The sequence below is a fragment of the Agelaius phoeniceus genome, chromosome W, assembly GCF_051311805.1.
Source record: "Agelaius phoeniceus isolate bAgePho1 chromosome W, bAgePho1.hap1, whole genome shotgun sequence".
Classification (NCBI taxonomy): Eukaryota; Metazoa; Chordata; class Aves; order Passeriformes; family Icteridae; genus Agelaius; species Agelaius phoeniceus.
This window is the reverse complement of record NC_135301.1, coordinates 19353748-19497926: the sequence shown is the minus strand read 5'-3', so window position 1 is coordinate 19497926 and position 144179 is coordinate 19353748. Positions and strand designations below refer to the sequence as shown.

Genomic DNA, 144179 nt, shown 5'->3' with positions numbered 1-144179 from the left:
AGGATGTTCGTCTTGTGGTGGTGTAGAGGGCGGTCCTGGAACCCAGGTTAGCTCAGGCACTGGAATGGCCTGAGCAATAATCTGTCCCTTGGGCAGGAAGAGGGGAGGGCGGACACAGTACAGCCCCATTGAGAATTGCCCCCAGTCTGATGTCAAGAGACCCGGGACAATGTTTACCTCTGATGGTGTGAATTTTGTGTCTCCAACAACTACATACCCACAGTTGATCCATCCCCAGTTACCTGGGCACTCTGGGCATACAGTCACAAGATGAAAATCGGAGTCCTTCAGATGGAGTGGCTCCGTCAGCTGCAGCCTGAAAGGTTCAATTTTGGAAAAGGTGGTTAGAATAGGCATAGGTCGGAGGCATGATAAGCATGACAAGTCCAGTAAAAAAAAGTCACATTTGGTTGAGGTGGCAGGCGGTTTTCCCTTTTTCCCCTCCCTGCATAATGTGTTGAACCCATCTTATTTATTTCTGCACGCAAGGGGGCACTGCGCTCAGTTCCTAGTTTTTTGGCGGGGGGTTCCCCCAAAGTCCCTGCCCCCTTTTAAACTCATAAAACTGCTTCTACAGGGGGCAGTCAGGCATCCAATGCCCTAACTGTCCACACAGATGGCAGGGGGAAGTACCCCTGTGGACCAGCCCAGGGGTACTGGATGGCGGTGGATGGCTCATCTGGGAAGCAGGAGCAGGGCCAACTGGAGTGGCATCCCAGGTATCAGCAGCAGCGACGCGTCTAGGCGGTGGTCGGGCCCTTGGGTCAAGGTCCCCGGAAGCCAAGGAGACTGCGGGTGCAGATCTCCAGCATCCGCTGCAGGGTTGGAGGAGGGTCCAGTGGCAGGCTCAAGATAGCATCCCTGCAGGCTGGATTGGCATTGGTGGAGGCCACTTCCTTTAGGAGTTCTTTCCTGGTCTCCTCCCCCTGCACCTGCGATTCAATGGCTTTCTGGAGACTCTCAACAAAAAGAATGAATGGCTCGTCAGCTTGCTGCATGATCTTTGAATAGGAAATTTGGGGCACCCCCGATGGCAACCTTAAAAAAGCCCTCTCTGCTGCTCTCCGGCTCTCCCTTAATACTTCAGGTGGGATGATTCTGGCCTGGAACTGCCCGTCAGCAAAAACTCTCTCCCTACACAGGTGTTCGAGCGAGATGCCTTCACTATTACGATCGAGCCCCATGTGGGGGTTCACCCACAAAGAGGGAAGGATCCCCACCACCTCCCTTCTCCATGCCGCCTCCCACATCTCATATTCAGTGGGGTTGAGGAGGCATGAGAAAAGGTTTCAGAGGTCATGGGGAGTGACTTCCGTTCCTGCTAAAGTGGCCCTTAGAATCCCCTGGAAGTATTCACTCTCCCAGGAGAAATCCTTTTGGGCCTTGCAGAGTTCTTTAATTTGGTGGTGGGGAAAGGGAGTCCACTGGGCCTGGGTTCCCCCCGCCCCCTCAGGGTGGTATGAGACTGGAGCCACTGATGGGATGGAAACCGGTTCCGGATCCCGGGTCCCTTCCCCCCCTCCCCCGGATGCCGAAGAGTGGGAACCAGAAGGGGGAGCGTGGGAACCTAAAGGGGAGGGGAGGGGGAGTGGCTGGAGGACTTGTCGGAGGACTGGGCAGGGGCATCAGATGACGAAGGTGCCGCCCCAAGGGAGGAGTCGGTGGTCGTGGTTTGCTGGTAGAGAGTGGGAGGAGAAAGGGGAGGTGCTGATGGGGGGGGGGGGGGGGAGGGAAGTTGGGAGGAGTCTGGAGAGAGGAAAGGGGTTTTTTTGACCGAAAAGGATTGTGGGGAGAAGATGGGAAAAGGGCAGGAAAAGCCATGTGGCCCCCTCCATCTTGTGCTCCACAGGAGCCATCTTGGGAGGGGAGCTGAAAACGAACTTGAGAGGTTTTAACTGGGGATTTGGGAACCAGGAGAAAGGGAGAAGGAAAAGATCCCCTAAGAGTCTGGCCAGGACTCCTAGGCCGGGGGGATTGGGATTTCTGAGAAGAGCCAGGGGAAAGATGACCACCCTGCGCCCTGCTGGAGCAAGCTGCTCTTCTCAGAATCCCAGTATTAGGACAGGCAGGGGAGGGAAAAGGGCTAGGATCAGGGTTAGAGGGAGAACTGGGTTGCAAACTCGAAGAAGAGGACTGTTTTCTCAATTTAGAACCTGATTTTAACAACGTTTTAACTTGGGAGGACAAAAAGCTGATTTTTTGCCAGTTTTGTCTCTCCATTTTTTACAGTCGTGCAATTTCTTAGTTATAAGATCCCAAAAACTATATCTAATTGGTCAGTGGAAACTTCAGGAAATTGAGAAAACAGCCACTTTATTAATTTTTTCAACTCCTTTTTTGGAATATGAAACCCCCCCCCCCCCCAGCAAGGATATCCCCAACTTGGATAAAGGCTCTCTCTTGAGCTGCTGACTTCTTTGCACCCATTGCAGAGATGTTAAGAGCAGCTCAAACCACCCACCACTTCAGGAAAAGGAAAAAGAAATCAAGAATAGCTCCACGCTGGCCCCTGTTTGAAAAGGGAGTGGCTGCGCAGCCGAGGAAAGAGGAAAATTGCCTCTGCCCGCCCAGGGCAACGAGGAATAAAAGGGTTAAAAGGACAGGGGGGAGAAAAAGACTCATGGAATTCCAGTGAGGGCGAAAAAAAAAAAGTCTGGAGTGGTGTCCTGTCCCGGGACAACTCCTGAGGTGCTTCAGAGCTGCCGTCCCGTCCCCAGGGAGTACAGCATGCTAAAACGCCACCGCATTCGCCCCGGGGGGATTTCGCGACCAATTGAGACTGTTTGTCTCGGTACGTGGGTCCCGCGATTCTCTTCGGTGAGGCGCTTACCGGCGCCGCGAGTGCCGAGAGAACACAAAGGGGCCCCACGTTTGGGCGCCAAAATCTGTGGCAGCCGTGACTTTAAAAGTTCCGCCTGAGCCGCCGTCCCCGCCTGCCAGCAGACGGAGCGGGAGGAGTGCGCAGTTTCTCGGCGCAGCGCGCGGGAGCCACTCCGCTGACAGGGGCGCGCCGGCTCGGCGGTCAGCTCTGCCAGAGGCGGACAAAAAGGCACAGGACCACAGACAGGGAATGGGAGAGCGTCCCCCGACCGGGGCAAGTCCAGGTTTTATTCCAGAACGCGGAGTAACACCCAGAGGAAGCCGCCGGACCGAAGGGCCCGCGGGGGGAGGGAATACACGTGTTATATAGGAGAAACGGGAGGGGGAGAGCTCAGACAGGCAGAGAATGGGGGCCCACGGTGAGCGCGGGCTTTATCAGAGTGACAGAACGGGTAGCCAACCGAGAGAGCTCAAAGGTGGGACCCCGGTCCCGGGCCCAATAATTCCATGTATAGCACCGAAGATGCTGGATAAAAGGGGGGTATTTGGGGGGTGACAGAAAGGGCGCGAGTTTCCAGGGTAACCGGTGATGGACAGATAACTGGGAAAGAGGGGGAATTCCAGACAGAACTATTATACAGAAAAAGGGGGTAACAGAACATTCCAGCTTAAACCGGGGGAGCATAATAACACAACAGGAGTCGAGTGGAAGGATCATATTACACAGACTGGCTCTGCACAAGTAGTCGAGCTCAGAGCTGCAGTGGAGGTGTTCCATCTTTTTCCTAACTCACCTTTTAATCTCATAGCAGATAGTGCATATATTACTGGAATACTTCTGCAAATGCCTGATGTTTCTCTGCACTTTATAAATACTGCTGATATAACCCTATTACTTGTTGATTTAATACCTCTCATTCATTCTTGTTGTACACCATTTTTTATCATGTGTATTCGCTCTCATACTAACTTACCAGGTGCCCTAACAGAGGGGAACACTCATGCTGACCGTTTCATGATGACAGTCACATCTAATCAGACATTTATAGCTGATTCAGAATCTCATGCCTTTTTAAATCAAAACACTACTGCTTTATCTAAAGCTTATAGTATTTCAATGTCCCAGGCACACATGATTGTTAAGGCTTGTCCTGACTGCCAGCGTTTTTCTTCTCCTAATCTGCCCAATGGAGTAGTACATACAGGGCTTGCAGCCTACTAGTTATGGCAAACTGATGTTACACACATTCTGTCTTTTGGTCAGCAGAAATGTGTTCAGTGTTCTATTGACTTATTTCCAGGCTTTTTAGTTGCCACCACACATACAAGTGAATCTGCAAAGGATGTTTGTCACCACCTTCTCTGTGCATTTGCGGCAATGGGCTGGCCACAGGAAATTCACACTAATAATGATGTAGTTTGGTTTTTGCCTTTTTTTCTTTTATATATTCCCTGTATTCTTCACACATATATTTGTAGCTCTGCAGCCTATTGTATTAGTGGCTAGTTTTCCCAGTACTTTTCCATGGCCTTTCCCTAGGCAGAAACACAAATTCCAGAGCTCCAAGCCCCGGGGGGTACAAGGCCCCTATGCTATCTTGGTTCTTCCTGGGAACCAAGGTTGAGAACAACTCTTCAAGATACATTTTCATGGACAAAGTACAGCTAGTGGTGAAGAGGAGGGACTCCAGAGAAGGGGCTTGACCTGGGGGGAAATTGCATCACCACTTGTCCTCCTAACTGTTGCTTTTTATCAATTATGCTAATTTCCTAAAACCTATAAAAATGTACTCACCCCTAGGGGAGTGGGCTTTTGTAGACATCTTTCCATAAGTGCCACTGAAGGCCTTCAAATAAAGATCCGCTCTTATATTACCTCCTTACTAAAATTATCTCGAGTTTCATTTCCAGGTTGGGAAAAAGGCAACAATGATGGCCCTGCTTATCAATCCAATTCTGTTGCTATGTTTTTACAGGCCTGGGGTATTCACCACTCCTTTGGAATTGCCTGCAACTCCTCAGGGGGTTGTGGAATGGATGAATTGCACACTCAAAAATCTCCTTGTCAAACAGAAAAGGGAGAACTCTGGAGTGGCACTGCAGGATGAACTGGATTTTGCTTCTTTTACTTTAAATTTTTTTAATCCTTTTATTGACCCTTTTGCCCTTACAGCTGCAGAATGTCACTTTAAAATCCCCAAAGATAGGCTGCAGCATCCTAAGGTATTATATAAATTGCTTCCTGATACAACCATCTGGCACAGACCCATTGATCTATTAACATGGGGCCTGGAACATGCTTGAGTTCTATCCCCTACAGGTCCATTGTGGGTTCCGACTAAAGCTGTCAAACCGTACCATGAGCTGGAAGGACGCCCAAGAGAATCCTGTACAGGAGATGATCAAATTGAAGCTGACCAGCTCCTCAACAGGGAAGAAGAGTAATAGAAGTGAAAACATAACATGGGGTGATCTCAAGGTTCTGGATGCTGAGACGTCAAGAATGATGCAGCATGTGGGGGCAGAACCCAGTGCTGCAAATACCTTCTTGGCCTATCTGGCCATTGTATTGGCTAACTAGAAAGTAAGACAGTAAGACCTTTGCTTTATGTTTTGCTGTTTAGCTCTTGCGTTATGGGGGTCAACACACAAATTTACTGGGCTCATGTTTATGACCCTCTGGTGTTTCATCCAGTAACCTGGTGGGACGTGGAAATTCACATTTCTAATTACAACTCTAAAATGCTAGGAGGGGCATGGCTCCCTCCATCTGGGTCATTAACTAACAGGACAGATTGGCTATTAGTTGAAGGAAATCAAACTTTTGTAGCAGACTCTTATCCCCTATGCTTAACTCCTCACAGTGACAGCATTTGCACCCCTTTCACATTACACATGAATTTGATAAAAAATTACACTGGCAAAAAGACTACCCTACAAGCAATTGAAATTGCAGGGGTTAATACATCACATAACCCTATAAACACCACCATAGCTCTGAATAATATTCCCATATGTCATCCTAAAGTTGTCTCATCCTCAGTGCATATTTCATGGTCTCCATGCAGGATGGAAAAACTTGAGCAACATCAGATACACTCCCTTAATATATCAGTATCAGAACGGGGCCCAAAAGGTTATTTTTTATGTAACAATGCCAGACTTGATGTCAATAGCTCCTGCTCAGGAAACTTTGGCTGGAGGAATGGAGGATTCTCAGGGTCTGTCACACAGATCTGTGATGCCAATGGTGAATTCCTCCCTCATACAGTTCATTGGGAATTAATGTTCCCCTTCCTGCCTCCATGAATATGGGCTTTGTGTTATTCTTGTGTGTCATCTACATACTGAATGAATGCCACATATCAAAACTCTTGATACCATGATCCACACAACACATCATTATGCATTCTTATTAACAACAAGCATGACAGTTGAGCCTTGTAATCAATCATTTTGCATCACAGCTGTTAATCTTATGTACATTTCCTGCATGACCCCTGAAAATGTAGTGAAAAAGAATTTTACTTCTCTTGTAGTGTCTCAATGCGAGACTCAAAAGCTGAGAGCAAATGAATCTGTTCATTGCAGAGGTAAGACAGCACATATACTCTTAGTGTGAGAATCTCTGTTCAGTTCTTTGCACACAACCCAGTTGCAGGCCTATAATAAATCCATCAGCCTGGCAATTTGTTTTTTTTTCTCAAGGTTTGCAGGCTTTGAAGAAACAAGATGCCTTTCCTGTTTGTCCTGGTTTAGGGCAAATTTGGGAGAAAACCTCCAAAGGGGCCCCCTCCAGAAAGCAAATCCACACAGCCCCTCCCCCCAACCGGTTCAGGAAGGATTCCTCGGAGAGAAGTGGAAAGAACCTGTTTATTTAATAGGCAAAGCACCCCCCAGCACACAAAATGAACAATACCGGATGACAAAACTCTTTCAACTCTCTGAAAAAGATGACAAATTCAGAAAGTCTCTCCTGGGAGTGGTCGCTCTGTTATCAGTCCCTCTGGTGCTGGGAATAGCTGCTGCAGGGCACAAGGTGCAAACTCAGTGTTTCCCAGGTCCCAGTCTGGAGCAGGTTCAAGTGGTTCCAAGAAAGGGAAAGTAAAACAGTCCAGGGAAAATTCGGACTGCCTAGCTAAGCTAACTAACAAGCAGAAGCAAAAGCAAGAGCAAAGCAGGAAAAAGAGCAAAACACAAAAGCCGCACTATGTACTGCCCCATCTGTGTACTGCCGACTTTTGGGAGAGCAAGCAGACTGATAACAAAACAAAACAAAGCTTCGCTCTTCAGAGCCAGTCTTGAAGGCACAGAACATAATATCCAGCATAAACAGAACACACGAATGGGGATACAAGCATCATAACGTCACCCTAGGACACTTTTAAGATTTTGCATATTTTGCTTTCTTCTGTGCTTCCCAGGGTTTTTCTGCAGCGCCAGGCTTCCTGTACCTCCACATGTCCTCCCTTTCATTTTTATTGGGGTCATAGATTAAGATAACCATGAATTGTTTTTGCATGCTTTTAAAAGCTCTGATTATGTTAAAAAGGTCTAGACAGAATATTAAAAAGGATATAATTGCCAGACCACCCAGTGCAATAAAAACCCAAACTCGTAAATTTATCCCAGAAAACCAGTTTTTCAGATGTATCCAAGAAAGATAATTTTTCAGATATGTCAACACCTTCTGTTCCTGCAGAGTTTGTAAAGTTCTGAGTTGATCTTTTAATTGAGTGTGAAGTGACTATATTCTGTCGTAAGGTTTTTTCAAGGGCCCCTTGGAGGTGGTTTTTAACTGCCTCCCAATTCTGTTCCGTGCCATTCCATAGAAGAGGAGTGACACATAAAGAATTATGGGTATGTTCCCAATCACAATGCAGGGATAGACGAGTTTTTTGGGCCTCAACTCTCTCACCTACCCATAAAGGAGCACTTTCCAAGGTGTCTAATCCACCCATTAGTTCTTTATCAGTTTTCTTGTGTTTGTTATTCCTTTGTGATATTAGTTAAAGCCTGTCCCACGATATGGGCAGTTTAACTGAAATTAGTTAAGGCAGAGACAGACACAGAGGCTGCAGTTAATGGTCTTGTGGCAGAAACAATAGCAAAGATTGACCAACCCAGAAATTTGCGAACTCGTTTCTTACTCATTTGGATTTCCTCTTGGACTATTCGAGCCAATAGCGAGGGACCATCTTGGCCTTCCCAAGTCTGAGTCAGATTTGCAGGTATCCAAATTTTAGATCTTCTTTTAAATGGAAGAACAGAATAGTTATGCATATCTTCATAGGTTATGCATGATTTGAAAATAAAAAAATCAGTAGATAAAAAATACAAACCATTTCTATAATCTATCAAAAAAATCATTAGCCAAAGCAAAACCATCTGGGTGTGAAGTACAAGTCATTAGTAATTGCTCCTCCAGCAGTGTTACATTAGAAATTGTAGCATTCTTATCTAATTTGATTTGGTATATACTATTGCCAAAAGCAGTTAATGATATTTCTCACAAATGTTTTTGCACATGGGACTGATTATTACATAAATAATACCTGAATTAATGATCTGGCCATCCCACCATCACGCCAAACAATACTGCGGTTTGCCTTTTGGGACAAGAGGATGGTTGTATCGGTCCCACTTTCTCTAAGGATACCACTTGGTCCCCAATCAGTTACCCTCCCATACTGTAAGAATTGTTGTTGTGGCCGTTGTCCTATACATGATTTCCATTCCAAATGCTGTGTATTGGACATGGGTGTAAAACAACATTTGGGGAAATGAGGTGGAGTGGCATCCACAGATTTGCTGAAGATAGAATGGCCGGCAATGTAATAGCATTCAATTTTCTTGCATTCTCTGAGTGTACATTTATTAAATGCAATTGCATAGAAAACTTAGCACAAGGTAAAGAGGTACTTGTTTGATTCCATGTTAAGCATATAGGTGGTAAATCATTAACAAAAGTAGTGTTAATACTATATGTATCTACAATATACTGATCTAGGGGTGGAAACCAAGTTCCACCTACATATTTTGTTCCATTGTTGCTTAGGGAAGGCTCTGGATCCCACCAAGTCCGAGGCTGAAACAGCAGAGGTTGAATCATGTGGGCCCAGTAGATTCCTCCTTCTGCCACTTGAAAGCAGTATAGCAGTAGAAAGAAAACAAGATTGATTGTTGTCGTCCTTGGCTGGGTTTGATGTATCTTGCTGGCAGCCAATATGGTCCTGTAGGTAAAGAAACATCCATAACCTCTTCTGCAAGATAACAGTAAAAGTGGACCTTTCCACTGACCACTATGTACATCTCTGTATGTAATTCTGGGTAAACTCCTTCTCCATCAGCAGTCTGACCCAGGAGCCTTTTACGTGCAGTTAAGTTGTCTCTAGTGGAGAGATTAAAAAAATTTAAAACATAGGGTGCTTTGTCAAGGTGCTTTTGAGGGAGCATACCTGATAGTGGAGCCCTGGAAAATGTTAAAAATAGTCTTTGAAAATATTAGGCTATGTGTTTTCTCAGATGACTGCACCTGCGTAAGCAGTATGATAAAAGATATAATTGTTAGATGTGATGATTGTTTAGTAATTAAATATAATTATTATATAACCATAAGAAGAATCGTGAGAAACTATGTTGGAAATTTAAAGGGGGCTATGTTTAGCTGAAATCTGTGTATACAATAGAACAATATAAGTTTAATAATTACATGGAAGTTATATAATGATAGAGTATAAAACACATTCACATCGAATGTATGGTCGGAGTCAGATTTGAGTTGAATACTCCTGACACCCAGAGCTCTTAATAAAAAGCACCGCATATAATCACTTATGTGAGTATGTGTTTTTGAACACTAACATACCTACTGAGTTCCCCTTTTTTATTTTTGCTGCATGTTTTTCAATGTATCATGTGCCCTTTCCACTGCAGCTTGCTCTGTTGGGGAATGGGAAATACTTGAGACATGTTTGATCCTCCAAGTGTGGAAGAATTCTTGTGTTTTATGAGATGCATGTGCAGGTCCCTTTTCTGTTTTTATCTGTTGGGGCACTCCTATCATGCTGAAGGCATGGAGCCAGTGTCAGGTGGCATCTCTTGATTTCTCACCTTTGTGTTCTGTTGCTACTATAAATCCTGAAAAGGTATCAATGGAAACATGGACATATTTAAAAATCCCAAAGCTCGATATCTGTGTTACATGTTTGCCAGATGTCATTAGGTTTCTATCCTCGTGGATCTGTACCTAACATTTATGGCAAAGAAAGAGTCCGCTGACATTGTGAGCAAGTGTTCACTGCATCCCGTGCTTGTGGCAAAGTTAGATTGAATAGTTTAGCTAGCGCTTGGGCATTTTGATGGTAGAAATAATGAGAAAGTTTTGCCTATCCTAACTTTTGTGGTATAATGACTGCCACGGTGAGGGCATCCACCCTCACTCACATTGCCTTCCACTATAGGTCTAGGCAGAGTGGTGTGTGACCTAAGGTGCAGAATGTAATATTCATGAGACCTGTGAAGTAAAAAGTTGTAGAGAGTGGTTAATAATACAAAAAGAAAAGATCTTTGTTAGATACTTCCATCAGGTATGAATGCTCAATTCTCTCAATGATTCCTGTAACAGGTTGAAAGGTTATAGAATGTTCCCACTGTCCCTTACCATTTTTCTACAGGGTGACAGCTCTGTGTCTTTCCTGATCCATCAGTGAAAGCAGTCTTTGCATCAGGGATTGGAGTTTTCATTTGCAGTTGCCGTTGTTGAAAGGCAAGTTCCATGAAGGATTGTAGCAGGACATGTTGAGACATCGTGTGAAAAAATTGTCCATTATAGTCCGCAAGGGTAATTTGAAATGACAGTGAATCCCTGAATAGATTCTCTAATTCTGCTGCAGTAATAGGGACATGTATTACTGCTGGATCATATCCTGTCAGGCTCTGACATTGGAGTCGTCCCACCGACAGCAGTCGAATAAGTATCTCAAGTTGAGTGGTTATAGTTTTTGAAAAGACATGTGGCAGAAAAACCCATTCTAATAGCCAGAGATGATGTTCCTGTTCATCACATTGACCAATAAGAGCATAGGGTTGGAAAGATTGCAGAATCACGAACAGCCGCTAAGGCAAATCTGGGTTTACACATGTGGCAAAGGACTTATTGATTTTATCACTTACGGTCTCTAAAGCCTTTTGGGCAGTTTTTGTCAACTGCCATGGGGAAGAGACGTCTGGGTCCCCTTTTAACAATTGAAATAAGGGGGATAATCCCTCTGTGGTGATTCCTAATAAAGGGTGAATTCAATTAATAGTGCCTAATAGCTTTTGCAAATCGTTCAATGTGTGTATGTTGGCTTTTAGGGTTACTGGCTGTCAGGTGACTGTTGTCTCTAATAATTTGAAACCAAGGTATTTCCAGGGAGGTTTTGTTTGGATTTTTTCTGTGGCTATGCACAAGCCTCTTCTGGCAAGGGTTACCTTTAAAGCAGCAAGACAGTCATGCAATAATGGAGGATTGTCAGAAGCAATTAAAATATTGTCCATGTAGTGATACATCAAAACAGACAGATATTTTTGCCATACTGGTCATATCACTGAGTGAACAACGGATTGACAGATAGTAGGACTGTTCTTTTACTCTGAGGTAGCATGACCCAGTGTTATCATTCCATGGAGGTTTCATGATTGACAGATGGTAAAGAAAAGGCAAATTCAGGTGCATTGTCAGGATGCAAAGGAATTGTTAAAAAGCAGTCTTTTAAGTCAATTATCACTAATTCCCAATGTTCTGGAATCATTTTGGGGTTAGGTATTCCTGGTTAAAATGCCCCCATAGGTGAAATGACTGCGTTGACTGCCCTGAGATTCTGTAAAAGTTTCCACTTTCCCAATTTCTTAGGAATAACAAAAATAGGTGCATTCCATGGGCTGGTGGAAGGGACTATGTGACCCAAATGCAATTGTTCTTGCACAAGGATCTGGGCTTGCTGAAGCCGCTCATTTTTCAGGGGCCATTGGTATATCTGTTTGAAAGCCAAGTCAGTATAAGAAGCGGCTTTTCATCAATGACCCCTATCAAAAATGTGTTAAAATGATCGAACCCCATTGCATCATCAGGTCTCACCCCCACAGAGTGTCTGGGATCGGGAGTACATACATTTGCAAGGTGGCAGTCTTGCCCTACAGTCCAATGATTTTCAGTTTCTTTGTGGATTGCCAAGGAATCTGCTGACCTCTGACACCTGCTTCGATCACAGTTGAGGGTACCAGAAGCCACTCTGAGGGCCAGTTCTTTGGGGATATGATGGAAACATCTGCTCCGGTGTTGACCAAACCTGTACAAGACTTAGATTCTATTTGACAAGTGAATAATGGTTGTTTTATCGCTATAATTTTTGACCAAAATATTTGTGGGGTGCCTGTGCTCCCAAATCCTCCTGCATCTCGTTGTTGCAAAATCTGTGCTGAACAGGGAATTGCTGACAGAAGTATTAATTGTGCCAGTCAGCTCCCCTGTGCCACAGTACAGGGAGGATTAGGTGTCCAAGCAATGATTTTAATTTCCCCTTTACAGTCAGCATCAATAATTCCTGGTAATATAAGTAGTCCTTTGTGGGTGGTAGAGGAGTGACCCAGGAGTAAAGCATGTGTTTGAAAAGGCAGTGGCCTGCACACAGAGGTGGGCAGCAGGTGAACTGAGGTATCATTCAGGGTTGTAGTAGCGCTGATGGCCACGTCCAGGCTGGCACTCCCAGGGGTGCCCCTTGCAAGGCTTGTGCTTGTATTGGTGTCTGATTGAGTGTGGTCCCATTGGACTGAGGGGCACCAGACCCTGTACCCCCCTTCAAGTTTCCCTGCTATGGGTGAAGGTTGCCATGTTTGTCATATTTAGACTGGCATTAATTGCTCCAATGAAACCCCTTTTGGCAGCGAGGACAAGGTTTACTGGGCTTTTTATTGTCTCTTTGTCCCTTTGGACATTACTTCCTCATATCTCCTAGTTCCCTGAATTTAAAGCACTTAATAGCTGCCCTGGACATTTGCAGTTGTTGGGTTCTTGCAGTACCAATTTGTTCTGCTTTAAATTGTTCTGAGGCGATATTAGTGCATGCCTCGATATAATCAGAAAGTTCAACATCAGCAGGATTACGAATCGAGTCCAGGGCTTTTTTTGCAGTCATTTTTATCATTTTCATAAGCAAAATATTTTAAGACAGCATCAGCTGCTTCCTGCATATAAGTTTGCCGTCTAACGGCGGATTGTAATTGATTGATAAAGGTAATATATGGTTCCTGAGGCCCCTGCCTCGCAGCAGAAAAACTAGACTCCAATTTTTTTTTTCAGGTACCTTTTGTAGTGCCCGTATGGCAATAACAGTAGACTGATCCCATGCTTGGAGGGGGGGGAGTCTTAATTGAGCCCAAACAGTAGTGTACACACCTGTGCCAGAGAGTTGCGATGCAGTGATATTCATCGGCTGTTGTGGATTACTGTTATTCAATGCCCAAGTTTGAGCCAAATCTACAAATTCCATCCACCAGAGTACTGTCCTCTAGGAGAATAGGAATGGGGCTGCAAGCATCCTCGCCTTAATGAGTTACAGCTGTGTCTTTGAACAAGACAGCTAAACAACTTTGAGGGAGAAGCAGCATAGAATGCAGATGTGTGTTGACATTTACAACGAGAAACAGAGAAATTTATGACCAATTACAAAAGGGTAGAAGGTGCATGCACATAGTTTGTTAGCCAATTATAATGCAAAAAGGAGCGCATGTTATGCGTGTGATGTAGAGAAAAAGTATAAAAAGTTGTACTGTGGGATAATAAACTGCTGATGTGTCACCATGATATTTTCTGAAAAATCCCTTCGCCAGGATTTCTTGTCCTGGGAAGCTGGGAAGCTTCAGCTTCTCCATGTTTTGCTGCTCTGGCATGTCGTCTGGAGATTGTTTATCCAAACATGTGAATTGTTTTTAATTAATGACCAATCACAGCCAGCTGTGTTGGACTTGCTGAGTCAGTCACGTGCTTTCATTATCATTCTTGTTAAGCTTTCTGATGTATCCTTTCTCTATAGTTTAGTATAGTTTTAGTTTATAATTTCTTTTAATATAATATAGCATCATAATATAATAAATCAGCCTTCTGAGAACTTGGAGTCAGATTCTCATCTCTCACCTCGTCCTGGGGACCCTCACAAACACCACACTGATGCTTGCCACCATCATCAGCAGTAAGGATGGGTTTACATTCTCCATTTCAGGGGAGGCTCCTGCCTTCCTTAGCAGACTCCTGTCTTTCCAAACCAATTAAGATCATAGGAAACATCTGATGGGTACCAGGGTGTCGTGGTTTGACACTGGCCCAACACCAGGCACCCACGAGAGTTGCTTGCTCACTCTCTCCTGCCACAGCTGGGCAGAAGAGGGAAAAAAAAGAAGAACACTTCATGAGTGATATAAGGACCAGGAGAAATATTTCAAGGGCAAAACAGGCTTAAGTTGCAAAGTGAATTTATTACTAACAGAATCAGAGGAGGATAATGAGAATTTAAATAAGCCCTTAAAACACCTTCTCCTCCCCAGCCCCTCCCTCCTTCCCACTGACACTGGAGGGAGACAGGGCATGGGAGTTTTGGTCAGTTCATCAACAAGATTTTCTTCTGCTGCACCGGGAGACAAGTCCTTCCCCTTTGAGATGATGGGGTCCCTTCCCATGGGAGACAGTTCTCTGTGAACTTCTCTGACATGGGTCCACTCTCATGAGCAGCAGCCTTACCACACCTGCTGCAATGTGAGCCTCTCCCACAGGCACACAGTCCACCCAAAACTGCTGCGAAGTGGGTGTCTCTTTCAATGGGGTGCAGTCCTCCAAGGACAGGCTGCTCCAGCTTGGAAGCAGGGGTCCTCTCTCTCCACCTGTTCTTCCACTGGATCACAGCCTCCTCCAGGCATCCAACCTCTCAGCATGGGCACCTCCCCCACAGGCTTTGGATGGATCTCTGCATTCCCTGTGGATCCATGGGCTGCAGGGGAACAGCCTGCTTCACCACAATCTTCTCCACAGCCTGCAGAGGAATCTCAGCTCCGGTGCCTGGAGCACCACCTCCTCCCGCTCTGTCCTGGGTTGTAAGATATGTGTGTGTTCTATTGGCCATCTGTTAGAGGTGAGGCAGTTATCTTCTGTTAATTGGGCAGTTTTCTTTATCTCTTCCACAACCAATCCTTCCTCTGGAGAGATATCTTCTGTTAATGGACCACTGAGTCTCACTTCATGACTGATAAAATTACATCATCCCATTGTGAGAAGCTCCGCCCAGGGGGAGGACCCAAGCATTCCGACCTGGATAGAATCTGAGATTTAGAACACCAGAAGCAGCCTTTCCCCACTGGATTCCAAGAGGAGCAGCTTTCTTTTCCACTGGATTCCCAGAGGAAGACCAGGCCCATCTAAAACACCACTGGACCTTCAGAGGAAATCCACACCCTTCTACAGGATCACTGCTTCAACTGAACCACACCTGTCACTACAGGAGGACTGCAGCCACAATTCAATCAGACTGCTACCAACACCCTGACCAACAGGGTGTCAGGTTGTATTCTTACTCTGTCAGAGGTTTCTTTTTTGTTTGTATTATTGCAGTTGTATTTTTAATTTTCCCAGTAAAGAACTGTTATTCCTATTCCCATATCTTTGCCTGAGAGCCCTTTAATTTCAAAGTTATAATAATTCAGAGGGAGAGGGTTTACATTCTCCATTTCGAGGAAGTCTCCTGCCTTCCTTAGCAGACACCTGTCTTTTCAAACCAAGACACCCTCCTTCTCCACTGACCCTGGTGTCACCATGTTGTTTTCCCTCACATGTTCTCACCTCCACCTCTTCTTCGACTAGAAGCAAACCCCATGACATTTGCTTTGATTTTCTTCTTAAACATGTAATCACAGAGGCATTACCAACCTCTCTCTTTGGCCCAGTTTTCGCCAGCAGCATGTCCATCTTCAGAGCCATCAGCCATTAGCTCTGCTGGACATGGTGGGAAGCTTCCAGCACCTTCTCAGAGGAGCCACCTCTGTGGCCCCCCCTGCTACCAAAAACCAATATACAGGAACAAAATTGTCTGACCCATAATTATCTGGGTGAGGCTTTGGGGTTGGAATTTATATCCCTGTTCCCTGGTGATGTGCAACAGACAGTCTTTAAGCAGTTTTTGGGATTTCGTTGTGACTTGCCCCATTATAAGTAATGCTTCCTGACGGCTCACAAAGGCTAACCTGTTCTATAGCCAGTGATGAAAGGTGCTCCTTGGTGATCAGCTGAACACACACATGATTGGTTTGGTCAGGCTATGCCACCGGACTGGAAGACATCCGTAGTAATGATGTCCCTGTTAATCAGGAGGCCATTTGTAGGGTATCAGTGCAAGACTCAGAAGCTAAGAGTAAATGAATCTGTTTATTGCAGTTAAGACAATACTTACACTCTTAGTGTGAGAGTCTCTGTTTAGTTCATCACATGCAACCGAATTGCAGGCCTGTAATAAATCTGATGGCCTAACAGTCTGTTATTTTTCTCAAGGTTTGCAGGCTTTGAAGAAACAGGATGACTTTCCTGTTTTTAGATTATGTGTAATCTTCTTTCTTCTGTGCTTCCCAGGGTTTTTCAGGCCAGAAGTTTCCTCACAATCTCTTACCCCTACATAAACATGAGGAACTATGGATTCCTGTGAATCTTTGTCCTGGATTGCCAAGCAAATTGTATTCTATTTGCCATCTCTATGGCAGTTGTCTTCTGGTAGGTGGGCTGTTTTCCTTATCTCTTCCACAACCAATCCTCCCTCCGGGGAGACATCTGCTGATAATAGGCTACTGAATGTCACTGCATGACTGATAATAACTATAGCATCCCATTGTGAGATGCTCCACCCAGAGGGAGGAGCCAAGCATTCCTACCCAGATATAATCTTGAGTTTCTGGAACACCAGGACTTTTCCACTGGATTTCCCAGAGGAACAGCTGCCTCTTCCACTGGATCTTCAGAGGAAGACTACACCCTTTCTACAGGATCCCTGCTCCAACAGAACCACACCTGACACTCCAGGAGGACTACAGCCACAATCCCAATTGGACTGCTACCAACACCCTGACCAACAGGGTGTCAGGTTGAGTTCTGACTCTGTCAGTGTTGGTTTGGTTTACTGCATTGTTTATATTATTTTTTTGTTTTCTTCCCTAATAAAGAACTGTTATTCCTGCTCCCATATTTTTTGCCTGAGAGGCCTTAATTTAAAATTTATAGCAATTCGGAGGTAGGGGGTTTACATTTTTCCATTTCAGGGGAGGCTTCTAGCTTCCTTGGCAGACACCTGTCTTTTGAAACCGAGACAATCTTAAAGCAGAATGGAAAGGAGAATCAGAAGTTGTCTATCTAAAGTGTTTCTTTTCAAAGGAATTCAAACAAAAGAAGAGATTTATTGTTTGTTTGGTTGTTTTTATTGTATCTGCTATTGCTATTTAATTTTGTCTGCTATTGTTATTGCTGCCTTTACAGAATCAGTAAAAACAGCTCATGAAGTTAGTTCTTTAAGGAGTAATTTCACAGAGGGAATACAAATGCAAACAGTAATTGATCAACAAATATTGGCACGTATTAAATATTAAACCCCGAATGTTTCAGGGTGTGTCCTGCCTGGCTTCGTCTGGCCTCGCTGCTGGACCAAAGGCGGCAGCTGTGGCGTCTTTCACCCCAGAGATGCCTTTGGCTGGCTAGGTGCTGCAGCTGGGTGCTCAGAACAAGTCCAGGCAAAATAGGAACTCAGTTTACCTTTGGTGGAAAAGGTTCAGGCAACGGTGAAGAGAAAAGGAGCGGGTTCTGCCGTGTAGCTTAGATCCAGAGTTTATTGTAGCATGGTAGACCTCTGAATGTGGTATCAGCTCCAGCCAGACAGGCAGAGCCAGAGACATGGCAGAGACCCCGACCGCATGGTCTCGTGTCCTTTTTAAGCCCCGGGGACAGGGGGAGGGGACGGACAGGTGAGGGCCAACCAGGTGTGAGCAGGGGAAAGGGTCAGGGGATGTGGACGCTAGGACAAACCAACAAGCCCAGGCCTGGGGGGGCATCTGCCAATCACATGACGCCTTGCTGGAAGGTGCCAGGCAGGAGGGCAAAAGGGGGAGGGGGAAAGGTTGGCATCCTTGAGGGGGATGGGATAGGTGAGACAGGAAATGGCGACACACTGCAACATCTCCCCCTAGTTTTGTTTAAAAAGAAGAGGACTGGGTTTGTGGTACAGAATGCTTGCCAAACCATGGTTGGTAAATTGGTTCTTCCTCTACAGGAGGTTCAGTGCTTTCCACTGAGGGTTTTATGTCATTCATTGAAGCACTAAGGGCTTCCAAATGGTAAACTTCAGGAGGAGGAGGAGATGAGCTTGAAATCAACTTGAGAACCATGCGGTCGACTAGTCCAAAAACAATGCTAACAACTACAACAACAAAAACTAATACAAACAGTACTAAAATTACAGTTTTCAGAATAGATCCCACCCAGCCCGAGAGTCCCCAGCCTTTGAACAGTCCACTCAGTCAGTCGTCAGTTTCTCTCTTGATGTTCGAGGTCTTTTGCCAAGGTAGTCCATACGTGCTTTGGGCTGAGGGGCTATCCAGGAGATCACTGGTGGGAAGATCACGAGTAGGACAAGGAGCAGGCTTGGTTTCATGGAGTCTTGAGGCTACACACGAACCATGGGATCTAAACTGGTACAAGGAAACTTAAGACAAACATATTACAAGCTATTCCAGAAAGGAGGCTTAAATGGAATTTCCTCCAGAGAACGCGTGCGGCGTTTCCTTCTCCAGGCAGCATTGGCAACCTGGGGCGCTTCTGTCGATTTCTCTGAGACTTTGGGAACATAGGGCCTTACCCATTTGGAAGGAACCCACTTTAACCCAGAGGGGGTGGACACACAGGCGTATCCACGTCCCCAAGTAACCAATTTGTAAGGTCCCACCATCTTCCAAGTCTCAGGGTCCTTTACTAAAACCGGAGGCTTTTCTTTCAACATCGTATGACTGCCCCCCCCAAAGTGGCGCAGGATGGGCGGGTTCAGGCTGTCAAAGGAACAATTCAGAAAATTTATTGTAAACAACGCCCTGGACAATCGGATGTGGGGGGGTTCCACCTTCAGAACCTGTTGCTGCTGGTCCAGGACTCTTTTAATATTGCAGTGAGTCCTTTCTACAATGGCTTGACCTGTAGGGGAGTAGGGGATGTCAGTTTTGTGCTCTACTCCCCATTGCTGCAGGAAGCTCCCGAATTCCTTGGATTTATAGGCAGGCCCATTATCAGTTTTCAATTCTTTGGGGATGCCCATGAAAGAAAAAGCCTGTAAGAGGTGCTTAATGGCATCATTAGATGACTCTCCTGTGTGGGCAGAGGCATAGACCGCTCCAGAAAAGGTATCTACACTAACATGAACGTATTTCTGCCGTCCAAATGACTGTATGTGTGTAACATCCGTTTGCCACAGTTCACAACTGTTCAACCCCCTAGGTTTTGCTCCCGTACTCACTGTAGGGAGTGCATGTTGTTGGCAATTTGGGCATGTGGCCACAATCGCTTTGGCCTGTTCTCGAATGATGTGAAACTGACGAACCAGGCCAGGTGCATTTTGGTGGAAAAGCTGGTGGCTGATTTTTGCCTGTTCAAAAACATTTGGAAGAGTGGCCATCACTGCAGGTGCAGCAAGAGCATCTGCCCTTCTGTTGCCTTCAGCGATAAACCCTGGCAAGTCGGTGTGTGACCTGATGTGCATCACATAAAATGGTTGCTCTCGGTGGGTGACTAACTTTACAAGTTTTGAGAGCAATTCGAAAAGTGTGATGTTAGACACTTCTTGCAGTATTGCTTGATCTGCCCTGGATACTACTCCTGCCACATATGCAGAATCCGTAATCTGATTGAATGGTTCTGAGAACTTTTCAAAAGCCCTAACAACAGCAGCCAATTCAGCAATCTGAGGTGAACCTTCCACCTCAGCAATGTCCGTCTCCCACTGCTGGGTTTGAGGATCCTTCCAAGTCATAACGGACTTGTGGGACCTCCCGGACGCATCTGTAAAGACAGTCAGAGCCTTTTTTAAAGGTCTCCTACTCAGAGCACTTCTCAATTTCAGAATAAATTGAACATCTTGTTGGAACTTTTTGTGGGCAGGCCGGTGGACAGAAATTTGTCCTGAGTAGGAATCCAGAGAAAACTGCAACACTTCATTTTCTCAAAACAATTGTTCCAATATTTGCATAGAATTTTGACCCAATTTTAACTCAATTGGAATGTGAATGCACTCAAAGTCACATCCTGCTAACTCCCTGATCCGGGTCCTTGCTTTCTGGATCAGTTCTGCTACAAGCTTGTGAGGCTTTGTCATTCTCTTGGACCTTTTGTGACTGAGGAAAACCCATTCTATGATGAAGAGAGGGTCCCTCCTGTCCTGGCCCTTTTTAGGTGTGCCCTTTACCTTAGGAGTTTGTTTTTCCTCCCACTGGAAAATGATTCCATGGAGGTGTGGTGACTTACCTAAGATGATAAATTTGAATGGCAGGTCAGGCCGGCATCGGTGGGCCTGTTTAGTGGACATTGTAATCTGAACCTTTACTAGAGCTTTCCGTGCCTCTGGGGTAATAGACCTAGGAGCACCTGGGTCCTCCCCCCCTTTCAAATAATTGAAAAGAGGGGCAAGGTCTTCATTAGTCAGACCGAGCCATGGTCTTACCCAATTCAAAGACCCACACAACTTGTGGACATCCGCAAGGGTCTTGATCCTTGGATTGATTTCTAGTTTTTGAGGAACAATGGTCCTATTTCCAATTTTTAAGCCCAAATATTTCCAAGGTGGCATCTTTTGAATTTTCTTTTCCTGGAGCTCGAACCCTGCAACAATCAATGCATCGATCGTTAGGTCAAGCACATGTGTGAGCAAATCATCATTGGGGGCACACACAAGGATATCATCCATATAATGATAGATGATGGCCTTTTCTGCAGCTGCATGCACTGGGGAAAGCAGGGAAGAGACATACCACTGGCAGATCGCTGGCGAGACCTTAAGGCCTTGAGGAAGAACTGTCCAATGGTACCTTTTCATAGGGGCTTCCATGTTGATGGTGGGGACCGAGAATGCGAAACGCGGTGCATCGTCAGGGTGGAGGGGAATATGGAAAAAACAATCTTTTATATCAATAACAGCTAATTTCCAATCTTGGGGAAGCATTGTTGGGGATGGCATACCAGGTTGGGGAGACCCCATATCTTCAATGACATTATTAATTTGTCGGAGGTCGTGGAGGAGCCGCCATCTCTTTTTGTCAGCTTTCTGAATGACAAACACTGGAGAGTTCCACGGGAACGTGGTCTCCACAATGTGACCCTTTTTCAGTTGCTCTTCCACTAGCTCCTCAAGCGCCTTTATTTTTTGTTTACTGAGTGGCCACTGTTTCACTTCAACTGGTTTGTCTGTTTTCCACTTCAATTTTTGGGTGTGGCGCTGTTGTTCAATGACTGCTGTACAAAAATCTTGTGGGGAGTCTGGAATATCAATTGTGACACCCCACTGGGCCATCAAATCTCTCCCTAACAAAGGTTCTGAATAATCTAACACAAATGGACGGATATTAGCCAATTGTCCATTTGGTCCCTCTATTTGGATGATGCTTTTGGATTGTCTTGCCAATTGCAGGCCTCCTACACCTTTAACATGACTGGCAACGTTTTACAAAGGCCAATGTGCTGGCCAGTCTTGTACTGGGATCACTGTGCAGTCTGCACCCGTGTCTACAAGCATCTCAATGCGTTTTGACTCCGCAATCCCACGGACATTACACCATAATTTGGGTTTTTCTCTCCCAATAACTTGGACCCGGGCGACTGTGGGCCCTTGTTTTTCGGTGCCTTCAGGCAAAAACGGCACAGGGATAGCTTGGGCAACAATTTGACCTTTGGGAAGAAACAGGGGTGGGTGGAAACAGTGCAGCCCGAGAATGAATTGCTCAGGATCTGATGCTGTCATTCCTGGAGCAATTTCAATCTCATGTGGTGTGTGTTTGGTGTCCCCAATGACAATGTACTTACAGCGAATACGGTGCCAAGTACCCTTCTGATCTGGGTTGACAGAAACAAAATGCCAGTCTGTATCTTTCAGGTGGAGTGATTCTGTCAGCTGCAACCTGAAAGGCTCATTGACAGAAGACGTGGTTAACATAGGTTCACTTAAATTATAACAAAGGTTATTTTTTTGCATTTTTAACAGTGGACCAGCAGATGTGGTCTTTGAAGCATCTGCTTCACTTACAGAAACAGTAACATTACCGCGCGCTTCGTTTGTTTTGCTTCCCATATTCCCTTGGCCTGCTCTTTTTATGTCTGCACGCCTAGCAGGCCAGCACTCCCCATTCAGTTTTTGTTGTTGTTGACCCCCTGGGAGTGTTTGTAATTTCCCTCCCGTGCCATTTCTAAACTCATCAAATTGCTTTTTCAGGGGGCACTGGTTACTCCAATGCCCAAGGCTGTGGCAAAGCAGGCATGGCTTTGTGGGGTCAACCATTGCTGGTCGTCGCTGCTGCCCAGGGTACTGCTGTGCTGAGGGAATGGGCGCAGGGCTGGCAACGGCGACACGCTGTGGTGGTCTTGGCAGTAGCCTTGGTCTGGTGTCTTCAGCAACACTCAGCAGAGGCACTTTCCTGTTACAAACTAGAAGCATATCTTTTAGTGTAGGGGGAGGTTCTAGAGGAAGGCTCAAAATTGCCGCTCGACACTGTTCCTTTGCATTTGTAAATGCCATTTCCTCTAAAACCTCTTCCCTTGCATTCTCTTTTTTGACTTGGGTTTCAATGGCTCTAGTTAACCTTTCGACAAATTTCAGAAAAGGCTCGGATGGTAGCTGCTTGATCTTACTGTAGGGCTCAAAAGGCCCCTCAGGTTGGAGGGAAAAGAATGCTTTTTCAGCTGCTTCCTTTACCTTCTCCAGTGCTTCTACAGGTATTACATTAGCTTGCATTGAGGCTGCAGACCACTGCCCTTCACCGATGAGATGCTCAATGGTAATTGGCATCCCATTAGCATCTTTCGCTGTGTTTGGATCAGCATGCAAGCTTGGGAGAGCCTCTTTTAGCAGTTGTTTCCATGCTACTTCCCATAATTTGAATTCTGTAGAGGTCATGAGGCATGAGCAAAGCTGTTTTAAATCATGCGGGACGACTACAGTCCTGCTCAATTCAGAACTTAAAAGGCCACGGAAGTATGGACTGTGTGGGCCATACTCCTTGTGAGATTTATAGATCTCTTTAATCAATTGTCGTACAAAAGAGCTCCAATTAGCAGTTTGAGCAGCTCCCCCTTGGGCTGCAGGCTGATACGAAACAGGGGCGAATGACAAAATGGGACCCTGTATTGGGTCTGCAGCTTCCTGCCCTGTATCCCTTGCATTGGAAGCAACGGGATCACAGAAGCAGGTTTGGGGACATGCAGTGGGTGTGCCCCCACCGAGGGAATCCGGGGAGGGGGCGGAGATGCAATGCGAACAGGGGGCGGGGACAGTGGGTGACGTCACTTCGGCAGATGCCTGTTGCCGTTACGGCGTGGCGGCCTGGTTCGGGAGGTCCGGCACGGTGACCCAAGGCCCAGGGTCACTCGGTCCAATGCTACATACACCAATGTGGTGGACAGCAAATGGCGTTTATTGAGGGGTCTCAGGGGCATTTATGGACTAAGGGGTTTCTCTACGTCAGAAAGGGGTTTGGCTATACTTTCTAGGGTTAGTATGGAGTGGAAAGTTACTGGCATCTATAGGTTAGGGGGGCTACATGTTTGGCTACATTCCAAGGGTGATCCTTATCTCTGGGGAGAGGGGCAGAAGGAGTCCTGTAATTTTCCGTCACAGCCCGAAATCTTCCGAACGCCTGTCCCTTACCTACCACAGACGCCCCCAGGGAGGAGTAGAGGGGCGGAGCTGAGGGTACAGCAGGTGAGGGAGGGGGAGGTAAGGTGTCATGAGGAACAGGAGGAGAGGGGGATGGGAAAGGAATTTTGGGATCCTCAGGGGGATCTTGGGAAGAAGATGACCAGGTCTGGGAAGGTGCCACGTGGCATCCTCCATCTTGGGTAGCCCCTAGGCACTGGGGGCCATTTTTGGGATCACTGCTCTCCGAAAAGCTAACACGTGCTCTGGGATTTAGAGCGGGGGAAACAGGGTTTTGGGAAGATTTCCACGAGACCTGGGCAGGGCCTTGTGGACAAGGGGACTCAGGCATTTTAACCTGCACTGGGAGTCGACTTCCCAGCGTGTGAGCAGGGTTTGCTCTGTTTAAAATACCAAGTTTTGGGGTAAGAGATTCAGGGCTGAAAGGGGGGGACACAGGGAGAGCAGGGGTACATGGCTTAACATTTGGCTTTTTCTCCAATTCCCTTTGTTTGAGCAAAGCAGTCCGAATTTGTAAGCTCCAGAACACAAATTTAGCTGAGGATGTATTCCCAGACTGTCCCAAGGTTATCAATTCATGTCCTACTTTATCCCAAAATTGAATATTGTGGACTTCCTCAGGTGAAGTTTGTGGGAAGTGCAGAAAAAGCCACCTTATAAACTGTTTCAATTTTCCTTTGGAGAACTTTACGTTTGCATTAACTAAAATTCCAATAATATGCTAATACACTCCTTCTTGTGCTGTGCTTAATTTCGAGCCCATGTTAGATGTAAATGGCACAGAACAAATTCCCGCCGACCGAATGCAAAGCCAAAATCAGCTACCGATTTAAAAAAAAAAAAGAAAAACTACGGTTAAAAGGCGATAACAGACGAAAGCTTTCACAATGTAGCTGTATACACTGCTTTTAAAATTGCCGCGGGCAGGAGCAGCAGGGAGTCGGGACCCGCCCCGCGGGAATGCAGCCGCCCCACGCCGAGAGAGAGAGAGCCCCCCCCGTGCCACGTGGCGAGCCAAAACCGGGGCCGCCCCGTGCCGCGTGGAGACAGAGAAAAAGCCTCCCCCGTGCGAACGCAGCACCCCCCAAGCACCGAGAGAGAGCACGCGGCCGAGCTGGGAGGAGGGGCTGACAAAGCCGTCCCGCTCCTCCGAGCTGGCGCCAATTCCAAAAGCGGCGAGAACACGCCGCAGAGTTAAAGCTTTACAGAGGGAACAACCTTATCACCGCAGGGCTGCACAGCCTAAATGCGAAGGGCAAAAAGGAACTCGTCTCACGGCAAAGACGGGTTTTTGAGCTACTACCCCCCCAAGGAGCAGAAATACTCACCGAAATCAAAGCAGTTCTTAGCAAGGTCAGGCAGGCTGGTCTCTTCACTTGAATAGGACCCCTTGGGCAGGAAGGGGCTCCCCTATTCTCCCCTGGAAAATTCGCTCACCAGAAAGGAGCTTCACTTTCCAGAGGCACAATGCGTTCCTCGAGGCTTTTTGTGGGATCAGAACAGACAGAACAGTCCCAAAGTCTCTCCGGAGAGCTGTGAAACCACAGCTCTTTCCAGTGGAAGCAAAGCTGCTGTAACGCTTTTCCAAGGTTCTGAGGTTCCTTCTGGGGCTGCAGGTCCGTGCAGCCCCACGTTGGGCGCCACTATATTAAATATTAAACCCCGAATGTTTCAGGGTGTGTCCTGCCTGGCTTCGTCTGGCCTCGCTGCTGGACCAAAGGCGGCAGCTGTGGCGTCTTTCACCCCAGAGATGCCTTTGGCTGGCTAGGTGCTGCAGCTGGGTGCTCAGAACAAGTCCAGGCAAAATAGGAACTCAGTTTACCTTTGGTGGAAAAGGTTCAGGCAACGATGAAGAGAAAAGGAGCGGGTTCTGCCGTGTAGCTTAGATCCAGAGTTTATTGTAGCATGGTAGACCTCTGATTGTGGTATCAGCTCCAGCCAGACAGGCAGAGCCAGAGACACGGCAGAGACCCCGACCGCATGGTCTCGTGTCCTTTTTAAGCCCTGGGGACAGGGGGAGGGGACGGACAGGTGAGGGCCAACCAGGTGTGAGCAGGGGAAAGGGTCAGGGGACGTGGACGCTAGGACAAACCAACAAGCCCAGGCCTGGGGGGGCATCTGCCAATCACACGACGCCTTGCTGGAAGGTGCCAGGCAGGAGGGCAAAAGGGGGAGGGGGAAAGGTTGGCATCCTTGAGGGGGATGGGATAGGTGAGACAGGAAATGGCGACACACTGCAATAGGCACGCTTAGATTCCCTTGAGGCTGCTCTACTATGGGTAGGAGGAAAACAAGATGTCCTAAATACTTGCTTGTGTCTTCATTGTGATTGGCAGCATACTGATGCTAGTGTGTGTTACCCCTGTAGAGTGGAACAGTTCTGAAACTTCCTGGGATAAGGTGAAGCCTCATCTAAAAGGGAAATTCTCTATAAATATGGATAAAAACATTAATGCATTAAGAGATAGCATTAGGAAACAACCTCAGAAACTTGAAACCATGTTTGCACAGAGTTTCTATGATACACTTGCTAACAGCTTTGCCTGGCTTAACCTGAAATCTTGGTTTAAGAGTCTGAATTAATGCATATGGCTGTTTGGCGCTTTGGGGACAGGTCTCTTTCCTTTTTTTATTGCAGGATTTCTTTTACTCTGGAGACTGTATTCAATCAACAAAAAGCCAGAAGCAGATGCAATGGATGCCTTTGTGATCAGTTCCTCCTTAAACAAATGAATTGCAGAAAAAGAAAACAAGCTCCACAACTTTGTCAAAGTTGTAAAGCTGGTATGTTTATTAGAGTGCTGGATGCATGTGGGGATCACTCCCCTTAAAAAGATGTGTACCTCTGGGAACTCCAGATCCTTTTTTTATCTCCCTTACTAATCCATTTGCATGGAATTTGACAATAGGTTCATACATATTCATTTTACTGATTTTGCCTTACACTTGCAGCTAGTTACACTTGCAGCTAGTTACCCTTGCAGCTAGTTTTTTATCAGAAAGTACAGAAAGAACTCCTGGGTCACCCTGCCCTGCCTCCCGCAGTCTCTTCGTCTGTTTGTCCTTAGGCTGAAGCAGTTTCTTCGAGCATAGGTTTTTGCGAGAACAGGCAGTCAGACCAAACAGCTGTGTTTGCAAGCTACCGACTTCAAAGTTCAAGGGACCCCCCCTTTATCTCCAATTCAAAGATGTACATTTTACTTAAATTGAAATGGATTTTAACTCTGGATAATTTCCACTCTGTCTCACAAAGAAGGGGGAGATGTAGAAGTAGTGGCCTGCTAGGGCCATCCTGACTTGGATTAACAGCTCTTCTCCCATGGGAAAGCACATACCAAAGGATCAAGTCCAGCCATAAATACCTATGCTTTGACATTTAACCCAGAAAACTGGGCTTTGAATTTGTGTGGGATGAATGATAAAAGCTAGAAACATTGGCTCTACTCTTCCTGTTTTTGTGTGGTTGTTTTCTCTCTCCTACTGCCTGGCTGTGTAGTTGATCCTAAAACTTGTTCAAAGAAGAAACATATAAAAATCATGTGTGTTTATTAAAGATAATCCTGCTAGACTACAAATTGGTATTATGTTATCCTCAATTGCTACACTTCACCATCCTCATGACCCTCCTTTGGACCTTTTCTAATAGCCTAATGTCTTTTTTATATTGTGGTGCTGAAAACTGCCCCCAGCACTCAAGGTAAGGCTGCCCCAGTGCAGAGCAGAACAGGACAATCAGCTTTGACTGGCTGGCAAAAATTAGTTAGTGCACCAGCACTGTCTTCCTGCCTTAGATAAACCCTTCTATCTGTTTGTAGATGTAGAAAGAGGGGTAGCTCATGGAGTACTTGCCCAGGACTGGGGAGGATCCAGGAAACCGGTGGGCTATTTATCAAAACTACTAGACCCTGTCAGCCGGGGATGACCGACTTGCATTCAAGCAGTGGCAGCGACTGCCGCACTCATAGAGGAAAGCAAAAAATTAACCTTTGGGGGAAAACTGAAAGTATATACCCTGCACTCAGTTAGAAGTATCCTAAGCCAAAAGGCTGAGGAATAGCTCACTGATTCCTGAATGCTAAACTATGAAGCCATCTTAATAAATAGTGATTTAGCACTAATCGTGAGTAACCAACTCAACCCTGCCCAGTTTTTATATGGAGAACCAGGTGAGGAATTAATACATAATTGTCTAGAAGTTATAAACTATCAAACTAGAGTAGGAGAGAACCTAACAGATCAACCACTCCAAGGTGGAAAACGATTGTACATCAATGATCTTCATGGGTAATAAAGGGGCACAGGGTATCAGGGTACACTATAGTGGATGAAAGGTTAGTAGCCATAGAAAAGGGAAAGTTACCTTCCAACTGGTCAGCCCAATTGTGTAAGTTGTATGCCCTAAAATGAGCTCTGGAAATATTATCACAGAAAAGGGGAACAATATATACAGACTCAAAATATGCTTTTGGTGTAGTGCATACCTTTGGAAAAATTTGGGAAGAGAGGAGGCTATTAAATTCAAAGGGAAAGGGACTGATTCACGAAAAACTTGTTTTAGAAGTGTTAGAAACCTTACAATTACCAGAAGAAGTAGCAGTGGTATATGTAAAAGGGCACCAAAACGACTATGTCTAAGCTTAATTAATCACAGAAATAAAAACTATATCTTTATAACAAAGTTACTTTAACATCACACATATAAAATCCATTTTTACATTTGCGAAAAGCCAATATTATAATATGTATCTATAACAAAACCTTTGTAAATTTTTGGAAGTGAGCAGCATTTCTCACAGCAAACAATTTAACAATTAGCTCTAGCTTAAGCATCTAATATTCATTAACCTATCATCTGCCTAAATTACATCCTGATCAGTATGAATTGCTTCTAACCCTCAGCTGAAATCTTAACTCTTTAAAATCATGATTCAGTAAGTGAGATATATCAGAAACTTTGCAGCTGTAGCTGGAACCACAGAGTGTCCCAGAAGGTAGGGGGTGCGGGGCTACATTGTAGCAAAAACCTGGAGCAGTGGCAAAGAAACGGCGGGGGCTGGGCAGTGACAGCCCAGCTCCCGAACACAGATGGGAGAAGCTCCCTTGAAGGGGAAAAGGGCTTGGTGTGCTGAGATTTCCCCTGAGGCACCTGAACAGATGGTGAAAGTGCTTTTTTTAGTGAGGTAGAGTGTTAGCAAGGTCCCAGTTCAGTGGCTGCTCTTATGAGCAAAGGCTTACCCACGACAGAAGCAGGATAGGGATGAGCTCCAGTGGTGCCAGAGAATTTTCCCCCAGGAAGCAGCAACCTGACTGTCCTCCTCTGAAGCAGAGAGACCAAGAGAGCTAGGAGCTGTGCCCAGCCCCCTTTTCCCCAGCCCAATTCTTGTGGTATCTGTGCCCTTCCAGGAGAAACCCCCCGCTAAGAGAGTTAGCCAGCTGCACCCTTCCCGTGGCAACTCCTTTTGTCTCTCCTAAGTACCAGTAGCTATGGTTTCTGTTATAGATAAATATTATAATATTGGCTTTTTGCAAAAGTTAAAATGGATTTTATATGTGTGATGTTAAAGTAACTTTGTTATAAAGATATGGTTTTTATTTCTGTTGTTAATTAAGCTTAGACATAGTAGTGAAATAGCTATGCTTGTGTTAAAATGCCTGGTTGGATGGGATAACATCCAATGAACATAGGATGAGGGCACCTGCTACAGATATGCCAACTATCAGCACTCACTGTCTGAAGAAAGCATGGACCAAGGCCGGAACTGGAAGTGATAAAGAGAAGGAGCCTAAACCACAGCCAAGAAACATGCATGCTCTAAAAAGGCAGACCCGAGGAGGGGCCATGTCAAATGGTTCCTGGAAAATGTGAACTAGTTTATGGATATGCATAAGCGTCTAGGAATATGCAATGGGCTGATGTAAGGGAAAAAGTATTTAAGGGGTATCCCCAATGGTAACAGTGTGGTTTTGACTGAGTGCCAAGATGCATCCAGCTGTAATAACTTTTGCTCTATGGTCCTTGTCTCCTATTGTCCTTTAATAAACTGTTTAAATTTTCACAGGAGCGTGAATGTGTTTTTCACAAATGGGCACTCGTCCCAGATGTAACACCTCTCTCCCGAGACCACCAGGAGATCCTGAGCGGGGAAGGCGCGCCCTGCCAGGTTTAGGCAGCCTCGCTCTGTTTCTCCTGGTGTGATCAGCGGTTGCAGGTAGAACACCCAGTGGACAAGAGGAGACACATAAAGCAAAGGAAAAGGGAAGAAAAGGCTCCCTAAAACCACAGTAGCCCCATAAATTCTTGTGCACGAAGACTCAAAGAAGAAAAGGGGATTGTAAGTACTCTTTGGGGGGGCAGGTACAGGGGGATGAATGTGTCTGTGAATGAGACGCGGGCTGGTTATTCCAGACCTGCAAAGTGAGTGATGAGTCTCGCAGACTGCAGTTCCCTTCTTTCACGAGAAAAACCAGCCAGTAAAGAGACGAAGCGAAAGATAAAAGTAGTGAGAGAATCCCCAGGGGTAACTGGGACTGGGTCTCAGGGAAGGGGTGGGACCCTTTAGAGAGAGAGAGCGGAGGGTTTTCCTGGCACAATCCACTGGGAAAGTGGGATAAAAACTGTAGGGGGCCCCTAAACACTCTGCTGGGTTGAGGGCTAAATATGCCCAAGGGCATCCAGGGTTGAACGACACAGCTGGATTGAGGGATACCCAAGAGCATCCAGGGTTGGCCAATAACATTTTGAGATTTTATCATACCTGTGGGTGGATATTAACAAGCGACTTGAGAACAAAGGTACATTATTTTTGTGTTGTCCTGTTGTGAGTGGGAGTGAGCGAGTCATATTAAAGAAATAAAAGTGAGTGTGAATGAATGAAAGCATATATGATATGGATTGTGGATTTAAAGTTTAACTTTTCTGGAAGAAGGTGGATTGTATTTTTCTGTGCTGTGAAGAGTGGAAGGTGTTCAAGTTGTCTGGGGAATGGATTGGATGTCAGGGGAATGGATTTCTCACAGGCAAATGAGACGGGGAGCCAGAGAAAGGGGCTGGGACCTCCTGGAAATGTTGCCTCTCCCTGTCTCCAGTTTCTCTGCTCATGCCAGGAGCTCCAGTCTCTCTACCCGTATCAGCTTCTCTGCCTGTGTCAGGAGTTTCAGCCCTCCCCGCCCATACTGACCGTGATCACTCCTGTCCCTGCCGTGACTCTGGAGCCGCTTGCTCCTACCTTTGTTTCTTTGTTGATTCCAGCTTTCCTGTGACTTCTGCTCCTAATTCCATCCCATTTTTGGTTCCAACTTCACTGCCGACCCCCACTCTTGTCTCTGCTCCCTCGGTGATTCCAGCTCCTGCTGTATCTATGGGAGGGGTTCAGGAGGGGGGCAGAGCCCTGGTGTGGTCAGGGTCCCAGGGAGGGACTAGGGATGCCTGTTTCTGCTGCAGTGGGGGAGGGCACCCACACTTAGAGGTAGATTTGGAAGTACTTCAGGGGAAGTGCCCAGTTAAGGTGTGGGAAGATCATGGGCCCCATTTTCTGGGGAATTAATGCCGTCTGGAGCCTTTGATAACTTGGGAAGCAGGACCCCAAGAGGAATAATTGGAATTTGTGGTTGATTCTGGGGCAGAGAGAACTTGTGTGGGGGAGATTCCAGGGAGATGTGATATGGGTGGTGACACGGTGGAAGTGGCAGGGGCAGAAGGAGAAAGGTTTAAAATCCCTGTCGTTGAAGATGGAGTAATTAGGAGAGAGACTGGCATGGGGATAGGAGATGTCTTGTTGATTCCTGGGGCAGGCATCAGCTTGTTGGTGTGGGAAAGACATTTCTGTGCTGTTCTTGTGAGCCAGCAAAGGCTTCTTGATGAGGCAGAATAGAAATTTTCCAGGGTAGAAATCTGTGACGGTGTTCACAGGGGTCTTATGTTGAGGGAAGAGACTAGGATCTGACTCCATATTTCAGAAGGCTTGATTTATTATCTTATGATATATATTACATTAAAACTATACTAAAAGAATAGAAGAAAAGGTTTCATCAGAAGGCTAGGAAAGAATATAAAGGAATGAATAACAAAGGTTTGTGGCTCGGACAGAGAGCCGAGCTAGCTGGGCTGTGATTGGCCATTAATTACAAACATCCATCATGAGCCAATCACAGATCCACCTGTTGCATTCCACAGCAGCAGATAACCATTGTTTACATTTTGTTCCTGAGGCTTCTCAGCTTCTCAGAAGGAAAAAATCCTAAGGAAAGGATTTTTTATAAAAGTTGTCTGCCACAGAAATCCATTTTGATTCAAGTGAAATGTACATTTTTGAATTGAGTCTGTGCTTAGAAAACATAGCTATTTAGCCTGACTGCAAAAGCCTAGGCTCAGAAAAACTGCTTCAGTGAAGGACAGAGACTGAGGGTGATAAAGAGAGACAGAAAGAGTGCTGCGAGAGCAAGTCAACCTGACCTAAGAATTCTTTCTGATAAAGAAGAACTAGCGGCAAATGTCACGCTAAATTCGTAAAAATGAATATGTATGAACCTATTGTGAAATTGTATGCATATGTATTGGGGAGGAAGATAAAAAAGGACCTGAAGTTCCCAGAAGTACGCATGTCATTTTAAGAGAACAATTCCCACATCCAGTCCAGTGCTGTAATAAACATACCAGCTTTACAACTTTCACAAAAGTTGTAGAGTTTTGTTTATCTCCGCAAAACATTGAAGATAAGGAAAGCCTCATATCTCTCTCAAAGAATTTACCAAGGCTATCACCATGACAACGCGAAGAAAGAGAGAAGAAAAAAGTATAAGCAAGAAGATCTGGACTTTGGTTGGCTTACACAGTGGTGTGGCTCCTTTCACCTTCTGAAAGCTTTGGTTTTTCTTTATGACCAATGGGCAGTGTATGTGTTCGTTAAGTAAATGTAAGCATCTTGTGAAACTATAAAAGCAACATGCTGTTTTAATCAATAAGTCTAAACAGCCTTCTGAGTGACTTCTGGTGCTTTGTGCTGCATGGGGCTCTATAGCAACATGTTGGGGAGAGACTTCCAGATGCAACTGGAAGTGGGGGTTGTACCAGAAGAGGAGAGAGCTGTGGACTTACTGTTAGAGATAAACTATTTGTGCATACACCTTGTGCGGTCCAAAGTGTGTTAAATCAATGGGAAAAAAAGAGGGAAAAAAAGGGGGGAAAAAAAGAAAAAAGAAGAAAAAGAGAGGTTTGATTTGTGGAAGCAAACAAACTCCACAACTTTTTTGAAAGTTGTAAAGCCGGTATGTTTATTACAGCGCTGAACACATGTGGGGATTGTTCCCCTTAAAATGACATGCGTACCTCTGGGAACTCCAGATCTCTTTTTATCTTCCTTACTAATCCATGTGCATGGAATTTCACAACAGGTTCATAAATATTCATTTTACTGATTTTGCATTATACTTGCAGCTAGTTTTTTTATCAGAAAGTACAGAAAGAACTCCTGGGTCATCCTGCCCTGTCTTCTGCAGCAGCCTCTCCGTCTGTTTCAGAATTCAAGGGGCCCTTCCTTATCTCTGTCTTTCAGCTGAAGCAGTTTCTTTGAGCATAGTGTTTTTGTGAGAACAGGCAGTCAGACCAAACAGCTATGTTTGCAACTACAGACTTAATTCAAAGATGTACATTTCACCTAAATCAAAATGGATTTCTACTCTGGAAAATTTCCACTCTGTTTCAGGTTGAATGTTGAAAAAGAAGAAGAGTCGTTAACAGACTCTAGGATGTTGGAATGTGGGATAATGATATCTTGGTACTGGAGGAGAACAGGAGTTTGAATATAATTTCTGTATGAAGGGCAGGGAAGTGCCTTAACACATGGATGTTTGGAGGTTTTTCAGTGCCGAACTGGGGTTCGGGAAGGTTTAGCAGAACAAGCCCTCCTTGAAGGGAAAAGAAAATATGTCGATGGTTTGTCCAGATGCTTACTAAGGAGAAAGAATGTCAGGAGCACCTGGGGATGCCAGGTTGGGGGTTGTCAAGGTTAGGATGTGTTTGGCTGCTCTCGTGCAAGCGGCAAGGTCTTGGGGGCTGAGGCAGGGGCCAATTTATGGGGGCGACCCAGGGTGGCAACTCCCAGTGTTCGCCCACCCAGTGAAGGCGGCGCAGGGCGTGGTTTGCATGGGACACCACTGGGGGTTGGGGGCTGGCTTGGTTGTGTCAGGGTCCTGGAGGATGTGGGGTTGACGGATGCGCTCGCCAGCCCGGCGGTGGTGCTGGGTGCGGATAGTACAGGTTTGCTCATGAGGAGCTGGCTGGCTCAGTGACGGAGCTACCGGGGGTGGCTCCCAGCCTGCCGAGGTCCCGAGTCCAGGATGGCAGCCTCGGCAACGGCAAGTGGGTCGAGGGAGAGAGAGAGAAGGAGGGGGTGAAAGGGAGGCAAGGCACGGCCCCAGGGTCCCCACGCAGGTGCCTGTCTGTGAGTTCCCCCCTGCTCCCGGAGCGAGCTGCTAGGGCAGGGTTTGCCTGGGCCAGGGCCGCTGGGATGCAGTGGTGGCAGCGGGACAAGGGTGAGGGACTACGTTGAAAGGGCTGCTGTGAAAAGAGGGAGAGAGCGGCCAGAGCTAGAGATAAGACCAAGGCAGAGATATCCTTAATCTCTTGCTAATTCTCCAAAACTTGCAAAGTTCGTTTATTTTTAAAGCAAGATTTCTTTTTTCTTTCTGTTTTTTTCTTTTCTTTTTTCTTGCTGTTAGGAGAGAGGCTTTTCTTCTGAGGAATGGGTCTGTGATGCTAAAACAGTTAAATATTGCCCAGAGGGTAAAAAGCAATAGATGTGATTCATCTCAGGACTGTTTTGGTCAGAGAGTTCTCATATTCTGGCCTTAGCCTGTGACTTATACAAAAAAGAGGGGGAATTACAATTTCCATCAGTGCCATACTGTATACTCTGTTTTATTCATCCCAATACTGGACACCCTAGCTGGGTTATAAGTAAATGCTTGAATTGTGGGAATAATTGGTATTGTAGTTCACACAATCGATGCTCTCGTTGCAGGAAGTGTTGAGTACTAAATCTATCCCCTATCCAGATAGAACTCAAAACAACTGAAATAATAACTTTGTTTTGTGGATGGAAATTATTAGTGCCTGTTGAATGAGAGATACCTGAGGAATGGTGGGAAACCACAGTTAAGGAGTGTAAAAAATTATTTGCCTGGAAATTAGTAAAAAGGAAGTGACAAGAGAAAGAGAGCAAGCCTGGATTGACCACCCACTGTACTCACCACCAAGAAGATCATATACACCTGCTATGGGTTGCAATCCCATAGGCAGGGAAGGTGGGGGTATAAGCCATGCCAGACCTCTGTTATTCCTTTTTCTTTCACTCATTTGTTTTCTTTTCCCTTTCGGGATATCAGCAAGATCGTGTCACAAATGCTACCAAAAGCATTACATGGAAAGAAATCAAAGTTCCTCTTTTATTACACACACCCATGTCAACAGTGACTGTTATAACCCATCCAAATTAAGTACCTGCAGGAAAAACAGGGAAAAATATTGGATTACAAGAAACTTAGGAAAAAGTGGTAATAGATATGGAATTGAATGTCCAAAAGGAGAGAGATGGATTATAGTCCAAGATCCGGTAAAAGAACAATTAGTAAACAAAAAGGTAAAATCAGCACAGCAATCTAACTCTGTATTGACCCCAAATTATATGCTGAATTGTATTATAAGACTCCAAGCAGTTATAGAGATGATAACAAATAAAGCTGCTCAGGCATTGGAATTAATATCAAGTCAGCAAAGCCAAACAAAAACTTTACTGTATCAGAATAGGTTGGCTTTAAACTATTTATTGTCTAAATTTGGGGGTGTTTGTGGAAAGTTTAATGTATCATATTGTTGAAAGTAGATGACAATGGGGATGTCATTCTGGAAAAAGCAAAAGGTATCAGAAAAATAACCCAGGTACCCATCCAAAATTGGGAAACAATATTAAAAACTGGCTGGTGGGGTAGTGTATTGGGGATAGAATGGTGGAAGAAATTAGGCTTCTTCATTTTATGTGTTACAATTGTTTTGATATTTGTTCCTTGTTTAATCCCGTTTTATTTGATTACCAGCATAGTCCAAAGAATGCAAGTGGACAAGAAATATTTCTCAAGCCAAATGATTTATAAAGAAAAAGAGGGGGGATTGTTATAGATAAATATTATAATATTGGCTTTTTGCAAAAGTTAAAATGGATTTTATATGTGTGATGTTAAAGTAACTTTGTTATAAAGATATAGTTTTTATTTCTGTTGTTAATTAAGCTTAGACATAGTAGTGAAATAGCTATGCTTGTGTTAAAATGCCTGGTTGGATGGGATAACATCCAATGAACATAGGATGAGGGCACCTGCTACAGATATGCCAACTATCAGCACTCACTGTCTGAAGAAAGCATGGACCAAGGCCGGAACTGGAAGTGATAAAGAGAAGGAGCCTAAACCACAGCCAAGAAACATGCATGCTCTAAAAAGGCAGACCCGAGGAGGGGCCATGTCAAATGGTTCCTGGAAAATGTGAACTAGTTTATGGATATGCATAAGCGTCTAGGAATATGCAATGGGCTGATGTAAGGGAAAAAGTATTTAAGGGGTATCCCCAATGGTAACAGTGTGGTTTTGACTGAGTGCCAAGATGCATCCAGCTGTAATAACTTTTGCTCTATGGTCCTTGTCTCCTATTGTCCTTTAATAAACTGTTTAAATTTTCACAGGAGCGTGAATGTGTTTTTCACAGTTTCTTAGTTTTGCAGTGTGTTTTTATTTTGCAGGTTATTGTTTGATTTGTGTTTTGGTAGTCCTTTTGGGTTTTTTTTCCCCCCCTGTTTTAGAGGGACACAGACCTGCCTTTGTTATTCAATTGAGCCAGGTGTTGGTTTATCTGTTGTTACTTAGCTACTTTCCTGGCAAGTTTCAAACCCCTTCCTCCCACATCCAGTTGTTAACCCCTCCTGTCCCAAGCAGTTTTCCTCCCTTGTATTCCCTGCCTTGTGTCTCACTTACAGTTCTCTTGATTAGTTGAACATTGTATCCTCCCTTGAGACCTGCCCCCCTTTATAAGTTGTTGTTTGGTCCCAGTTCTATCACCTGGGACCTCGGTACTTGGGGAATTTACCATCAAATAAAGTAACCCCAGTGCCACCCAGGCCCGTGCTGTGCCTTTTTGTTCCGCGTTGCGCCTCCACTGGTAGCTGGGATTCTGCGGAGCCCCGAAAGAGGGGGACTGTTGCCCCCCCCTACTGTCACCATCTAGCTGGGACATGCAACATTTGGCGCCCAATGTGGGGCTCTACTTGTGACTCTAAGAGGAGCTGCTGTGAGGAAATTTTAAAGCTCCTGGACTCTCTCCCACCCTTCCCAGTTTTCGGATGCTTACCCAGAGGCAGAGAGAGAAAGCTTGCCAGAAGGCCTTGAGCAGACAGCAGCGGGGAGCTGTGTGGCAGCTGCAGGCAAGGCAAAGTGCCTGCACTGGGATGGGCACACCGGGAACCTACAGTGGCCGTGCCCAGGGCTTCAGGGACAAGTCCTGAAGCACCGGGAACACCCAAGTCCCTGGCACTGGTGAGCCGAGAAAGAAAAAGTCCCCAGCCTACCAGCAACCATCAGATTTATTCGTCGAATCCTGGTAAAGAGAGGGACAGGCGCAGGCAGATTTCCAGTCAGTTGGAAGACCAGACACCCGAACTTGGAGGGTAAGCAAGTCAGAGCGGGGTTTTCTTTGTTTTCTTTGGTTTTTTTTCTCCGGCGGGTGGGATCTGTCCCTGAGGGCTGTCGGCCAAGCCCACAGGGACCTCCACATCTGGTTCATTCCCCTCCCTCACTTATCAGAGAGGTGTTCTGTCTGCTTTCTGGTTTTTCCTCCCTCAATTCAGGGCTCTCCCCCAGGGACCTGGGGCATCCCTTGAGAGGGAGACAGCAGAGAACCCCAAGGCAGGGCAAAAAAAATTTTTCATCAAGCAGCAGCACGTCTAAATTCCTGTACCCTCTGTCCCTTAGACTTCCCGAAGCCCTTCCCTGTCCTCACTTGGAGCTAGTGTTGGCCGAGCTGCTCCGAGCACCCAGCCGGACAGTGTTCAGACCTCACTAGGGAACTGCAATGTACCTCCTCCTGGAGGGGCTCTCTCTCCCTTGTGGGAGGGGGGCAGGAAACCCAAATCCAGAAACTGCCATCTTGCCCCCCTCCCCCAAGATGGCAGTGCCCGGATCCACCTCCCTATCTACTCCCTTTGTTACCTGAGCAGCCATCAAATTTGTTGTAGCATTTCCTGTGAATTAGACCAAATTCAAATTCAATTGGCATTTAATTTTTATAAAGATTTTCCTTGAAAGATTAGACTCTTTTAAACCCCTGAAAAAGCCCTTTTAAATTATAGATTTGCAAGCTTTGATTAAAATAAAAGAGAGACAGTCTAAACAAAATCATGTTTATAATATTTTTGGTGATTTTTTACATGTTTTTAATAATTTAAGTGTTTTAAACTTTTAATTGTAAAGGTGACTGCTCAGGTTCCCTGTCCATCTCCCTACTCATTCCATACCCAGTTTCCCTTTTAATTTTTATATTATTATGAATTGGCAAAGACATTAATATTGATTTGGTTTATATTTATACAACTTTGATGAGTTCAAAAATTAGGTTATAGAATTACCTTTTATACCCTGAGCATTTCCTTGATTGCAAAGGGCCCTGCAGAAAGGCCATTCTCACGGTTGTGATAATAAAAGGTGAACTTAAAAATCAAGTGTTACAATTTTAAATTGAACATAAATTTTTTAAGAGTTAATCCCTTCAGTAAAAATTTCTTAACTTGAAGAGATGTCTTCAATTTCATTTTAAGTTACAATATGCTTTTTTAAGATTTTTGGAACCACATGTTTTTATAAAAATAAAATTGTTAATTTGATTAAATTTATAAAAAGTTTAATTATTGAACATGTTTTAAATTTTGAAAAAATATATATTCCCTTAATTCCAAAATTAAAATGTTAGATGCTTTGTTGAATTTGATTTAGTTATTAATTAAGCAGATTTTTTATCCCAAACGTATGTTCTTATATTGTTTTAAAAATAATTGCCTGTCATATTTGGAGTAATTTTGAAATTAACCCAGTTGTTAAGTTTTATATTATAGAAAGAAGATTGTAATCTCACCAAAGTTTACTATGCTATACTCAATCGTGACCATTCGCTGAACTGAACTCTTTGAAGAAAAAGACCTTCAAACTCGATGTTCTCCCATGAATGAAGAAGATAACTGAAGTTTTTTAAGTGCAAATGAAGATAATTGTCCAGAAAATCAGCCAATAAAGATCAGCCAAATTAATGTGATGAACACCTCACTGTTTTACGTTGTATTAAAAAATAATTTGTAATTGTATTAACAAAAAGAAAAGTTAAGTTGTTAAAAAAATAGTAACCAGGAGCCAGTTTATTTTTAGTCAATTTAATACTACATTTTTTAGTTTTAAATCATAAATCGAAGTAAAAATTAAAAGAAAATTAGGAACTGTTTAGTATGAAATGAATTTTTTTTTATACATTTAACTCCTGGATACTATGAAAGATTAAGTCATTTTAAGTTTACTGTTTTTAGACTTTTTAGAGCCAATTTTTTTAAGCTAACTGTAAGAATAATTGACTCCCCAAAGCAGATTCAAGTTTCAGAAAAATTTAAATTAGTTTTCTTTTGTAATCAGTTACCTGGAAATTCTACTTTGTTTTGTAAAAGGTTCATTGAACAATTAATCCAGCAGTTATCAAAATTGGACACATTTAAATCATTTGTTCCTTTTTCAATAGTTTTAAAATTTTTTACTTGTTTGTATCCTATGTTGTGAAGTATTTACCTTTTGCAAGTCCATTTAAACTTTGACACTTTTTCCCTTGCTTTTGTAAAAAAAACCAAAACTGGAAGATGTTGCAGTGTGTTTTTATTTTGCAGGTTATTGTTTGATTTGTGTTTTGGTAGTCCTTTTGGGTTTTTTTCTCCCCCTGTTTTAGAGGGACACAGACCCGCCTTTGTTATTCAATTGAGCCAGGTGTCGGTTTATCTGTTGTTACTTAGCTACTTTCCTGCCAAATTTCAAACCCCTTCCTGTTGCCCCCCCCACTGTCACCATCTAGCTGGGACGTGCGACATCTTAGCAACAGATGGGACAAAATTCCATGAGACAAATAAACAAAGGGAAAAATCCTAAACTGCAACACAATGATAGCCAGCCATAGATTTATAGGGGCCCCTCTGGAGCAGCAGAGGAGAGCTACAGGTCTCTATCATTGATTAGAAAGAGGGGAAATGGTGCCTTAAATTTTAGCTTTCATATTTTTCAGATTCTGTTCTTCCTAGTCGTGTAGTTCTGAGCTTCATATTGTGTTGGTAAGCTCTCTTCATAGACTAGGTAGACAAAACAATTCCTTTTCTAGCTTGGGGTCAAGGACAACCATTACAAGTTTCAGGCCTAAGAGCATAAACAACAGTGGACTGAAGAGAGAAAACAAGAAGGATGGGACTTCATAATCTGAAGCTGTAATTGGACAATTAACTCCAATCTGCTAATGGACCAAAAATTATAAAAGTGTGAGACCTCATGACCAGTCGTCCACTTTGTCACCATTTTGGGTGCATCTTGGGTGTAGCCCTGTCCAGGCTCTTGTACTGCCCAAGATGTATTCATTAAGGCCTTTTAATAAATACCAACTTTATTCTTTAACTCAGTCTGGCCTCTGCTCTAGGTCAGCCTTCTCAAGGCATCAGTTCAAGAAGAAGTAGGAGAATCAGGAGAGGAGAGGTTGCGGTAACCGTGACTTTAAAAATCCCGCCTGCACCGCCGTTCCCGCCTGCCAGCCGACGGAGCGGGAGGGGAGGCGGGGGGGGGGTTGGTTGCGCGCTCCGTCGTCAGGCGCGCGCTGGATCGGCGGTCAGCCCTGCCAGAGGCGGACAACAGGCACGGCACCAACAGACAGGGAATGGGAGAGTGTCCCTCCGACCAGGGCAAGTCCAGTTTTATTCCAGAATGCGGAGTAACACCCAGGGGAAGCCGCTGGATCGAAGGGCGGCGGGGGGGGAGAGAATACACGTGTTATATAGGAGAAACGGGAGGGGGAGAGCTCAGACAGGCAGCGAATGGGAGCCCACGGTGAGCGCGGGCTTTTCAGAGTGACAGGACGGGTGGCCAAACGAGAGAGCTCAAAGGTGGGACCCCGGTCCCCGGCCCAATAATTCCATTTATAACACCGAAGTTTCTGGATAAAAGGGGGGTATTTGGGGGTGACAGAAAGGGCGCGAGTTTCCAGGGTAACTGGTGATTGACAGATAACTGGGAAAGAGGGGGAATTCCAGACAGAACCATTATACAGAAAAAGGGGGTAACAGAACATTCCAGCTTAAACCGGGGGAGCATAATAACACAACACAACAAGAGGTCATTTTTTAATGCCTCCAGCCTGCTAAGTCTTTCAGTTGTTCTTTGCAAAAAATGTGATAAATGGAAAGGAGCTCAAATATGAGATGAATGCTCTCACCCTGATCTGTGTCACTATGCTTTTCTGTATGCCACCTAAAACTGCATTGCCTGTTCCTGACTGCTGCGTCCTAACATCTGTGCAACAGTATGCACTCCTCCAGGTGTCTTTCGGGAGTTTTGCCTCCAAAGCAAATCCTCCCATGTAAATGCAGATTCTGGATATTTTTTTCCCCAAAAATAGCCAGCTGGGTTGTGGAGGTTGATGTAATTTGTTGGCAGTGCATAACTAAACCTACCTAAGAAAGCAGAGCAGCAGGCTTACAGCCCCCAGGAGCCTGGTGCAGGGCAGGTTTTATCTTTTCTTAAGTGGAGATTTCATTAGCACCCTGAGTGTTCCTACTTATGCTGATACTGCCAATATTGCTTGCACCACTGATGCTGATTGTTGTAGTGCGTTTTTATACTTTGTAATATTTTGAAGTAGTTTTGCTTTGTATCCCCATATTTTTCCCAAATGGTTTATCCCAAACTGTACCCCCCTCCCTTTACCTGTGTTATCCCTCTCCTGGGATGAGATCATCCCCAAACCCCCACCCTGCCTCTCTGTCAATCACTCAGCATCCCATCCCTCCATCCAGAAGTTTCGGTCCAAGTCGTCGAGTGATTAGCCAGAGGCTAGGAGTCAACCCCCCAAGCCTTGCCCCATACGCTGTCCTAAATGTCTATCCCCCAGTACCCATCCCTTAGGGTCACTTATTGGTTGGTAAAATGTTATCTACTTCTGGTTTCCACCTCCCTTTAAATGTAACCTTGGCACATTTCCCGGGGGGCTCTCGGCAGGAGGCCCCCTGAGGTGCAGGAGCTCCTTTGGGACTCCTAGAATAAAACCTTGGATTAACCCCTGCTAAGAGTCGACCCTTTATCTTCTACCGATGTCTCTGGTGTCTCTTCTGCTGCAAAGGCGACCAGCCTAGGTGCCCTCAGTACCCTCGGGGCACGGGAGAGTGTCTCCCCACTGTTGGCCGTGTCGAGGCTGCCCCCCGGTGTCTGCCGACTCGGGACTGGCTGAGGGTTCCTGAGAGGCTCGCAGAGGGACCGAGACAGCTGATGCTCTTGCAAAGGAAGTTTTTACATGTTTGGTGAGAAGTATCTTACAAAGTAGTTTTAAAAAAGAATCATTAATTCCTGACTACGTAGCTCTACTTTTACTTTAATCTGTCTCTTATTTCTCCTAATATGATCAATTATTTTGAGGTAGTATGTGGTGTCTGTGTTTTCTAAGTCAACGTATATGATTTGGATGGTGATGCAGGTAGATGCATGCACATGTTTCTATACTACCAACCCTATGACTGATTCTGTGCCAGAAGCAGTGGCTGTGGAGGATCAGGATCCTCCAAGGGTACCTCTGTTGTATGATGCATATTTAACACTTGAATTTCCCAGGCATTTGTAGGTCCAGATCAGGAATTAGGAACTATACTGAACTGATTGCTGCTATATGTTTTCAAATTGCAGAGCACTACCTGCAATGTATTGTGCAGTTGTGCAGCATATATACCCCAGGGATGCAAACCTAAATACCCTGATTAAGAAACATCAGAAGGATGTTTAATGTATGCATTACAATGTCGCCCTAATGGCACATCACCTTCCCCTGCCCAGTCCCCGGGTCTCTGATCTCAGGGAGTGCAGAGGCAGGATCACCAGGATGTTATAAATAACAAATATGGTTATTGGCTTTCGCATTTATGTATTAGCTTTTGCAAGTTATTATTGATCACAAAGCTTTTGATATAGAACAATTTGTAATTCCTTTTAACTGCTTTTTGGTATAGTATAATCTGACAGCTTATGTATGCACGGTATAGCTTATATTAGTGTAAGAAACATATCTTAGGCCTTAGCATAATATTAAAATAGACACTATGTAATGTTAAAATGCTTTTATTCATGTAACTAACTCAGAGAATGGTGTAAAATAATTATGTGGTTTCTCACATTTGTGGACTATCTTATCATTCAGATAAGATAGTAGTGACAAAAACCAGAACACCGAGGGAAGAATTTATTAACTCTTATCAGGGAGTGCAACAACAACAGGATAGAACTACGAGAAGAAATAAAATATATTGATTTAATCTACAAGATGGCATGAAGACAAGTCAAGGATTAAAACCAAGCAAAAGAATTCCGAGAACATCTAAACTCACAGGAATGTTTGAATATGTATAAACTCTCATGAATATGCATGTAACTCACGTAACCATATACAAGAACATTGTTTTAAGCTAACCGTGTGTTTTTGGAGTATTGCCAAACATCACAGAGCTGGATATTAAACTCTTTTATCCCTTATTAAACTTTTATTAAAAAAAAATTAAATAGTGATCTCTGTTTCTCACAAGGATCAGTGTCGTAGGAAGATGGAGCGTTGGACAAGGGACCGGGGAGAGCGTTTGCGGTGCCGGGATCCTGACGCCTTCACCTGCTTCTCTCCCGAGCTCAGCCCTCTTCGTCGCCCGGCCCCTGCGCCAGGGAAAGACGTTTCTTTCTTCTTGTTTCCTTCAGCTTCCTCCTCAGCTCTTTTCCTTTGGTGAGTCGCTCCGACTACTGTGCTTGCTTTACACACTCTACTTCTCCACTGGCGAACCACCACCCTCCGCTCCCCTTAGGGCTTGAGGGCAGGGGAAGGAGGGGACGGGGCTTCGGCCGCTCTGCGCCGTGGAGTGGTGCTGGTGGGCTCGGCGGCCGTTCTGCGCGGTGCTCAGTTGTTCCGGCGGTGGCGGAAAAAGGAAGTGACGCCACATGCAGAGCCCTGCGGCCTCCGGTGACATTCTGGCGCTGGGGACGCGGAGTGGCGTCCGCGCGGCTAAGACCCAGCTCCTTCCGGCCACCCATGCCCCAGCTGTTACCCCCCGGTGGAGGCTAGGACGAGCCTTGCGGTGTGCAGGTGAGTGAGGCTGGCGCGGCCAGGGCTCACCCACTGCCCGCTTCTGTAGGGCCGGGCCACCGTGCCCCAGCCGCGGGGGCGCCGGAGCCGTTGCCGTTAGCCCGGCTGCGCGTGGGCGAGAGACGGCGAGGCGCCGTGGGAGAGGCGGATACTGGCCTCTCACTCCCCCAACCTTCCCCCGGGACTGGCGGAGGCGGGAGGGCACACTCCAGGGGCCCAGTCCCATCAGGGTCGGGAAGGCCCGCGCCGGCCGAGGGCTTTTCAGGGAAACATGGGAGTCTGTTGGGAGCTTTCAGTACTGACTGCTTCGGTAATAGTGATCTCCATCGCGGCCCGGCCCGGTACTGGGACCGCGGGATCCAGCCTAGCCGCCTCTTTTCAGCTCTAACCTTGCCTGGAGTCAGCGGATGAAAGCCTCACCACATCTCCTGGAAGCAATTTTGGCCACTTAGTCTTACCTGGGACATCTGTAAAGTGCTGTGAGATCGTGTTAGCTCTTTCGAAAAAACCCTTTGAAAAACAAGGGGTGTAAACTGCTTCAGTTTTATGCTTCTCTAGTTTTTTTGCTTCTTTGTTCACCTTGTGGGAAGCTATATTTTATGTGGAAAAAAGTTCCAAATTGTTCGTTGCTTATGTAGCCTGAGTTCTCCTTGAGCTCCTAATATCTAGGTTGCTGTTGAGGCTTTGAGCAACACAGGCATCCGTAAAGAATGTAAAATTTAACTGCTACCTTTTTCTTTTTAGAAGGAAAAAGGTAGTCTGAGGAGACTTTGAATAATTTAACTATTACCACAATTCCAATATTGAAACTTTCTTTGCCTTTATTTTTAATTGTATTTTTGTATTAGTTTGTTAATAGCAGAATAAGGCAACTTGTTTTAAAGTTTGTAGGTACTTTTGTGAAACCATAACTGTAATAATTTAGTTAAACAAGGTCTTGGTTGTAACTAGTTGCACACTTTAAACCAGCACAAAGTACCTAACTGTTTCAAAGGCTGGGAAAAAATCTTGTCTATAGAGATTCTATGGCATAACTCAGTCCTGTTTGGTATTGTGGTTTGGTTTTTTTTTCACTGTCAGGTAATTCTAGCTTTTAAAAACAAATAATTAGTAAATATTTGGACCTTTGAGCATCTCTTTAAAAATGTAAAATTTTTCTTAATTCCCACTCCCAAGAATTTTTTTCATTTTAAGTCTCCTCTGGTACTTTTCAAGACCATAAGACCAAATAATAGTTTCACTTATAGGCAAGGGCTAGCCTATTTTCAGTTTTCAAGCTAATGTTTTAAGTCCAAACAGTAATAGCTCTCCCCTTAGAACAGCAAACAAACATTAAATTTAAAAGGTTTCTCTTAAAGTATCCTACGTTGCTTAAGTCTATTAAAAATGTGATGTTTGACCTTGAGATGGAAACTGAGTATGGTACTCTTTTGCGGTCTTCATCTTGTGGTTCTCCTGCTTTAGTTAGCACCTGTAACGACCATTTCTATGATATAAGAGCCGAAAGTCAGGCAGTCACAACAGCACAGCTTCTCCGCTACTCTGGAAGAGGGTAACATTGCTTTTGCAGAGCAAATAGGTTTGTAACAAGCTCTAAGGAGTCATTAAGTTACTTGTTATGTGTTTTCTAAGCCCAAATAACTTTCCCCCCCATCCTTCATGTATGGTACAAAAACAGTGAGATGAAATGTGGAGAACTCAGCTGTCTGACAGCAATCATTTTTAAGCATAATTTTCTGAATATTTCTTACCTTTACTGACCTAGCATAGTTTGATGCTGGCAAAAGAAGCTCCAAAGGGGGTGATTATGTGGCTGCTAAAGGCTTATAAAATAGTGCTTTTTGTGGTTCATATATACCAGTAATGCTAGTATTCTGTGTAGGGACTTAGGAGGAGGGACTGTGGGGGTAATGGAAGATAGTACATGAGTTTGGGCAGCTGGTATTTATGCCCAAGTATGAGGATAACACTTCTGACTCATTTTTAAGCACTTTATTTTTTAATTATAATGTGTCGACTATTTCTGTTTGCTCTTTAGCCTAATTGCTGGTTGACATGAAGAGGTGCAATGAGATTCCTGAGAAATCAGGAAGAGGAAAGTGACCGTAGTCTTACGCACGATGTGTATTGCAGTACAGCCTGGGCATTTATGCTTTCGCTTGATAAGTGCATACAGTCTGCCTGCCTGTTAGAAATTAAAGTGCACAAACAACCTGGGAAATGAGTGGATACATTAAACTGGGTACTGTGAAGGGAGGGGAAAAGGTAAGGAACCTGATGCCAACCACAAGGCAGTTGAGAAAGGTCGATAGAGTGATCACAACACAGAAACTAAGCCCTGCTCTAACTGATAAAAGAGAAATAGGAAGGATGTTTGTGTACATTTCACAAATGAGCAGATCACACTGGCAGCTGACAGTGTGGAGGAGGTGGGGATTAATCAGGTAAAATAAGATTGAATTACCAAGAGTAAATATGGAGAATCATGAGAGGCGTTGGACACTAAATGTTAGGGAGATAAGTGGATACAACTTGATCTTGTTATAACGAGACCAAGTTATATACCGAGAATTTGGATGCTTTTGTGTATGGATTCACTGTGATCTGAAAGATTCATGCAACACGTGCCCTTGAAGTCTTTGCAACTATGTCCTTGTGATAACAGCAGGAAGTCAGTTGCAGCTCTATTTTGCAGGGTAACATGTCTGATACTGTCAATGTCTGTTAGTAGCTCACTTAGTACCTGAGACATGGCATTGGTTTGCCTACTCAGCCAACATCCTAGATTGCCTAACATTTTCAAAGCTTTTGCTGCAGCAACTCCAGGTGCCAATAGTGAGGCTGCTATTCTTTTTCCTTTACTCCAAAAATTAATTAAGCCTTTGAAATCTAGTTCAAATTGCTGGATAAATCTTTTATGCCTAATTTTTTGATCACGAATTAAGGCAATCTCAGGTGCTAGCACAGTAAACCTCCCCAAGCTACATGGTCTGCCTGTCTTGGTTTGAAAAGGCAGGTGTCCGCTAAGGAAGGCAGGAGCCTTCCTTGAAATGGAAAATGTAAACCCCCTCCCTCCGAATTATTATAATTTTGAAATTAAGGGGCTCTCAGGCAAAGATATGGGAGCAGGAATAACAGTTCTTTACTGGGAAAATTAAAAATACAACTGCAATAGTACAAACAAAAAAAAAAAAAAACCACTGACAGAATCAGAATATGACCCGACACCCTGTGGGTCAGGGTGTTGGTAGCAGTCCAATTGAATGGTGGCTGCAGTCCTCCGGGAGTGACAGGTATAGTTCTGTTGAAGCAGTGATCCTGTGGAAGGGTGTAGTTTTCCTCTGAAGGTCCAGTGGTGGTGTAGATGGGCCTGGCCTTCCTCTAGGAATACAGTGGAGAAGACAGCTGCTCCTCTTGGAATCCAGTGGGAAAAAATTGCTCTGGTGTTCTAAATCTCAGATTTTATCTAGGTAGGAATGCTTGGCTCCTCCCCCTGAGCAAAGCATCTCACAATGGGATGATGTAATTTTATCAGTCATGCAGTGAGACTCAATGTCCCATTAACAGAAGATATTTCCCAGAGGGAGGATTGGTTGGAAGAGATAAAGAAAACTTCCCAATTAACAGAAGATAACTGCCTCACCTCTAACAGATGGTAAATAGAATGCACACCTCCAGCTAAATCTTTCAACCTAAGACACCTCCTCTGATGCAAGATGGAATGTCAGGCCATGCTTTGTTTCCACAAATGAGAAACATCCCAGATCATAACTGTAACTGGGAATCACTGGACCAGGAAAAGATGGGTGAGGTGTAGTTACACCACATCCTTTCATTTTTATAGACTAGGTTATGTGGGGAAACATCCCACCATGTATTTGATTGCTTTCTTATAGCCTGGACATCAGTGATACTTCATATTAATTTGGGAGTTTTTTTAATATAATGAAATCTAACACAAAAATCCATTCTTACAGAGCTCAGAATTTCCAATTCTTGGGATTCTAGTGGTGCATGTGGTAATTTCCAGGCCCAGTAATCCCTGTTATCAATGGGATTGTGAATCCATTCATTGCGGGGACACAACACACGGATGGCGTACTTGGTTAGTGGCCACACATCCATTGGTAACCCAACTAAACAGGTGGAAAAGGGGTTGTCACAGGTGGCTACTGACAGACACAGGGTTTGCTGCTTAGTGTTGTTAGCTAATGTAACCCAGACATTTTTCTTTGACTGCAGAACTTTCCAGGTCTTAGCAAGGAGTATGGCATCGATCAGAATGGGAATAGCATGCAGGAGTCCTTTAGGAGTCATGTCTGGTGGAACAATCTGTGGATTAAACTTAAAAATTAATAATGCTTAAGGAGTTAAGAAACCAGTGGTATTAATCAGTAATGGGTAGGAGGTGAGGGATGGTTATTTGCAAGCCTCAAGGTGTCTTTTCTGTAGGTTCTTCCTGGGGTTCTGATGGGTTTTCTCCTCGAGCCAGGTCTTATGAGCTTTCAGAGGACCTATCACACCCGAGATAGCCCAGCTACCTCAAATGGCATAAAATTAGCAGGATGACTTCCGAGGTAGTGTTGGAAACAGAAAAGGTTTTAATAAAAGGCAAAATAACAAATCTCTTGCAGAGAAAACCCGAGCCAGGGTCAAGAGGTTCTTGCTCCTGCTAAAACACCCCACAAAAGCAATTATTTCCTTTTTTCTCTTCTTTTTCTAGTGAATTACTTAAGCAGGACTTTTTGGCTTCTGTCCAATTGGGTAGCCTTAGGTTTGAGATGAAGTCTCAAAGGTCCTATGAGGTGTCTTTTTACCAAATTGAGGAGAGAAACTTCTGGGCTTTTTTCCTTTTTAAGGAGACAAAGGATAATTTGGTCACTCTGTCAACAGGGGGCACATTCCTATAGGGTTCCTCCTGTTGAGCTTCTTGATGATCTTGTAGAGGCTGCAGATATAGCTTAATGTTCTTTGCTGGAACCCACCAAGGTCCTTTACCTGTAGAAAAACACAAGTATACCCTTTCCTCCAAGTAATTAGAGGAAAGGGTCCTATAATTTGGCCTGTTTCAAGATCTTTGATTAACACTGGGGGGGGGGGGGGGGGGGGGTGTCTCTCTTTTAATTGTGCCTGCATTGTATTAGAAAAGTGCCTGATAATTGGGGGATTTGGTTCCATAAAGGAATTCTTAAAAAATTAAATACAAATGTGGCCTTAGCAAGTCTTTCTACTGTGGATAATGTCTCTATTCCTCCTTTTTGTTGTTCTAGCAGGTGTTTAAGAGACCCACATGTTATTTCAATAATTGATTGGCCTTTGAGAGAGTGTGGAGTGCCTGTGATATGTTTGATTCCCCACAGATTAAGAAATGGCTGTGTTTTCTGGGAGACATAGGCAGGCCCATTATCTGTTTTTATTTCTTGTGGGATGCCTAGAGTTGAAAATGCTTGTAGGAAATGTTTAATAACATCTTTTGCCGTTTCACCTATGTGAGCAGAGGCAGAGATTGCTCCTGAGAAAGTGTCTATTGAAACATTTATTATATTTAAAGCAACCAAAAGATGCATAATGGGTAACATCATTTTGTCAAATTTGTAAACTGTGAAGCCCTCTAGGATTTACTCCTGCCTCCATAGACAGCAGAGAATATTTTTAGCAGTCAGGGCATGTAGTGACAATGGCTCTAGCTTGGTCTCTGGTGATATTAAACATGCGTGATAGTGCAAGTGCATTTTTGTGGAAGAATGCATGGTTGAGCCGTGCCTGCTTGAAGATGTTTGGAAGTGTGGTTTGTATGGTCATCGCAAGGATATCAGCTTGTCTATTGCCTTCTTCTAGGAATCCTGGCAAAGAAGTATGAGAATGTATGTGCATGACAAAATAGGGATGCTGTCTCTGAGAAAGAGTAAAAATTATAGTTTTGAACAAAGAGTATAACTGATCGTTAGAAACTGTTTTTAGGAATGAATTTTCAGCTCTCTCAACTGTTATGTTGGTGTTCCTATGTCTGAGACATAACATAAGACAGACCATGTGTGTTTCCTCAGAAAAAACAGCCTGGTTTATTGTCCGGAGCTTTCTTTTATAGCCCATTCAAAACTCCCAGGTTGAAACAGGTCATTGGTCTATCTGTGTGCCCCCAGACTCTGAACCAATAAAATGCCTGCACCCTAGGAGAGCTCCCATTGGATGTGAGCTTCTGTCAGTCAGCCCACAGGCTGGTTCATGGAGCTGAGCTGGACTGCTTATTTATAACTTGATTAATGCTAACTACAGATCAGCTTTCAATGCAACACTCAACGATACCTACAACGTAAACAGAATCAGTTACCAAATTAAAAGGGCGTATAAACTTAGAAAAAGCTCTAACAACTGCAGCTAATTCAACTATTAGGTTTGAACCTTCTACTGTTTCAATGTCAGATTCCCAATCGTGTTACAGGGTTTTGCCAGGTTATAACCAATTTATGGGACCATCCTGATCCATCGGTGAAGATGGTTAGGGCATTAAGGGGTACATCACTTTTTAAAGGTTTAGGAATTAAGCTAAGAGAGGAATGTAACAGCCTATGTTTAGGGTGATGAATTGAAATTTGCCCAGTAAAATTTTCATGTGTAATTTGCAAGCATTGTGATTGTTGTAATAGCCAATCTAAATATACAGTAGTTGTAGGTAAGAATATAGTAGAGAAATCTTTCCAAGCAAGAGAAAATAAATGTGACCTGGCTCTTATAACAAGCTGAGCCATCATCTCTGGCTTTGTTGTTATGGTTTTGCCAGGCTGGTGGGGTACAAAAACCCATTCTAAAATTAACAAAGGATCAGACGCCTCGGGGTCCCACTGAAAAATTAAAACATAGGGTTAGGGTCCTTTTTCCAAAATAGCTAGCAGGAATGGTAAGTTTGGATTTATTCTGTGTGCCTGATGAGTTTGAATGGCATAGGATACCTTATCTAAGGCATCCTTTGCCTTGTCAATTAGCTGCCTAGGTGAATTTAACTCAGAATCCCCCCTTAACAAAACAAACAATGGAACAAAATCTTCGTTAGTAATTCCAAGCAGAGACCTAACACAATTAATAGTTCCTAACAGTTTTTGTAAATCGTATAGTGTTTCTGGTGTCTCATTTAGTTGCAATGGCTGGTGCTGTACAGTTTGAGAGAGAATTTTAAGTCCCAAATATTTCCAAAGTGATGTCATATTTTTTTTCTGTGATGGTAAGTCCTGCTTGTTGGATGGCTGTGACAGTGGCTTTTAAAGTTGTATCTAAAGATGAGTCATTTTCAACTGCAATAAGTATATAATTCATATAATGGTAAATAATCGCTTGTGGATGGTCTTGGCAAACTGGAGCCAAAACTTTAACCACCAACCATTGGCATATGGTCAGGGAATTTTTCATGCCTTGGGGTAGTACCATCCAGTGGTATCTCTGGAGAGGTGCCTGTCTGTTGAGGCTTGGTATTGAAAAAGCAAATCGAGGGGCGTCATCAGGATGAACGGGAATGTCAAAGAAACAGTCTTTTAAATCTATAACAGTCAATTTCCATTCCTTAGGAATCATGGCAGGGGATTAATAAAGCCTCATATTTGGCCTTATCATAAAGCAGAGCACTAGGGCTCAGGAGCTCAGTCCCTGGGTAGGGACCGGGTGCCCGAAGCTAGCTCGCTCATGCCAACGCCGCAGGGCTACCATCTAGCAAGCATGGTGATTATCAGCTCTCTAGTGATTGCAAGCTCTCAGGATTTCAGCTTTGCTTGCTAGGTAGTGGTGCCCTGGGCTGGAGGCTGCAGCAGACAGAGAGAGAGGAGAAGGAGAAGGTGCAGGCTGTTCCACGGAGATGGCTTTATTTGGGGAGGTCCGTGAAGGGTCTCTGCTCTTCTTCTTTCTCAACTAATGGGGTACAGTATGCTTCTTTTATAGGGTTGGAAAGGATCCAAGCTTGACCAATGGGTAAGGGGTTAACATGACATTGCCTTATAGGGTTACAGAGATAGGTTAAGGGGTGGAGGACAGGAAAACAGGAATTTTCTTTTGCTGTTTCAGCATTCCTATTGTTCATATCCTCCATGGTGCTTTTCCTAAATCTATAGGGTTTACTACAACTCCACTTTCTCTTTTTACAAAAAAGGCGTTTGTTATAGTTCTTTTGAAACAGTGAACAAGGCACGAGAACATAGCTAACACAATAACAACTACAAGGAGAATCAACAACATTCCCTTAACCAAGGATGCAGCCCATCCTGTTAATCCCCATTGCCCGAAAAGTTCATTGACCCAGTCTGGGATTCTTTCTACTTTCAAGTCCTTCACGAGATCTTTCAGTTTCTGGATGTTAGCATGGATGGATTCCGAGCGTGAAGAGAGGTTGAAGCAGCACATCCCTTCGAAGTCTTCACAACCGTGTCCATGGGCAAGCAGCAGGAAGTTGATTGCTGCTCGATTTTGGAGCGAAGCATGTCTTGTGGTTTCTTCTTCCTTTAAGAGATCACTCAAGGCTGCAGATGTAGCGTTAGCTTGTTTACTGAGCCAGCACCCAAGGTGATTGATTTCACCGAGGGCTTTAGCTGCAGCTACCCAGGGTAAAAACAGGGAGACAGCAATCTTTTTTGGTTTGTTCCAATCGTATAATTTAGGATCACAATTTTCATCAAATTCAGTGTAGGACCTTTTTTGTCGTTTTGATTCGCTTTCTTTTTTCCAATTATGTAACAGGGTGATGTTTGGAGTAAGGGTAGAAAGTTTTCCAAGGGTACAGGGACCTCCCTGGAGTCGGGAGGGGATCCCAGCCCATACTCTGTCACCACAGATGAGAAACATTCCTCTGGGTAATACTTTGGGATGGAGAGAGGACACAGAAATCACGCGAGCCGTGTAATTGCACCAATCGTGAGAGTTATAGGCTTTGTTAATTGGTGATATCTCTTTTCGATATGTGTTTTTGTTCTGGTCAATTTCTGGCCAATTGTTTTTTGGACATCTAAAGTAAAATTTGACACAGTATGTGGCCTTGGAGGACCCCAACAGATCTAATTCTTGGGGTTCCTCTCGAGCATCTGGCAGAATTTTTGTCCACTCATCCCAAGTATCAACCACATTGGGTCTCTTACCTGTGGTGCGGAGGATCTCTGAGTTATAGACAGGCCAGTCATCTGCTACAAAGGGAATTCCTACTAGACATGTGGAAAGTGGATTATCAATGCTTCCCATGGACAAGCACATGTTGTCCTGTTTTAATGTTTTTGCTAAGGTTACCCAAACATTATGGCTGGGCTGTGGGCTAATCCAGCCGAAGGCACGCGGTACGGTGAAGAACATCCAGGCAGCAATGAGGACAGCAGCAACGGAGATATTTTTCATCTTTGGGCAGGAATAGGGCTTCTGATAGGGAATATAAGCAGAATTTGTTATCTTTATGATGAGAGGGTTTTCTGCCTTGTTCTTTTCTTGTTCCCCTCCTCCCCCCCTTTTTCTTTTAATTTCTAAGCTACACTATGGGAGGAGGAGTGGGTAGAAGGTTAAGGGGTTTTAAAAGGTTAGGGAGGGGGAATAACAGGGGTTTTTTTGTTGTTTTTTTTTTTTTTTCTTTCTTTAAATACAAAAAAAAAAAAAAACAGTGTAACAACATATAGTTCAGAGAACACTTTTGTGTTAAGGCTATCTATGGTCTGATGCAGCAGACTGTTGTTTAGCTTTTCAGTTTTGTCTGCTGTCTTGTAATGGGGCGGTCTGTTCTTGTGTTTGTGGGTATTCGGCGACGTCTTCGTCTCCAGGCAGAGCTGGTTTGGTTTTGAGGTGGTCTTGTGTTTGCCTCAGGAGTGTTCTTGTCCCCGTTTGCAGGAGTAGTGTTCTCAGTGCCTAGGTATGGCTTTATGTTTTTTCCTGGGTACCACCTCGGACCGGATGGTAGTAGCACGCACACATATCCTCTACCCCAGGTAATCAACTGGTGAGGCCCAGAAATTTGGTGTGTTTCAGGGTCCTTCACGAGCACAGGTGGTTTCTCAGTGAGCTTTGCTTGGGTGGTATTTGCAAAGTGGCGAAGTATTGGTGGGTCAGGCTCTGATGCTGTACAGTTCAGGAAGTTGATGACGTAGAGAGCCTTGCAAAGTCTTTCCACTGGAGATGTGATTCTCGTGTCTCTGTTCTGTTGATCGAGGACTCTTTTGAGGGTTTGATGTGTCCTTTCCACGATGGATTGTCCTGTGGGGTTTACAGGTATGCCGGTCTTGTGTGCTATTCCCCATTCATTGAAGAACTCCTTTAACTTGCGGTAAGTGTAGGCTGGTCCATTATCTGTTTTAATCTCTTTTGGTACACCCAGGGTGGCAAAAGCGAGGAGAAAGTGTTTTATTGTGTGCATGGTATTTTCTCCTGCATGTGATGATGCAAATACTGCTCCTGAAAATGTGTCGACCGATACATGCACGTATTTTGACCTTCCAAAAGGTGAAAAGTGAGTTACATCTGTCTGCCACAGCTGGCAGCTATTCAGACCTCGGGGATTGACTCCCATCCCCATGGATGGTATCTGATAATTCTGACAGTTCGGACATGTAGCCACGATAGCCTTTGCCTGATCCTTTGAGAGCTTAAACATTCTCATAAGGGCAGGTATATTTTGATGAAAAAACGCGTGTGACAACTTTGCCTGGGCAAAGATGTTAGGAACATTAGCAGTTTCTGCTGCCATTGCTAATGCATCCGCTTTCCTGTTGCCTTCTGCAACAAAACCTGGGAGGTCAGTGGGTGACCTCACATGCATTATATGGTAAGGTTGCTTTCTGTGGGAGATTAGGTATATTAATTTAGAGAGCAATTGGTACAACTTTGGATTAGAGACCTCTTTGAGAAGAGCATGTTCTGCTCTCATCGCTATCCCAGCGACATAAGCTGAATCTGTAACCAGATTGAAAGGCTCGTTTTTAAATTTTTCAAAGGCTCTGACAACAGCTGCTAATTCTGCGTTCTGTGGAGATCCCTCCACTATTTGTATGTCAGAGTGCCAATCTTGTGTTTGGGGGTCTCTCCATGTAACCACCGACTTGTGGGAAGACCCTGAGCCATCTGTAAAGAGGGTTAGAGCCTTGAGAGGTTTTCTACTTTGGATTTGTTTTGGAATCAAATGGAAGGTTACATCAGGGTTAAAAAGTTTGTGTTTTGGGATCTTAACGGAAATTTGGCCCGTGTAGCTATCCAGGGCAAACTGGAGGCTTTCATTGGTCTGGATCAAATCCTCAAAGTCTGTAAGAGTTATTGGTAAGTATATGCATTCGAACTCACAACCTGAAAGAGAGCGAAGGCGAGTCCTTGCCTTTTTTATTAAATGTGCTATGACTTCCTGGTAGGTGGTGAGTGTCTTTGTGGGCTGGCTATTTGTAAAGACCCATTCCAGTATCAACAAAGGGTCTCGAAGCTGAGAGTCCCATTGGAAAATCAGTCCATGGAATCGAGGTGCTTTTCCCAGGATGATGAACTGGAAAGGCAGTCTGGGCTCGAAGCGATGGGCTTTGCGTGAAGACAGGGCTTCCTGGACTTTGGTGATGGCACCTCTGGCTTCTTCTGTGAGAGTGCAGGGAGAGTCCAGGTCCTTAGGTCCGCAAAGAAGGTTGAACAAGGGAGCAAGGTCCTCTGTTGTAATTCCTAGCAGTGGACGTACCCAGTTGATGGATCCGCAAAGGCTGTGTAAGTCCCTGAGGGTTTTTGGGTCGTCATTTATGGTGAGATGCTGAGGTACGATGGTTCTTTCCCAGATCTGGACTCCAAGGTAAGTCCATGGCTTGGTGTACTGGATTTTGTCCTCACGAATCTCCATTCCTGCCTTTTCTATGGTTTCAATAGTCTTTTTAACTGTTTTGTCCAAGTAAGCTTTGTCTGAAGCACACACCAGGATGTCATCCATATAGTGATGGATGATAGCATCGGGGAATGATTTCCGAATGGGAGACAGGATGTGAGCCACGTACCACTGGCAAATAGTGGGGCTGTTTTTTAGTCCTTGAGGAAGATAACGCCAATGATATCTTTTGAGCGGGGCCTCCTTGTTAAGAGAGGGAACGGAAAAAGCAAACCGTGGAGCATCCTCAGGGTGCAGAGGAATGCTGAAGAAACAGTCCTTAATGTCTATGATAGCAAGTGTCCAGTCTCTAGGCAGCATCGATGGAGAGGGTAGGCCAGGCTGGAGGGGGCCCATGTCCTCGATGACCTCGTTGATTCTGCAAAGGTTGTGGAGAAGCCTCCACCTGTTTGTCCCAGGCTTTGGTAGAACGAAGACTGGAGAGTTCCAAGGGCTGTTGGACTCCACTATGTGGCCTTTTCCGAGCTGTTCTTCCACGAGGGTGTTTAGGGCATGCAGTTTGGCTTTATTAAGGGGCCACTGTTCAATCCAGAGTGGCTTGTGACTTTTCCAGGTGAGACGAGGTGTTTCTGGCAGCGCGCTTACCTCAGTGGCCCCGATTAGAAATCCTGAGTGGGAATACATAGGGAAGCTCCCCACTGGGATAGAACATCTCTGCCCCAAAGGGTGATGGGGGCCCTTACCACAAATGGACGAATGGTTGCCAGCTTGCCTTCAGGCCCTTCCACAAGGATGTTGTTCTTGCTTCTCATGGATACTGTGGCTCCACCAATCCCTGAAATCATGCCTGCAACAGGTTGTAGATCCCAGTGTGCTGGCCATTCTGAGCGGGCGATGATGGTCACATCAGCACCGGTGTCCAGCATCCCTGGTAGGTGGGTCTTCTCGCCTTTGCAGGTGAGGCCGCACTCGATGGTAGGCTTGGATGGTCCCATGACTTGTGCCCACATAGCTGTAGGGTTGAGAGGAATCTGTTCCCTGTGATCCTTTGGGAGTAAAAAGGCTTGTGCTATTGGGGTTCCCTTTGAAAGAAAAAATGGTGAGTCTATGCAGCATACCTGGACGAGAATCTCTTGTCCTGGCTGCACTGTCAGCACTTCTGGAACAACGAAGATCTCCTTTGGGCTATTAAGAGAGTCACCTATAATTAAAATGTGCGAAGGACCACCTTTTGGCCCATATTTGCCTGTGGGAACACGGTGAACATTCTCATTATTAAAGTCAATGGACAAAGCAGTTACCAGTTGACGGCGGGTTCCCATCTGGGTTGCCCCGTGGGTTGGATCCTCTTCTTGTGGTCCGGAACATCCTGGGTTGGTGCGGGGTTGGGTCTGGGTGGCCTTTGATTTGTTGTCAGCGCCCGGGGCTCGACCGGGCTGCGCAAGAAGTTTCCTGGACGCTGCTGGTAGCGCTGCTGATTCTGGGGTCTTTGGTAATTGTTACGGTTGTATCGGGGGTGTGATCTCTCTGGGCAGTCCTTTATATAATGTCCAGGATCTCCACAGTGATAGCATTTAGCTTGGTCTTTAGAAGCTATTACTGCATATGCACCAGAAACTCCTTCAGCAATACCTTTGGCAACTGCTTGGGCCACTGTATTTTCCGTGGACATGTGACGTGTACAGCATTCCAGCATTTGCTCTATGGTGGGGTCTGTATCCATGGGTAGAGACCTCAAAATGGCTTTGCATTTTTCATTAGAGTTACACAAGGCAAGTTTACATAAGAGTTCCTTCTTTGCCTCTGTGCTCTCTATCTGTTTCTCCAGAGCATCTCTAAGTCTGTCCACAAATTTGATAAAACTTTCATCAGTCCCTTGTTTAATAGTAGAAAAATGCATTGTTGGCATTGACTCATCATGCACGAGAAGTAAAGAGGTTTTTGCTGCGAGAGCGATGTCCTGCAGTGCCTCTTTATTCAAGGTTTCCAATTGGTCTGCTGGTTTCTGTAAGTCACCTTCACCAGCTAGTTGGACTACCGTAAAATTCGTCTTATTAGCATCTGCAGAATATGAATCTGATAATGTTTTTAAATGTCTTTTCCAATGCCTGTCCCATAACATATATTCTGCTGGGGACAGGAGGCAGTGTGAAATATTTTTTACATCGTGGGGAAGTAAGACATGTGCTGAGAACATGGCTTCTAAGAAATTTCTAAAAATATGTGAGCTTCGCCCACGTTCTTTGGCTATATTTCTTAATTGCACTAGTTCCTTGTTCGAGTTAGCTTTCCACGTCTTTATAGTGGACTCACCACCATTCCGTCCTTGCTTATATTCTACTGGGAAAGCATTAATTTTCTGTGCCAGCTCCCAATCTCCAGCCTTTGTCGCTTCTACTTTAATAAGAGCCCATGGATCCGTGTGGATCGTATCAGAATCAGATTCACTGCAAGAGCTCTGGTCCTCTGAGGAGGACTGGGGGGGGGGTTGCTATCCGTGACTTATGCTTTTTTCGTTTAGAAGCGTTTTTCAAAGGTTTTAGTGGCTGGGGGGGGAGACATGGCATGACCTGGCTAGGGGGAGGTGCCAATGGAGCTGGGATGGCAGCACAGCACGCACAGGACTGGGTGGGGGGGGTAGCACCGTGGAGGGTCTCTGGGATTCCGTTCGGGTGGCATTGAGGGTGGGTGGGGGGTTGGGGGGACATGTGGTTGGGGCAGGGGGGCTGGGTGGGGTCGGGGTGTGGGCATGGGGGGAGTGGGGAGAGGCAGGCGGTGGGACCGATCCGGTGTGCTGCAGTTGCGGGGTGGGTTGGTGGCACTGCGCTTGTGTGAGGTGTCCCTGCTGTGGCAGGCAGGGAGCAGGGGGAGGGGGCGGGGATGGACATGGGCTCGGGAGTGGCGGGGTTGTGGCTCGGGGAGCCGTCAGGAGGGGCCGGGCCGGTCAGAGGCGGGGCGAGGGGAGAGGGGGTGGCGGGCGCGGCGACGGGAGGGATGGTGGGGGACACCAGCGTGGGGATGGGGGGGTACGCAGTGGAGGGGGGCAGAGCCGACGCAGGGGTGGAGGGGGCGGCAGAGGCAGGAAAAGGGACCCCCGGGACTGGAGGCAAGGAGGAAGCCGAGCTGGGGGTAGGGGGGATGTGTGGAATTATAGATAAGATAGGATCCGCGGAGTTGGGCAGCGCAGGTCCTGCAGGGGTGGAGGATGTTGGGGGGGAACCGTGGTGGACAGCGTAACCTCTGCTTTAGGAGTAACGGAGGCGAGATGGGCTTTAGGAACGAAGGGATGGTGTGAGATATGCAAGTGACATTCCTCTGAGTCCTTATCGATCTTGTTAGTATTTGAAGAGGAAGTGTCTGTTAAGCCCTGCAAGATTTTTTCTCTGTTAAATCTTTCAACGGTTTTAGTTATTATATGGAATAAAGGCAAATAGTTAGTTACAGAGAAATCCTGGTTTGTTTGGGAGATATATATTGTGTTCCCGATCATATCCCAAAACGAATTTTCAATGACTGCTTTCTTATCAGTATCAGGGTATTGCGAAATAATCCAAGTTACAAATTTTTTAAGATTAGTTTTTGAGAGCTTGCCTTTAGAAAAGGAGAAGTTGTTAGCAGATAAGATTTCTAAAATAGTTGAATATATCTCTCTCTCGGTTTTACTTAGTTTTAAAGTACTAAAAATTGTACCCATGTTAATGGTTAGCCCTTCCAGCAGAAAAAACGTGAAAAAAAACGAAAAAAAAAGTTTTGGAGCCCTGAAGTTATGCGCGCAATATTAGCTAATACTTACAATTCCTGGGGTCCAAGATCTGTGGAAGGGTTCTGCTGCGTCAGTTCTTCTTGGAACTTTCTGTCGTTCAGATGTAGGTTTTGAGTGTCGAACTGACCCTCCTAGGGAAAGGATTTTCTAAAACGAAAAGTCCCTTCACAGAAGGAGCGGCTTCCCGAACAGGCAATCACAGAAAACCCCAGGGGGGCTTCGTTGCTCAACCAACGGATATCGCCTCTGGGGGAGTCCGAAGTAGTTGGGTGCCACTTTAATAAAGCCTCATATTTGGCCTTATCATAAAGCAGAGCACTAGGGCTCAGGAGCTCAGTCCCTGGGTAGGGACCGGGTGCCCGAAGCTAGCTCGCTCATGCCAACGCCGCAGGGCTACCATTTAGCAAGCATGGTGATTATCAGCTCTATAGTGATTGCAAGCTCTCAGGATTTCAGCTCTGCTTGCGAGGTAGTGGTGCCCTGGGCTGGAGGCTGCAGCAGACAGAGAGAGAGGAGAAGGAGAAGGCGCAGGCTGTTCCACGGAGATGGCTTTATTTGGGGAGGTCCGTGAAGGGTCTCTGCTCTTCTTCTTTCTCAACTAATGGGGTACAGTATGCTTCTTTTATAGGGTTGGAAAGGATCCAAGCTTGACCAATGGGTAAGGGGTTAACATGACATTGCCTTATAGGGTTACAGAGATAGGTTAAGGGGTGGAGGACAGGAAAACAGGAATTTTCTTTTGCTGTTTCAGCATTCCTATTGTTCATATCCTCCATGGTGCTTTTCCTAAATCTATGGAGTTTACTACAGGGGATGGTAAACCAGGTTGTAGTGTGCCCATGTCTTCAGTGACCTCATTGATTTTATGTAGGTCTTGTAGGAGTCACCATTTATCACTGTTTTGTTTTTGATTGAGAAAGATGGGTGTATTCCATGGGCTTGTGGCCAGTATAATGTGACCCTTTTGGAGTTGTTCTTGTATTAAAGACTTAAGCGTGATGAGTTATACTTCAGGGAGAGGCCACTGATCAATTCACATGGGTTTATCAGTTTTCCAGATTAATTTAGGGACGTCACGCTGCTCAATGGCTCCAATTAAAAATTTGTCTCTAGGCGCATTCCCCACTGGGAGAAAATGTGTCTTCCCCACAAAATTATGGGGGCTTTTACCATGAAGGGTCTGGTGGTGGTGATATGGCCTTCGGGTCCCTCAAACCTAATCAACTGCATACTTCTCAGGCTGTCGCTGGTACCTCCAATCCCTGATAGCGTTCCTGAAGCAGGTGTAAGAGCCCAGTCGGGAGGCCACTTGGGCTGTGAGATGACTGTCACATCCACACCTATGTCAATGAGTCCTGAGAGAACAATCTTTTTGGTGTTAAGTTCTAGAGTGCAGATTAGTTGAGGCCGATTGCGGCTTATTATCCTAGTCCACATTACTAAGGATTCTGATGTGTTGTTAGAGTCCTGTTCGGGGAGCAAAATCGCTTGAACAATTACCAGTCCCTGGGGGATAAAGCGAGGTGGGTCAGGGCACATAGCTAACACAGTGATTTCTTGTTGGAATGTCACTGATAACACAGAGGGGAACACAAAAAATCCCTCAGTCCTTGATCTACACATCCCCAAAATTAACAGTTCACAGGGCCAATCTTCAGGCCCAAGTTGACCTGTTCATATGGTGTGTGTAAAATAATCGGTCAGTGTTACTGGGTTGGCACTTGTCAGCTCCAATCTGGAACCTGGGGGCAAGGCTGCTCGTAGCCCCGGGAGGAGGTGTTGAAGCTCTGAGCTACCTGGCTTCCAGTGGTCATGGGCAGAAATGGCTGAGGCATTTGTGTCATGGCGCAGGGCCATTCTGCATTCTGCTGGAAGTTTCTCTAGGCCAGCTTGCCATAACCCCCCTGTTTTGGGTGACATTGGTTAGTGTGAGAGTAACTCCTTTTACGTTTGGAGCAGGCAGGAGCCTTGGCCCTTGCTCCTTGTTGGGGACAGTCACTTTTGAAATGTCTGTGTTTGCCTCATTCAAAACATGGGCCAGGACCTTGTTGTTGTGGTCCTTGGGTGACAGTTTGTGTGGCAGAGCTAGGACCTTACTGTTGTTGAAGTCCTTGAGGAATAATCTGCATTGCTGCCAGAGCCTCTGCTACGCTTTGCCCTACTGCCTGAGCCTTTAGGGTATCCAAGTGTTCCGGTGTTCCAAGGCGATAACAGGCCTCAATCATTTGCAATAAAGTTGGCTCAGGCTCAAGAGGAAGGACACATCATACTTTCTTGCCCTCGGGATTTGCATTTGACATGCCTAATTTTTTAGTAATTTGTCTTTAGCTTTCTCTTCTATGATTTGTTTTTCAATGGTTTGCTTAAGGTGGTCAATGAATTTCATGTATGATTCACCAGGCCCTTGCTTTGTATCTACAAAATCATGTGTAGGTGTGTTACCATCTGGCACTTGCATGAGTGCTTTCTTTGCTGAGTTTTTAATATCATCAAGCACTGCCCTTGGGAGGTTTGTGGCTTGCTCACTGGGCTGGGAGTATGCCCCTTCTCCAGTTAAATGTTCTAGTGTTAGCATTGCCCGTGTTTGGTCCTTAGCACAGTCAAGCAACAATTGTTATAACAGTCTTTTTCACCCCCCTTCCCACAGAGTGAATTCAGTGGAGGATAGCAGCACAGTCATCATATGTTTTAAGTCATGGGGAGTTAATACGTGTGCAGTAAAAGTAGCCCGTATTAGATTGTTAAAAAAAGGAGAATCCCTTCCATGGTCTTTGGCAGCTTTGCACAGTTCTTTTATTTCCCCATAGGCTAGAGGTTCTCATTTAGGCCTAGTTCTCCCCCTTCTCTACTGCACTGGAAAAGCAGTGATTTTTGAAACCATTTCCCAATTCCTATCCTTTACCACATTTGTCTGTATCCTTTCCTATGGATCGATGGAATCACTGGATCCAGAAGAGGTCAGGTCTTCTTCCGAGGAGGAAGGGGAGTATGCAAGCACAGTGTTTTTATTGCTGGATGGGTAAAGGCAGAGCTTGTTCTCCAGCACAGTCACCGACATGAGCGCCACCATGTTGGAGAGCAGCACTTCTGGGACCATGGTGGGCATGGTTCTGGTTTTCCCAGAAGGGGTGTGGCCCAAGGCATGCTGGGAGTTGTAGTCTGAAGCGGGAGCGGTGGGACCCGGAGCGACAGGGGTGGAGCTGAGGGAGGAACCTTGAGGCAACATGGCGACTCGAGTGGCATAGACGTCAGAAGGGTGTTTAGCAGGTAATACAACAGGATATTTGGATGAATAGGAGGGAGGTTGGGATGGTGAAGGAACAGGAAAGGCGGGGGAGGAGGATCCAAGACAGCATGGCCACTGTTGTCTCGGATCCCAAGTGGAGGAATTGGAGGTGGACATGGGGTGGTGAAGTAACGGGGCGGACTGATGTTTCCTTTGAGCACGCTGGCAATGTCAGCCCCATGTCCCAATCTGGAGTAGAGAGAAGGGTGAGAAAGGGAGAGGTACGAAGAGGCAGGAGTTACAATTTGTATGGGCTCCTGTGTCTGGGACGGGCTCCGCCCTCGTATCGTATCCTATCCTCCCCCAGGGTTAGAAGGGTTAAAAGCAGTCTCGGTTTGGGAAGGAATCATGTGTGGTGGGACGGCCCTGGACCTCTCGGGAGCGGTGGTGGCTCTGTGGGGAGAGTCCAAACTAGATTCACACTGAGATGGCGAAGTGGGGGTGGGGCTCAGCGATGGGAGTCGCTCCTCTTCAGCTTTTAGTGTTTTGGAAATCAGGCAACAGACGCGCTGCGAGGGGGTCCCCCCTAGTAGCTAGGTCATAAAGTGTGACCCCTACCAAGTCCCAAAAGCCCACGGAAAAAATTTTACAGTTTGTGCTGTTTTCCGAAGCACCATGTGGGGCCAAGCTGGCAGCAGGTGTGGCTGTCCTGCAGGCTGCGGCTGCTGGGCTGGCAGCAGGTGTGGCTGTTCCATGGGCCATGGCTGCCAAGGCAGAAGTGGCGGTGCCGGCAAGCAGGGCTGGGGTGGAGCAGAGCCTGGTGGGCAGATGAGCACAGGGGGTGGCAGCACTGATGGCTACAGTTGCTGAGAAGTTGCAAAATACCCACTTTAGAAGATTTCTTTAAATCACGCTTTTCAACCTTTCTTCTGTGGACTGCTAACAAAAGTTCAAAACGTCCATATACATCCCTTTCTAATCTTGACAGTCTTATTCCAATCCTGTAGAGTAATTGGGATTAAATGGGGTATGCCCACCTGGTTGGGGTAGGTGCAACAAGAATAAGTGTCCCTTTTCTCCGCTTACCTGCTTTTTGGGCAGGCATCTGAAGGAACTGAGCCAACTCTGAGGGTAGCTCATAACCACATCAGGCCTGATGATTTAATCCACAGAAGAGAAAAAAAAGTCCTACCGGTTGGCCGAGACCCAGACAAACTGAACTGAGAAGGTCCCTCAATATGATGTCCCTGTTCTTGCATGCCAACTGTTGCAGTCTTCGCTCACTGCGACCCCTAGTCCAGCTTGGCCGGGGGGAACATGGCAAAATGAAGGAATGGGTGCGATGGACTTGCCTGAAAATAAAGACTTTAATAGCAAAATAACAAATGTAGAAACCACATGATTAAGGGTCAAGATCCAAAGATGGGAAGGATGTGGCGAAGGCAACAAGGTATAGGAGTAATCTGAGAGCAGGGGTGCAATCATGAACGTGAACTTGGAACATGACCTTATTTGTTACGGGTTCCGAACCAACTGAGAACAAGAACCAGAAACCTGACCAAGTATAGAATAGTTCCATTAACATTGATTCCCATGACCACACTCTTCTCGCCATGACCTGACTAGATGTCCCTTTTTCAGTATCCTGTTTCCCATGGTCTTCGGTTGATGCCTCCTGTATATGCTTCTGAGACTAAACCACTATTTATCCCAGCCAGCCCTGTTTCCATATACTTCTTGCTTACTGAGTCCCGGGACCACTGTCACAAGTGTTTTCTTCTTTAGGAGCATTTCGGACATGTAAAGATTGTGGTATTGATTGTTAGCAATCTGGTGGGTGCTGAAATCAATTGGTACCTCTTAATACTGGTCAGAAAAGATCAAGGTTTGGTGGCAAGAGCAGCCCAACAGCAGTTGGTATCTTACTGTCAAATTTTCATAATTTGAATGCAACATGACTTTACCTTTAGTGTATTGATACCATTTATTTTTCAGTAGTATGCCTACTGCAAATCCACGTTGCAATATTTAGATTTTATTCTATGAGCTTAATAATTAAATAAACAAATAATATTAGTGGCTTGTGGCTGAGAAAATTACTTGAGGTGAGGGATTGGTTGGCTTACAGCTCCTTTCCAGCCTTTCTGTAGAATTTGGGCATGTCACCTGTTCTCTCAGTTGGCCAGACCATATGTCCTGGTTTCAGTAGTGATAAAGTTAATTTCTTCTCAGTAGCTGTTATAGTGTCATGTTTTGGATTCAGTATGAGAATAATGTTGCTAACACAGTGATGTTTTGGTTGTTGCTGAGTGTCACAGCTATAGCTGGTCTGTAACCTGAACAGATGAAATAGGCCATAACAGACCCCAACTCCCAGCTTAGTTTGTTAGAGAATAGAAGTAAACAAGTCCCCAGGTAAGACGATAGGTTGGATTCAAACTCAAACAGGGGACCCCAGCCAATCCCATTCAATCCTGAATGCAGAAATCTAATTGGCCAGTGACCTGGGCAGTGTTAAGACCTCGACCAATCAGGTGTTTGGGAATGGGAATTTTGAACCCCCTCACTAAAAGTTGGCTGTTGTCGCATGATCTCGGCATGTTCAGTTGTGTGCCTGTCTCCAAAATTGCAACAAATGTAACAGCTGAGTAGTGCTTACCCAGGTCAAGGACTTTTCAGTGTCTCATGCTCTGCCAGTGAGGAGGTGCACAAAAAGCTGGGAGCCTAGCTGGGACAGGTGACCCAAACTGGCCAAAGAGATTCTGCACCATAGAATGTCATGTCCAGTATATAAACTGAGGCAGTTACCTGGAAGGGAGGCTAATCACAGCTTGAGGATGGGGTTTGGCATCAGTCAGTGGGTGGTAACTGTATTGTGCATCACTTGTTTTTCTTGGGTTTTCTCTTTTTTATTTACTATTATTATTCTTATATTTAACTTTGTTTCAATTATTAAACTTTTCTTATTTCAACCCACAAGTTTTACTTTGGATTCTCCTCCCTGTTCTCCTGGAGTGGGAGGGGTGGTGGGCAAGTGGCTGTGTGGTGCTTAGTTGCCAGCTGGACTTAAACTGTTGCCTTTTTCCCAACTTGGAAATGAAACTTGAGATAATTTTAGTAAGGAGGTAATATTAAAGTGGATATTTATTTGAAGGCCTTCAGGAGCAGTTATGGAAAGATGTCCACAAAAGCCCGCCCACACAGGGTGAATACAGTTTTTATAAGTTCACCAAATCAGCATAATTGACAAAAAAGCACCAATTAGGAGGACAAGGTCAAGCCCCTCCTTCTCTGGAGCTCCCCCTTCAGCAGTAGCTGTACTTTGTCCATTAAAATGTATCTCAAAGAGTTGTTCTCAACCTTGGTAGCCAAGAAGAACTAAGATAGCATAGGGGTCTTGTACCCCCCAGGGCTTGGAGCTCTGGAATTTGTTTTGTGTTTCTGCCTAGGGAAAGGCCATGGAAAAGTACTGGGAAAACTCATCACTAATACAATAGACTAAAGAGCTACAAAAATATGTGCAAAAAATACAGAGAGCATTTAAAAGAAAAAAGATGAAAACCAAAACGGCATCAAAACCTCACACCATAAAATGAGTGAGTTACTGCTCCATGCCAGGAAGATACTGGCTGAAAGTAAAGACATTAATTGGAATTGAATGAAAGTATTTAAGCTTTAAATTACCTGAGAGTTGGCTTTGTTTATTTCCTGTGCTTATACGCGTAAAAAGGTCTGTCCTGGGTTGTAAGATGCATGTGTGTTCTATTTCCCATCTGTTAGAGGTGAGGCAGTTATCTTCTGTTAATTGGGAAGTTTACTTTATTTCTTCCACAACCAATCCTTCCTCTGGAGAGATATCTTCTGTTAATGGGACATTGAACCTCACTGCATGGCTGATAAAATTACATCATCCCATTGTGAGATGCTTTGCTCAGGGGGAGGAGCCAAGCATTCCTACCTAGATAAAATCTGAGATTTAGAACACCAGAGCAATTTTTTCCCACTGGATTCCAAGAGGAGCAGCTGTCTTCTCCACTGTATTCCTAGAGGAAGGCCAGGCCCATCTACACCACCACTGGACCTTCAGAGGAAAACTACACCCTTCCACAGGATCACTGCTTCAACAGAACTATACCTGTCACTCCCGGAGGACTGCAGCCACCATTCAATTGGACTGCTACCAACACCCTGACCCACAGGGTGTCGGGTCATATTCTGATTCTGTCAGTGTTGTTTTCTTTTTTGTTTGTACTATTGCAGTTGTATTTTTAATTTTCCTAGTAAAAACCTGTTATTCCCACTCCCATCTCTTTGCCTGAGAGCCTCTTAATTTCAAAATTATAATAATTCAGAGGGAGAGGGGTTTGCATTTTCCATTTCAAGGAAGGCTCCTGCCTTCCTTAGCGGACACCTGCCTTTTCAAACCAAGACAAGGTCTGATCATAAAAAATTTACAAACTGTAGTGGCTTAATATCTTATAACTCATCTTCACCAAATAGGCTGTCATAAGTCCAAACCACTTCTAGTTCAGTGCCTTCAGCTCTTAGATAGCTGTAAGAGATGGAGAGATGCTGGTGAGTTGCTGAGTGAGCTACGGAAGTGCCCATAAGACAGCCAGGCTGGTTGTAGTGTCAGTTAAGTAGGCAGCACTGTTACTGGAAAGGAACATCGCAGAGAACTCGAGAAAACAGCTCTCTTATCTGCTGAGAGTCAGATGTCAAGGGTTGTGCAATTTTGGAGCACTGTTTTGCAAGATCAGGTGAATCTCCAATGCTCTCCCTTGCTTCAGGCCCATGGCTGCTGTTAGGCAAAATACTCACCTTGCTGTCCTTCTGGACTTTGACTGATCTCATTAAGTCAACTATCCAAGGTGCATAGCTTTCTTCTGTGAAGTTGAATAACAAAAGGAGTTGATGGGGGCTCACTGCCTCAGCATGTAGGCAGTTCTGTCTCTTAACAGCCCGTGCCTCATGGCACTCATTTCTGCTTCAATATTTCCAAATATCAGCAATAGCAAGGTACATTTGTGCCTATCTGTGCTGGACCAGATTTGATTTTTTTGAGAGACAACACAAGACCTTCTCAAATGAATACTGCTGTACTGAGATAGGTTTACTACTTTGAAGTTACATTGCAGTTGTCCTGATCTGCTAACAAGTTATAAGTGAATAATTCAGTGTTTGATTACTTTCAGGATATTTGAGATAAATGTTCTTAATCTGAAAAGCATGATTAATTTACTACAATTATGCACAAGCAATTTAAAATGTGGCTTTTTTGGTGAGCATTACTTTATTGACCACGGTAGAACAATAGATAAACATTTGTTGGAAAGAGGAGGTTTATTTATATAGAACAGCATGAACCAGCAGAGGAAACACAGAATACATTTCCTTTGAGTAACAGAAATGGATAGGTAAAGTGGGAAAATTTGTTAAAATCTTATAAAAACATGGCACATCCTTTCCCAGATAGGGGTGGTTAGATGTTTAATGGCTTCTGCATACTGATGTGTTCTATGTGTGCCTGGGAAATAAAATAATTTCGGATGGAAAAATCTAGCACAGACGTTTTTACGGAATTGCCTTTTCAAATAAGTGCAGTATCGGTGCATCAATGAAAGGAGAATAATATTTCTAAGCAATGTCTGATTAAGTATCCATCTGTGTCAGTAAGCATCACAACATTTTTCAGTGCTGTGTTCTCATTTAAGTAAAAAAACTGGTCTTTCTCTAGCATCACCTCAAGATTACTTTTTCTAGTACTGTTACTAGAAAAGTGAGTGGCAAGAAAAGAATGTGATTTTTTCAGTATAGCCTCTTCCTCTCTCTGACCTATAAATTTCTCAAGTAGAACTAAATAAGGACATTAGTTTTTCTTTCTTTGAGACAAGGCTTTCCTTGGCATAAACATTTTCCCCTGAACTTTGTTCTTCCCTGCATCAAACTCTGAGTCACAGTAGACTTTTTTTCCACTGAGATAAAGACAAAGTTATATTTTATTTACATACTAATACTTGCTCAAATTTTTGATGTCTAAATAGCCAGCTCAGGGGACCTAGAGAGTACAAACCTCACCAGAGCAAGTATTTTTTCCACGTATACAGGAACACAGATTGATGTTGACCAGATGTAGTGTTGTGAGATTACTAGTCTCTGTGCTGTCATCTCACTGAAAATATAATTCACTGATCGCTGTATGAGGGATCAAACCAGCATGGTTTGAGTAGTGTGAAAAACGCTAATCACTTGTTTTAAAATTTTTAAAGTTGAATAGTTATAAAATGGTTATAAAAATAGTAATACAAATTAAAGCAAAAATAATTTGGACAATCAGATTTAGGACAATAAAGGACAATAAAAAAGCAAAGAATTGCGAATGTTTGGATGCTTTCCTCTGGAAAGCATGGGTCGCTAACCAAGGATTAACTCTTAAAAGCAATAGCCTGTTGCATATTCATATATCTCATAGATGATTCAAAAATTCTCTTCAAACAAAGGGTGTTTTCTGGTTATTGTCAGCTTTCCCCCTCATCTTGTAAAGCAGTCATCTTTGTCCCCACCAAGTCTGGTTCTTCCCGACAAGGAGGCAATAATTCTTCTCTTTGGGATTTTAGTGTCTTGTTGCTGTTATCTCTGTGTGAGGAATTTCTTGAGCTAGCTAGAAAAAGTATCTTACATTGCATAGTTTCTATTTTAATATTATGTTATAGCCTATAACTATATTTAACACACTACTGAAAAGGATTAATACAGTATAACTTTCTAACATAACACATATAATATTCATTTTAATATTTATGAAAAGCCAATCATATAATATGCATTTTTCACAAGTAGTTAAAGTTCCTATTTAATGATGAAAAAAATCTTATAAAAACATTGTAATTAGACTGTTAGCAAGGTGGCAACATGTAGATGAAACATTTTTTTTTTTTCTGGCTGATAGTCCAGACAGATGGAAAAGCAAGTACAGGTGTTCTTATAGTCCCTTTGGAAGCTGCTATGTAGATGATATTTCCAAGTAGGATATTTGTCAAAGTCTCTAGTTCATTTTGGCTGCCCTTTAGATTCTTGTCAAGCTCTCTTCTTTGTTCTCTGGGCTAAAAGGCTGAATAGTGCAGAAGCTGTTCTGCACTTATTAGTATGAATATTTAAATATATTCATTTTGGCCAGACTGGTACTCTTTTGATATGTGTTTGAACAACCAAATTTTTCCTTGCATGTACATTTAAAAATTCTTAGAAAAGCTGGGAGTTGCTCTAGCAGGTACAATACAAATCCCACTGTGTATAACACTTGGTTAGTCATTCAGTCATCAAATCTATGTTTTACTTACCCATGTAATAGAAGAATTATTTGATAATGAAGATTTGTGGGTGAAATAGATAGAAATAGTGATTTTATTACAGTATAGGGATGTATTTGTGTCTCAACATGTATACTCATTTGGGTTTGTTGATGTTGTGCTGTGGCCTTGGAAATAAATTGGTACCTACATTAAATTACACTTTCTGAAAATTCTTATTTTAAGTTGCTTTTAAGAGAGTTTTACTCAGTATTAACAAACATTTTCCTTTATATGTATGTTCTTGTATTTTCTGGTATGTATTTTATTCCTCTTTTTGTTTTTTTGGAAGTAAAATGCTTTGCTGTGTGTTAGGGGTTTTTCTTTCTCATTTAGCAGATGTGAACTTATCTTTCTTTTGTTGTCTGAGATTAACTAACCTTTCTTTCCTTAACACTGGTGTTTCTCTCCCATAAGTATTTTCATCATTCCCTTGCACCATACAGCATTTCATTCATTAGCCCAAAGGAAGTATGAACTCTTTTAATTTTCTTTAAAAATGAAGTTTCAAAGTGGGTTAGGGTGGGCAGAACAACACTGAGCTTTTCACAGCACTTTTTAGAATTGTGGAAGTAGCCTCATGTTGTGCTGCAGATGGGGGGGGGGGGGAAACAGCATGCAATTACAAACATACAGGAAGCTTGGGATGGATCAGGAATCTGATGAAGGATTGTCCAGGTACTGAAAAATCTTTCTGAGCCATCCATGCTTTCTCGGGCTCTTCAAGTACTAATTGCCCTTGTCTGCAAAAATGCATTTTTTAAAAGCAGTAAATTAAAAAGTCTACTGATTTTTCTCATCTACACTTTTTAAAGTGCTGTAAATTTATTGTTTCTATACTTCTAAACCCATAAATTATTTGTTCCATACCATTCATCTGTAAGCAAATGTGTTGAATGAAAGATCTTTATTATATGTTGAATTACAAGTGGAGAGGGACTTCGGCAGGGGGGAATGGCTTCAAACTGACAGAGAGCAGGTTTAGATTAGATATTGGGAAGAAAGTTTTGACTGAGAGTGGTGAGGCACTTGGAACAGGTTGCCCAAGGAAGTTGTTGATGTCCCATCTCTGGAAGTATTCAAGGCCAGGATGGGATTTTGAGCAACTTGGTCTAGTGGAAGGTATCCCTGCCCATGGCAGGGGGTTTAGAATGAGATGATCTTGAAGGTCCCTTCCAACCCAAACCATTCTAGGATTCTATGAACATACTGTCTGTAACTGAAAGCAATGTCTTGTTTAGGTAATACTGTGAAGAGCAGGACTGAGTTATTTGGGTAAATTATTCTTCCTCTTCTGTTCTTGTTTAGGCTGCTGTATTGCTGAAGACCTTATCTAGTTCACCCAATCTTCCAGACCATGTGCTCCATGCTTTGAGATCAGGAGGACCTTAGTGTTCTGAAATGAAGATGGAGACAGTGGGAAAAGCAGAACTTGTTGATTCAGTTCCACCAAAGACTTCTGAAAAGCAAGAAACTGATCCTGATGAACATGGACCTATAGAACTTGAGACACAAACTCAGAAAGACAACATGCGTGCTGCAGCAGACTCAGCGGTGCTTTCTTCAATGCCTTGCTTACTGATGGAACTGAGGCGAGACTCTTCAGAGTCTCAGTTGGCATCTACAGAGAGCGATAGGCCAATGGGTGGTCGAGTTTATGAGAGCGACTCTTCTAATCACTGCATGCTTTCCCCTTCCTCCAGCGGGCATTTGGCTGACTCAGACACGTCTTCTGCAGAAGAGAATGAGCCCTGTCAAGCTGAAGGTACTGTAGAGGGAGACCTTTCTGCGGTGTCTGGGGCTGCAGTTGGGAGGAAATCCAGGAGATCCAGGTCTGAAAGTGAAACTTCAACAATGGCTGCCAAGAAAAACCGACAGTCTAGTGATAAGCAGAATGGTCGAGCTACCAAGGTAAAAGGTCATAGAAGTCAAAAGCACAAAGAAAGAATCCGTCTCTTGAGACAGAAGCGGGAGGCAGCTGCTCGCAAGAAGTACAACCTGCTTCAGGACAGCAGTACCAGCGACAGTGACCTGACGTGTAACTCAAGCACAAGCTCATCAGATGATGATGAAGAGGTTTCAGGGAGCAGCAAGACAATCACTGCAGAGATACCAGGTAGAGGATGTTTTTTAAACTGAACTGTAACACATCTGACATAATTTTTCAGCTGTCATGCTAAATTAGATGAGTCACACTTGAGAAAAACCAGGAGAACTGCAGCTCTGTGTAAATTTGAAGACTGCAGTGTATTAAGACATGGGCAAATTTTAAAATCTGTCCTGAGGTTTCAGATCACTTTTGCACACCAACAAAGCATAGAAATGGTAAATTGGAGGAAGGACTATCTTTGAATTCTGGAATTTTTAGATATTTTCATTTATAAGCCTAGATAAGCTCTTGTTAGTGCTGTCAAATCCCATTAGATGGTGATAATCTAATAAATACCTTCTGAAGATAAATAGCCAGCTTTGCTTTAATATCTTAAGACCACAGATTGGCAGCTGTGTTAAAAATAATACAGCATACCTCTTGCCTGTGTTACAGTAAGGCCCTGTTCATTACTGCACTGTCCTTTCAGCTCTATGTTTCAGTGCATGACAAACCTGTTTAGCCTTATTGTAAGTTCTTGCAGATTGCAGCTGGTCACCTATTTTAGGATATAAATATGAATTTGTTTACTCAGGTGCCCAAGCTATATCCACACCTAAATTTTCAACATCTTAGACAAAGCTGTTACCATTTTCCTATGTCATAAGGATCTATAATTTCTATATTTTTAATTTTCTGACACATCTGTGTTAAGATTATAGGCAGCAAATTATAGGGGCCTTCTCATAATTTTATTAGCAAAAGAAACATTAATTCTTCAAGTTTTTTGTCTGCTGAGTCTTTGTTATTAGCTCAAGTGCTGTGGACAGGATTTTGTGTCAAAAATTATTTCAGCATATTATACCACAGAACCATCATCATATGGCAATCAAAAATAAAATCACATAAAAAGAAACTTTTTGGCTTGCCAATTTTTACTAGATTACATGCTTTTATGCCTCTTGTGTTAGAAGTTGGGTGTTGTGGCTTTTTTTTGAGATAAATATCAGCTTGCATAGGGCAAGAAGATTTAAAGGAAAACTGCAATAATTAGTCTTGAGTTGCTGAACTAATGTTTGCTAGATGAATTAAAATATTTGCAGCAGATTTTGCAAATAACTGTTTTAACTGACTTGGTTATGGTGAATAATTCTGTCATCATGAGAACTGGGATTTTTCCCACGTATTGCTAGGAAGCAGGTTGCACAAAGTAAATATTTATTATTAGAAAGTCTGTGAAAGGCATAGTCTATAATTATTGTGTAGTAAACTCTTAATAGAGATCTAAAAATATTTGCCAATTTAATAGTTACTCAGACTTCTAGCTTTTATAATTTTATGCCTTTTTCTTTGCTATATTTATACTTTGCTGGGCAATTAAAGCCTCATTTAAAGCCTGTTGAAGAAGACTACTTCATTGAGTTTTGGGACAGGTTTCTCGCCACCTCACAAACCCCACCAAACTTACACAATAAGTCCCCCAGGTTATATTCTTTTTTTTTTAAAGTCATTAAAGGATCTTGTGACCCAGGAAGGCACCACAGGGTATTTTCACATCTGCTTAGATTTCTGACTTCCATTGGAGAGACCTGAAACCACTCTAGTGTACTTTGTGTCACTAGGCTCTTCTGTATTTGAGTTCTTGGTCTTAACCATGAGATGTTTGCAGTGAAGAGTTCCCATTGCAGTACACAGAAAAACTTGATTATTTAATGATGATTATACTAAGGCCCAGTTTTGCCTGTGATGCAAGATATGAGAGTGCACAAACCATCCTGAGGAACAATGATGCTTATTCATAGCACATATCATTTGCTTTATGCTAAATTCCACTTATGACATTCAAATGTTTGAGCTGTCCTTTTGCTGCAATTAGGTGCAATATGTACCTGCCACATTGTGGTTTTCCTTTAAATAGAAATGACTTTGGTTTGTGGGAAATGTTTTCCAAGTACAAGTGAAAAACATTCTCTATAGACATAAGGACAAGGTTGGCCAAAAATGCATCCTATGCTACTTGTGGTTAATGAAATATTGTGGTCTTAACAGATGCAGTGGAGTTGTGAGTCTGAGTAGGACTTAGAGCTCTCCATTGCAGTGGTAGTTTCACATGCCATTTGCGATCCCTCTTATTGGAACTGGCAAAGTACTTAAATTCTTTTTCTTGACTAGAAAGCTGCTTTAGTGCACTTGGTATTACACTGTGAATTACTTAAAATTTAGGGAATGAACACATAGAAATTATTATAAGGTATCAAAAACATTACTGGAAATTCAGTGCATGAATGTCCTCTGCACGCAGGTTTAAAGAGGTTTAACTTGATGCTTGAACTTGAGTATCAGGACATAAGCATGAAAAACCTTTTGCAGTTACTTTTGAAAAAGTCTGTATGCATTGATGCATAAGAGTCTTACAGGTAGTCTGTGTTCCCCTCAGTTTTAGTGTATTTGGACATTTCAGCTGTAGTGCTGGTTACTGTCTCAACATCGCTTATTATTGGGACTGATTTTCAACCACTCTGAAAAATAGCTTTGCCAACAGAGATGCTCTAAAATTTTTAGTGACAGTTAATGTGGCCTTCATGTATGAAGGTTATGCATACTCTGGCTCTTAACCTTCTCTCAGTGCATGTATTGTAACAGCCAACATTTTGCTTGTGTGTGGTCTGAAAATTGAAGTGCCACATTTGAGAATACAGTAGTCTTGCATGTTGTGTAACTAAATTTTGTCCATTTAAATAGTGTGGGTTTGGCTAAACTAGTAAGGTAAGGAAAATGTTTAGTGAATACATAATGCCATGAAGTTACAAACAGAGCAGTTATGCTGTAGAGAGTCAGTTCTCACTGCTGAACTCAAATGTCCTGTGCATTAAAATACTGTCAGGCTTGGTTTTCTTCTCAAGAAAGATTGAAGAGTAAAGAGTTGAGATCTTACTGGTGATACTTCAATACAAGTATTGTGAGCTCCATAGGACCTAAGCACAATATAAGTTATTTTATTCTGAATGCTTTCTGTGGTGTTAATTTACACCTGAAAATACAGGTTCAATCTAAACTTCAAGGGTGTTACTTAGAATCTTCTCACTGAAGTGAGCAGTCATAAGCTCAGACTCTAATTCAAGGGAATGCCAGGATGTTTGAGTTACTGCAGACGAAGAGCAATTTCTTATCTTTTAATGACTGAGCCTCTCTGTTGGCATTTAAGATTTTGCCATTCTTAAACACTAGATAGCATTCACAGCCTAAGAGGATGATCTTTGAATCCTTGAATAGGTTCTGCTAGATCTGCTGCTGTTAAAAGTTTTTCCTTTAAACAATTTTGAATTTGACCATACAAATTAACTCTGAATGAAATTGGCATGAGAGCAAGTTGGGGAATCAGTATTTATTTCTATGCAAACACTTTTTTTTGAAAGAACAAAAAGGTTTTTAAAAATTCAAATATAATAGAAAAATATTGGCATTTCACCATTATTGTGCTTTTTACAGCTCAGAAAACTCTGAAGTGAAATAAGGGTGACTCATGTTTCAGGCTTTCAGAAGAATCTGTTGAAAAGTTTGAGTGTTGACATTGAAAATGTGTTGCAGCTCACTTTGTTAAAAAAAAAAAGGAAAAAAAATTGATTTTTTTTTAATATTAAGAAATCCAAAGGGGAGGGCACAGTGTGTATGTATGAGGGACTCTCAAGCAGGTTACTTCCTCTCAAGAACTGTACATAGACCTTGGAAAAAGCATCTTGCAAGGGATAAATTTGGTTCAAGTAACTCAGGATGACGCTTATAAGAACAGGGAGGAAAAAAGAATCCATTAAGGAGGATTTGCTGTAAGATACTCATTTGCAAATGTCAGTAAGCATAACAACATGGAGGAATACACCATTGCTAGTTAGAATGAAGATGTAACATATCTCCTTAAATTGTTGTCTTGTCAGAGTTCCTATATTAAATAACTGTAGATTTGGTTATTATTTAGATGATACTTAATAGATCACATAGTGTCGATGCATTTCTTAAGTGCTGTTTTGCAGGAGGTAGTGTTTTGTGGAGATAAACAAAACTCCACAACTTTTGTGAAAGTTGTAAAGCTGGTATGTTTATTACAGCACTGGACACATGTGGGAATCATTCCCCTAAAATGAAATGACATGCGTACCTCTGGGAACTCTAGGTCCCTTTTTATCCCTCTCTCAAATCCATATGCATGCAATTTCACAATAGGTTCATACATATTCATTTTTACAAATTTCACGTGACATTTGCTGCTAGTTCTTTATCAGAAAGAATTCCTAGGTCAGGTTGACCTGCTCTCACAGCAGTTTCTCTGTCTCTCTCTGTCTCCCTCCCCTTATCTCTGTCCTTCACTGAAGCAGTTTCTCTGAGCCTAGGCTTTTTACAAGAACAGGCAGTCAGACTAAATAGCTATGTTTTCAAACTACATACTTAACTCAAAGATGTACATTTCACCTAAATCAAAATGGATTTCTACTCTGGAGAATTTCTACTCTGTCTCAGTAGTTTTGAAAATATTATACGAATCTTGGCTTCTGACCCCTTTTGTAATTGCAAATTTCTCTGTGTTTTAACTTGGCAGAATTAAAAAAAACAAACTATAGAGTTGTAAGTTTACAGATAGCAAAGAGACCAGTTAGATAAATGCTAATATTTTTAATATGAAATGCATTTTTATTAGGCTTGATTTTTTTTAACCCTGAAAGCTACAAATAAAGAAAAGATTGAATAAGGCTTGTTATAAGACCTGCAAGGGGAGCATTTGAAACACTGATTTGCTGCTACTGTATATTGTAGATGTACTATGAACGATGCCTTTTGAAAATAGTATTGTAGGGTACTATACATTTCAATACCTAGTTTCTTCAGTTTGCAAAACAATTTTATCAACTTTGACCATGATAGTTCATTCTTAACTTTAAAAACCTGGCTAGGTTGTCTCACATATTATCATAAATAGTTTTTATTTAAATTGCAATTAAAACTTACTCAATGTTACTCAGAGGTGTCTGTTCATAAGCCTGTGGAAATCAGAAAGACTGTCATTTAGTTATTTGATTTTAGGATAAGATCCCTGACTAAAGATGATCAGTATCATATTGGATGTTCAATACTAGGAGTATATGAATGGAATGAATATTTTTTTTCAGGGAGGAAAAAGACATTGAATATATAAAAGGAACCACATTTTAGGAAAAAGGTACCATTTTACGTAATTATTTTAGTTAAAATGCAGTCAGAGGAATGTTAATTAGTTACTATATAGTCTATTTTTGAGTAGAAGACATGAATGCTAAATTTCCAGCTTGTCTGATAGGTAAACAGATGGGGGTTTAATAGAATATTTTTAGCCCCTGATGGGTAGTGTTGCTGCTGCTCAGAAAAAAGATGATAATCCTGGGCTTTGTTTAGCTGTTACTGAAGGTCTTATATATACCTCATTTATATAGCTCCAAAAAAAGAATGTGTTGTTTAAGCAATACTGGAATTTAATGTACACACTGAAATCCGAAAAAAAGATTTAGTGCCTTATATTTTTATTAGTAAATATTTGGTTAGGTTGTGCAATGATTTCTCTCATTCTTAGGATATTTTCTATTATTCTTAAGCTAGAGGATCCCACAAGTTTCATATTTACATATTAAATTGTCAGGTTCTGTTGCTGCTTTTTGTATTGTAATATGATGCTTGTCTTGTTTCAGAATTACCTTAGGTAATGTTTGTGTGTTTGGATGGCATGCACATATTGTTTATTATTCCTCAAACAGGTACAAAGTCTCAGGGTTTTTTTGGTTTTATTGCTTCCTAGATGATTCCTCTAAACATAAAAATATAGATACTGCTGCCTTTTGTTATTGATATGTAGAGTAAGGTAATAAGGATGGCCTTTTCTTCTTGCTGCTAAAGTTCTTTCTGATAATCCCAAAGCCAGTCATTTTAACCATCATTTTGATGGATAGAAGGAAGGAGAACAATTTCCTTCGAACTATGCCCTGTTTTCTGCCTTGCCTAGGATTAATGCTAGGAGTGCTGCACAGATGGTGGCTCATGTGAGGAAAGGCACATTTCTAGTTGTTGTGAGGTTGATCACTCCTACATGTCATGTGTATTAACCCTGTGATGGAGCTGTGTCCATCAGACCTAAGAGAGGTTGCTTTTACCTCATATATTAGCATAGCATTCACATATCTTTTCATGCTTGTGTGTTTTTGTTATCTTCTTCATTGGTGTTTGTGTTTTCCAAAATTAGACCAAGAGCTTTGGGCTTAGCTACTTTGGATGCTGCAGTCACTATATCAGCCTTTATCTCTCTCTCATGTAGAATTTTGTCTGTGTTTAACAGTCTGTTATAAAAGGGTTCAAGTGTGTAAGTACAATATGCATAATTATTCACATTTAAAGTTAATAGTATTTTGGATCACAGCTTAACAGAACTAAACATGTTATTGTATGATGTTTTTTGACACCTTCAGTTGAATTAAAAACAGAAATTGCAAGGGAATTGGACTAATTTAGTTTATTTATAAAATAAAACCTTAGACAGAATTGTCTGAGAATTCTAGAATAAAAATAATTTTGAAGCCAAAATGTCTATTATAACCTAAGTGGGTGTAATTTTGTTTTTTACAGTAATACTGTTGGCTGATATTTGCTAATTCCTCCCCAATTGTCATATCTAAGGGACAGCATTAGAAAAGCTGTTTTCTTGACTTAGCATGCCTTAATAAGCAATAATATGTTCTTACTTAATGATATCTTATCAAATGGCCTCAATGTCTTTAAAGCTGGCTTCAGTCGTGCTGGGGGATCTGGAGAAATGACCAGGGAAATTCCAGGATTGCTTGACAGGGGCACTAGGTGGGATAGGAACTGCATAGGCAATGTCCTGGAAGAGGCCATGAACTGCTTTGCCACGATGCAGAGGCAGACATGTGACAGTGTTCACAGGGGTTTTCAGATGAGGGAAGAGACGAGGATTTGACTCCATATTTCAGAAGGCTTGATTTATTATTTTATGATATATATTACATTAAAACTATACTAAAATAATAGAAGAAAAGGTTTCATCTCAGAAGGCTAGCTAAGCTAAGAATAGAAAAGAAAAGAAAAGAAGAATGATAACAAAGGTTTGTGGCTTGGACACTGTGTCCACGCCAGCTGGGCTGTGATTGGCCATTAATTCCAAACATTCACATGAGACCAATCACAGACCCGCCTGTTGCATTCCATAGCAGCAGATAACCATTGTTTACATTTTGTTCCTGAGGCCTCTCAGCTTCTCAGGAGGAAAAAACCCCAAGGAAGGATTTTCATAAAAAGATGTCTGCGACAAGACAGAGGAGAAATTTCTCATGTGGATAGAAAAGCTTACTCGTCTTGACATGGAAAAAGAAAGCAAGCAACAACTGGAGCCCAGAGAACCTAAAATTCAACTAGTTGTCCAAAGAACCCCCCCTACCACACAGTCAGGGGCTTTCATACAGATGCCTGATAGCCAAGTACTTCCACAGCAGTTGTTTAATTTTTACATGGTCTATCAAAATGTCAATGCTACGTTAGAGTTTCCAGTGATTTTTAATAACAGTTTTCTACCTATCTTTTCAGAGAATGGGAATATTGCAGAGCCTGATCTGAATCAATAATAAGCTGAAAAAAAAATATCTCATCTTTGCAATTTTGATGTTACTTTGGATTATGCTAAAAACAAGGTTTCCTTTTCTCTCCATATGTTTGTTTTGTTTTCTCTTTTGGGTTTTAATACCATGGTGGTTTTTTTTTTTTTTTTGGTTTTTCATTTTATAGCGAATATATATGTTGTTTATGCATGTGCCAGCACACACATATAAACACCTTTAAAGATTTGTAGGGGAAACTACCCTAAGCTTTCATCACCAAACTTGAGAAAATAAAATCCTTGTTTAGATAACCCAAAATCAGTAGAGGTATGTTTGCTACAGTAGGAGCATTCATCCAGATGCTCTTTTTGCATGTTAAAACATTTATATAAGTACCAGACTAGATACAAACTCATAGCATTTTCTTAACTATGTTTACTTCTGAGTTTTTCAGCTTGAACATGTCATACATTAGTGTTCTTTTTCATTTTAGGCAGAAATAATAAATATGCTTACCTTTAAGATTTAGTTATACATAACAAATGTGCACAACTGATTTTTTTTTGTCTCCCAATTAGTGGTTAATTTTCTGTCTAGAGTTTTTATTAATGTCTCTGCTGTGTTGCACATGGCATATTTATGGAAGCAGCTGTCTTATATTGTGTGCACAAATAGGCACGTGTACAAATATATATATGTTTGGTTTGGGTGGAAGTAATCTCTCATTTTAGGTGTTTAGTTTGCTGCTCCCTGGATCTCCTGAGTCAATGGGAAGAGAGAAGCACCTACAGAGGATACCTTCTGGCAGTCTTTCTCTTGTATTAGTTGTCTAAACCTTCCTTATCAACAGTTTAGAATAGATAACTTCTGGCTGAAATGAGGTGAGATAAATTACACCCAACTGCATGTGCATGCATGACCTGTGTCCACAAATGACTTCTGCTTTCTTTCTGTTTATGCAATCAAACTGCATTCTTCATGATGGAATAAAAATAGTCTTGTCAGTCCCTAAGATAAGCAGCTGTCAATGGATGGATTGAGCCTTGACATAGGATGTTAGAGGAAGGCCTGACAGTCAGGTAAATAAACTGCAGTGGTCTGTAGATTGCTGCTCTGGGTCAGACAGCAAGAGCTTCTTCTGAACCATGTTTGAATGCTACTGAAATAATTATTTATTTGTGATGGGGAATGCCTGAACATTAGTTTCATTTAATTAATGCAAAAACTTGCTATTGTATGGATCTTTTTATACTAATAGTTATCCTGAATAGACAGGCTTGAAACTGTGATATTTAAAGTTGGATTAATTTAAACTATATATTAGAATTCTCTATTTAATTCTTACTATTATCACTATACACTGGAATTTTATTGGTTACCTTTCCATTGAGACCTATCTTCATGTCAAATAACTTCTCTGTAGCTGCCAAAAATGTATATTTTTCATCAGTTAAACTTGCTAAAAGTTTCTAATGCAAATTAAATCAGAATTTTAGTAATGGAAATTGAAAGTCTTTATAGAAATAGTTTAAGAGAATGCTATATGTCTCCATAAGCTCTGTTATTTTGCTTTTTGAAAAAGACATTTTTTTCCTAATTATTTTAGTGTAATTCCTTTTCTTTCTATGGGAAATATCCACTGTATCTTCTGTAAGTCTGTTTTTTTTTTTTAATCTCCCTGAAGTCAGTGGGAGTTTTTTCATCAATTTTTATTGGGGTTTGGATCAAACATGTAACAGAAACTCAAGAAATTATTGTTTTTAATCAGTATATTAAGACTGGTGGTTTTACATTATTCTTGGCCTAGACTTACTTTTATTTTAAGTATATGATGCCTTCATTAAAAAAAATTAGATTAGAGAGCTGTATTATTTTCAGAGTAACTGTTGGAAAGACTCTGCAGGAGATCATTTTAAGTACTGGAATGATTTCTTTCCAGATTACCTTCATGTATAATTTTGATAAAGATTTTGATATGAGTTTGTATCTTGGTTTGAAAAGGCAGGTGAGGCAGGAGCCTCCCCTGAAATGGAAAATGTAAACCCCCTCCCTCCAAATTGTTATAATTTTGAAATTAAGGGACTCTCAGGCAAAGATATGGGAGTAGGAATAACAGTTCTTTATTAGGGAAGAAAATAAAAAAAATAAATAAACAATGCAGTAATACAAAACAACACTGATATAGTCAGAATACAACCTGACACCCTGTGGGTCAGGATGTTGGTAGCAGTCCAATTGAAATGGTGGCTGCAGTCCTACTGGAGTGACAGATGTGGTTCTGTTGAAGCAGTGATCCTGTAGAAGGGTGTAGTCTTTCTCTGAAGGTCCACTGGTGGTGTAGATGGGCCTTGTCTTCCTCTGGGAATCCAGTGGAGAAGGCTGCCCTGGTGTCCCAAAATCTCAGATTATATCCAGTTAGGAATGCTTGGCTCCTCCCCCTGGGTGGAGCATCTCACAATGGGATGATGTAATTTTTATCAGTCATGCAGTGAGACTCAATGGCCCATTAACAGAAGATATTTCCCAGAGGGAGGATTGGTTTGTGGAAGAGATAATGAAAACTGCCCAATTAGCAGAAAATAACTGCACCACCTCTAACAGATGGCCAATAGAATACACACTTATCTTACAATCCAGGACAGCTTGTTAGAAAAATCCCTTATCTAAAATTGTGTGCATTTCAGGTAAAAGTTAAACAAGTTATTCTATGTTTGATTGTAATTTAATAAACTTGTTCTCATCTCTTTAGCATTTAATATCCTCCAGGGTAGATTATTTGCTGATATATATGGGAAAAATTAATCAAATGCTTCTGGTGTTCAAAGATTAAATATATATAAATATATAAATACCTTTATGATTATGATAAGAGCAGCATATTTTAAAGCATGACAACTTTACAAGTGTTCCCATGCATGTAGAACCACCTTTTTGCTGTGACTGCTTTCTTTCAATGTGTAAGAGTCCCTGTACTGGCTTAAGAATGGTATTCTCCAATTTAGTGTTCACACTGAAACCACTCCAAACTATTTGCCGCTTGCTCACAGAGAATTGGAGGCACAAAAGGTAAAGATCATGGGTTGAGATAAGAACAATTTCCTGGAAACAGCAATGAGATAAGAAAAGAAACAGTAACATCTATGATACTAATAACAAAAGTGTACAAGAGAGGCGAGCAATTCACTGTGCAAATGCTCACCACTGTACCACCAACCACAACATGCAACTGCTGCCACATTACCTCAACACAAAAGGGACCCCTTTCCCCATTCCCAAAAAAACTTGTGTGAAGGAGTATGGAATAACCTCCTGGTCCTAGCCATGACCCATCCTGGCTACTGTAAAAATTAACCCTGTCCTGGACAGAACCAGGACATGATCCAGTACTTATTCTACACCATCTATGTTATGCCCAGATCCTACACCTTCCAACTATATACATATGCGCACATGTATATATATATATACATATACAAGCACAGGTGACATTTCCATAGTCAATGGCTGTTCCCTCCAAGATGTTTGTTGAGTTTATTTAGTCCATGACTGTGGGTTTTATCCATCCTAGATGTCTTTGTGGGCAGAAGGGCTTGTGAGTTGTTAGCTGGTTACTGTATCACGAGCTCATGACTGGTGTATCTGGAGCAGTCCCTCCCCATTGTCCATGGTAGTTATGGCATACAGTGGCAGTGTCATTCTTCAACCAATATTATACAGTTCAACATTGGTGACTGTTCTCATCCAAAAATCAAATCCCCTTAAGATATACATTGTGTTTCCCTGTCCCTCTGCATTACCCACCCAGGCCCTTGAGCAAAAACAATCCCACAGATGGGTTTGCCTTTGCTTGAGGCAGGACTAATCCAAACTGTCTTCCCTAACACATTCCTCATATATACCATGGGGGACTTTATCCCCTCCTATGGCACGTGGTGGTTTTGATTGGGCCGGGCCAGCTCAATTGGCAGCACCTCTAGTGTTAACTGACCAGGTGGCCTTTGCTATATGTAGATCCCAATGTTTGAAGGTTCCCTCACCCATTGCTTTTAGTGTGGTTTTTAACAGTCCATTGTACTGTTCAGTTTTCCCAGAGGCTGGTGCATGATAGGGAATATGATACACCCACTCAACCCTGTGCTTTCTGGCCCAGGTGTTTATGAGGTTGTTTTTGAAATGAGTCCTATCATCCAACTCAATTATTTCTGGAGTGCTATGTCACTGCAGGACTTGCATTTCAAGGCCCAAGATGGTGTTTCGGGCAGTTGTGTGAGTCACAGGATGTGTGTCCAGCCATCCAGTGTTTGTTTCCAACAATGTCAGCACATAGTGCTTGCCTTGGCAGGTTTGTGGGAGTGTGATATAATGAATCTGACAGGCTTCCCCATATTTATATTTTAACTATTGTCCCCCCCATACCACAGAGGCTATACCTGCTTGGCCTGCTTGATTGCAGTGCATGGTTTACAGTTATGGATAACCTGGGAGATAGTCTCCATGGTTAAGTCCACCCCTTGGTCACAAGCCCATCTGTATGTTACATCTCTTCCCTGAAGACCTGAGGAGTCATGGGCCTACTGAGCCAGAAATAATTCAACCTTATGGTGCCAGTCCAGATCTACCTGAGACACTTTATTCTTGGCAGCTAGATCTACCCGTCTGTTGTTGCGATGCTCCTCATTAGCCCAACCCTTAGGTACGTGTGCATCTACATTATGGACTTTGACAACCAACTTCTCTACTCAGGCAGTGATCTCTTGCCACAGTTCAGCAGCCCAGATGGATTTTCTTCTGCACTGACTATTGGTCTTTTTCCATCGGTCCACCCAACACTACAGAGCATTTGATACCATCAACAAGTCAGTGCAGAGATGTAGTGTTGGCCATTTCACTCATTCAGCTGGAGCCAGCTGGATATCTTTCAGCTCTGCAACCTGACCTGATCTGCCTTTGGGATAGTTTGTGATGATCTCCAAGATCCCAAGGCAGTTAGGATTTCCTATCTGAGATTACTGTGTAATCAGTGATCCACTTAATCCACAAAGCACCAGTGGCATGATGTGTGGAAGGGACTTCCCCTTTAAACACCCAGCCCAGCACTGCCAGTCAGGGTGCCAGGGGGAGCTGTGCTTTGGTGTCAATCACTTCTGAAGCAGTGTGAACCCCTTCATAAACTGCCAGTATCTCTTTTTCAGCTGGGGTTTAACAGGCCTTGGATTCATTGTATCCCTGACTCCAGAATCTGAGGCCATGTTCAAGTCTCCCTGGGTACTTCTTTTCAGAGACTCCAGGAAGGACCATTCTTCCCAGCTGTGGAGTAAAGCATGTGCCTCACATCCTGTCCTGACTGGCCCAAGGGCTACTGCATGAACGATTTCCTGTTTAATTTGTCCAAAAGCTTGTTGCTGTTCAGGATCCCACTTGCAATCATTCTTATTCTGGGTCACATGATAGACAGGTCTGTTCTTACTGAAGTTCCAGCATGTCCAGCACAGCGGCACTCAGTGATGGTGTGACTTTGATCAGGCCACAATAGTCCACTGTCAGCCTCCACTCTCCATTGTACTTATGCGCTGGCCATATAGAACTATTAAAGGGTGAATGAGTCTTGCTGACCAATCCCTGGCTCTCCAGTTCACAAATCATCTCATGGATGAGAGTCCAAGTTAGTGTGGTGTTGTCAACAGTGTAGTGTTGTGGTAGTGATTGGTACCTGTTGTTTTTGGAGCCTCAGCAGTCCCACAGCAGAAGGGTCCTCTGAGAGACCAGGCAAGGTATTAAGCTCTCTAATTTCCACTGCTTCCACAGCAGCTATCCCAAAAGCCCCACAATACCCTTTTGCGTCTTTGAAATACACTCTCCTGAGGTAATCTATGCCAAGGATGCATGAGCCAGTCACAATGGGGTGGTTTTGCCATTCGTTCCCTGATCAGGCTTACTTCAGTTCCAGTACAGTCAGCTGTTGGAATCCCCCTGTCACCCCTGAAAGAGAAATAAACTCTGTCCCTACATATTTCAGTGGCTTAGGGTACATTGTGCACCAGTGTCAACTGAAGCCTTATACTCCTGTTGGTCTGACGCGCCAGGCCATCAGATCCACACAGTCCAATAGATCTGACTGTCCCTTTTGTCCACCTGGCCAGAGGCAGGGCCCCTCTTGTTCTGATCTGATATGTGGGGTCATGGTTGGAGAGAGACCCAACACAACACCGGTGGGTCATCAGCAAACAGACACGAGTTTAATATGGCTGCCCCTTTTATAGGGCTTTGGATTTCCCGGGTTTAGAATTGGATGAGACCTCTCTCTGCCCAGCAGTGTATCTGCATCTCAGCTAGAACAGGGTTGGCTGAGGCCTTTGCTTGGGTTTGAATCCAACCCATCCCACCTTATCTGAGGACTTGTTTTCTTCTCGGTTGGTTGAGTTTAGGGGGTCGCTTCAAATCAGCTGCAATGCGACAACACTGGTCATAGTACTTGTTGCTCACTTCATGTAAATATGCATTGGAGGTCCCTTCAAGAGAATCTGAAAAAGCATCGGCCCTTTTTTCTGTCTGAGGACTTGCACACTAGAAACTGGTGTAGCATTTATCCCTGGATGAATTTCCTGTGGTGGGTCTTCTTCCTCTCATTTCACATCCCCATGCTGCTAGGCCAGGGGTAGATTTCAATCCCACTTCCTCATGTCTTCTCCATGGACACACGTTGTCATTATATTGCAAAGGTTCCATAGTGCTAGAATTTCATACCTCCTTGACATTTCTTGTAGGCAGTTCCTCTAAGCACTGACTCCAGTTCCCCTCAACCAAACCATCCACTCTTTTATAACACTCTTCTTATTGGCTACAGCTGTGGCCTGTTAAAATCAGGCCTGCTCCTAATATTTAATAATTAACCCAGCTGCAACTCTTTAGGGGGTAAGATTACTTTCTATACTACCTTTATTTACTTATATTCTATCCTCCTACAGTCATGCAGGTAAAACCACAGATTACCTGGTGGTGTGTACCCTTTCTAGCAGGGGAGCGCTTGCTCCAATAGCAGAAACTCTGGTCTGTTCTTGCAGGGCATGGGACATTTCCTTCCTAACTTGCTTGAGTCTTTCAAGTCTGTCTGCAGTCTTGGACAGTTGTTACAGAGCTGAGGTGCAGGTGAGTAGGGAGGAAAAAAGATGCGATTGCTGGAGTCAAGTAGTCAACTAAAGCACTGATTGTTCTTCTTTCATTGACATCAATGCTAACGAGTTGGTGTACGATGATGATACACTGTACAAACTTCCATCACACGGACTGTGTACACTGGACCTCATCTGGATCTAGAGGGGACTGCTTGGTATTTGAATCCCTATAGATTACCTCCAGCATAGCTAATTCTCTCAGATACTGGATATCTTGCTCCATGGCATTCCACCTGCTTGGGTGCACTACTGCATCATCCTTGAGAGAATACCTTTCCCTCACGCTTGACAAGTGTCGCTTCCAGAGGCTGAGAGTTCCTGTTCTTTTACCAATCCCCTCATCAATGCCCATGGATGCCAGTTGCTTGGTTTTACTACCATCTAGTTTCATGTTATGAGCCATGATATCACAGCATGGGAGCAGCCAGGTCACCAGGGGTTCACCTGATTGGTGACAAATCTTTTTGCATGTCTTGCAGCTCACTCAGGGATAAGGATCGGACTATTATCTCTGACTCTGCCTCTTCCTCCTGTTGCGAGGGCCCTACTTTCTTTTCATCCCCCACTAAGCAAACTGATTTGGTCTTGGATTTCTTCTGTACAGGAGTGACTGCTACTGGTACAAGTTGTTCCTCTGGTTCAGCTGCAGTTTGAGTTGCCACAGTGACTGTTGGTCTGCTTTTCTCCTCCTCCCTCTGAGGATTCAGTCTAGTATTGAGCCACGTCCAATAAATAGTAGCCAGCGCCCAGCATGTTGCATAACTTCGTGCCTCTCTGGAATTTCCACATCATTTTCCTTTCACATATTTTTTCACTTTAAGAAGGTCCTGTAGTTCAGGGGTGAATTTCCAGACTATCAGAGAAGTCCTCCAAGTACTGGCCCATGTCCTCCCACATTCCATACCACCTATGACTATCCACCTTCGAGGCAGATCTTTGAATGGCCTCCCTAGAAATCTCTTTTGTGACTCTAAATGGGGTGTGGACCTTACTGAGGAGACCTGGCAGACTTAGCAACAATAACATGCTTTCCTTAGCATTCAAAGGAAATTGAAAATTCTCAGAACCTTTTCTACCAGGCCTGAAGGAGGAAAAGGGGGTGAAAGGCTGGGGAAAGTCATCCTCCCCTGTTCCCTCCACAGACTGGGTATGATTATTAGTGCACTCCCAAAAGTAGTGCCTGAAGTAAGGGTAGGAGAGCAGCACTGAATACACATCCCAAATGACACTCATTGCCCTTGATGTTATCATGTCATAAGGTGATATCCCTCAGTACAGCAACAAAGAAATCCTGATCCCTTTTCCCTGCTCTGAAAAAGACCACTGTGATGGGCACATTGCATATACAAAGAATATATACAGGATTAGGTTCCACAATCACATGAATGAACAGAACAAGCAACATTGTGACCAGTGGTTCATTGCCTCATACAACAGATGCTTAGATCAAATTTGTTTCCAACCCGAGATCGAGGCAGATCTGTTGCTATCTCAACCCTTTGTGCCTCACATTGGGCACTAAATAAGACTGTCATGGTTTAGGAATGATATTCTCCAATTTAGTGCTCCCACTTGCTCACTCCACCCTCCCTCTCCTCTGCTGGTCTGGAGAAGAGAATTGGAGAAACAAAAGGTAAAGATTACAGGTTGAGATAACAATTTCCTGGAAACAACATAAGGAACAGTAACAGCAACAATATTAATAACAAAAGTGTTCAAGAGAGGTGAGCGATTCACATGGAAATGCTCACCACTGTACCACCAACAGAGCCTGACAATACCAGACCTTTGTCTGGTCTGGGAAGATCCCTTCCCTCCTTCCCGGAAAATGACCCTGAGGTGGTATAAAGTAACCTCCTGGTCCTAGCCATGCCGATCCTGGCTACTGCAAAAATTAACTCTGCCCTGGCTGGAACTAGGACAGCCACTTAACACAGTATGTGTAAAAGCATGCCTTTAACCTTTTTTATAAAATAGTATATATGGAGCAATTAGGTATTTGTAAACAAATTTTGTAAGGAGATCAGTTTAACTTATTTATCTCTCAGACTGAAACACCTTTATATACAGATCTCATAAATGGATAATAACTTTGTTCGGAATGTAGCCAGTGAAATTTCTGCCAAGCTTAAATGTCTCAGTCAGGTAGTTTAAAAAAAATTGTAATAATTCTGTGTATTAATAGATAAAATTTGGATTTGGTTAGTAAGAGTCAAAATTTAAAACCTTTTAATTTCATCAATTTCAGTTAATTGTTTATTTCAGTGCAAGCAACTTTGAATGTGGAAGAACAAGCAGAGGATGACAGCAGCTGAGCATAGATTTTAAAGTTGCGTTCTTTCCAGGATAAAATTATCCCAAGGTACCCAGAAGACTGAGGGAATAGTTCATATAAGATATAATTTAAACCTAATTTCCCCATAAAACCTATCTAGTGTTAAGAACACTTGTGTAAGATCAGTGGTTGTAAATGGTAAATATTAATTTCTTTGGTCACTCTTTTCACTTGCCTCAAAACTGGAGCCAGGTCTTCAGCTATCATAAATCAGCTCCTCTGAAATGAAAAGTGTGTGTTGATTTACACAGTTGAATAGCTGGTCCATGAGCTTGTTTTCCATGTAAAGCAGTATGTTTCTCTGTGAACGGAGAGGGGAACCCCGCCTTTCTGTTGTTGTTCTGGTGTAGTATAATCTACCCAATGAAGGATTTGGCAAGCTGTGCCATTAAACAGGAACATCTCTTTTCTTGCTTTGTATTGTGAATTTGAGAGATTCAGAGCCCTGAAGAAACCAACCTTCAGATACCAATAGTAGTGATGAGTCTGCATTTTTAGTAAGTGTGCAACAGACTTTGGCATCTCTTTGAGAAAACAGATTCCCAATACATATTTTCAGATTATGTTTTTTTTTCTTCTGGGAATTCTTTTGCTATATTAAATGCAGCCATATGTTTGTCATTATTTCCATTATAAGGTCTTATTTTTAAAGGACATTGACTACGAATTTTTGGGAAGTTAAAATTGCTTCAGCTGAAATTTTCATATAAATTTTAACCTCATCCATTCTGTATTTCATGAAATCAGTCTGACTTATTTTAAGATTATCAGAAGGAAACTCCTACTTTCCAACTCAGTTACATTTTGAATGTATGTTTATGCTCACATCTCAAGAAATTACTTGAAAACCACCAAATGTAACAAGTAGAGGAGAAATCAGTAGTTTTTCACAGATGTGGAGAATCACAGATGATAAGGTTTCTCTAATTTCCCTAGGTTTTATACTTCATAATGGAGTAAAGAAACACTTCATTTTCTTTAAAGAATTTTTCTTATGGTTTCAAAGATTAAATACATTGAGTCAGATTACCTGGTGTAAACTGGTGTAATTCTGGTGTATATTCCCAGAGGTCAGAGAATCATAGAATAGCTTGGGTTGGAAGGGACCTTAAAGACCATCCATTTCCAACCCCCCTGCCATGAACAGGGATACTTTCCACTAGACCAGGTGGCTCCAAGCCCCATCCAACCTGGTCTTGAATACTTCCTGGGATGAGGATTCACAACTTCTCTGAGCAACCTGTTCCTATATTGTAATTTTTAATATTGAATTACATGTTTTCTAATGTGGCAGCTGTTCCAGCATAGGAGTAATGGGACACCCGTACCACTGTGGAGTTAGGATTTAGCAGCAGGTGAAATACAGCTTCCTTTGCAAAAGAAAAAAAGTTTGTATAAAGGCTTCATTTAAATGTCTCTAAATGTCAAACTGAGAGCTCAGTAAATGAAAAATTAAAGGATTTTCTCCTAGAATTTGACTATTTTTAGGAATCCTTGAAAGTCCAGGTGTTAGCGTTCAGAAACACATAATCACATAAGCAATTATATGCAGGTGCTTTTATTAAGAGCTCTGGGTGTCAGGAGTATTCAACTCAAATCTGACTCCGACTATACATTTGAGATGATCGTGTTTTTATATTCTATCGTTATATAACTTTCATGTTAATTATTAAACTTATATTGTTCTATTGTATACATAGATTTCAGTCAAGCATGGCTTCTCATTGTTCCCCCTTAAATTTCTAACATAGTTTCTCATTCTTCTTATGATTATACAATAATTATATTTAATTACTAAACAATCATCACATCTAACAATTATATCATTTGTCATACTGCTTATGCAAATGCAGTGATCTGAGAAAACACAAAGCCTAACATTTTCAAAGTCTGTCTTTAACATTTTCCAGGGCTCCACTATCACAGGGGCTTTAATGTGCAGTGGTTTTACCGACTTATCTGCATGTTCTTTCCCAGGCATCTGTGCTGCTTCCCTCCCTCAAGTGGGGTTTGGCAAGCAAGGTCTTTAGGAAGTTCTACCCTTCACACTTTTTAAAAATCTGAATATCTGAGATTTTGCTTCAAACATCTGAATTCTCCATTTTTATTTAGAAAAAACATTGAAGTAAAGGCAGTGAAACTTTTTTCAGTTTTTCCATTGCAAAACTTAACTGAGCAAGGAAAAAAAGAACTCTTCAACCTTTCATATATACTAGACTTCAGTATAATTTTTAACAGTATTTTGATAAAATAATTCAGGCAGAAATATACATCTCTATTTTTTTAGTTCACAGTGTCTTTTGGTGTTTTTGCAGAATAGTTAGGTTATTTTATCTGAGCTGCCAGAGTTAAGACTGGATGACCAATTTTAACTTCAATGAAACAGGATTATATTTGGTAGTTATTTTACAAATTTAAATGTGTTTACTTTCACTCATTTCTCTTGTTAATATATTTTGCCTCTTCCTGTATCCACATACTGTAAATCTCTTTTTTTTATAAAGTAATATTTTGAGTGTATTAAGAAATTAAATTCTAGCCCTATTGATATTAGTAGAAGTTTGCTATTGGTTTTAATGGAGCTAGCATTTAATCTCATTAGAAATTAAATTATTCTGTAGTTTTTGGTCAGATCCTTCAGATGAATTTCAGGGGAGTCTTTGCCTGATGAGGGTGTATAAATCAGACCAGTTGAGTAGATATTTCTAAAATAATTAGAGTCTGCACTGTGACCACTGCAGTTACATTTGGAAGCAGTAGAACAAATGCACTTTGTAATTTGTACTGTAAAAGCTAAAATATTTGGGCTGATTGATAGAAATAGTACCTTGAAAACATGAAGCTAGAAACCAGTCTTTCTCACAAATTTTGTTAGTTTCATAGTGTTAGATCATCAAAATGAAGGCATGTGAAAAATAGGCTTATTAAGTTAGAAGGAATTTCAAGCACTCTGTTAAATCTCACCAACTGATGGGAGCAACGGATTAGTCTGGAACATCAAAAGCTTTGCATCAAGGCTGTATCAGTCCTTTTTTGGGAAAGTGCAGTTTGTCCTTGCAAAAATGTGATGTTTTCTGGAGGGGTATGTAGGGGGTGTGTGTTTGCTGCCTTTTCCTAATGTAAGTGGTATTTACACCCGGAATTTTTTTTTAACTGTCATGGCTATGTAAGAGTGTAGGTTGTGATGGTTTCCAAAAGCCTCCTGATAGACTTTTGCAAGTAAAACTGGGGAAGAGATCTGTCTAATATATCTGTTTCCATAATTAATGAATCAGTAGATGGCATCAGGGTAAATAAATCCTGTAATGAGAAATAGAGGCCACTTCCCAATAATTTCAATGCACAGCCATATTCCATGTGCCTTTGCTTAACACACAATGAAAAAGACTTTATTATATCTTTATATGTAATTTGATTAAACAAATCCAAGATATTTTCCATCTAGTCATCAAAAAGCCTGAAAGAATGAATTTTGATCAGCAAGACTTGAATTTTTTGAGATCTCTTTTGATGTGATATATTAAAAATGATCCAGTCTGAGAACAGATACTCATTTGATAATGTTGTTTTGATTTTATTATTTTATTATGGTTAAAAAAACAAACACAAACCCTTTGCTTTGTGAAATTAAGGAAAATTGGAGGAAAGTGGGTTCACCAATAAAGTTCACTTTATGATTTTGGAAGGAATGCTGTTACACTATTTTTTAATGCATTTACAGTGTATTCTTTGCCTAACTCTGTAAATTTTGAAATGTAAATACTGTAACCTCAAATAAATAAATAAATAAATAATCATAATGAAGTGTTTCATGTTGCTAAACAGCATTAAAAAAAGCACAGATCCTGCCCCCCATCCCCTCATGGGAATTGTTTTAGGGTCTAGCTAGTTTATGCCATTTGAACTGTGCATACTTTATGAAACAGTAGCTCTGGGTCACATTTGAAATAAACAGGGTTGTATTGCTTATCTAAACAAAAAGGCTGTTAGCCTGTAGTCTTTTATATGAAGCCTTTCTGTTTGGATCAAAGTTACTGATGTGTCTACTGTAAAATATTTTAACAAATTTAAGATGAATCCTCTAGGTTTTGACACACAAAAGATTTCAATTACTGTAATGATCATCTGATCTTAAAATTTATATAGGTCTAAGACTCCATTACATGTTTTGTGTAATCTTGAAGTAAATGGCGTTATTGCTTAAATTTAAATGTCAAGTGTAATTGAGGGCATTCTTAACTCCTATTATTTTAAAATGTTTCAGTATTTCCTTTTGTTATATAAAAATACATCCAATTGAGTTTGAGAGATTGAGACAATGCAGTACCTATATTCACAGTAAAGATGTAGAGGTGAGGCTGGAAGAAGCTGCGTCTCTTTTGGCTTTCAATTACTTAGGTGCCTCTGTGTGTCACCGTTTTAGCTTTTGCACATTTCATGAAAGCATTCCTAGATACTATTTTTAAGCTCCTCAGTAATTTGAGGAGAGCATTGCTTTCACCAGAGCTGAGCTCTTCTGCTTGTTAGCTTTGAGCAAGCTGCAAATCTCTGCTTGCCTCAATTTCCCCCATAGGCAAAAGGAGGTTAATAAGCACCTCAGAGTTCTTTGAGATCCTCTAATGGAAAGCTTTCTGTGAGGGTTAAGTGCTGTAATTATTATTGCTAATATTATTGTACCTGTTATGTGTGTTTTAAAGCTTAGTGTGATATTTACACCTAAATAAGGCTCCACGTCTCCTTCATTGTAAACACACTGATGACTCCAGAGTGCAATTCAGACCACCAAAATTAGACTTTTAATTCTGAAATTATTTTAATCAGAATAGCCTTCTGGAGATATAAGTCTTTTTCCTCTACTTCTAGAGAAAACAGCAAAGTTTAAATCCCATTCCTAAAGCTGGAATTAATCTTGCTGAACTTCAGAGATGTAAAAGTTAGGTGCCTTGGCTAAGGTGGCTGCCTAAGGTCTTTGTGTTTACTAGGGAAGGAGGGGAGATGGTGATGCTCCAGGCTGCAATTTCCAGACTGGGATTACCTTACTCTGAACAACTTGTCTCTGGCTACAGTGGTAGGGAGTTTAGGTGATGATGAGCTTGGAAGAACTTGCCTAAATTTAGGAAAGCTAAAGTAATGATTTAGAGTCAGTCTCATGGAATGGTTTGGGTTGGAAGGGACCTTAAAGACTCCCTAGTTCCAACCTCTCTGCCATGGGCAGGGACACCTTCCAATAGACAAGGTTGTTCAAAGCCCCATCCAACCTGACCTTGAACACTGCCAGGGATGGGGAATTCACAGCTTCCCTGAGCAACCTGTTCCACTGCCTCACCACTCTCAAAGTCAGTTCCTGTCCAATATCTAATCTAACTCTGCCCTCTGTAATTTTTAAGCCATTCCCCCTTTTCTTATCCCTACATGCCCTTGTCCAAAGTCCCTCTCCAGCTCTCTTGTAGCCCCTTTAGGTACTGGAAGGTGCTCCAAGGTCTCCCCGGAGCCTTTTCCAGGCTGAACAACCCCAACTCTCTCAGCCTGTCTACATAGATTTAAAGGTCTAAATTCCCCATTCAGGTTCTGCTAGCTAATATCTTTTTGTTTCCTGTGCATTGGTACACAGTGGTTGCAGTGCAAAAGTATGGTGCTTCTTATAGAATCACTGCTTTTAACCTATAGCTGAGATTTTACTGTTGATTCTCCCATTTTACTTGTGCTGCCATTATAATGAAATAAGGGATAATAGGAGCATGGATCTTACAACACAGTTTAGACCACTGAATGTCGAGATGTGGCTCTATGAAAAACATGGGAGCAGATAGCAGATAAGAAATTACTTACTTTTCTATGTTGCAAGCTTAAAATGAAGGTTGATATGTGTAGACATGGATTTTTGTGCATGTGACTTCTGATTTAGTTGTCCTGTGGAGTTAGTTTTAATGTGTAAAATAAGGGAGAATTGGACACTTGGGAACATTGACCCCAAACTGACCTCTGCTTCTGAATTCTTTAAAAATAAAAAATGCAGTCTTTCCCTCCCCCTATTAATATTAAATGTAAACAGCTGGATTTTTCTGCTGGTATTTACTAACTTTCATCTTTGCCTTTTTCAAGCATTTATTGCTTTAGAAGTGAATTATAGCTTATCACCAGGGGATATGTACATCTTCCACATCTTCCAGCTACCTTTGTTGCCTTTTTCCCAACCTGGAAATTAAACTCGAGATAATTTTAGTAAGGAGATAATATAAGAGCGGATCTTTATTTGAAGGCCTTCAGTGGCACTTATGGAAAGATGTCCACAAAAGCCCACCCCCTCCAGGGATGAGTACATATTTATAGGCTTTAGGAAATTAGCATAATTGATAAAAGGCACCAATTAGGAGGACAAGTGGTGATGCAATTTCCCCCCAGGTCAAGCCCCTTCTCTGGAGTGTCCTCTTCGGCAGTAGCTGTACTTCGTCCATGAAAATGTATCTTGAAGACTTGTTTTCAACCTTGTTTCTCAGGAAGAACCAAGATAGCATAGGGGCCTTGTACCCCCCGGGGCTTGGAACTCTGGAATTTGTTTTGTATTTCTGCTTAAGGAAAGGTCATGGAAAAGTACTGGGAAAACTAGTCACTAATACAATAGACTACATAGCTACAAATATATGTGCAAAGAATATAGAAAACATAGGAAAAAAAGGCAAAACCCAAGCTGGCATCACCTTGGCTTCTCAAAAGACACGATTTTTCTTAAACAGATTGTTTAAATTACTGATAAGGGAACCTCCTAATTGTGTTACATTGTTTTGATTCTGGCATGGTTTGTTTTGGTCTGTTTTTCTATTTGTTGAAATCCCATTACAGTAAGTAATTGCAAGAAGTGGCTCTATTGCAAAGAAAAGATTATAAAGTTCCATTTTGCTTGTAGTTAATCCTTTTACCTTTTCAACCTGAAAGCATTTTTTCACTTTATTTCCAAGCTGAAGCCAATCTTCTTTATTACTTGGTACTACACATAAACTTTGCATCATGTCACAAGATGATCACATAGTTGGCTAGGGAAGTATTATTTATTTCCAAATTTAACTGCTCCTGTCCCATCCTTATAGCACTGAAAATGAAACAGGTTTTTGGGAACAGAGGATTTTTTTATATGCCTTTTCTGCAACTTTTATCTAGTTCTCTGCAACTTATTGTTTGGGCATTTTTAAACACACATAGGCACTTATTGCTTATTTCTTCTTTTATACATGCTGAGAATCCAGGAACTTGCAGCATTGTGGCTATTGTCTTTGTTGGTCATTTACTTGTGATAGATATGGTTAAAACTGGTGTTGGGCCCTTATGTTTTCAAATGTGATTCTGAAAGACAAGGTTGAGAAAAAAATAGATCTCTGGTGTGATTGCTTTGTAAATAAGCAGCTTGTTTTTTTCCAGATTGGTAAATTGGTGGCTCTTACACTGACAGATGTAATGACAGTATTTAAATTATATTGAAAATATTTTTGTCTATTTGATGTATACTAAATTGAAGTGGAGTTATACGGTGTTCTGTTTGGAAGTGTGGAAGATACAAGAGTGGAGCTACAGATAACAAGTTTATGCTTGTACTTCCTACTGATGAAGACTTTCACACAAGTTATTTCTATGGGTAGGTGATGAGAATATCACTCTGCATGTATATATATTTATAATACATTTTTGCATGATTATACATGTAGGAGTGGTACAATTTTGACTTGAGACTATTAGTGCCTTTTGTCCCAATGCAATTTTATTTGTGTAGACATGTCTATCTAAAAATCAAATTTCATTTCTGCTTTTGGAGATCTGAAGAAGAAGTGAGACAAAGACCTGAAGGAACAGTACGTAGCTCCTGAAATTTTAGATAACCTATTGAAAAAATGGGCAAATAGTCAATATTGTACTTGACCCTCGTATCTTCTCCACTCGACTGTTTATTTTTATAGCTCATGTTATATATGTTCACACTGAACTGTAATGATAATACTGAAAGACAACATGCCTCTCTGATTCTGTCCAGTTGTGGCTTATGCATGTAATTTAATCATCGGCTGTCACAAATAATTAACTGAACATCAGCCAGCTTAAGTTTGAACTTGGTCTTCCGTTATTTTGTAAGTCTTTTAAAAAGACAAAGATTGCCTTTCAGTTAATTATCATGACTTATTTTCCAGTCATAATCATCAGTTTTTCATGTTGCAAACAGTTTGACCTTTAATACATTGTCATTTAACTGCCCATTTATTTTTGTGAGGTCTGTTTTAAGTTTCTAATATAACATCATTTTATGAAATTGTTGATTTGGAGGCAGGTCTGATTTGAAATATTTTGTGAATTTCTTCATACCTTGTTGCCATACTGATCTTTAGTATGACTTAAGTGATATGGTCACTCTTCAACGAAGTGTGTTGCTGATCACAAAATAGGCACTTCTGAAAATAGTGAGTTGAATTATGTTTCAGGCACCAAGTTACAAAAACCCAAACTAAACACAACCAAAACAAAAGAAACCCCACCCTAAAAACCTCAGGAGAAACAGCTTTTAAGAGAATTAAATTTGAAACTTTTTTCTATTTAATCCTTGATTTTGTTGATGAAGCCTTGGCCGAAAGAGTTTTGATTGCCTCATTTGGAGAGTGGGAACTCCAGCCACTTTCATCCACTATGAGTCAATAAGCTGTAGCTGGGGTGAACCATTTAAGTTAAACTGCACATCCTTTCAGAATTATTTTTCCATTCTCTCTGCTTCTACATTAATCTTTGTCTTGAATTTGACTTTTTTCTGAGCCTCTTCTGTTTCTAGCATGTTTTCCAATTATAAGTGATTTTCATTCATTACAAAGAATATAGTTGGTCCTAACAAAATAGCTTTTTGTTATTCCTCAAGAACAGATTTCAGAATCTCATAAGCTATTTTCTCTCCCTCTTACCTTCTTCACTTTGGTGACCAAAAATGCATATGGTAATCATATTGAATTAAAAGCACATTTATCACTGCATATGATAGTTTTGTTTCTTGTTATCCTTGATTTTAAAAAAACATCACCAAAAAACATTGCTACTTTGAAAAATTCCCTGCCCTTGACAGGTAAATGTTATGAAAGGAAAGTTGCCTAATGTTAAATTTATTGTCACTGGATCAGTTATATCAAAAAGTTAGTCTTATTCAATCAACCATAATGTAATGTAAACTTTCACTTGACTTTTGTAAAATTCTCTAGATATTTTGTCTTGCCAAATTTAATGTCCTGTATCTTATTATTTTTATTTGCAACTGAATCTTTTTAAGATTGTAAATATAATGTCATCAGATATGGAGATGTTGATGCGTTAATGTAAAAGATAATACACAAATAAGTGATAATTTCATAAATGAGTTTTTCTGTGTATGCAAAGGTTAAAATGTCTCTGTAATCTCAGACTATGTTCATTAACTGAAGTTTAATGATTCATATAATGAATGTATCACTATAAACCATAAGCTGCACGTAGGAGATGGTATTAATCCTTAAATTACTGTTCTTTGTACTTTTAGAGGGGGTTTTCACAGTATGCAGACTTCTAATGTGTGTTGTTTTTCTCTACTTCTGCAGATGGACCTCCAGTTATAGCTCACTATGATATATCAGACACAAACTCAGATCCAGAAGTGGTAAATGTGGACAATCTGTTGGCAGCTGCAGTAGTTCAAGAGCACAATAATTCTTTAGGAAATCAAGACTCAGGATCTACCTGGAGAACCAGAGGGCCGCTAGATGAACTGAGTGCTGATACAGGTTTGGTTAAATTCTCTTCCTCTGACATTTGTTCCAACATCTCAGTAGGTATCTCTCTCTTTCTTGGTTTCAGTATTTTTATAGTTTATACAGCTTTAAAAGCTCCCTAAGTGGATTTTTCAAAAAAAAAAACAAACAGTACTGGTGCTTATTAAAAAGGTCTGACATTTATTCCAAAATATAATTCATAAAAATTGACAGATTCCTGCAATGTATTTTTGACACTAATTTTCTTATTTATTTTTTCTCCTTTGTTTCCTTCTAATTACTGTTTGGAACTTAGGTCTGGGGTTTTGGTGTTGTTTTTGGTTTTTTTTAATGAAAATGAGCTAGGCTTGTTACTGAATGATTGATTATGATGACCCATGCCACCAGCTGTTAAACTTGTCTGCTAAAGAAGAGGTTGGAGCCTAGGTTCTAAGGCAGAGTTAGTTTATTTCAGCTCAAGCTGGGTGCCTCCAGAGATGGACCCTGAACAAAGAAATTCCTGGACCTTTATACCCTTACAGTCTGTGCACCCGATCTTCACACACCCTGCACGCATCTCTTGGTCCAATGGTGATTTATAGTCTGGGGTCTTCTAACACATCATTGGATTCTTTCCCCATGTCCACATGGGCAGGCCATTAACTGCTCTTACCTTCCAGCTTGGGTCAGCCTTGGGGGCTTCCAGGGTCTCAACCCTTATCTGAACATATTCAGCCTTTCTGTTTTCTCCTCTGTTTAGCCATCCATGCTAACAGAGTTCATTTAAAGTTCACTGTTCCTAAGCTTTAAACAGGGTCCACTCATGCCAAGCTGTAAGCAAGTTACAATTAAACTTAAACCTATACAATTAATTTCTGATATTTCATATTTAAATGTAAGCTTAATTTGATCCCCAACAGGTGATAATCTAAGTATTGGAATTGTCTGTATCTTTTTTTCTTTCTCTCTTCATTTCTTTAAAATACAAGCAGTAAATCTTCCCATATACCTTCTGCACCTTAGAAAATCGGACTGACCAGCATCAGATAAACATGAAGGGTAAAAAGGTGCTGGTAAGTGAGCTTAGCATTTTATTGGGTTTGCATAGCCTGGTTTAGGTAGTGAGGGGGCTACAGGGATGACTTCTGTGAGAAGCTGCTAGAAGCTTTCTCATTGTCTGGCAGTCAATCCCTGGCATCTCCAAAGATGGATGTGCTGCTGGTCAAGACTGGGCCAATTAGAAATGGTGGTAGCACCTCTGTGATAACATGTTTAAGAAGAAAAAAAAAAGTTATCATGCAGCAGTAATTGGGGCCAGAGAGGAGCGGAGTGAGAATATGTGAGAGGAGCAACTATGCAGACACCAAGGTCAGAGGAAAAGGAGGGAGAGCAGCTGCTCTAGGCACTGGAGCTGAGATTGCCCTGCAGCCTGTGGCAAAGACCATGGTGAAGTAGCTGTCACCCTGCAGCCCATGGAGGAGACCCACGCCAGAGCAGGTGGATGCCTGAGAGGAGGTTGGGACCCCGTGGGAGGCCCGTGGAGAGAGGAGACCCCTCTGGAGCAGTCTGTTCTTGATGGACTGCACCCTGTGGAAGAGTGATCCATGCTGCAGCAGTTTGAGGAGTACTGTTGTCCGTGGGATGGACTCGTTGCAGCCTGAATTGCTGCTAGTAAAGTCCAGGGTAAAGAAACAAAAAGGGCCTTTGCATAATATCCATAGATGTTTAATTCAGCCGTGCCATGAGATGTTCAGGTCCCAGGCGCACCCACACCCCGAGGGTCCAGCTCTCCCCCCCAGGGGCCTCCCGGGCTGACCTTGGTCTCCAGGCAGTATCAAGGTGAAGGCCAATCAGGGAAATGGGAGGGAGTGGCTCAGGAACACCTATGTTCAGACATAGGAACAGGGGAAGGAGCCAATGGGGTGTAACTTAGGAGATGCCCCCTCAGGGCTTCCACAGCTCCCAGTTTTTTATATTATTAAGAAAGCTTCTCTGAAGGATTAACTGAATCAACACAAAATGACAAAAACAATCAAAAGCGCCCATAAGACAATTTTCAAAATGCAAACAATTCTGAGTCCTCAATGTCCAAAAAGATTTTCTGGAGTGTCTTAGAGCTGGCAGGAGGGATGCGGGGTTTTCTTAGCACGGTTTATCAGGAAACTGAGTCAGGAGAAAGTTTCTTTAGCAGGGGCTTTGTCTCCTGTGGTAAAGTGGTTGGCTGTGATAGACTCTGTACAAGGTAGCGTAGGTGGTGGTGTGCCTGTTGGAAACTCCAAATAGAAATCATTACTTTAGGAAAAAGATGGTTACTTTAGGGAAACTTTCCTTTCTTTCCCTTCTAATCACGCTCCCTCTGGTCTTATGAAGGAACTCTGGAGAAAGGGATTAGTGGAGGGAGACCATGGGAGAGGGGAAAGGGTGGTAGGAATTTGTGGGAACATAAAAAAGGGGTAATAGGACAATGGAAAGGAAAAGGGGAAAGTGGGAGGGGGGCAGGAAGGCCACAGGAACTGGGGAAGGGTATTAGAAGAAGTGGGACTTATTGGACTGGAATGTTCTTTCATTATCGACATGGGCCTTTGGATGCAGGACAGCTTGCCAGTGTCCTGTGCTCTTCTTGCTTTTAGACTATTGCTGGTGCTTGATGGTTGTTGGTTTTGGGTTCTATTTCCTTGGTAGGTGTGTGGAGGACTTCTATGATGTGGATAATATTTTGCAGGTTTGTAGTCTGGTGCATGTTTACTGCCTTGCACTGGAACTCCACTAGGTCCTGTCACATTGGCTGCTTGGGGGCCTTTTCTTCCTTGTATTATATTAAATTCCACAATTTCTCCATCTCCTAGACTGTGGAGGTATTTCTTGGGATTATTCTTTTTTATAGCAGTCTGATGAACAAACACATCTTCTTTGATATCATTCTGGGTTATGAAACCGTATTTGTTTTATACATTGAACCATTTTACTGTCCCCAAAATGTTCATGGCAAGGATTTTTTTACCTTTGCCAGTGGGTTTGTGTTGGTGTTGCTGGACATGTTGCTGGTGCTGGTGTGCTGCTGTGCAAAGTTTGTTCTGCTCCCGGTGCTGGTGGCCGCGCTCAGGCTCGGCCCCCTCTCGGGGGTCTGTCTCACCTGGTGCTTGCAGGCACTGCCAGTGCGGGGCTCTCAGAGCAGTGACGGTGGGCGGGGGGCTGTGGTTTTGCTGCCAGGGCTGCAGCTCTGAGCCATCCCCCAACGGAGCTGTCTGCCTGCCCCGTGACAGCGGCGCCCGAGGTCCGCCGGTCTCGCCCACCTGCCCTCGGCCCCTGAGCAGCAGGCTGCTGCGGGATGGGCTGGACAGCGAGTATCAGCCGTCTCGCTCTGGCCTTGCTGACCGCCGGCGGGGCGGCTGAGGGTTTTCTGCAGGGGGGAGAGCCGCAGCGGGGCACGGAGCGGGGGCAGCCCTGTGCAAGGGGATACGGCTCTTTCCACCCCTGCCACGTCTTGCCGTGCTATAGAAACTGAGGTAAACACGTCCATAGGAGGAGGCGTGGGGACCAGAGGGCAGAACGGGAGACCCTGCGGCCCCTGCAATGCATTCTCCACCATCTTGGGCAGCAGGAGTAGAGATGGGAGAACCTGGGGGAGTCTTTCCTTGTGACAAGGGAGGGGGTGCAGGGGCACGAAGAGGGGAACATGGAGGAGGGGTTTTCAGCTGGTGTTCATCCTCAAGATTCAGAACGCATTTCATCATCATACTAAATAAAGGATGGAATTCTGTGTTAGTTTTTAACCTTTCCCAAAGTACTTCCAATAATTCATCGGTTAGGACTAAGTTCCGCGAAATATAAGGAAAATGCTTAAATAACCACTGTACAAAATACTTCAACTCCTCCTCTGAAAAGCAAAAATTTTCTTGAAGAAAAGACTTTTTAAGGTAAACTTCTTGTTGTGTGTGGGTGAGTGTTGTCTCCATCTTAGCCCAGTCTCTTTCCAACACCCGAGAGTACCAGGAGGAAGGAACCAAAATTTCAAACTCACCACACTGGAGTAAGGAAATTCTCGGGGTGGTCTAGTGCAGATGTTTTCCAGGAGAAGAGGTCTCAGACTAATCCAGAGGCCTTACGTTGGGCGCCATTTGTTGCAGCCTGAATTGCTGCTAGTAAAGTCCAGGGTAAAGAAACAAAAAGGGCCTTTGCATAATATCCATAGATGTTTAATTCAGCCATGCCGTGAGATGTTCAGGTCCCAGGCGCACCCACACCCCGAGGGTCCAGCTCTCCCCCCCAGGGGCCTCCCAGGCTGACCTTGGTCTTCAGGCAGTATCAAGGTGAAGGCCAATCAGGGAAATGGGAGGGAATGGCTCAGGAACACCTATGTTCAGACATAGGAACAGCGGAAGGAGCCAATGGGGTGTAGATGCCCCCTCAGGGCTTCCACACTCATGTTGCAGCAGTTCACAAAGAGCTGTTGCTCATGAGATGGAGCCATGTCGGAGAAGTTCGCAGAAAGCTGTCTCCTGTGGGAAGGACCCTACAGTGGAGCAGGGAAACAACTCCTCTCCCTGAGCAGCGGGAGAAGCCACAAGTGATGAAATGACCATAACCTCCATTCCCTGTCTCCCTGCATCACTGGGGTAGGAGGTAGAGCCAGGAAGGAGGGAGGGGTGATGTCACTGTTGAGCAAGAAATGACACAGATTCACAAGAAGGCTGGTTGGCACAACAACAGCTTTAATACGAAAAACTCTCTTCTTTTATAGACAGCTTTGACACATTCTATTTGATTGGCTAATTAACAAAAACATCTTTCTCACAGTCATTGAGAGGACCAGAAAAACAGAGTAGGAAAACACTACCTGCAGGTTGTTTATACTAACAAGTTATCATTGTTTCTCTACAACTCCCTAAAAAGTCTCACAAGTCCACTGTGAGAAAAGGAATTTAGTTTTCTTGCTGTCTGACCAGGCTGTCACATCCACAGGGTGAGGGGAAGGTGTTTTTAAGGTTTTATTTTACTTCTCATTATCCTGCTCTGATTTTGTTAGTAATAAATTCAATTAATATCTCCAATTCTAGCCTGTTTTGCCTGTGACAGTATTTGGCGAATGATCTCTCCTGGTCCCTATCAACATATGAACCCTTTGTTATATTTTCTCTCCCCTGTCCAGTTGCGACAGGGAGTGATAGAGAGCAGTGATTCGCAGAAAGACTCCACAACTCATAAAGTTGTAAATTAAGCATGTATTTATTTGGCGCTGGGCGCATGGGGGATAGTTCCTCCAAAAGCACTCGTGCCTCCCAAGAAACCTAACCCTCTTTTTATTTTATAAAATACTACATATGCATTAAGTTTCACAATAGTTTCATGCATATTAATTGCCTAGCCCCGCTTTGTATTTGAATTAGCTTATCAGTCCTTCTGCACTTACGCAGTGCTCTGGTGGTCGTCTGGTGGTCGCAGGAGGAAGGGCAAATGAGTCTTCATCAATGTGAACTTTTCCCCTTTTCTTCCTGGTGCATGCTCTTTAGTATCTTGGCTGTAGCCCTAACTACAGTGCTGGTCTAAGCTGGTTTAGAGTCCAAGGAGCCTCTCTTATCTCCAACAGCTTGCAGGCTCTCCCATTCCTTATACCTTGTTTTGGGTAAGGAGCTCTTCTTATCAGGATCCCTGCATTCCTTCCTGTCTCATATTCACAGGCCTTGCAAGCAAGTTAATCAAGTTAAGCAACATACATCGTCTAAAACAGCTATCCTGAATCCTAAATTAATTTCTAACCTAAATAATTTTCTAACCCTCATGTCTCAGCAGCTTTGGTGGGTGCTTGGAATCCAGCCAGCATCAACCCACTCTTCCGTAGGGTGCAGTCCTTCAAGGACAGGCTGCTCCAGTGAGGGTTCCTCTCTCCACAGGCCTCCCACAGGGTCACAGCCTCCTCTCAGGCATACACCTGCTTCAGGGTGGGTGTCCTCCATAGGCTGCAGGTTTATCTCTGCATCCCCCGTGGACCTCCATGGGCTGCTTCACCATGGTCTTCACCACAGGCTGCAAGGCAATCTCAGCTCTGATGCCTGGAGCACCTTCTCTCCCTCCTTCTTCACTGACCTTGGTATCTGCATAGTTGTTCCTCTCACATATTCATGTATTCTCACTCCGCTCTTCTTTGGCCACAATTACAACTGTGCAATAACTTTTTTTTTCTTTCTTCTTAAATATGTTATCACAGAGGGGTTACCACCATTTCTAATTGGCCCTGTGAAAAACACGTTCACTCTCCTGTTAAAATTTAAAAAGTTTAATAAAGGACAATAGGAGACAAGGACCATAGAGCAAAGGTTATTACAGCCAGGTGCATCTTGGAACTCAGCTAAAACTTTCGGGGATACCCCTTAAATACCTTTCCAATTACATCAGCCCATTGCATATTCCTAGACCCTTATGCATATCCATAACTAGTTTACATATTCCAGGAACTGTTTTACATGGCCCCTCCTCGGGTCTGCCTTTTTAGAGCATGCATGTTTCTTGGCTGTGGTTTAGGCTCCTTCTCCTTATCACTTCCAGTTCTGGCCTTGGTCCATGCTTTCTTCAGACGGTGAGTGCTGATAATTGGCATATCTGTAGCAGGTGTCCTCATCCTATGTTCATTGGATGTTATCCCATCCAAGCAGGCATTTTAACACAAGCATAGCTATTTCACTACTATGTCTAAGATTAATTAACAGCAGAAATTAAAGATATATATTTATAACAAAGTTACTTTAATATCACACATATAAAATCCATTTTAATATTTGCAAAAAGCCAATATTATAATATGTATCTATAACAGCCCAGCCTTGACCAGAGGCACATCTGTCTTTGGAGCCACCAGGGATTGGGTCTCCCAGACATGGAGGAAGCTTCCAGCAGCTCCTCACAGAAGCCACCCCTGTAGGCCTCAGCTACCAAAGCTTGGTCATGCAAACTCAATACATTCTACCCTTTGCCTGTGTGAATCACATATTTAAATATTATCATTAAAATTTGGCCGGCTAGCTCAGTCAGTAGATGATAAGACCCATAGGGTCATGGATTTGGGCTCCACATTGAGTGCCAAAAAGGACTGTACAGGGTTGACCTTGACTGGACACCAGCTGCCCACCAAGCCACTATCACTCCCCTTCCCAGTGAGGCAGGGGATAGAAAATAAGATGGAAAACAGCTAGTAGATTGAGGTAAGGCAGTTTACTAAAGAAAAACAAATTGCCCTCCCGTAAGCAAAGGGGAAAAAAAAATTATTCTCCACTTCCCATTGGCAAGCATTGTTCAGCCACTTCCCAGGAAGAAGGGCTTCAGCATGCATAGCAGTGGCTCTGGAATGCAAACATTGTAAATAACAAATGCCCTCCCTGTCTATCCTCCCTTCCTTAGCTTTTATATCTAAGCTGATATCATATGGTACGGAATACCCCATTTGGTCTATTTAGGTCAGCTGGCCTAGTTATGTCCCCTCCCAGGGTCTTGCCCACTCCTGGCCCCTTGATGGACAGGGGGGGGAGTAATGTTGAGAGACAGCACTGATGCTGTGACAGCCCTGCTCAGCAGTAGCCAAAACACTGGTGTGTTATCACTACCTTTCCAGCTGCCAATAGAAAGCACAGCACTGTGAGGGCTGCTATGGGAAAATGAACTCTATCTCAACCAGACCCAATACATCTCGGTATACTTCTAAGTGCATGTTTGTCAGTACTGGCCTTTTCTTACAGTCTCTAGGATTGCACATTTGGAAAGCAAAATTTTCAAATCTTTCATCTTGTTCACAAATTTCATCTTCAGCCAGTATCTAGTTTAACAGACATTAAAGGATGGGCACCCATGGGAGAATAACAACATAAACTTTATCTAAGTGAAAAATCTTATTATGACTGTATGGTCGGGCATCCCCATCATCTGTAATTTTGGTCCAGATATAAGTCTTGTGCCTTTAAGAGTGAAAGGGGAGGAGAAGTGGTGGAATGCTTTTTCTTCACTTCCCCCCCCGAATTCCTTTCTCTTGGCATGTGTTTCTTGTGGGCTTAAGAAAGTGGGCCCAGCTAGCTCAGTCAGTAGAGCATGAGACTCTTAATATCAGGATCGTGGGCTCGAGAAAGTGGAAAGGAGCAAGTCAAAGCTCCCATAGCAGTCAGTAGCGGGATCACACCTTTTAGCCACTGCAGCATAGCCTGGCTAACTCAAAGACACGTAGGCTTCCCTTTTTTTAATTCATAAAGCAGTTGGGGAGGGGCTTCTGGAATCTGCCTTTTCAGAGGAGACACCTTTTGGACGTTTCCTCCCAAATTTATTTCAAACCAGGACAATAGGCAAATATTTTAGACTGTTTTGCAAGCCTTTATGTTGTAGGACAGACAAAACACATTGGACATCATCCTAATGTTCATGAAAAGAAATTAACAGCATAGGCATGTTACTAGGCATGAAATTAATATGGCCAGAGGCTGTAAATTTATCTGTATGTTATAATCTTGATTGACACTCAGCTATGCTTACAGTATTTACTCTGCTAAGCATGGTTTCTCTACTGCTATTTATTTTTTGTCTGAACTTAAAACTATGGTAAGATATGGACGCTCTTTTGGAGCTCCCCTTTATATATCTGGGGATTAATTTGGGGGCTATTTAAGACTCAGCTTGCTTTACTCCTTTGCCAGGCATTACCCTGTCAAGCAAAAGGTGCAGAATGGTGATATGTCATCAATACATTAATACAACATAATAAAGTGGGTTGATATCCACACCAGTTTGTGTGAATCAATGGCCAAGGATTATGTTGCTCTTCTGCTGCCTGTATTACCAAAAATTCAGAAAAAAAGCCCCAACTCCTTAACACCAACGTAGCATTAAGAAGCAGGCATTCTTTTTTTGGCCAGATGCACAAGGGGATATGTCCTCCAAAAATCGTGCATGCTGAATACAGGAAAGTTTCTGTATTTTACATACATATTCATTGATTGTCCTAGAATAAACATATGTATGATAATCATTTCCCCAAAACTGTTAACATATTTTCTCTCCCCTTTACGCATGCATTCTTAGTGGTCAGGGACTCCAGCATTATAGCTGACCTGGTAAAGCTGGCAGAACACTAGAGCTGGTGAACTTCCAGTTCTTCTTATGCAATGGGCATTGTGCAGTTCCATATGCCTGTGGTTTTTGAAGAATAAGCATTGTGTTATCTCACCAGGTGTAGACAATTTATCATCTGGTAACATCCCTCCCCTTTGAGACTTGTGAAGCTTGTCTTCCCTTCAAGCCTTCATAAGCCTCACTTTGCTTTTTTACTAACATCATATAAGTTCCTTGTCTTGCATTAGCAATCATGTTTTTTATGCAGCTTAAGGCAAGTAACATAATCACAATTATTACTATGATCACAATTATACTTTGCATATGTGAGGCCAACCAACCAGTTAGAGAAAATTCAAATCCTTGAAATATTTTACTTAACCAGCTGCTTTCTAATCCTGCCCTTAATTCTCTGATAGATGCAGCAACTGATTTTATTCTCTCTACCTGATCATCCAATTTAGCAGTCACATTCAGAATGTGCACACAAGTATTGTTTAAATTCAAGTATCTACATGTTCATGCAACAGTAATAAGTCTGAAGCCAATCTGTTTTGTAAGGTCATTTTAGTCATGGTTTGCAATTGTTCATCTATTTCAGTAAACCCCAACTGAGTTGCATTTGCTAAAATTTCCATTTGCAGAGTCAAATTGTGTATAGCTAGTCTGTTCCTAAAGGTAGATATTTGAGGAGTAAAGATGGATTCTTATATCCATCCCACTATTGTTCCCTTTATCTTTCCCATTTGTGTTACCAGATTTTTGTCAAATTGCTGACTAAAGCTCCCCACAGAACTGGATTTTCTGCAGAGGTTGGTGTTAGCAAACAAGCTGTTATAGAAGTTAAATTCTGTAATCTGCCAAAATCTTGCACTAACTTGAAGACCACATTCCCCTTCCCAGAAGATAAGAATGTAGTTTCTATTATTATAAGTATGCAATTATTTATCATCTTCATCTAGATCCAATAAATAGTATCCTCTTAGAAGATCATATTCTTTACCTAAAACAACAGAATTTATATATTAAAAAACCTACACGGTGTTAGTCAGTCTTGTTTCTGCTGTGTTTGATGTGTGGTTGCTGGTTTTACCTGCATGTGATGAACCCAGTGTTTGATTCCTTCTACCTTGAGTGCAGTGTAGGTTACCAGGAAGACTTGATATGGTCCCTTCCACTTCTCCTGGATTGATCCAAAGTTCCAGGTTCTGATGCACACCATATCTTCTGGTTGAAAAGGATGTATATACAAGTGCAACCCCACTTATCTGTTGATAGTGATGTACCTTTTAAGACTTGAAAGAGTTAGTCCCAATGCTATTAAATATTAATTTTAGAAAAACTTTTGACATTTCCCTTGCCTTGTTGGTGTGACATGGAAAAGTTTCTGGCCATCTAGAAAAAGTACCAAAATACTAAAAGTACTAATTCCCATTCTTCCCGGGCAGTTCTTCAAAATTAATTTGCCAAGAATCACCTGGTGAATTCCCCTGTTTTACTAGCCCTGGAGGTGGCCTTCTTCCTTCCTTGAGATTATTAGGCAAAACAAATCACATATTTTGCAACAACTGATCTATGAATTTCTGCCATCTTTGTGCTTACTATATTACTTTGTAAACTAGTTACCATGTTGTCTATTTCCTAATGTGTTTTGGTTTTATTATCTTATACATTAATTGTGGAGGTGCAATTATCTGCCTGCATGAGATTACCAATCACCTTCTAATGATGGGGCTGCCTGTCCTGATTACTATAATTTGGTTTTTGTTCCAGGACATTCAACTTTTGCTAGGTATTAGTGCAAGGATACCTTTTTCAGCAATGTCTTTAGCATTTTTGTCAGTTGAGTCCCTATATTAACTGGAGAGTCTCCAAACTGATGAGCTTTACAAGGGCACCATGGCCACTTCTTTTGACTTTTACTTTTGCATACTGTAGTAGTTGACTAACTTCTTCTTTGTACTTAATAGGAGACATCTGTGCCAATAACAATCTTCTTCCATATGGTTTCATGGGGGAGTGTATTATTTCAAAAATATATTTTAAATCAGTCCATATGTTTACTCTTTTTCCTTCAGTGATTTCTAGCACTCACTGTAAAGTCATTAATTCTGCTTTTTGTGCTGAAGTGTTAAAAGGTAAAGCCTGGGCTTCTATTACCTGGGTCAAGGTTCCCACTGCATACCCAGCTACCCATTTTCCATTTCATACCGTGCTGTTCCTACCAGTGTGCACATCCAGTTCTGGCTCCCAGATGGAATCACTATTGAGATCCAGTATGCCAGAACATACTTGTTCAATAGTTACCATGAAGTCATGGCACAAAAGTATCTGGGCTTCTTCTGAAGCTTGGAGAAACATGGCTGGATTCAAAGCAGTGGTTACCTTAAGTTCAACATTGTCCTGCTCCAGTAGGGCAACTTGGTATTTCAGCATTCTGCTGGCGATATCCAATGTCCTCCTTTTTGTTCCAAACCAGATATTATTATGTGGGGCACATATCAGCTTTTGTGTGATTTGTGGAAGCAAACAAACTCCACAACTTTTGTGAAAGTTGTAAAGCCGGTATGTTTATTACAGCATTGGACGCATGTGGGAATCGCTGGATGAATGTGGGAATCGTTCCCCTTAAATTGACATGAGTACCTCTGGGAACTCCAGATCCTTTTTTATCTTCCTCTCAAATACATATGCATGCAATTTCACAATAGGTTCATACATATTCATTCTACTGATTTCATGTGACATTTGACGCTAATTTTTCTTTATCAGAAAGAACTCCTGGGTCATCCTGCCCTGTTTCCCCACAGCAGTCTCTCCGTCTGTTTCAGAGTTCAAGGCCCCCCCCCCCCCCCCCTTATCTCTGTCCTTCAGCTGAAGCAGTTTCTTCGAGAACAGGCAGTCAGACTAAACATTACGTTTGCAAGCTACAGACTTAATTCAAAGATGTACATTTCACCTAAATCAAAATGGATTTCTACTCTGGAAAATTTCCACTCTGTCTCATGTGCTTCTCTGCAGCTACCACTTCTCTCAAGCATCTGGGTCATGTTTTACTCACATTATCCAATTGTTTGGACAGGCTTCTTCCATGATCCCAAATGCTGTGCCAGTACCCCTAGTGCCAGGTGGATCCTTTCACACACAGATAACTAAAGTGATTTGGTTGTGTAGGAATCCCAATGCAAGGGTTGGCATTAGGGCTTTTGTAGGGCTTGAAAGGCCCTCTGACTCTCAGGAGTCCATACCAAGTAATTTTTCATTGGACGACCATAGAAAGGTTTTGCCAGTACCCCATAACTGACAATCCATAACTGACACCATCCAGCCATACCTAAGAAGGCTTGTAGACCTTGGCTCTGGAATCTGGCAAAAGGCTTTTTTTCAGCTGCTTCCCAAGATTCTTTCTTCCTGCAAGATCTCAAAACCAAGATATATTACTGGTTTTCTGGCTATTTTGTGCCATTTTCTTTGACACCCTGTATCCAGATTGTCCCAAGAAATTTAACAGATTTACAGTAACATCAAGGCACTTTCTTTCAGTCTTGGCAGACTATCATCTACACATTGTAGTAAAGTTCTTTCCAGATTTTCTCTTTCCAGGTTTCCAATTTTTTTTTTTTTGCTAACTGATTGTCAAATATAGTGGGGCTCTTTTGAAGCCCTGGGGTAGCACAGTCCATGCTATCTGCTCCTTCCACCCAGTGTTTGGATTCTCCCACTCAAAAGCAAACAATTTCTATCTGGGTCAAGAGGTATTGCAGCAAAAGGCATCCTTAAGATTGAGCACTGTGAACCATTTGTATTCCTTTTTCAGTGCCACCAAGAGTGTTTATGGTTTCGCTACTACTAGATAAATATCAGGTACTTTTTATTAATGGCCCTTAAATGTTGTATTAATCTATGTTCCCCATTTTGCTTTTTAACTCATAATATCGGGGTGTTATACTCTGACTCATACCCTTTCAATAACCCATATTCTAAAAATTTGTCTATAAGCTTTTCAAACCCCTTCCTTGCCTCCCACTTAATAAGATAGTGTTTTTGCTTTACCAGTCTGGCTTCAGGTTTGAGAGTAATTCTCACTGGTGTGGCCACCTTTGATCATCCAGGCACCTCAGTTGCCTATACCAACATGGTTACAGCATTCTTTACCTCCTCTGGGATTTGTTCCAACTCTTTTCATTCCTGCGACATAAAATCTTTGTCTCAACAGCTTTTTATTTGGGTATTTGAATTTGTATTTCCCCATCCCAGAAAGTTATTTGAATAACCAGTTTTCCCAATAAATCTCTCCCCTAACAAGGGGATTGGGCATTCAGGCATATACAAATTGCTGTGGTCCCCCCACTGTTTTCTTAATTTAAATAGTAATAGTTGTAAAAAAGGCCTGTTCTCTTTCCTCCCTTAGAGAGTATTAACCCCGATGTTTCCTGATGTGGGGTGCCTGGCTTCATCTGGCCCTTGCTGCTGGACCAAAGGCTGCAGCTGTGGTGTTTTCACCGCAGAGATACCTTTGGCTGGCTGGGTTCATTAGCTGGGCTCTCAGAACAAATCCAGGCAAGGTAGGAACTCAGTTTACCTTTGGTGGAAAAGGTTCTGGCGACAGTGAAGAGCAAAGGAGCGGGTTCTATCGTAGAGTCTTAATCCAGAGTTTTATTTCAGCATGGTAGACCTCTGAATGTGGTAACAGCTCACCGAAAGACAACAGCCGCATGGTCTCGTGTCCTTTTAAGCCCCGGGGACAGGGGGCGGGGAGGGACAGGTGAGGGCCAACCAGGTGGGAGGAGGGGAAGGCTCAAGGGATACAGACACTTGGACAGGCCAATGAGCCCAGACCTGAGGAGCATCTGCCAACCACACGACGCCTTGCTGGAATGTTAAGATTGATGGACAGCTCTTAGGCAGGAGGGCAAAAGGGGGAGGGGGAAGGTTGGCACACCTGGGGGGGTTGGGATAGGTGAAACAGGAAATCACAATGCAACACTCCCTGTCATACCCACAGTGCTTACAGCTTTCAAACTAAGTTTTCCTCTGCACATATTCAGTACTGAATAAGTTGCTCCTGTATCAATTTAAAAATTTACCTTTTCATTCTCCAGCAATAATGTACCCAGGTGCTCAGCTAAAGATGATTCCCCTGGTTCCCTTTCAGGGTAATTCTTCATCTTCACTTAGGGTCTTGAACTTGATGGCTTAAAGAGTTGGGTTTAGTTTTTATGTCTGAATGCCCCTGCCTTGGGGACACTCCCTTTTCCAATGTCCCCTTTCTTTACAAATTGCCAAAATATACTTCAGCCACCAATCATTACAATACAAATTGCCAAATGTAGTTCAACCACTAATTTTTACAATAACCAAGGTATACTTCAGCCACCAACTATTAAAATATTCAACCAATTGTTTTCAAGCGAGGCCGTCCTGAGTCCTAATTATGGTTTCAAATACTTTAGCAACTCTAACTGGATCTTCCCTATAAACTCCTGCCACTTTTCTCCATGACATTAAATCCACTATTAACAATGGGTTTTTTACTGTTATGGAACCATGATTCCTGACCACCTCCTGGAAGGGAACCATTAGAACTTTCCCAGCATCTCCCCCATCATCTCCTTTCTGCCTTGTGGTGCATCCCACAATCAGACTAAAATCCTCCGATCCCCTAAAAAATTGTCTACATTCCAGTCCACTTTCCCACAACCTCCTCATACATCTAAACGTATTCCTGGGTGATTGATCATTTCCCCTCCCATTCTTTGCTGAGGAGCAACCATCAGCTCTAAATCCTCCTCCTCTTCTCACCTGCACTTTAAGCACCTCTGTCCTATTCTACACGCAGAACAACATATCTTCAACTATTTGCCTTTCTTTTCCTTTTCAAGGGCTAAAATGAATGGATCTTGTGGGGTTGTCCTGCATTCCTTTTGCCATTCTGGATGATTTCTTAGGGTGAAAATACAAGTGAACATAAAGAACTTCATCCCACTTATTCTCCCTTCTACAAAAGAGCATTACTTGCAATATGGTATTATACTGTAAGGTTCCATCCTTAGGCCACTTTTCTTATCTTCCAGTATGTAAAGTGGCCATCACTGATTACAAAATTTTATGTTTTATTGTGTAAGGGGATCACCTCCAATTTGTTTCCAATGTTTCAAGATACAGTGCAGTGGAGACACCTGTTAAACTCCTTTTGAGGTTTTGTTTCCCATTACAACCAATTGCCATTTAGGAGCTCCTAGAAGGGACTCTAACCCTTCCCTGTTCCCTCCTACCTTAGGTACCTTCAAACCCAACCCTGCAAAGGTTTTGCTGGGCCTAACAGGCAGATTAACAGTTAACACCTTTAAAGTAAAGTAAAGAATGCCTCTATCTGACCAGGGGTCTTGCTTTGATTTTCTATGGACTGGGGCTTGAACGTTCTCCCTGAGAACCCCTTGATGCTTACTGGAGGTCCTGTGATCCCTCAGATCTGTTGAAATTCAGGAGTATGTTCCACCTGGGTTGCCAAAATTGTTACCTAAAATTCGGTAAAATAAAAAAAAACTCCTTAACACCAATGTAGCATTAAAAAGCAGGTATTCTTTACTTGGCTAGATGCACAAGGGGATATCTCCTCCAAAAATCATGCTGTAGCAGCAGTGACATTCAGAAGAGGGGAGATGAGAATCTCTGAGATGGTGATCATAAACGCATCAAATGGTTTAGGTTGAAAGCGACACTAACGATCATCTCATTCCAACCCTCCTGCCATGGGCAAGGGCCCCTTCCACTAGACCAGGATGCCCAAAGCCCCATCCAACCTGGCCTTGAACACCCAGGGACGGGGCAGCCACAGTTTCTTTGGGCAACCTGTTCCAGTGCCTCACCACCTTCTCAGGAAAGATTCTCTTCCTAATATCTAATCTAAACCTGCCCTCTGTCAGTTTGAAGCCACCAGCACATGAATCAAAGCCTCTGAAGACATCAAAGTCAGTAAAGAAGTCCCAGATAAGAGAGGTTAAGAAATATCTTGTTTTTAGAGCTGAAATCCTCTTGTAAGCTATAGAAAAAAGACTCTTTTTCCTTAAAACACATGAAACTATAAAGAAATAAGTGTTCAAATTGATATGGAGTAAAAGCCTCCATGTTAAAGTAAGCAGATGTTAAAATGGCTGTGATCCCATGAGAAGTTTGAACAAAAAAAGAAAGAAATCCTGTACTTCCAAAAGAAAAAAAAGGTCTCTGTTCCCAAAAACAAAAATTATTTTAGAAATAGATAATAAGAACTGTTACGTTTAAACAGCTCGTCTTTAAAACAATACCCCATAAGTTGACATGGCCCATTTACAAGCTATTAGTAGACTTGTAGAAATGAGAAAAACTTCGCAATAGCAGGGTTCCCCAAGCGGCTGCTATTTGTGACAAAATTAATAGCCACAAGAGAACTGTTTTTTCCTCTTGTAGAGAAGTCTCCATAACCTTAACAAAAGAGACTTCTCTCCCTAAATAAACTGAAAAAATACTATTTTAGAAGTAATAAACTAAAAATCTAAAGTTTAATTTCTTTACATTGTCAATAAGAAAGAAAAAGCTATGAGGGAAAGGGAAGTGTTCTAAAAAGTTTATTTTAATTCTTACTACTTTTTTTCCTTTTAATTACTTTTAATAAAATCTTCTTAATACCCTTTTAAAGTTTTAAACCTGCTTTACCTTTCTCTTAATCCTATCGCACAACAAGAAGTACCTTAGTGATTAGCCAACACTAAAGCCCACCACACTCATTAGTTAATAAATCTCAAAATTAAAAAAATCTAAAATTAGTAAACCAAAACCACTAAGCAAAATTGGTGTTTCTGCCCGGTTCCAAACTAAAGCCGCCACATCTTTTAATAGAAAATACAAACAATTAATAAACACTGTAAAATAGAGAATTTATTAAAAGAAATTAATAGCAAGACATGTATTAGATCATAAAAGTAAGTAAAATGATAGTTAAAAAGTTTTATTGTAATTATAGTAAAAGTCTAAGAGTGAAAGTTGAAGGTTTTTTCCCCTACTGTTTAATTTAGTAAGTTTTATTATTCTAAGTAAAAGTTGTATAAGGAATGTAATTTTGATAGTAGTTCTTTAACATGTGTATTTTGCAGAGGCAAGGGGTAGAGTGTCATGGTTTAGAATGGGCAGAAATTCAGGGAAGTGATGCAAAGCTTTTTGTGCAATTGACACTCTGTTGAACCACTGAGAAGCTAGACATGCCTCTGTAAAACACACATGTTAAAGACAAAAAAACCCAGGAACTCTCCCTTTCCAGTCGGCAAGGAGGTAGCGGGCCCCTTCCCCCCTCCCCGGGCCGCCTGCTGGACCTCCCACCATCAGGCCCCATTCTGGCCGGGCCAGACCCCAGCAGCTACCCGGCAAGAAGACAGGGGAGGCTGCAGAGCCTTGGCTGGAGCAGGGCTAGCCACAGCTGTAAAGATCATGCCATCAGGCTCCTCCTCCCAGCGTGGCTGAGACCAGAGACCCCTACAACCCATACAAAAAAACCAAAAACCAACCATGAGGCCCATCCTAACACAACCCAACCGCAGCCCCTCGCCACAAGTTACCAGCAGGTCAAGTAAGCCTCAAATGTAATGTTAACCCTTTCAGTACTTCAATCAAAATGGCTGTAATCCCATAAAAAGCTTGAACAGAAAAAGAGACAAGAGTAGTCCTGTACTTCCAAGAGAAAAAAAAAAACCAGCTCTGTTCCCAAAAATGAAAATTATTTTAGAAATAAATAATAAGAACTTTTACCTTTAAACAGCTCATCTTTAAAACAATACCCCATAAGTCAACATAGCCCATCAACAAGCTATAAGAAGACTTATAGAAATGAAAAAAACTTCACAATAGCAGAGTTCCCCAAGCAGCTACTATTCGTAACAAAATTAAAAACCACAAGAAAACTGTTTTTCCCTTTTGTAAAAAAGTCTCCGTAACCTTAGCAAAAGACATTTCTCTCCCTAAACGGACTAAAGAAAAACAATTTTAAAAGTAATAAACTGACTAAAAATCTTAATTTCTTTACATCTTCAATAAGAAAAAATTTATAAGAAGAAAAGTATTCTAAAATGTTTATTTTAATTTTTACTACTTTTTTCCTTTTGGTTACTTTTAATAAAATTTTCCTTATACTCTTTTAAAGTTTTAAACCTGCTTTACCTTTCTCCTAGTTAGTCTGCTCAAAGAATTGGCAGTCTAACTTGGCAACACTCACTACTCCAGAAACAAAGGAAAAGATGGAATGCTCATTCTCTACTCAGCCTTGTGAAGGCTGACCTAGAACAGAGACTAGACAGAGCTAAAGAATAAAGTAGGTATTTATTAAGAGATCTCAAATAGATCCACCTGGGGCAGCACAACCCAAAATGGCCACAAAAAATGGATGATTGGTCACAAGGTTTCACACTTTCATAAGTTTTGGTCATTTCGCATATTGGAGCTAATTGTCCAATTACAGCTTTAGCCCATGAAGTCCCATCCTTCCTGTTTTCTCTCTTTGGTCCACCATTGTTTATGCTTTTGGGCCTGAGATCTGGATTGGCTTTCCTTGCGTCCCCAGCTAGAGAAGGAATTGTTTTGTCTACCTATTCTGTGGAGAGAGCTTACTATCCCCTAATATGAAGCCTAGACTTATACACTAAAGCAGAATATAATCTGAAAAATATAAAAGCTAAAACCTGAGGCATCAATAGAAGGACCATCCGATTGATGATCAGCATCCTGATCATCATTCGATGGTTGCCTGTTGGCCACATTCTGCTTTTGGTGTCGCAAGTCAGGGCAAACACACCTTGCAGGTTTCCACTGTACCCCAGAATCTGTGGAAACGCATGCATACCCACAACCCCAAGTGATAAGCTCACATGGGCCCTCACACTTATTATTAGTTAGATCCCATACCCAGACTTTTGCTAGAGGCAGGTGCGTCTCACCTGAAGACTGCAACGAAAGAAAGTGATTTAAAATTACAGGATTGTTTGAATTCTGTGGCGCTGTAAGATGATTAATTATATATAGAGCCTTTTCCAATCGACTGTGTGGGGTTTCTCCAGGCATTCCCCCTTTTTGTTTTTCAAGAACATGCTTTAAAGTGCCATGAGCACATTTAACAATAGCTTGACCAGTTGGAGAATGTGGAATACCAAATTCATGCGACATTCCCAATAAAAGTAAAAACTTCCACGTCTTCTGTGAGAAAGGCGGGGCGATTTTCAGTTTTCACAGAATAAGGTATTCCCAAGACTGCAAAAGCCATCCTCCAATGGGCAAATAACATCACGACCCTTTTCTCCAGTATGAGCAAATGCCCACATAGCAGAGGAGAAGGTGTCAATAGACATGTGCACATTCTTAAGTCGGCCAAATTCAGCGATGTGAGTGACATCTGTTTGCCAAAGCTGCAAGGCCTTTAGGCCTCTGGGGTTTACCCCTGCTGGTAAAGGTGCAGCAAGTGTATGACAGTCAGCACAAGAACTGACAAAGTCATGAGCCTCAGTTGGGGTCAAATGAAACTGTTTTTGCAAAGTATGTGCACTTTGATGGAAAAAATCATGCGATGCTTTGGCTTGCGCAGTTTTGTCAGGCTGAGCTGCTACCCATGCAGGGTTAGCTAACCTATCAGCCCTGGCATTACCTTCTGTTATGAAACCTGGTAAATTGGTGTGACTCTGAATGTGAAGGATGTAATATGGATGAACTCGGGCCTGAATTGCACACCACAACTGAAACAATGTTGCATTATTGACTTCCTTCAGAAATGAAAAATCCAGACGTTTGGTTATGTCTGGTATATGACCAGAATCAGAGGTACCTGAGAAAATTGCTGGAATGCCATGGCAACAGCCTTTGATTCAACCAACTGGGCCAAGCCTGACTCTTGGCCTTCTAGCACCTGCCACCCAGATTCATCCTTCCAAGCAACAATGACTTTCCCTGTTTTCCTGAGCCGTCAGTGAAGATGGTGGGTCCTTGCACTGAAACTGGGCTATTTTTTGGCTGCAAAGACAAATTAGTTGATTTTGCCAACTGCAATAACTTATGACTGGGCAGAGGATAGGCAATCTGCCCTGAAAAGTTCTGCAGCACACTTTGTAAAGGAGCGCTGTTAGCAAAGCTCCATTCAAAGTCTTCCCGCTCTACTGGAAGAATAATTTTTGCAGGATCAGCTGCCATTAACTGCAAACACTGTTGACGGCATTTGATTATCAAATGAGCAATCAATTCAAACAATGTGGGTGCTGTCTTTTTTGGTTGATGGGGCAAGAAGACCCATTCCAAAATGTGCAAAGGATCGTACCATTTTTCACTCCTTTGGCCAATGATACCTGTAGGATGAGAATCTGGATTGGTAATGAAAACAGTGATATCAATGGAGGGATCTACTTGATAAACCTGATGAGCAGAAATAGCTTGTTGAAATTCCTCCAGAACTCATTGCGCCTCAGGAGTCAATTTCCAGGGTGAATTCAGATGAGGGTCCCCCTTTAAAATGTTAAACAACAGGGACAATTGTGTTGTGGAAAGCCCCAGATAAGGACGTAACCAAGTGATGGTACCCAGCAATTTCTGGGCATCATTCAGAGTATTAATAGAATCCATGAATTGCACCTCCTGATGTTGAATGACTTGATTGAAAATTTTGACTCCAAAGTATTTCCAAGGAGGATGCTGTTGAACCTTCTCCAGAGCTACTTGCAGCTCATAAGAATGCAGAGCAGTGAACAGCTGAGGCTGTATCCTCAGCAGCTCATCCTGGGTGGATGCCGCCTCCAGGATGTCGTCCATATAGTGATAGCAGTATGCATCAGGAAACTGCTCGCAGACTGGGGACAAGGCCTGAACCACATACCACTGACAAACAGTCGGGCTGTTCTTACAGCCCTTCAGCAAAACTCTCCATTGATACCTCTGCACAGGTTCAGCATCATTAATTGCCGTAAAGGCAAATTTTGGCTTGTCATCAGGATGCAAAGGAATTGTGAAAAAAAAAAATCCTTCAAATCAATGATCAAAATTTTCCACCCCATAGGGATCATGGTGCATGAGGGCATACCAGGCTGCAATGCCCCCATGCTTTCCATCACTGCATTGATTTTCCAGAGGTCCTGTAACAGCCTTAATTTCCCAGATTTTTTTCTTAATTACAAAGATAGGAGTATTCCAGAGACTCGTGGAAGACTCAATGTGTCCCTGCTGCAATTGTTCCTGAACCAATTCACGAAGGGCGACCAATTTTTCTTTTGTCGGGGCCACTGGTTTTGCCAGATGAGTTTGTTTACTAGCCACCACAAAGGCAGCGTAGGGTACTGTGCACCCTTCAGCACAGTGGCCACCATCAAAAATATGTCCCAATCCGTACCCCCCAGGCTGCCAATACATCCCGCCCCCAGAGGTTGAATGGAGCTGCAGTGACATAAGGCAGAACTCTAGCCATCTGCCCCTCTGCGTTTTTGACCAACACAGACTGTTGGCTTACAAAGGTCCGTGGTTGTACCTCCCAACCCTTCGATGGCCGAACCTATGGAAGCCAAGGGCCACATAAGAGGCCACACAGAGAAGGAAATGATTATCATGTCAGCCCCTGTGTCGATCAAACCTTGAAGCTGGATCTGAGACAGGCTGGCATCCAGTAGAATCAGGGTACACGTCATCTGTGGTCGCTGAGTAGAAATATCTGCAGTCCAGAAAACTTGCCGCAATCCTGTAGATCCAAAGCCGCCATCCCGATGACTCTGCTGATCAGTCCTGGGGACACATGACTGAAAAGGCACAAGTTGAGCAATGTGAGTCCCTGCAGGGATAGTGACGAGGGGGTGGGTGTGGAAACCATGGTACAAATTTGGCCTGTAAATTCAGCGTCAATGACTCCTGGATGCACAAATATTCCTTGAAGGGTCACACTAGATCTCCCTACAAGCAGTGCACTCAATCCCCAACCCAAAGGTCCAAATGCATCCAGAGGAACTTTATATACATGACAAGATTCTAAGATGACTGTTGCTGCAGTGTGTACATCCACCCTGGCTGCTCCTTGGGTACTGCCCCTAAGCTGGCTGAGTAAGCCTGTGCTGATACCATGCCCTGGAGAATCACTTGTGTCAGAGCACAGTTCCCCTTTGCGCTCTTTCTCCTGTTTCCCGAGCCTGATGCAAAAAGCTGACCATTGGCATGGTATTTAGACTTACATTGGTTTGCATAATGACCTCGCCTCTCACATCTAGCACACAAAAAATGACCCTTATTTCCTTTCTGCTTCTCTGTTACCTGTTTTTGCTTGCACTTATTTTTCACATCTCTGTTGTCCACACCCACAGGATGCCCAGGCTGTCTGTAAAGCAACAGCCAAAGCAGACATTTTATAGTCTACAGAACCCACTTTAGAGCATGCTTGGACCATATCCGTTCATGTTGGGTCACCCAGAAGAGCCTCTATGATCTTTCTACAATCTTCATTGGCATTATCCTTTGCTAATTGCTTACATAAAATCTGTCTGAAGTTGTCATCCTCAACCTGCTTTTCTAAGGCTGCTGCAATTTTCTCAACAAATGGCAGAAGTGGTTCCTTTATTCCTTATTTTCACATATCGTGGCTTGGAAGCAGCTGTTTCTATAGTTTTTAACAGTGCCCCAATGCCTATCTTTTGACCCTGCCCAAGAATCCGAGGGTCCCAGGTAGCCTGAACGTCAGGATTAGAAAAGATACCCTTCCCCATAAGAGCATCTACTCCAATGGCATATCTGGGATCATCCTGAGGCAATCACATGTTATCTGCTGTAGTCTTATCAGGCACCTGCCTCCAGTTGTCCTCAAAAACTCTAAATTGCACAAGTTGGAACAACACTTGACATAGATGTTTAATATCAAATGGAGCAAGCAGATCAGTGTTTAACACCCTAATAACTTGCATAACTTCTGAAGAACCAAGCCCATATTTTGCTACTTTATCTCACAAATCCTGTACAACTTTCCATGCTATGACATGCCTGTCAACTTGTCCCATATTTGGAACAGCCTTAAACACAGGAAAGGCTTGGACACCCCCCCTGTGGGGCTACACTGCCTCCCTGATCCACCTGCATCCCTTCTTCAGATGCTGGAACAACTACTTGACTTTCCCCTGTGTCTCTTCCCCCTGCATCTACGGTCTTGATAATTCCGCCCTTGGGTATCGCCATCTTCTCTAGCAAGTCCCAATTCCTGATTTCCGGAGCTCGCAATTTGACCAATTCCCAAAAACGTCTCGGGTGCTTTGGTCGCACAGTCACCTGACACGGTACCAGTGTCTACAGGTGGCTCTGGGGTGGTCTCACAACATGTCGCTGCCAGCACTCAGCTGCCGGGCCACTCCCCTGCTGCAGGACAAGCTGTCGATCTTTATCAGTGTCACTGTCTGCAGCACGTGGGACAGCCTGAAGGAAGTGGAGGAGGGCAGGCCGGCTGGAAGCGCCGAGGCGGGGGGGGGCAACCAACCATGGTGGGCGCTGTGGGCAGTGGTGCCGAAACAGCAGAAGGCACCGTGCCCACAGTTCCACATACAGCGGGGGGGGAGGTGGTGCGGACGCTTGGGCTGACCCTTCAGATGGGAAAGGAGGGGCTGAAGGGACAACGGCTCCAGCCGCGTCACCTGTCTGCAGTGGAGGCACTCCCACCGCTGCTTGCTATGCAGAGAAAGGAGGGGCTGGAGAGGGGGAATGGAACTGGCTGCAGCAAAGGCTCCCCTGCAGCCGTTTGCAGTGCAGAGAGGAGGGGCTGAGGGGGGCAGCCATAGGGGGACACTCGGCAATTTCTGGCAGGGACTCAGCTAACGAAGCCTTTGCAAGCTGTGTCACGGGTGACAGATACTTTGGCATTACAAAATCACAGGGAGCAGGGTACTTTGGGGGAACATAATCTTGTGGCAATGGATAGATTTTACGAGCAATTTCTGTGTCTCTCAGGGGTCCAGGCAGAGCCAAAGGAAGGCCGCTAGCAGCCCCCTCAGCCCCCTCGCCTTCTGGCATGTCAGTGTCCATAGAAGGATTGTCCTCACCCTCTGAGTCTGCCGCATCTGTATTGCCCTCCTCCAATGTCCAGCGCTGCAATGCTTTAGAGAGAATGCCCCATGTAACTGCTAATTCAAATGCGTCCTTATCTCTGCTGGAGATTTCCTGCCACGGCCAGTCTCCTAGTGACTGCCAAGTGTCCAGGCTAAAAGTGGTCTCAGCGTCTACCAAAAATCCATGAGCCTTTGCCCAACAGAGAAGGGCACACAGGGAATGATCTGATACAGCAATTCCCATGTGTGGTAATGCACCCTTCTACACAGAAAGGATGATTTGTTCCTCTGTACAGGTTTGATTCCCCATATTGTAGGGAACCCTTCCCCATCAGCCCACCTAAGCAGTGGTTTGCTCCAGAACACAAACTCTTTGCTGGGGCCCATCCCAACCAGCTCTCAGGCCAGTTCCAGTACCCTTGGTCACAAAAGACCAGCCCCCTCTAAGAGGGCGCAGGAAAAATACTGCCATACCTCTCTCTACGGAGTAGGGAGGGTGACCCCGGTCCTTCAGTCTTGGCTGCAATGAACCTCAGCAGTCACCAGATGTCGCTCTTGTATTAGGGACGGCTGAATGAGACTCCAAGGTCTCAGAAGGCAAATAGTGAAGTTTATTACACATCACATTCTTTTATAGACTGTTCCAAGAAAGCTGGATCTGATTGGTCCTCAATCAACACCCCTCACATCATTGGCCAATTAGGAACAACACCCTTCTTGTAAACATAAGTAAACAATATGTTCAAAACACCAGCTTCAACAGTTAAAGATTATTTTAATTCTTATTCTAATTCTTTCTCTAAGCTTTCTCAAGCTCCCCCAGAGTAATGCCTGGGAAAGTTTATCTGACTTTTTCTCTGACCAGACTGTCAGCATTCACACCTCTGGATGTTAAGGAAAGCATAATTTTGTTGATATCTCTGCTATGTCTCCTCTGTACAGTCTGCATTGTGTTTAGAGACAAGACAAAGATTTATAGGGAAGCTGTCCAGAGATCTGCCCATGGGGTGGATAGCCATGAGTGTGGGAGGACGTGAGCAAGTATTTGGAGTGTTTGGAAGTTCACCCCTGAACAACTACAGGACCCTGTTAAACAGATTAAATGTCTGAAGGGAAAATGATGTGGCAGCTCCAGAGAGGGGCGGCTTACTGCAGCGTTCTGGGCACTGACCACTGTCTACTGGATACTGCTCATAATGGTACAGCACTTTCCAAGGGAAGGAAAACAAATCAATGGGCACCGTGGCCACACAAACGGCAACCCAACCAGACAGACAGCCCAAGCCAGTAGCAGTCACCCCTGTTCAGAAGAGGAAATCCAAGACCAAATCAGTTTGCTTAGTGAGTGATGAAGGGGAGGCGTGACCCTCACAACCAGCAAAAGAGACAGAGCCAGAGATAATCATGCAATCCATCTCCATGGGTGAGCTGCATGAGCTGCAGAGAGAGTTCTCCTGCCAGACAGATGAGTCCATATTGACCTGGCTGTTTCACCTCTGGAATGTCACAACTGAAGACATGAACCTAGATGGTAGTGAAGCCAGGCAATTAGGATCCCTGTCCCCGGATGTGTTTATTGATAAGGGGATCGGAAAAAAGCAAAAAAATCTCAGCCTTTGGAGGTGACTCCTATCAAGTGTCAGGGAAAGATACCTTCACTGTTGTATTGGGTTTGCATGGCCTGGTTTTTGGTAGCTGGGGGCTACAGGGGTGGCTCCTGTGAGGAGCTGCTAGAAGTTTCCTCAGTGTCCAGCAGAACCAGTCCCTGGTGGCTCCAAAGATGGATGTGCCGCTGATCAAGGCTGGGCCAATTAGAAATGGTGGTAACACCACTGTGATAACATATTTAAGAAAAAATCAAAACAAAAAGTGGTGATGCAGTTTTAATTTCAGCCAGAGAAGAGTGAGAATATGTGAGAAGAAAAACTATGCAGACACCAAGGTCAGTGGAGAAGGAGGGGGAGGAGATGCTCCAGATGCCAGAGCTGAGATTCCTCTGCAAACCATGGTGAAACAGGCTTTCCACCTGCAGCCCATGGAGGAGACCCACACTGGAGCAGGTGGATGCCTGGCTGTGACCCCATGGGAGACCTATGGAAAGAGAAGCCCTGTTCCCATGCTAGAGCAGCCCGTCCTTGAATGACTGCACCCTGTGGAAGAGTGATCCATGCTGCAGCAGTTTGAGGAGTACTGTTGCCTGTAGGATGGATTCATGTTGCAGCAGTTTGCAGATCTTTTATTTTGTGAGATGGACTCACATCAGAAAAGTTCACGGAGAACTGTCTCCCATGGGAGGGACCCCATGGTGCAGCAGGGGAATAACTCCTCTCTCTGAGAAGCGGGAGAAGCCACAAGTGATGAACTGACCATAACCTCCATTCCCTGGCTCCCTGAGCTGCTGGGGTAGGAGGTAGAGCTGGGAAGGAGGGAGACATGGGGGTAAGGTGTTTTTAAGGTTTTCTTTTACTTCTCATTATCCTGCTCTGATTTTGTTAGCAATAAATTCACTTACTATCTATAAGTTGAGCCTGTTTTGTCCATGATGGTATTTGGTGAGGGATCTCTCCAGGTCTTTATCTCAACCCCTGAATCCTTTCTTAAATTTTCTGTCCTCTGTCCACCTGTGGAGGGGAGTGAGTGAGCAGCTTTGGTGGGTGCCTGGCATCCAGCCTGCAACAACCCATGACAGCAGGGAAGACCAAGACCTCTATGAGCAGCAAGGCCAGTGAAGCAGCATAGAGAAAGGTATCCGGTGCCTGAGAGAAATAGCTGAGATGGAGATAATTTTTTCAGATGATGAACAATTCCCTAAAAGTCCAGACTGTGTCCAGTGTACATCACAGATGTGGACGAAATTCATATGGCTCAGGTCGAGCATATATTCCTACTACTTAGCACCCCTGCAATGAAAGGAGAGAGAAGACACAGTGGGTACTTTGGCTACCAAACTCTGGAGATAAAGACACTATCGTCCTATTTAAGGCCCACATCTTGGCCATGGAAACAGAACTGGACAAGCATACCCAGAAATTGGAAGAGAAAAATTGAAGAGGGCCATCAGAAACTCAGAGAGTAGCTTAGGGAAGGAATGTTCCATGTGTCATCAGTACAGACCAGAGCCCCTGCTATTAGGAGCAGGCATCCCCCAGATGGGAAGAAAGAAGGTGCACACCGCGAGGTAATCTGTGGTTTTACCTGTATGACCATGGAGAAGACACAGAGATGGGATGGAAAACCCACCTCTGCCCTAGTAGCACAGTTACTGGAGTTGAGAGGAAGAACAACTGCCACAAGAAACTCATCAAGGATAAATGCTTCTCTGGTCTCTCGTGGGCAAGCCCCTAGGTAGAATAGAAGAGATGATGCTGTCTGATCCTCTGGAAGGGACTTCCAGTTCATACTTACAGGGAGGAAGCAACAAGCACTGTGAATAGAACTAGAGGGGCCCTGCCTCTGGCCAGGTAGAGGCAAGGGACAATCAGATCTATTGGACTGTGTGGATCTGATGGCCAGGCCATCAGATCCACAAGAATATAAGGCTCTAGTTGACACTGGTGCACAATGTGCCCTGATGTTCCATCAAGATATTTAGGGATGGAATCTATCCTTATTTCTGGGGTGACAGGGGGGATCCCAACAGCTGACTGTACTGGAAGCTAAAGTCAGCCTGACTGGGGAAGAGTGGCAAAAACACCCCATTGTGACTGGCCCAGAGGCCCCATGCATCCTTGGCATAGATTACCTCAGGAGAGTGTATTTCAAAGACCCAAAAGGGTACTGTTGGCATTTGGGGATAGCTGCTCTGGACACAGAAGAAACAAGACAGCTGAATACTTTGCCTGGTCTCTCAGAGGGGCCTTCTGCTGTGGGACTGCTGAGGGTCAAAGAAGAACAGGTATTGATCACCACTGCAACAGTGCATTGTCGCCAACACCACACCAACTGAGACTCCATGATTTCCATCCATCTGTAAACTGGGGAGCCAGGGAGTTGTCAGCAAGACTTGTTCACCCTTTAATAGTCCTATATGGCCAGTGCGTAAGTCCAGTGGAGAGTGGAGGCTGACAGTGGACTGTCATGGCCTGAATGATGTCACACCACTGAGTGCTGCTGTGCTGGACATGCTAGAACTTCAGTACGAGCTGGAGGCCAAGACAGCAAAGTGGTGCTACCATCAACATTGCTAATGCGTTTTTCTCCATTCTTTTAGCAGCAGAGTGCAGGCCACAGTTTGCTTTCCCCTGGAGGGCCATCCAGTACACCTGGAACTGACTGCCCCAGGAGTAGAAACACAACCCAGTCATCTGCCATGAAAAAGGGTGAGGGTCCAGAACACTTGCAGTACATTGATGACATCACTATATGGGGAAACAGAGCAGAGGAAGTTTTTTGAGAAAGGAGAGAAGATAATCCAAATCCTCCTGACATCTGGTTTTGCCATAAAGCAAAGTAAGGTCAAGGGACCTGCCCAGGAAATTCAGTTCTTAGGAGTAAAATTGTCAAGATGAACATTGTGTGGTGGTTTGACAGGAAATGTGTTTTTTGGGATGCTTTGGTCAGGCCAATGGATGTTCAGACTTTAATATTGGCATCTAACCTGGCCATTAGGACATTGGACATGCCTCTGAGAACACGGGGTTAAAAGCAGAGCTCTCCCCTGGGAGGATCTCTTGGGTTCCGGTGAGGAAAGAGTTCGGATCTCTCCCCCGTCCAGCTGCTGCTGCTGGGCAGGGGAGGGGAGCCATGCGGCTGGGTGAGGTAGGCCGAGGCTTGGACCGAGAGGGGAGGTGAAGAGGCCCCCGAGGATGGAAGGGTGGGAGAAGTACCAGGAGGCATCAGGCAGCCCCCCGCCAAGAGAGAGTACAGCCTGTGCCTGAGACTGTAACCTTGAAACTTGATAAACATGGGCCTGTGCCGGCAGCACGGCTGGGAAGGAGAAGAAGGGGGGGGTGCAGCCGGCCGCTTGTAGGAGCTTTTAACCCCTTTTCGGAGAATGAGAACTTTACAGATCATTGACCTTTCCTAGAAGAGAGATAGAGTGGAAGATGAGGAAGGAAATGTGCAAGTGTGAGAGAGGTCTGGGCGAGTGAGAGATAGTGGAAGAATAGAGAAGAATCCTAGTGGGAAGAGATGATGGAGTGGCTTTTGCTGGACTCTTTTTGTACAGCCATGGACAGAACCATGTTCCTTGTGATACAGAGACTGCATCTAGGGGGAGGCAATGCCTCAGAACCAAGAGGGTTCAGTGTTGGTACCCCTCGGCCCCAGGGGGTGACAAATATGGAGGGGGACAGGTGTCCAAAAGGAGAGACTGTGGGGACAGGTGTCCCAAAGGTGAGACTGTGCTCTTTTTGGAACGGGACAAAGCATCCTTAAAAAGACAACCCTAGAAGCAGCTCTGGTCCATGTTCAGTGGTGAGAGCACTGGACATGAAAGGAAGAGGTCACGACGGCAGATGTACTCTGGGTGGTGCCACGAGTGACACGGAAACACACGAGGCTTCAACTGTGTTTCCAGGGGAAGCCCATGGTACAAGAAGGACTCCTCTCCTCTTGATGAACTGAGGGTTGATTGTCTGAAGGGTGGTGCTGGACCAAGAGTTGGTGATTTGGGGAATAGATGCATTGTATTGGAAATTTGGTGGGGGGAGGAGGAAATGTTTTTGTAAGGTTTTCATTTTTCCTGTGTGTGTTCCTTTTTATATATAGTGTAGTGTAGTTAATAAAGTTTTGGGTTTTTTTCTTTCCTAAGTAGGAGCCTGCTTTGCTTATTCCTGGTCACATCTCACAGCAGAAACCAGGGAGAAGGTATCCTCATGGGGGCACTGGCATTGTGCCAGTGTCAAACCACGACACATTGTTAGATTGCAGTGGATGTGATTAACAAAATAGCAGCTATGTCCCCACTGACCAGCAAGAAGGAAACAGGCTTTCTTAGGTACTGTGGGTTTTTGGAAGATGCACATCCCAGAGTAAAGTCAGATTTTAAGCCCTCTCTATCTTGTGACCCAGAAGAAAAATTATTTTAAAAGGGGCTATGAACAGCAACAAGGTTTTGAACAGATTAAACAGCAGATTGTTCATGCAGGAGCCCTTGTGTCACAGACATGTTTTATGAAAAATCCTTTCCTTAGGATTTTTTCTCCTGAGAAGCTGAGGCCTCAGGAACAAAATGTAAACAATAATTATCTGCTGCTGTGGAATGCAACAGGTGCATCTTTGATTGGTCTCATGTGGTTGTTTTCTAATTAATGGCCAATCACAGTCCAGCTGTATCGGACTATCTGGTCAGTCACAAGATTTTATTATCATTCCATTCTTTCTTTTCCTTGCAAGCCTTCTGATGAAATCCTTTCTTCTATTCTTTTAGTGTAGTTTTTATATAATATATATATAATAAAATAATAAATTAGCCTTCTGAAACATGGAGTCAGATCCTCATCTCTTCCCTTGTCCTGGGACCCCTGTGAACACCACCACTTGGGCCAGTCAGGACAAGACAGGATGTGAGGAACATGCTCTACCCTGCAGATTGGAAGAATGGTCCTTCCTGGAGCCTCCGGCAAAAAATACCTGGGGACACTCAAGGATGACCCCTGGGATTCTGGACTTGGGGGTGCAGAGGATCTGAGGCCAGCTACACCCCAACTGAGAAGGAGATCCTAGCAGCTGATGAAGGTTTTCAAGCTGCTTCAAAAGTGATTGGCACTGAAGCACAGTTCCTCCTGGCACTCTGACTGCCAGTGCTGGGCTGGATGTTCAAAGGGAAAGTCCCTTCCACACATCATGCCACTGGTGCTTTGTGGATTAAGCGGATCACTCTGATCACACAGCAAGCTCAGAAAGGAAATCCTAATTGCCCTGGAATCTTAAAGATCACTGCAAACGGGCCTAAAGGTGAAAATTTTGGACTATCATTAGAAGAGGAGGAGGACAAGGTGAGAGGGGCTAAAGAGGCCCCAGCATATAATCAGCTACCCAAAAATGAAAAGCAATATGCTCTCTTCACTGATGGGTCCTGACGTATCACAAGGATTCATCAAAAATGGAAAGCTGCTCTACACAGTCCCACACAATGAGTCACAGAAACTATTGAGGGACAAGGTGGATCAAGTCAGGTTGCAGAGATGAAAGACATCCAGCTGGCTTTATATATGGCTGAAAGAGAGAGATGGCCAACAGTCTACTTCTACACTGACTCCTGGATAATAGCAAGCACCTTGTGGGGATGGGTGGACCAATGGAAGAAGTCCAATTGGCAGCACAGAGGAAAACCCATCTCGACTTCTGAATTGTGGCAAGAGATCGCTGCCTGGGTAGAGAAGTTGACTGTGAAAGTACATCATGTAGATGCACACATACCTAAGAGTTGGACTAAAAAGGAGCATCACAACAACAGAAAGATTGATCAAGTTGCCAAGAATAAAGTGTCTCAGGTAGATCTGGACTGGCAACATAAAGGTGAGTTATTTCTAGCTCAGTGGGCCCATGACGCCTCAGGTCATCGGGGAAGAAATGTAACATACTGATTGGCTCATTACCTGGTGGACTTAACCATGGACATCATGTCCCAGGTTATTCATAACTGAAATGTGCTGCAATCAAGCAGGCCAAGCGGATAAAGCCTCTGTGGTATGGGGGATGATGGTCAAAATATAAATATGGGGAGGCCTTTCCGATTCATTACATCACACTCTTGCAAACCTGCCAAGGCAAGTGTTACGTGCTTATCATGGTGGAAGCAATCACTGGATGGCTGGAGACACACCCTGTGCCTCACGCCACTGCCTGGAACACCATCTTGGGACTTGAAAAGCAAGTCCTGTGGCTTCATGGCACCCCAGAAATAATTGAGTTGAACAATTGTTATTGAGTAGGTGTATCATATTCCCTATCATGCATCAGCCTCTAGGAAATTTCAACAGCAGAATGAACTATCAAAAACCACATTGAAAGCAATGGGTGGTGGGACCTTCAAACACTGGGATCTGCATTTGGCCAAGGCCACCTGGTTAGTTAACATCCGAGGTTCTACCAATCAAGGTGTCCCTGCTCTGTCAGGACCCTTATGTACCACAGAGAAAAAGTCCTTGTGGTACAAATGAGAAATAAAGACAGATTGCATTAGCCCTGCCTCAGGCAAAGACAAACTTATCGATGGGATTGTTTTTGCTTAAGGATCTGGTTGCACTTGGTGGGTAATGCAGAGGAATGGGGAAGCACAATCCTTCAAGGGGATTTGATTTTTTGGTTAGAACTGTCTGTAATGTTGAATTATATATGTAATATTAGTTGTTGAATGACGCTCCCATTATATATCATAAATACCTGGCCAATGAATTTGGACTACTCAAGTTACACTAGTCATGGACTAAAATTAACAAAATTCTTGGGAGAACTGTCATTGAACACTTAAATAATAACTGTGTTTGTATATAGTTATTTGTATGTGTATGTGTATACATTTTAAAGCTATAAAATCTGGGCATGAGATCCATGGTATAGAATAAGGGGTGACAATGTCTTGGGTACAGAGACAAGGAGGTGGAGCTTTCAGTGCTGTTTATTCAATATTCAATACCATTTTACATCATAACCATGGGCATGTGTTGGGGTTTGACACTGGCTAGAAGCTAGAAGCCAGGCACCCACAAAAAGCCATTCACTCATTCTCCTCTGCTATAGTTTAGCAGAGGAGGGGGAAAGAACAATCAAAGGGGCTCATGAGTTGAGGTAAGGATTGGGAAGAAACACTCTAAGGGCAAAACTGGCTCAAAACTTGAAAGCTTTAAAGAAAAATTTATTAACAGAATTAAAAGAGGATAATGTGAACTAAAATAAACTTTTAGAACACCTTTCCCCTCCCCTCCAGCCCTTTCCTTTCTACCAACAATGAAAGGAGACAAAACATGGGGTTTTGAGTCAGTTTGTCACTTCTAAAAAATCTTTTTTCAGTTTGCTTAGGGAGAGGAGTCTCTTTTCCTATGCCGTGGGGTCTTTTCCATGGGAGACAGTTTGCTGCGAACTTTTCCAGCATGGTTCTAATTTTCACAAGTAGCAGTCCCGCCCGACCTGCTGCAACGTGAGCCCCTTCCACAGGCAAACAGTCTTCCCACAACTGTTTTCAGGGGTCATTGGTTCATGGGGTGTAGTCTTTTAAGGATGAGCTGTTCTAGTCTGGAAGCTAGGGTCCTCTTTCTCTATCTCAGAAAGCAAGGGTCTTCTCTCCCTGTTCAAGTTTCTCACTATATTACAGCTTTTTAGCATCCATGCCCTCCAGTGTGAGCACTCTTTTTCATGGGCTGCGCGTGAACTCTGCATCCCCCCCATACACTTCATGAATTACAGGGAAACTGTTGTATTATAGTCCTCACCATGGCTTGCAGAAGGATTTCATCTCCAATGCCCAGAGCACCTCCTCCTCTCCCTCCCTCCTTTGCATCAACCTTAGTGTCGTCATGTTGCTCTCCTCATGTGTCTTCACCTTTTCATTGACTCGGGAAAGAATTGGTGTTTGTAGGTTCATTTGTTCTCAAGTTCTATCAATTGAAAAGTTTTTATAGAATTCTGCAGTGCTGAAAGGTTGATCCCATCTGGGCTCTGCGTTGGGGAGCTGCTTGCCATGCCCTTCACTGCTGGCCATGTAGTCCCTGCCAGAACCGAGCAGGTGGTGCCGGCTGCCATTTAGGGCTTCTGTTCATGCAGGGCATCAAAAAGGAGAAGCTATTGTCACTGCCCCTGCTCTTCTGTCCACAGCACAGCTGGTTAAAAGTAGCTAAGCAAGTAAAGTTCATTGCGAGCCATGCTGTGCCACCCCGACTGCACTGCCCCAGCTGTGCTGCCACTCCCAGCTCTGAGATGGCGGCGGCCGTGTGCCTGCTCCTGGCCCTGGCCACCCCCAGTGCCAGCCACAAGGCTGCTCTCAGTGCTAGGAGGGCACTGGCACCTACCCACCCCTCTGAGGAAGAAAGAGAGCTTCCCATGGCTTTTTTCTTTCTTAAATATGCTATCACAGAGGCATTCCCAACTTCTCTAATTGGGTCAGCCAATATGTCCATTATCAGAGCCTTCAGGGATTGGCTCTGCTGGACATAGTAGAAATTTCTAGGAGTTTCTCTATCAGAGGCAGCTTCTGTGGCTTCCTCCACCTCCACTAAAAGCCAGGTTGTGTTAAACTAACACAGCACACTTTTGGCAGGGAAAATGCCATGGCCAGAAATGGAAAGGGGGCCATTTTTGTTTGGCTCACTCCAGCTAAAGGACCTGCAGATCCCAGCACCCCATGCCCCACCATTTCCCCCCATTTCCCATCCGTCCAGGATGTTTTTGCAGAACAAGGGGCTGAGGAGAGACATCGGCACCACTCCAGGGGGATGGTGCTGAAGTGACAGCTCTGTTATGCAGCTGAGACCAGTGGAGCCAGGGCTGCACAGCTTTCAGTTCACCATGGGACCAGTTCTTCCCCCCCTTCAGGGTAGCAAAGTGACCTGGAGCAAGGGCACTGATTATAACTGAGTCTGGCCAAGCCAAGAGGGAGTCCAGCTGAGCCGAAAAGGAGCCCAGTGAGGTGGTAAGAAGAGGCAGTAAGGTGGCAGAACCAACCTCCTCACACACCCCCAGTGGTAGTGGCAGTGCAGGAACCTGGTGTCAAAGTGAATTCAGCAGGGAGAGATACTCACTGCCACCACCACTGCCACTGCTGCAGTGCCAGGGCAGGAAACCCTCCACTCCAAATCTGGAGCTGCTCCAGGCAGCACCAGCACCTCCCATCCCCCATTGGAATTGCTCCCTAAGTCCCTGCCATCTTTTCTTTGTTCCAGAGAGGCCACATGATATTGTTGACTTTTTCTGAGTGTGGAAATGAAACTGGAGATAATTTTAGTAAGGAGGTAATATAAGAGCAGATCTTTATTTGAAGGCCTTTGGGGGCAGTTATGGAAAGATGTGAACAAAAGCCCACCTCCACAGGGGTGAGTACATTTTTATAAGTTTTAGGAAATCAGCATAATTGATAAAAAGCAACAGTTAGGAGGACAAGTGGTGATGCAATTTCCCCCCAGGTCAAGCCCCTTCTCTGGAGTCCCTCCTCTTCACCACTAGCTGTACTTTGTCCATGAAAATGTATCTTGAAGAGTTGTTCTCAACCTTGGTTCCCAGGAAGAACCAAGATAGCATAGGGGCCTTGTACCCCCCGGGGCTTGGAGATCTGGAATTTGTTTTGTCTTTCTGCCTAGGGAAAGGCCATGGAAAAGTACTGGGAAAACTAGCCACTAATACAATAGACTACAGAGCTACAAATATATGTGCGAAGAATACCAAAAACGTATAAAAGAAGAAAAGGCAAACCCCAAAACATCATCAACACCTTGCTTTTGTTGGTTAAACCACTCTTTTGTACAATTTTCTTTTTTATTGTTGTGTTTATTGCTATTTTATTTACTAAAAATGTGTCTCTAACCTTTTTTAACCTCTTGTAGTTTCATTTTTTGGTATTTTTCTTCCCTCCACTGTCATGAAGAAGGGAAGGGGGAAAGGGCTCATTCAATCTTAAACTTTTCATCACTGTAAAACTGTTACATCCTCTCATCTTTGAAGACATGCCTACTCAAGCTAGATATACATAATATATTCACCTCCTCTCAAATTTCCTGCTTGACTACTGATTCTTCCCTTGTGTAATACAGATGAGTGAGTGGTTCCCAAGGAGTAGGTAGTGTCATCTGCTTCAAGGCTGCCCAGTATACCCCAGGTTACTGCTAAAGAGACAGTAGAAATAATTGTCTTTTTTTGTTCCCTAAAACAACATTTTTAAAAATAAAAATTATCTTTTTCAATTTAAATCTTATTTTTAATTGATTTTTAAAATAATGTATTTACTGTAAAAGAAATAATTTGGTCTGGTTTGTGTTTTCTATACAAATATTATTTAATATGTCCAAACAAAGCTTCACTAATTGGGGTTAAGAACCTTCTTAGTGTTTAGAGAGGACAGACTGAGGAACTAGATATCATTGAGGAACTGTAATTAAAAAAACCACTGCTGTATATGGGACTTGAGAAAAACAGAAGGTTTTTTTACAAGTCTTTGCAATAATGTTAGAGCAGATGTGTGAAGCAGCATGGCCAGAAACTGATGGGTTTATTGTTTTTTATTTCATTGACTGGCTTCCCCTATTTAAAAAAAAAATTTCCTCAGTGTGTGATATTTATGTCCAGCCTATAGGCTTTATTTTTCACAGTATCAAGTTTGATTTATTTGCATTAGATCTTCTTGTTTCTTTATTTAACAGGGGTTTAGGCAGTCTAACTCAGCATTGTCATAAAAGAACAGCTGGAAATCCTAATTACATTGAATGTTCTTGATGCAACAATCAGACTTGGTTCACATTTGTGTGATAACACTATCACTGGAGCTATTGAGACTGGATAAATCCAGCGGTCATCTTGTATTGGGTGATAAACAGAAAGTTGGATAACTTAATCTAAAACTATTTTCCATTTGCAGTGTTTCAGTCTTTTGGGGTTTTTTTTGTTCACTTGGGAAATTCCTTTTTCAGCTGATTTTTGAGTTATGTAAGTTGTTAAACATTGGCTGTATTTGCATTTTCCCCATCTATAGGTCATTTGGATCCAGGCTTCCTTGCAGGTGACAAAATATCTTTAAGTAATGTCCAGATCAATAATGAAATTAATATCGCCTCTTCTGATAGTGAAGTAGAGATTGTTGGAGTTCAGGAACATGCCAGGTATGAATTCCTTTTTCTTGTTCTAATATTTATTTCATTTTATCAGAATATCTGTATTGCCAAAATTAATAAAGAAAAAAAATGCTGACTTTCACTGCTTTAGTTATCCATCCATGACTGATGTCCAAAAGGTAGCAAATGTTGCACTCATTTTTTCTGTTCCACTGGTCACGGTGATATCAGAATGTATTTTTCTTTAGAACATTACCAACTTGATAAGTATTCATATTAAGCTTGTGATTTGATATCAAACATTAACAGGCTAAAGATATGTACTATTAAAGTACCAAATATTGAAATACCAAATGTATAGACATCAGGACTTCAGATTTTAAAGGCATAGTGTGAATATGCAAATAATGAAACTAAAATATTTATATAGGTTCTTGTTTCCTTTCAAAATATTAGCTTTAAGCATTTAATCAGCTTCCACTTTAATTAATCAGTAATTGTAAAAATGCTATTAACTTTTCAATAGCTTATATCTTAAGATAACCCCTTTAGATTGAAAATCATATCTTCATGAATCTTGGTTTTATTTCAGGATACAAGAGAGTTCAAATCCCCAAAGTAAAGGAGGGTACAGAAACCAGAGGTTTCAAGCTCAGATAGAAAGCTGTCCAGCTGTGCTTCAGGTGTTATTCTTACTAGGCATTTTTTTAATGTTACTCTTCATCTTTAATCTATGATCTTTCTTTGCCTTAAGATATCATGAAGCAGTTGAACAAGACTGGCATTTGCATATAGTATGGAGTGTCAATTTGGTGGAATAAAAGCAAGTTAAAACACTATACGGACAAGGTCTCTCTAAAACTAGTCTGCTGCCTGGTGGATGTGGTGGATGCTTGGAGTCAGAAAAGGCATGTGAGGGGCAAAGCAGAGCTGTTCCTTGTTGTCCCTTCACCACATCTTTCTTTGTGAAAGGAAGAAGGAAGGTGTGTAGGACCCAGTTTCCCAGGCAGGAAACTGTCTTTGCTTTTAGAATAATGAAAGTCCTTGAGTGGCTAACTCTTTTGGAAGATACTAATTCCTTAAGAAGTAGCTGTCCTGACTGTTTATCCAGCAGACCCAGGGCTTGGAGTATCTTTGTGCCAATAATAAGCAGTGTGGACTTGTCCTACAATACTAGTTTGTGTAAATCTGTCTAGCACTATGCATGCACAACCCTTCTGTTTGAGGTCCCCTATTCAAAAACTTTCCATGCCGCTTCCCTCAATATTTACTGTGTACAAGAAGGGAAATGTGAAGTAAATGCAGAACTGCCGTTTAAAATCAGTTTTAGTAGATATGGACTGAAATAATTTCAACAAAGGCAGACTTAAAGCACACTTTTGTGCTTTCCTTTGTTCATGTAACTATCTATCATCTCCCACAGACTAGTTTTTACTGGCTCTGTTAAATACTCACGTGTTTCAGTTGTTCAAATCCTATTTAGAATTGTATTTCTCTTGCAGGTCTAGGCTTGCAGTTATGAAATATTGGTGGGCTTCTTTCAGGGTTGTCTTTTGGAAAAGGTTTAGGTTTTTGATCAGTATTTTTACATGCTTAGCATGGTGTTTGGATTCTGTTCTCTTGCTCACAGTGTTTTTTATCATGCTCCATATTCCATGTCATTATTGGACTGGTGTGAGTCATGACACCCTGGAGTTTGTCCATCATTTGTAGTTTTTCAGATTATGAATGTATTGGTGCAGTTTTTCATCATTAGAATATTACTTGGCATCTACTTAAGACACAAAGACTATTTTTTTTTAGTTTGTTTAATTTTTTCCAGTTATGCTTAAAAATATTTCTTCTTAAAAGAAAGAAATCAGATACATTTGTTAGAGTTCCGGTCTCTTATTGCTAATTCTTTGTAGATACATACTTTAAGTATGTATTTTTAACACTGAAGAAGTAATGAAAAAGTCATTTTAAACATCAAAACATCACATCCAAAAGTAAATAGTGTATCTGAGAAGGCAATGAGACATTTATATTCAGAGAAGTTACAGCTCAGAGAATGAGATTTTTCATTCTATTTAATGAAATTATAACAAGAACCAAGAGAGATGAGCATAACCTAAGTAGTTCTGGAGAAAATAAATTGCATTGCCTCAAAAAAAAAATTAAAAAAAAATGCCTGGGATATTTGACCAACTCATAAAATTTAGGTTCCTGAAATACAGTACATGCACATTCACAAAGAAATGGGAAAAGCTTACCCCAGCAGCCAAAACACCTCCTACTTATGTGTGCAGCCACCATCAGTGCTTATAAGAGGCAAACCAATTTTTGGAGCACCAGATATCAAGTTTTCCTAGTGTTTGTTTAAAACTTACAGGTGGAAATTATCATCTTAAATGCTCCAGTAAATTCTTGTCATCACTTTATCATATAACAAAATTGGTCTTTCATTGTGTTGTGTTTTTTTACTAATTATTATTATCTTGTACTTCAATCAAAACATATCTACTATGAATGTAATAAGTAAAAATACTGTGCAAATAAGTAGATATGTACCTTGCTTCAGCAAGGCACTTGAGTGTGTGTTTATCTATCTTTAAATACATTATTTAGTCTCATTGACTATAATCACTGAAAGATTCATTGTTTTGCTGAAGTTGGGCTGTACTGTTATCAGTGAGCATTTCTCAGCATTATTGTAATTTTAGTTAAGAAGACCAAAATAAATATCAAATGCAATGACTGTAATAATGGAATTGACAAGCTTTCTTTTTTAAATATTGTAATTAAAGTATCATTGCCTCCTTATATTAACATGGGTTTGATTTCATATAGAAAGATAGCTTTTCTTTGTCACATCCAACCTCACTTAAAATTTTTCTCTTTTTAAGTCCAGCGGGTAAAAGTGCTATCAAGAAACTATGCTTCTCAATAGTGCATGGTATTACACATAATAGGGTAGACTTCTTCAAGATCCTTGGGATCCGTGCACATATTTTATAAGGAATATCACTTTATACCCACTGGCAGAATTCAGTTCTTAAAAATAATTTTATCACCACCACCAAGTTTAAATTTAGTCTCAGCTTTGTTTACTGGGTATTTAAGATGTGATGGACTCTACAAATGGAAAATCCATGAGGACATTTTAGGGAGGGGCATGTTAACAAGATGCCTATGTGATAAAACACTGCAGCTAAGAATTTTGCTCCTGAATTCAATAGTAGCTTTATTCCTTTGTGGTTTTTGCCTTGCTACAGGTATGTGCATCCCAGGGGAGGTGTGATTCAGAGTGTGTCATCTTGGAAGCATGGCTCAAGCTCACAATATATTAACACTCAGCAAACACAATCATGGACAGCAGTGACTCCCCAACAGAACTGGTCTTCACCCCCAGAAGTAGTAGACCTCACTTTGGATGAGGATACAAGACGCAAATATCTACTGTAATGCAGCGTCCCTTTGTTTCTGTCCCCACCCCTTCTCCCCTTTGTGGCACAGAAGTTCATTGTTAAAGCTTCAACTTTAGAAGCTCCCTTCTTGGCTTTAAGAAATTCAAACTCATGATCTTTTTCATTCCCATAAGAATGTAGTATGATTTCAATATAATTTAAAATGGTTTTGCCTTTTCAAAGAAGGATTCCTCCCACAATTAAAACCTAATAGCACCAAATTTAAAACACATCTACAGTTTCTAACATGTGTATGTTAATCTGAAGAAATAACTGTGTGCAGACTTATGTCCACCCACCCTTTCTCAGCTCCAATTTCAGAACATTTTTAATTTATCAGTATATTGAGTTGGTTAGTAGAAGTTAGTGTTTTGCTGTGTGAGCATCAGTGATTTTGAAAAATGCTGTGTCCTCACTGATTTCAGTGGAACTGAGGGGTATTCAATACTTCTGAAAATTGGGCCAAGAGTATTTTTACCCAAGCTGATTTGGATATTTTACCAGCAAGAGGGACTGTCTTTAATGCAAACGGCCCATAACATATGCACTGAACAGCTTTTATTTTAAGAATTTTTATTTTCAATATAATTTATAGTTTGCACTCTTCAGTTGTATTTTATCTGACTACTGTGTTTCACTGATCATTTATCATGTCTTCTTATGGTTTAAAATAGTAATAGTAGTGACTTAGTAGCAGATGATTATGGCAAAAGCACAGGAAAAAGAAAAGTAATAAAAAGGCCCAGCATCCCTCTCTTTTTTAAATAGAGCTCTTTTTTTTTTCCTAAATGAGTCTTGCCTGGAGTAGAAGGAGAGAAATGAAACATTTTGCTTGCAGTCCTCATTTCTACTGTTGCTTATTTGCGTCATTCACCATCTCAAAAAAACCCCAACCCCAAACAAGTTCCAAAATCCTAGTCTGGCAAAGCACTTTAGCAGCTTTGTAACATTCAGCAAGGACAGTTTGCTGAAACTAGATGGACCATTCAAGTGCTTAAAACTCTGTCCTAAAAGGTGTTGCAGGATAAGAACTTAAGGTTGTGATTTTTAAATTTATTTTTTTTTAATAGATCTGGACTATTTTCCTGGCTTTAGGTCATGTCTCTTATACTAATTTTGGAATTGTTTTTTTCAGATATGATTCAGGAAACACTTTCTACCAGAATATTTACTGAAATCAGCGAAACTACTTACTTTAGCAGGCTGTAGTTTCTGTAGTGTATATGGAAATTCTCGCCGCTCACCTGTCATTTTGAGCCTTTCTCAAGGCAAAAACCAAAGATTAGACTTTACAAGATTATATTCATTTTAAATGTCTATTGTGCAATTACAACATTTCTTTGTATTCCTGTTGTTTCTAGTGGGAATTTTGTACAGCTCTATCATCAGATTTTCTGCCATTTGAGGCTAAACAGGCAGTAATGAGGACATGGGAAGTTCTGTTTTCTTTTTGTGTTGGCTGGTTTATAAATTTTATTTGGCTTCCAATCACTTTATCTGCAGGCAAAAACAAAAACAAAAAAAACCAGAACAGCTCAGACTGCACTTTAAAGAACAATTAGATAAGGGATTGATATTCCAATTTCAAGCTTTCTAAAACATTGAATATAAGTATATTGCATGGCCAGAAAAATGTATGTGGTGCTTCTAGTGACTGATTTCTTTCTCTGGGGGAAGGAAATAGGTAGGGAGGGGAGTGTGAATGGACCCCATTCACACTGCAGTAGGGAAAAGCCCCATGCTATTTGGTCACTATAATCAGTAGTGGCCGTCAATCTTTTCTCCTTGCATTTTAATCACACAACTCAGCCATTATTTTAGTGAGCTAGCACACATTTTGCAACAGTAACTTAAACAGTGACATACTGTGGCTGCTTTTTCCTGTTCCACAAAGTCTTTTGAACATCAATTGTGAAGAAAGTTGCAGAAATCCATTCGTAGTCCTTCTATTAAAAATGCAAGCTAATGCTCTTGTTTTTCAGTTTGTGTATGATGTGAGTTCCATGTATATATAAAAACAACTGTGTCCTAACCAAGCTTACTCCAATTGTGCACTGTGTTTGTTTAAACAATTTATGTATTGTAGTCTGATGCAAGTTTTATTTAAAACACTAAACACTACATTTTTTTCTTATTCTTAACAAATTTGAAAGGGTGATGAGTAATCTGAAAACTGCAATCACTGGATAGCTAGGAATTTGTTTGGTTTTCTTTTTTTTTTTTCCTTTTTTTTTTTCTTTTAATAAGAGCAAAAGGTGCATGTGTGATTTTGCTCTTCTCAACAGGAAACAGAAATGATAGCCATTGTATGGCTAAGAACCAATGCACTTGGGCCTGATCCAAAACCCGTTGGAGTTGATGGGGGACTTTCCATGAACTTATGAACTTTAGTATGCATTGCCTCAAGCCCTTCAGGGTTTAGCAGTTCCTGAATTGCTGGAGTGTGAACTTGGAATCTTCTTTAGTGAAAACAAAGCATTGCTTAGAATATAAATGTTTAAAACATGGAACCCTAGTTAAAAATTCTAAATTGTTCTCAACAGTCATTATTTAGTTCTCATTTTCCATCTAGTATTTAATGGTCTTTGAAGAAAAAATAATAATAAAACAGAGTGGTTTATATATATATATATTTTTTTTTTTTTGTGCAAGATAAGACCTTCTGTTTTTTGAATCAAGTCCGTAGCATAAAGGTTAAACTATTTAAAGACAAAATAAAATGGTGTATTATTTAAATAATATAAATTTGTTTGGGATTTCTTTCCACTTGCATCAATCTGCTTTGTCACATCGCCAAACTAAAGCCCTAAGGTCTGGGTTACAACTGTCCAAATTAGCACTTTTCCCCACTCTAATGTGTTTAATTTTGCACATTTAGAATGTAAAAGTGATTTCCTGACTGCAAAAGCTTGCTTTTATCTGTCAGACTAGGGCAGGACCATCACTTCTCCCTGTAACACTGGGGGGGGGGGGGGGGGTCAGGGGATGTCCAGGTACCAGTAACAAGCAGCTGCTGCCCATCATAGAACCATACAATGATGTGGGTTGAAAGGGGCCTTAAAGACAGTTGGCAGGGACACCTTCCACTAGATCAGGTGGCTTCATGCCCCATCCAATCTGGCCTTGAACAGTGCCAGGAATTAAGCAGCCACAGCTTCTCTGGGCAACCTCTGCCAGTGCCTCACCACCCTCACAGTAAAGAATTTCTGTCTAATATCTAATATAAACCTGCCCTTTGTCAGTTTGAAGCCATTTCCCCTTGTCCTATCCCTCCATACTCTTGTCCAAAGTCTCTCTCCAGCTCTCTTGTAGTCCCTTTAGGTACTGGAAAGTGCTCTAAGGTCTTCCCAGACCCACCTTCTCCAGGCTGAACAACCCCAACTCTCTCAGCCTATCTCTATAGCAGAAGTGCTCCAGGCCTCTGAGAATCTTTGTGACCTCCTCTGGACTTGCACCAACAGGTCCACATCCTCCTTATGTTGGGAGCTCATTGTGCTCTGCAGGATCCCTTCTAGGCATGTGGTTTCTGCACAGCCTCCATGTCCCCACACACATCAGTCCTTAAGGTGTCTGAGCAACCTTCACACCAGTATTTCTCTGACTGTATCCCCTTGTCCTATTCCAGCTTTCAATGAGCTCCCAGCTGGTCAATGAGACCAATGTCACACTCAGATTTTCTCACACAGACAGTGCTGACAAGCTCAGACCTACTGCCATTCGAAATAGATGTGTAGACTAGCTATGAAGCTCTGGGCAGGTCCTTGCAGACCACAAGAGGTGGTGCTAGGCTGAACTGCATTTTGTTACCACTAAATTATACCAGGGAATTTACAGCCACAAGAGAAGGATAGTAAGAATAACTGCTGTGCTAAACTTGGGGTCCCACTGCCTGCCAGTCTTCTCATAGGCAATATGGAAATAGCAATAATAATAACAATAATAATAACAACTCATTACATTTCCAGCTAAATAGGGAGTTTGCTTCAGTTACAATGTTTTTATCCTGTGAGAAGGCTCTCAGTGGTGAGAGGAGAGACATTTATCCATGCCTTGTAAATATCAAGAGGGGCGATGAGAGTGAATTGAGTTGGTTTTCAGCCCCACTGAGTTCTTGGCTTTTGTGAAGCTTGAAAATACAAATTCTGGGTCTGGTGGTGGTTGTGGAGGTAGACACCAGGCTTGGATTTTATTTCATATATATCACCACTTGAGGGAAAACATTGCTGTGCAGTTTGGTGCAGATGTGGGAAGAGGAGAACTGACACATCTCCTGAAATTTTTTTTTTCCACCAGCAAGACATACTCATTGTCTTTAGACTTAAGGATACATTGAATGGAAAGCTTCAAATTCCTTGTGCGGTACTTGGCACCTTGTGGCTCAGGCCACTTTGCTTTTATGTAGGACCCACATGGCTCTGGGGGAATTGTCATTTCAGGGGCAAAATAAAAACTGATGAAAACTACCCAAAGAGGTTAGATTTTGTATTGTTTTCTCCAGTGAATTTGTTGCAATGCAGATTAATTTTGTGGCTGAAAATTTAGTTTATCTGCCTTGAAATGGGGACTG

General features: G+C 42.7%; 1 protein-coding gene across 2 annotated transcripts; it reads left to right on the top strand.

Annotated features, from left to right (window-relative positions):
- Positions 1–71744: 71744 nt before the first annotated feature.
- LOC129132431 (protein ARK2N-like) lies at positions 71745–140083 on the top strand. 2 transcript variants are annotated; one of them, XM_054651504.1, is made up of 4 exons: positions 71745–72474; positions 99173–99355; positions 136088–136214; positions 139421–140083. In XM_054651504.1, exons 1-4 carry the CDS (start codon positions 71760–71762, stop codon positions 139608–139610), a joined length of 1215 nt encoding a protein of 404 aa, XP_054507479.1. In that variant the 5' UTR covers positions 71745–71759; the 3' UTR covers positions 139611–140083. The 2 variants fall into 2 exon arrangements, with proteins under 2 accessions (XP_054507479.1, XP_054507480.1); XM_054651505.1 differs by lacking the exon at positions 99173–99355 and having other exon boundaries at positions 71760–72474.
- Positions 140084–144179: the final 4096 nt, after the last annotated feature.

Coding starts and splice junctions, on each gene's coding strand:
- LOC129132431 (XM_054651504.1), top strand. CDS start 71,760: ATGAAGATGGAGACAGTGGGAAAAGCAGAACTTGTTGATTCAGTTCCA. Junction 99,356..136,087: donor TGAACTGAGTGCTGATACAG/GTTTGGTTAAAT, acceptor CCCCATCTATAG/GTCATTTGGATCCAGGCTTC. Junction 136,215..139,420: donor GGAGTTCAGGAACATGCCAG/GTATGAATTCCT, acceptor GCCTTGCTACAG/GTATGTGCATCCCAGGGGAG.